The following is a 144179-nucleotide window of genomic DNA, read 5'->3' on the forward strand; positions in this document are numbered from 1 at the left end:
CTACAAGGAAAAAATCGGAAGATTCCAGTGAGGTATCCTCGGCTAAGGGTCAGACATATGAAACGTCCCCTTAGAACAATTATACACGACTGTGCTTAAACTGACACACAATATTTATTAGCGCAACGCAATCTGACTTTCAAAAATCCCTACAAAAGAATGGCCCTGACTAACATTAACCTATACCTCTCACAAATCACTTGCGTCACAAAAATCTTCGTTACTCGAACTACTGCAATACAGCGAGCGCTACTACTGCCAGCTAAATAAAAGATTCGAACTACGGAAGGCACTAATACTGATAGGCAAAGTTAGCAAATGAAAGATTTTAATAGAGAACAAACACTGTATTTACCTTAATAGTGTTGAAAAATCATAATATACATAGCAGTTCATGACATTGTGATATTCGCTATTTTTGGCTTAATTAAAACAGCAAATTCAGCCAGAAGGCAAATACTTGTTTATAAAGAATGATTAATATATAATAAGGCGTCGCATGGCGACGGTGGAATTTCTAGATAATGTAATTCGTCGTCTTTGGGCGGCAATATAAACAGAAAAGTACGGATGGATATGCGATCCTTCACTATTTTGTTCGCTGGAGAACAAATGAAGCCTTGAGCGCTAAAAAGACTTTTACTGTTTTTCTCAAGTAAGACGGACGCAGATCTGTGGCAGTCTGATCTAATTTTTTACTAAATGTATAAAAACGTGTTATGTTTAAGTTTGAGTGAAGTGTAAAGAACTGTTATAACTTACCGTGACGACGCACGAGCGACTCAAGAGGACAATGGCTATATAAAAGAGCGCTCAATGGACATGATATGGACATAAAAATCTACCGTCATTGTAGTATTAAGCTTAAGGTACGATATATGTTTTAGTTATAATAAATATTTGTTCTGGAAATACTGAATCATTTAGCAGTGCTCATTTCTATTATATCCTCAGTATTATTTTCATTTTACTTATGCATTTTGCTAATATTACAGACTCCAAGATCAGCAGTCCAATGTGCGTGTTACATTGATAAAAAGAAAACTGTTTTATCGTCTTCTTGCATCAGCTTTAATATTGAATTTCTCTTTTGTGTGATGTTACAGTTGTTTTTGCGCCCTTAAGAACTTTCTGGTCCCTTAGGAAATTTTTTTTGTCCTAACAATAACTTCACAACCGGGTATGACCGTATCTACGATCATGAAGTAATTAGAAAGACGATAACGCAACTTCTTAATCAATAGCACGCTAGTTGTGACTGCCTCAAGCCACGCGAAACCGCAAGTAAAAACTATTCACATCTCATAATGCAATATTTTATGACAATGGTCAATCCATGATTCTTACGCCAATTGTGATTGATAAAACAGTTAGTTATATCTCAATTTCCAACCTTCCATTGAATAACAACATCACTTCTATTTTGTAACATCACACTTGGCGCCCGAACAGGGACTTGACCAAAAATTAGTTCAAATTCTTGGAAAATTTTCTATGTGCTTGTGTTAATAAATGTTCTGTCGTTTCATGTACACATCATCTCTCTGTGAGTCAAACAGAAAATACGCTGGTCGATAACGCAGTTTAATTATCGAGAGAAAGGAAAAGAAAAGAGACGTGAATTTGCTGAGACAACATAGCGGTATTCAAGCCATCAAAAAGTAAGTCAGAATTTTGCATACGCAGTGTAGTGCTTCAGTAGCAACGTTGCTTTTCCAAGTCGATCCACATCCTTTCTATCTCCTTCCCGCTATAGAAAATCTGCTTTACTTTATCTTTCAAAGTAAAATTCTTCGTAGTCTGATAACATAATTTTTTTTTCATTGTTAGAATAGCTGTATTGCATTTTCAACATGGTGGATAGTGTGCGCAATTTGCAGTGAAGAGCATCTTCATTCATTTGTCTGAAACGGTTAGGTTCCATCTTGTCTTCTTGCCAGATAGAATTTCATTTGTTGCTCACGCGAGGGCGGTGCTCTTAGCGGACTCACCACGTCACTGACAAACGACGAAAGCCTTGCGTAGCACCTGATTTACTGACGAAAATGGCAGATAGTAAACAGAGACAGGTGACAACAGGAGACGGGAGTGAAGACGTTAATAGTATCCCATACCCTTTACGATCGCGAACGGTAGGTTCCCGTGTGGAAACTGAACTAACCATGTCTGTAACAGGGGAAAGTGACCCTGAAGTCCAAACTCGTCCCGCTGCAGCTACAAATGACCTCGGTGCGTTAATGGAAATGCTGAAACAACAGTTTGACGCAGTAAATGAGAATATAAAAACACAAAATGAGACTATAAAAACACAAAATGAGACTGTTAACGCCCGACTAGATGCTGTAAGCGAATCATTAAAAACAGAGCTAGGCACAATCAAAACAGATCTGCATAAAGAAATTACGGCTGAATTAAATACCCATTTGGGTGAGGTGCAAACTAAGATCAGTGATCAAATTCAGAAAATGCAGAAACAGGTGAAAAGTGAAATAGCTGAAGTATCTGGAACATTAAACACAAAAATTCAGGCAGCTACCAAAGAAATAAACTCAGTTAGAAATGCAGTATCTGACATTGAAGGTGTAGTAGAGGATCTGTCGAGGCAGATAGACTCAATCACTATCGAAGAACAGGTTAAGAGCACCGTGAAAGCACACGCGGAGGCATTGCCGGAACACTACAGTGAATGGATAAAGGGTAAAGATATTTTTATCGAAAAGAAGGTCAGGGAGGAGCTTAGGGAGACTGTCAAGGATGTAACTTATGAAATCTTAGCTGCTCCTGGTAAGTCGGGAGACACAGTAGTTTCTGAATTGGGACATATTCGGAGGACACTTACACGGGATCTTCCCGAGTGGAAGCAGCAAGTAGTGGACGAAGTCAGAATGCTGAGAAACTGGGTAGAAAATCCGCACACACATACGCAAACTATAGGGAACAACTCTTTAGACGGTGACGAATGTCAGTCAACTCCTTATCGTTCACCGCCTGATTACATGCAAAACAACAGTCCTGTTGAGTCCCGAGTAGGGAAACTAAATGATCCGCCCACAATTGTGAGTTTAATGCAAGAGGAAAGTGTGATTAAGCATCACACTTTTCCTGTTTTTCATCCGCAGAAGCGAGAAATACACCCCATCGTGTTCCTAAAGAATTTTTCCGGCATATTTCCCAGGAGCTGGACAGACAGACAGCGTATTCAGTTCGTCACTGGCTTTATTTCTGGTGATGCAGCATTATGGGGAACGGAAATGGTAGACACGTGTAGGAATTATGAAGAGTTTGAGAAAATGTTCTTGGCAAAATTTTGGAGTAATGGGGTACAGCAAAGATTAAGGAAGGAGGTGTATGGTGCGGAAATTTTCAATGAGAAGCATGGAAGTCTCCGGCGATACTTTGAGAAGTATCTAGCAAAAATTAAATTCTGGGATTCTCCGATTTCTTCCAAGGACGTAATTATGATTCTCAAAAGCAAACTCCCTGTGTCTATTAGAGAGAAATTAGTAAATGTGTCCGAAGAAGACACGGATGTATTCCTTTCTGTGCTGGATTCCTTAGATTTAATTAGCGAGGATGTGCGCTCCAAGGTTGGCAGCGGCAAATTCTTCCCTGGCAGCCAGCAGAATGCATCGCACGCGGACAACAATGCGCCCAAGGAGAGAGCGAGCTACTGCGACCGCTGTTACCAACCTGCCAGCGGTTATCAAAACGCAAACGGCAATAACTTTAAACGGAAGCAGAAAACCAATTACAGTAATCAGCAGAGATACCACCCAATTTACAACCACCAGGTACAACATCAGTACGGAAACCCACCCTTTAATTCTGCGCCTGAGCTGTATGGAAATTCTCCACAAACTAGTGGTAATTTTTCAAATGGGCCAGTGTACAATCAAAGTTATAGGTCGAAATATAGCAAGTGGCATGGGCAAGGCGGAGGCCACCCAGCACAACATAAGAACAACTATTCACAGGATAGAGGACCGCGGAACAATTTTCAAATGGCACCAAATGCGAACTTTCCTTCACAAGGAAATGGTTTTGCCGGCAACCAAAAGATCGGGCGACAGCAGCCGTCTCAAGTATTTTATTCACAAGTGAATGCACCCAGTGGATTGTACCCCTCTACACCGGCATTTGTACCACATAACCAGCACCAATATGAAACGGAACAAACACTTAAGGCCATGAATGACAAACAGGTTAAACATCCTGCGGAAAATTAGAGGCAGCGCCTTTCAGCCTCCAAGAGGTCGCTGCGGATTTTGAGTGGGGGCACTAATGAATGATTCTGAGTATGCTAATGCGATACGGTACGACCATGAGACCGACTTACGAGATGACCTTGCACGTGACAAAGAAGCTCAAGATATTAACAACAGTTATGATGAACAGGTCCAGGCTGCGATTAAGATTTCTATTGCCAACATTCCTTTCACAGCAGTTGTTGATACAGGAGCAAACATCAATGTCATGTCACCATGTCTCTTCTGACAGGTGTCTTCTGTTTCAAAAGTTTTATCATTGCCGATTCAGGGCTGCTCCATATCGGGAGCGATTTGTCCATTGAAACAGAGAGTTAGTTTACAGACGCAGCGTCAACTGCAGATAGAATCTGTTTAGGTTTCTTGCTTCTTACGTACTGGAAATTTCCTTGTGTGAACTGTTAATGACAGGTATTGTGTTGAACAGCGCACTGACTACATGGTAACGGCTACTACATGTAAACTTTAAAGTATTAAATGTTAAGTATGGAAAAATTGTTTATAGTAATGGACATTGAACTGATATTTCTTCAACAAGCTGAAGCAGGAAATAAGGGTTGCACCAAGAATTTCAATTTAATTTTAAGTTAGTATTTTAAAAAAAATGTGCTTGCGAGGCGATTGCCCGGAGCTATATAAATATGTAAAGGTGAGAAATGGAGAAGGATGCGTAAATAAGCACTTCTCTCAAGGTACAAGAAGATTTATAGATTTATATTTAGTAATGTAAGTATTTGAAGTTCTGTTGTAAAAGCCCAAGTTACCTGCTTAAAAAAAAGGGTACATGTTCAAACAGTCCAGACAGTGGACAGGAGTAGAAGAAATAGCTTAAAGTTCAGTTAAAGCGTGCTGTTAAATGGAAAAACAAGTGGTAACCCACATGTGTTCACGCAAGGAGACAATAAGCTGTAGTAAACTAAGTTAGGTGAAATACAGTACAAATAGAGGCAAACCATGAAGCATCAATAATGTAGCGTAAGTACTCCACGAGGCCACTAATTGCTATGAAAGTAAACTATTTCCCTGTGATCTGAGCCCAATGTAAAGAGTATATGAGGAATGTTAGCTGACGAATTGATTTCAATAGAATCGAGGTACTAAATAACCACACAGCAAGCCACCTGTATCATAAATAAGTCCAAGTAAAGATCTTCAGAAGATCTGTAGTGTAATCTAGCGACCATTCAATACCCTAATTGAAGGCTAATCTAAAGAACAAGCAATGCAGTGATATTTAAACTTAATATTGACTATAACCTGAGTAAGACGTAGAAGTAGCAAAGCATGCTGTAAGGAAGGAGGTTGAAGTTTATATATGTGCCTATGTTTATTAAGATAATTTTATTTACATGCAGATTTTATTGCAAAAATGTCTCCTAAGACACTCCTCTTATGAAACCCATTTTCCTTGTGCCCGTTCCTTTTGATCCTGGTTCATTAACCCAGACCAAGGGTCGACTTGTAAAAGGCACGTGTGCTTCGAAGCAAAGCAGTGCTTATGAGAAATGAGACACGTAGCGTGATGAACTTCGCTAGCTTTGGTAATGTTTGTTATGGACCGGTTGCGTAAACCCAGTGAACTGTCGGTAATTCCATTCATGCAAAAAAAAAAATAGTAGACACGCGTTACCCTATTTTTTTTAACAGAGAACGATTGCTGAGTACATGAAGCGAAGAGGGAGAACTATGAGAACTATTGTTATCCAGTCTGCCCTCAAATATAAAAAATATTTGGCAAGCACAAAGGAAAGCACAAAAAGAAAAAAAAAAGATTCAGCGTTAAATGTGTACTCGTTAAGTAGTAGATATGCTGCGTGGCAGTAGAAAATGATCTTGGGTGCACTAAAGAATAAATGCAACGAGTGTTGCGAAACCTGTAGTTTTCATAATGAGGAGATGAGCACTTAAAAGAAAGTTTGAAAGAATATTTTTAGGTTCACTAGTGAAAGCAAATCTTGAGATATAAAGAGTCCATTCATAAAGCAGTTGTTCACTGGACTTAACAAAAGGAGTGACCATTAATTGTAAATATTAGCTCCTAAGTGATATTTTGTAAATAGTAGAATATAAGTCTTTCTATACCAGTGGAGGAAACGTGCAAAATTGATTGTTTTGTAAATGAACTCCATCGGCGAAGGAACTAAGCACGAATGCTGTGTGAAGATGCACACTAAAGTGCGACGTGCATAATAAAAATAACTGTTCACCGTATACTAGTGGTAGTGTTGTACTGCAAGTGTAAAAAAAAAGAAGTCAAGGCTACGACAACAGGTGCAACGCAAAGTTCAGTGTTGTTCTAAGTGCAGCGACAGCTAAAACATTCGTCGTCACTTACCTGTGAGCCTCATGGGAGGCAGTTGACAGAGAAGTATGGAGGCAGCTTCAGTGTCTGGCTCCTCCGATGGAAAACGCGCGCGAGGTGTTTGTATCGATGCACTCGTGTGATACGAAGTTCATAAAAAAAAAGGAGCACTCGACGACCACCAGCTCTGTTACAGCCTGAGCGCGAACGGATACTGAGTGTTGGAGCTCACGCAACACTGTGCAGCCGCTGTGAGTGGCTGACGTGTGGATGACGAAACAATCCAAACTTTAAACTGCTAACCGCCATGACTTCAATCGTACATACTGGAGGAAAGACATTTGTACACTTGTGTGACTACATTTTCATATGTAAATTAAGCAATTTTCTTGAGTTGAAGTTAAGATGAGTGAGAAGTAGATTGTTAGATTACACAGGCCTTAAAGCCATTAATACCGGCACTCCTGAACACTGCTAAAATGAATTATAATCCTGTCTCTTGATGGACAAAGAAAATGAATGTGCACTATAGGAAGACCCTAAATTCCAGACCAGTCCCGATCCTTAATAAATGTATCCAATAGGTTATAAGTTATACTAATAATTTTCCACTTCTTCTGTTTCATATTGTAATTAAAAACCCGGGAAGCCGCATGAATTCCTGGTACCACAGTGGAAAGGACAGATGTACTGCATGATGAACGCCGTAGACAGCTAACACAGAAAGTGAAAGCATCACGAAGTGTAGTGCTACGTTATTAAACTGTAATTGAACCACAAGGAGTCAACAGATGCTCGAACATTGTCCACTCTAGTTTAGTGAAAATAAGCACTCACTGTACTCATGTATTAGTTTTTAAGCTCAAGAGAAAGTAATTCCTGAATTCTATCCCCTGAAGTGCGAAATGAACGTTCACTTATTGTTATAAGCAAATATGGACCAAACTTAAATATGCACATAAATGTTAATCTTGGTATTATGGAATGAAGTGACTGATGAACAAAGAATGAAAAACTTTATTTTGAAAAATGATAAATATCTGATATATGTTTATAAATGTGATTTCAATTTATGTACTTTGTACGCCAGTAACGTTATGTAAATGTCACACCAAAAATCACGAATATCTCATGAAGACATGAGGATCGAGGTAATCCTTCGGCATTCCCTCTCTCCTCATGGGAGGCAATGTGATATTCGCTATTTTTGGCTTAATTAAAACAGCAAATTCAGCCAGAAGGCAAATACTTGTTTATAAAGAATGATTAATATATAATAAGGCGTCGCATTGCGACGGTGGAGTTTTCTAGATAATGTAATTCGTCGTCTTTGGGCGGCAATATAAACAGAAAAGTACGGATGGATATGCGATCCTTCACTATTTAGTTCGCTGGAGAACAAATGAAGCCTTGAGCGCTAATAAGACTTTTACTGTTTTTCTCAAGTAAGACGGACGCAGATCTGTGGCAGTCTGATCTAATTTTTTACTAAATGTATAAAAACGTGTTATGTTTAAGTTTGAGTGAAGTGTAAAGAACTGTTATAACTTACCGTGACGACGCACGAGCGACTCAAGAGGACAATGGCTATATAAAAGAGCGCTCAATGGACATGATATGGACATAAAAATCTACCGTCATTGTAGTATTAAGCTTAAGGTACGATATATGTTTTAGTTATAATAAATATTTGTTCTGGGAATACTGAATCATTTAGCAGTGCTCATTTCTATTATCTCCTCAGTATTATTTTCATTTTAATTATGCATTTTGCTAATATTACAGACTCCAAGATCAGCAGTCCAATGTGCGTGTTACATTGATAAAAAGAAAACTGTTTTATCGTCTTCTTGCATCAGCTTTAATATTGAATTTCTCTTTTGTGTGATGTTACAGTTGTTTTTGCGCCCTTAAGAACTTTCTGGTCCCTTAGGAAATTTTTTTTGTCCTAACAATAACTTCACAACCGGGTATGACCGTATCTACGATCATGAAATAATTAGAAAGACGATAACGCAACTTCTTAATCAATAGCACGCTAGTTGTGACTGCCTCAAGCCACGCGAAACCGCAAGTAAAAACTATTCACATCTCATAATGCAATATTTTATGACAATGGTCAATCCATGATTCTTACGCCAATTGTGATTGATAAAACAGTTAGTTAAATCTCAATTTCCAACCTTCCATTGAATAACAACATCACTTCTATTTTGTAACATCACAACATCCAGTCTTACAAATTTCAAAACTCCGCCATTTCTCTCCCCACATCCACCACTGCTGGTGGCTCACCTCCAACTGCGCAACGCTACGCGCTGTTCACATCCAGCTGCCCAACACTACAATGGCAGACAACAATGCAAACTAGCCACAGACTGCACACAGCACAGTCAGTGATTTTCATACAGAGCGCTACGTAACGTTGCCAATAAGAAAACATAAACAGCCTACTTACAACTTGTCGCCTCTTGTAGTCTTCGACATTAGATGATACTTTTCCGAAAGTCAGCTGGTATGTCGCCAGACTCATACATTCTTCACACCAACGTCAATAGTTGTTTTCTTGCCTCTTCCACTAATGATTTTAGAAATTCTGATGGAATGTTATCTACCGCTTTCAACTCATTTCATTTATGTCCTACGAAGCTCTCTTAAATTTTCATTCTAATACTGGATTCCTTTTCTAAATCGGCTCCTGTTTCTTCTTCAACCACACCAGACAAATCTACCGCCTTATAGAGGCCTTCAGTTTACTATTTCTATCCATATGTTCTCTCCGCTGCATTTAATATTGGAATTTCACATTGCTATCATAATCTTAGCACCCTTGCTATTAATTTCACCGAAGATTGTTTTGACTTTCCGGAATGCTGAGTCAGTCCTTCCGACGATCATTTATTGTCCGTTTCCTTGTTTTTTTTTTTTTTTTCATGCAGGCATTTCGTCTTAGCTTCCTGCACTTCCTGTTTATTTGATTGCTCAGTGACTTGTATTCCTATATTCGTGAATTTGCCGGAACTTTTTTGTTCTTCCTTCTTTCGTTGGTCTGCTGAAGTATTTCTTCTGTTAGCAATGGTTTCTTCGCCATTGCCTTCTTTGTACCTATGTTTTTCTTTCCAACTTCTGTGATTGCCCATTCTAGAGTTGTCCATTCCTCTGCAACTGTACTGCCTACTGAGCTATTCCTTAATGCTGTATCATAACCTTAGAGGTCTTCAAGCCAATCTTGTTGTTGTTGTTGTTGTGGTCTTCAGTCCTGAGACTGGTTTGATGCAGCTCTACATGCTACTCTATCCTGTGCAAGCTGTTTCATCTCCCAGTACCTACTGCAACCTACATCCTTCTGAATCTGCTTGGTGTATTCATCTCTTGGTCTCCCTCTACGATTTTTACTCTCCACGCTGCCCTCCAATATTAAATTTGTGATCCCTTGATGGCTCAGAATATGTCCTACCAACCGATCCCTTATTCTAGGCAATTTGTGCCACAAACTTCTCTTCTCCCCAATCCTATTCAACACCTCCTCATTAGTTATGTGATCTACCCATCAAATCTTCAGCATTCTTTGGTAACACCACATTTCGAAAGCTTCTATTCTCTTCTTATCTAAACTATTTATCGTCCATGTTTCACTTCCATACATGGCTACACTCCATACAAATACTTTCAGAAACGACTTCCTAACACTTAGATCTACACTCGATGTTAACAAATTTCTCTTCTTCAGAACCGCTTTCCTTCCCATTGCCAGTCTACATTTTATATCCTCTCTACTTCGACCATCATCAATTATTTTGTTCCCCCAATAGCGAAACTCCTTTACTACTTTAAGTGTCTCATTTCCTAATCTAATTCCCTCAGCATCACCCGACTTAATTCGACTACATTCCATTACCCTCGTTTCGCTTTTGTTGAAGTTCATCGTATATCCTCCCTTCAAGACACTATCTATTCCTTTCAACTACTCTTCCAGGTCCTTTGCTGTCTCTGACAGAATTACAATGTCATCGGCGAACCTCAAAGTTTTTATTTCTTCTCCATGGATTTTAATACCTACTCCGAATTTTTCTTTTGTTTCCTTCACTGCTTGCTCTATTTTCAGATTGAATAACATCGGGGAGAGGCTGCAAACCTGTCTCACTCCCTTCCCAACCACTGCTTCCCTTTCGTGTCCCTCGACTCTTATAACTGCCATCTGGTTTCTGTATAAATTGTAAATATCCTTTCGCTCCCTATATTTTACCCCTGCCACCTTCAGAATTTGAAAGAGAGTGTTCCAGCCAACATTGTCAAAAGCTTTCTCTAAGTCTACAACTGCTAGAATCGTAGGTTTGCCTTTCCTTAATCTAGCTTCTAAGATAAGTCGTAAGTTCAGTATTGCCTCACGTGTTCCAATATTTCTACGGAATCCCCGAGGTTGGCTTCTACTAGTTTTTCCATTCGTCTGTAAAGAATTCGCGTTAGTATTTTGCAGCCGTGACTTATTAAACTGATAGTTCTATAATTTTCACATCTGTCAACACCTGATTTCTTTGGGATTGGAATCATTATATTCCTCTTGAAGTCTGAGGGTATTTCTCCTGTCTCACGCATCTTGCTCACCAGATGGTAGAGTTTTGTCAGGACTGGCTCTCCCAAGGCCGTCAGTAGTTCTAATGGAATGTTGTCTACTCCCGGGGCCTTGTTTCGATTCAGGTCTTTCAGTGCTCTGCCAAACTCTTCACGTAGTATCATATCTCCCATTTCATCTTCATCTACATCCTCTTCCATTTCCATAATATTGTCCTCAAGTACATCGCCCTTGTATAGACCCTCTATATTCTCGTTCCACCTTTCTGCTTTCCCTTCTTTGCTTAGAACTGGGTTTCCATCTGAGCTCTTGATATTCCTACAAGTGGTTCTTGAAGTGTCGGCAGAAGTGCCAACACCGTGTTGTTTGAGGAAGCCGAAATGCACGCTATAAGCTCACGCAGGATGGCGTGAGGTCTGAAATAGGATACGTAATGAATGCTATAAAGAAAAGTACGTAGCTTCTGGAATACTTAACTTTAATCCATCATTTGTATACATCGTTCTTGATGAGACATGCTTCATACGATAACTATCAATTGCTATGGCGCCTTGCTAGGTCGTAGCCATTGACTTAGCTGAAGGCTATTCTAACTAACTTCTCTGCAAATAAACGAGGCTTCGTCAGTGTTGCATCGCTAGCTAAGTCGTCCGTACAACTGGGGCGAGTGCTGGTAAGTCTCTCGAGACCTGCCGTGTGGTGGCGCTCGGTCTGCAATCATGACAGTGGCGACACGCGGGTACGACATGTACTAATGGACCGCGGCCGATTTAAAGCTACCACCTAGCAAGTGTGGTGTCTGGCGGTGACACCACAGTTCTCTTATCTTCAAAGGTCTCTTTAATTTTCCTGTAGGCAGTATCTATCTTACCCCTAGTGAGATAAGCCTCTACATCCTTACATTTGTCCTCTAGCCATCCCTGCTTAGCCATTTTGGACTTTCTGTCGATGTCATTTTTGAGACGTTTGTATTCCTTTTTGCCTGCTTCATTTACTGCATTTTTATATTTTCTCCTTTCGTCAATTAAATTCAATATTTCTTGTGTTTCTAGTAGACCTCGTCATTTTACCTACTTGAACCTCTCCTACCTTCACTACTTCATCCCTCAAAGCTACCCATTCTTCTTCTAATGTATTTCTTTCCCCCATTCCTGCCATTTGTTCCCTTACGCTCTCCCTGAAACTCTGTAAAACCTCTGGTTTAGTCAGTTTATCCAGGTCCCATCTCCCCCTTGTGGCAGTTTCTTCAGTTTTAATCTACAGTTCATAACCAATTGATTGTCCGCATCTGCCCCTGGAAATGTCTTACAATTTAAAACCTGGTTCCTAAATCTCTGTCTTACCATTATATAATCTATCTGATACCTTCTAGTATCTCAAGGATTTTTCCATATATACAACATTCTTTTATGATTCTTGAACCAAGTGTTAGTTATGATTAAGTTGTGCTCTGTGCAAAATTCTACCAGGCGGCTTCCTCTTTCATTTCTTACCCCCAGTCCATATACACCTACTACGTTTCCTTCTCTCCCTTTTCCGACTACCGAATTCCAGTCACCCATGGCTATTAAATTTTCGTCTCCCTTCACTATCTGAATAATTTCTTTTATTTCATCATACATGTCTTTAATTTCTTCGTCATCTGCAGAGCTAGTTGGCATATAAACTTGTACTACTGTAGTAGGCGTGGGCTTCGTGTCTATCTTGGCCACAATAATGCGTTCACTATGCTTATCATTCTATATTACTTCCGTATCCCACTTCTTTTCGTATTGCTTCTTCCTCACTAACCTCTTAAAATTCCTCCTACTTTTCATCACTACTATATTGTGATCCTAGTCTGTGTCTGCTTCCTGGTGCACCTTACAATGCAGTATTTGATTTCGGACCTCTGTCCTGCCTTGGTGTAATCTAACTGAAATCTTCCTCTGTCACCTGGCCTTTTCCAGATGTACCTCCTCCTCTTGTGGTTCTCGAACAAAGTATTCGCTATTACTAGCTGAAATCTATTATAGAACTCAATTAGTCTTTTCCTCTCTCATTCCTTGTCTCAAGCCCATATTCTCATGTAACCATTTCTTGTACTCCCATACTATCGAATGTCATACTAACGTACGTTAATGGGGCCGAACAATGTCCTCAGCATCCACCCAAAATTTTGGAGATGAATATCCCGTCGTTTATAAGTCATAAAAGGAAGGAGAGATCGTGCATGGCAGTTTCATCATCGGTGGGCAGGGCTGTAACGACATGGAAATTTATAGGAAGCATATGCGGTACGCGGAACTTGTTTGGACTTTAATGAAACAGGACCTTCAAGATAGTGCTGCATCGGACGTGTTACAGAGGAAGAAACAATGATTTTCACTGGAAGAACATGCCTTCTCTATGCACTTGAAAGTGTTCTGAAGTTCCAATGAGTATGCGGAATTAAAGCTTTATGTCTTTGTTATTATTATTTAACTAGTTTTTAGCGTTAATGTTGATATCTTTTGTATACTTTTTTGTTTACGGGATGGAGAAGATTTCATCGCTTACAAGTTATTTGTTTTACAGGAGATTACCATCTGATTAAGGAAAATTCCGCTTCAGGTGTACATCGTTCTCCACGAAGCGGTGGTATGGTCGAAAATGAAGTAGTATGAGCCATCGTGATGATGAAAATGTTCGACCTGCCTTTAAACCATTTGAACTCAACGAGAATTAGTTAATAAGACAGGCATAATACAACAGAAATGTAAAAACACAATTTTAGATACCTTACTGGTCTGATAGAGATATGATTTTATGTATATAGACTGAAGCGGTGAGTGAAGATTTATACCAAGGACGGGAGTCGTTCGTGTATAGCGGAAAATTTAAAGTAGACTGGGCCACCAGTGATAATTTGGATTGAGGAGGGAGGCTTGCCAGGGTAATCCGTGCAGTTGTGTGAACCGCTATGTGAAGGTGGCTTAGTGTCTAGTGCACCTGCCTAGTAAGTGGGAGACATGGGTTCGATTCCAGAACTTGGTACAAATTTTCACTCGCCGCTTCAATCCATGTTCATAAAATATTACAACAGGTATGAAATTTTAACCTTTCTTTTATTTGAGCGGCGGAACTGTTACCACCATTTCGATCTCAAAGTAACAAATGTCATTACCTTGAGTCTTAGCATACGGGAAGATCTAAGAAAGTAAGAAAAATTAAAATTCGTACATTCACGGCCCGCGTGCTTAGCTGGGTGGTAACATGCTCGCCTCCCATGCAGCAGGCCCGGGTTCGATCCCAGGCCGGGCTGGAGATTTTCTCCGCTCGTGGACTGGTTGTTGTGATGTCATTATCATTATTTAATCCTCATCACCAGCGCGCAAGTCGTCCAATATGGCGTCGACTGAAATAAGACTCGCACTTGGCGGCCGCACTTCCCCGAATGGGGCCTTCCGGCCAATGATGCCATAATCTCATTTTAATTCCTCTTTTAACTTACAACGACGCAGTAAGAGTAGCGTCCACTAAGGCAGAATACCTGTGTGCGATGCGTCCTCTAACCTTCATTTCCTTTTTTATAATGATAACCACGAGGAAAACAAACAAGGATCCGTTCTCATCCAATAAATTCACAGCTCTGATCAGTAATTGGAAGAACGAACGTTGTTCACAATCTATTCACCAGAAAAAGTAGTACGTTACTGATAAGAATAAAATACTTCGCAGATGGATAACGAGCTCTGTTCTGCCCCACGAAATTGTCGGTTGGGCACATACTGACGTTCATCCACTGCATGCCGCTCGCCACCCGATTCCTCTTCCAGTATTTCGCGGTTCGTATCTACAGAGATTGCCCACATCAGCGTAGCCAATACCTCTCTAGGGCTACACAGCACTCAAATGTGGGGCAGTGGTTCATACCTGAGACGCTCATTCGCAGTCTTTTATTTGACATCATTCTCTCATGCGTCGAAAACCCATGACGTTCATTGTATCATCTGGTTTGTTGTCTGGTCATCATTATGAAATTTCCAGATTTCACTCAGATTATGGAGAAAGTAGTGATAGTAGAGCGTTGGACATGTACTGCAAGCACTGAGCTCAGTTTAAAAACACTATCGATGTTATATAGGTCGGTTCAGCAGCCCCTACCTATGCAGCCCGCACTACAACTGTATCAGGAACGGGATCCAGACAGCCAACAGTCATGTAATCGACGTAAGTTCCTTCTCAGAGCTTTGGGCGACTATTAGAAAACTAAAGGACACTGCAAAAATTAAAAGGGAGGACTGGTCATAAGTTACACGGTATTTTTGAACCTAGGTATATCTTACTTCTGAAATACTTATCCACGCGTCTCCAATTTTTCTTTGCGTAGTTAGTGGTTTAGCCATACCAGTTTTGAATAACTCTGGAATTGTACTCCGTTTATAGTATTTAATCTTTCATAAATGGATTAGAAACATTCCCTTATCAAGTGTGTTTCACCACTGGTGACAACGAAGTTAACAGTAGATATCAAAACTGTAAGTGTGGAGGTAACAACTTTCTTTTATATAACCCAATGAAAAGATTAAGGTATGACCCATTGCATTAATGTGCTAATGTAGTTCCATAAACAAAATTTGTACAGTAGGTCCTAGATGTCGTTGTACACTTTACCAGATATTCTGCAACATTTGCACAGCATACTTCACATCGGCAGAGTGTACTGGTAAGCAACATTGTTATGTGGAGTTGAACTAAACAACATCGGTAGGGGCAGATGAATCACCTTGTGTACAGCGGGTCCCAGTGTCCCAGAAATGTTGTGACGAACTTCGAGGTGTTGTGGAGGGCGTCTTGAAGAACAAGTGGAGAACAGGAACCCGTGTCCGGAAACTTCATTCAATGACGCTACAGAGTGTGGAAGTTCCAGGCGCAGGTGCTTTGACCAACCCCTCGGCAGCAAACGTGACTTTATACGCTGACGGAACGTTGGTGAACCGTCTCGAAATGTTGTTTGTTATTCAATGACCGCGATCAATTGCTATGGTTGCCAGTGGAGAAAATGGAGTTATCTGCTGCGTAGAAACGCCTTGTCTCTCATGCATACGATGCTCTGTTGCCTCGGTGGGTGACGGCTTCGGACACTGATTTCCACGAACAGTTTATTTTCATCCTGGAACACAGTAAAATCTCTAATATGTTTCACTATGCAGGAGGAGAACGCACTGGATGGACACCCTTGTCCGATACCACCATCCACCGAGGCAGTAGACCATAGCATTCATAGGACACAAGGCCATTCTGCGCAGCAGATAGCTCCACTGGCGATCACTGAATAACAAACAACATTGTGAGACTTCCCGCCTACAGTCCGTCAGTGTACAAAGACACGTTTGCTACCGAAGGGGTTAGGTAGTGGCAGGAGCCGACGCCTATACCTTCGCCGCTGTTAAGCGTCCTTGGATGACGTTTCCGAACGCATCACCCTCAAGACAGCTTCTATAACGCTTCGAAATTTACCGCAACTTTTCTGTGATACCCTGCATGTTACCGTGCTGACGATACCAGTAGGCAGATACAGGCTTTTAGTTGCCTGCATGTTTCATGGAACACATATGCGGTATTTACATATATGATAATTCAGTTTAATATATTTAGCTGAAAAATAGGTCTACATACTTACCATTTCTCTGATTGTCCATAACATTAATCGTAAGCTAATTTTAAAGCTTTCTCTTCATACAGTGATTTGTACTAAATTACGTTCAATCACAAAAACGCACGCACTCACTCACTCACTCACACACACGCACACACACACACACACACACACACACACACACACACACACACGCACACACGTTATGGTTATACGGTCAATAAGTTTTCTATGGAGTAGAGCGGTCTGTCATGATATGATTTTATATTATGTTTGGAATTTGTTTATCTAGTTGATTGTTGACATAAAATGATATGTGGTTGAATTCTTCTATGGAGTAGAGCGATCTGTCAAGATATGATTTCAGATTATGTTTTGATTTTGTTTATCTACTTGATTGTTGACATAAAATGATATGTGGTTGAAGATTTTTAGGTATGAATACCGCACTCCTGTTTGTGTCTCAGTAAGGCTGAGAAGTGGAGAGTATAAATCATTTTGCTTTCTAATATTATATACAGGAATATTACAGATGTTTTTGAAATGCGATTGATTGTTGACAACAGAATTAATAAGGGAATAAATGTGTGTGAGGCTGTAGTGAGTATGCCCGACTATTCAGCGAATTGTCTACTGGGCGAGCTCATCTGTCTCTCACTGGCTCCATAAAGGCTCATCGGAATTATACAACATGTCTTGTGATCTGTCTTTGTATGTGTTTCCCCACCAACGGCACAATTAACACCAATGTTTTGCGTGACAAAGCATCACCGGGTCCAGGAAGCCGACAACTGGCGGTTGAAGTTTTCGTTATTGTATTTACAACGACTTGTCGGACTATCGTTGTACATACATTCTGTTCAGTGTACATATATGCAGTTGTTACGCCCATTGTGGGTGGCGTTAGCTTAATGCCACTTTATCACAATCGTCTGCAATGTACAGCCACAGCAATCGCATATCATTCGTTTTTGTCAAATACTGTTCTTCGATACAATATCTTGCGGCAATTCAATATGTGCTTATTACAATAGAGACTGTTATTTCCAGGCATGTAAATGTCTATAAGTATTCGACGTATTTGCTCTAAAAAATAACCTCGTCAAAAGGCATAATGGTCCTCTGATATGCTTCAATTATGTCTTCTCAGTATAGCAGTAATATTCTTTCAGTAATTTTAAATACAGCGGAGGTCTTGTTTCTACAATCTCATAAAATCTCCTAGCCCTGGAAGAATTTGCCACCATTTTAAGAGATTTAAGAACGACTGCGTTCTTACTTTGTATTTGCTATAGTATTTGGTATAACGCGTCTGAATCATCGGGGACTGAGTATTCAGTTGTACGTAGCACCAGCACAACCGTTTGATCACTGTCCAGCGAAAAGAAGGTCAATGGGTTTCATGATTTTCTTGCTGAGCAACTCGTGCGACGTGTGTGCGTCCCCCTATATCTTTGCCATTAACTTCACTCTCACAAATGAACAATTATACTATAAAAAATTCTCTATATGCCCCTGGCCTTCGTTTTGTTATTTCCTACGTGAATGAATTTCCAATTTACACCATTGTCCATTACCCATTTCTGAGCCGTAGCCACTCGGAGTGGCCGCACGGTTAGAGGCGACGGAGGTTCGAGCCCTCCCTCGGTCATGAGTGTGTGTGTGTGTGTATGTTGTTCTTAGCATAATTTAGTTCATGTAGGGTGTAATTCTAGGGTGTGTGTGTGTGTGTGTGTGTGTGTGTGTGTGTGTGTGTGTGTGTGTGTGTGTTGTTCTTAGCATATACATTTTGTGTTTCTTGAGGAAGAATTGCTATTGGTTGCTCTCTCTCTCAAGAAGAAATTTTTTTAGTATCTTATGGCACAGAAATTATTATTCCCACAGGAACATCTATGTACGCGAGGAGGAGTTTTATTTATTTATATTTTCTTTACAACTTATTTGTTTTCATGAAAAAATTATTTATTTATTTTCCAAGACGGGACCAATATCCTACAAAGACCAGGTTTTAGTGCTTACTTACTTAAGCAGTGTTGATGACCCTTCAAAACAAATACCGCCGAAAAATATCATTACAAGCTTGAAACATGAGTTATTATGGCATTTCTATCGCTAGCGTAAGATGGGGCATAAGGGACTGGAAGGAGGCCATTTAAAAAGGAAGAAGTGTTAGGTGGCGCAGTGATAAGGCACGTCAATCGTTTTCGGGACATCATCGGTTCACGTTTCCGTCCGGTAGTACACTGCCTGACAAAGATTCTGAAGCACCCGGAAGATGTAGCAGGTTGGAACGTCACATTCACAGAGATCATCGGCCAGTATTTAAATGAGCTGAAGCGTAATGCTCTATGACAGAAGCAAACGTCAGTAGAATGCGTTAGATTTCCTCCCGTTTACTTTTGTTAACAAGCCTCTTAGGGTATACAAGAAACATGAACACCGTCAGATGTTGAGTGATCACTGTGAAGAACATAGATTCGCACACTCGTGTGATACAGCCTGATGAACAGCTGACGAATTTCGAAAGAGGCTCATTGTGGGTCTAATTTTTGCCAGCTGGTCGAATCGCTCCATATCCAAAATTGTGGGGCATTCGGATGTGACTGACATGATGATGGACTTCATGAGAACGTGGTGGCAGGTATACTAGCAGTCAAGCTTCTGGTCGATCACGTCTGATCACTAGAAGGGAGAAATACGGTGTTGTGCGCCAAGCACATCGTAGCCACACCTGCACCTGGCATCCAAGAACAATATAATAAACTTTTTGCAACATTTGTGTCATTCCTTACCGCTACTCGGAGCCCTGCAGTTGGTAGACAGGGAAACTAATGTTCCAAGAAGAGGGTGTTAAGTCCCCTCCATAAACGGTAGTGTTAGTAGTAGTGCCGTGACTAGGAAGCATGGACTGCCAACAAAAGCAGTCACATTCTTCCAGAGATTAGGAGTGACACAGCAGTATTACTCCTGGAATCATGGTGTGGGAGCTGTCGGTCGGGGTATCAGATCGCGGCTGGTAGCGTTTGAGGAATCTCTGACGACACAACAGTACGTCACAAATATCCTGGGCGTGTTACCTCTCATGCGACAGCACCATGGTGTCATTTTTTAACAGGGCAATGCTCGTACACACATGGCACGTGCCTCTACGAACGTTTTGCGTGATGTTGAGGTACCCCCCCTGACCAGGAAGATTCACAGGACTGTTCACGATAGAAGATGCCTGCAGCCGTGTCGGATGTCGATTCTCTTCCATATCTAGTATGGGAGATATCAAGGATCTGTTACAACAGTTACGGGCCAGCTTGCCTCAGTACACGATACAACGGGCTTGCGATACCCCTGCTAACCAAAGCATTGGATGTATCCCAGCCAGAGTGGGTGCAACGTCATACTGATGACTGGGCTCGCACGGCCAAGTTCTCTGAATATTTCACTGAATTAACGTCACACACCTTCACAACCTGTAAGGTTTCATTTCCTTTCCTTCTCCACTTCCAGTTGATTCACTTTTTAGTGAGGTAGTGTTCTCCGTTATTTTCCTAAATCACCTAATGATTGCCGGGATGGGTCCTTTAAACAGCATGGTCTACTTTGTTGCCATTCTTTCCCAATTTTGAACCTGTGCTAACAGTGACGCCGTCGTCGATAGGACGTTCAACCCCAATATTTGTTCCTTTTTTATGACTCTAATGACACATTTTCAGTTTGCTTGTGGAATATTTTAAGAAGCGTGACATTTTCCACCTGGACTGCATATAAATTTACACACTGTCCAGTAACATCAATGTGACCACCTTTCAAAAGCCTCAAGAACCACCTTTTTTACCATTTGCATAGTCTTTGCGGCTCTGGACGGTAACGAAAGGTGAGTGCAGGCATGCGAACTGCAGTGCCGTGAATAGCTGCACTAGCTCTCTCGGGTGAGGATTGATGGCGCGAATAGCCCAATCACGATAGTCACAAATATTCACGATTGGAACTGATCCGGGGAGTTTGGTAGTCAGGGCAGTAATTAAACTCTACCTGGCACTTTTTGAACGACACACGTAAGCTGTGAGCTGTGTGACACCCAGCATTGTCCTGTTGGTACATGCCATCGCGCCGAAAAAAACAACCTGCATGTGGAGGTGTAAATGGTAGCCAAGGGCTGATAAATAATTGTGCTGATACATGTGCCTTCCATAATGAAGACAAGGTCACCTAGGGAAAGCCACTGAGATATTTGCCCGACTAAAAAAGAGGGCCATCACAGAAGTTTGGAAGGAAAAAATAGGTACAAAGAAAGTAACTGCGAAGAAACCATGTGTAACAGAAGAAATGCTTCAGTTGATTGATGAAAGAAGGAAGTACAAAAATGTTCCGGGAAATTCCGGATTACAGAAATACAGGTCGCTGAGGAATGAAACAAATAGTAAGTGCAGGGAAGCTAAGACGAAATGGCTGCGGAAAAAATGTGAAGACATCGAAAAAGAAATGATTGTCGGAAAGAAAGACTCTGCATATAGGAAAGTCAAAACGGCCTTCGGCGACATTAAAAGCAAGGGTAGTAACATTAAGAGTGCAACGGGAATTTCACTGTCAAATGCAGAGGAGAGAGCGGATAGTTGGAAAGAAAACAATGCAAACCTCCATGAGAGTGAAAATTTGTCTGATGTGATAGAAAGGAACAGGATTCGATTTAGAAGAGATAGGGGATCCAGTATTAGAATTTAAAAGAGCTTTGGAGGACTTAAGGTCAAATAAGACAGATTGGATACATAACATTCCATCAGAATTTCTGAAATCATTGGGGGATGTGGCAACAAAACGACTATTCACGTTGGTGTAGAATGTATGAGTCTAGCGACATATCATCTGACTTTCGGAAAAGCATCATCCACATAATTCCAAAGACGGCAAGAGCTGACAAGTGCGAGAATTATCGCCCAACCAGTTTAACAGCTCATGCATACAAGTTGCTTACAAGAATATTGTACAGAAGAATGGAAAAGAAAATTGAGGATGCACTACATGACGATCAATTTGGCTTTAGGAAAGGTAAAGGCACAAGATAGGCAATTCTGACGTTGCAGTTAATAATGGAAGCAAGACTAAAGGAAAATCAAGACACTCTCCTCGGATTTGTCGACTTGGAAAAAGCGTTGGACAATATAAAATGGTGCAAGCTGTTAGAAATTCTGAAAAACGTAGGGGTAAGCTACAGGCAGAGACGGGTCATATACAATATGTACAACAGCCAAGAGGGAATAATAAGAGTGGACGACCAAGAATGAACTGCTCGTACGAAAAAGGGTGTAAGACAAGGATGTAGCCTGTTGAATCTATACATCGAGGCAGCAAGAATGGAAATAAAAGAAAGGTTCAGGAGTGTCATAAAAATTCAAGGTGAAAGGATATCAATGATACGATTCACCGTTGACATTGCTATCCTGAGTGAAAGTGAAGGAGGATTACATGATCTGGCGAACGGAATGAACAGACTAATGAGTACACAGTGTGGATTGAGAGTAAATCGGAGAAAGACGAAGGTAATGAGAAGTATAGTAGGAATGAGAACAGCGAGAAACTTAACAAGAGGATTGATGGTCTTGAAGTAGATGAAGTTAAGGAATTCTGCCACTTAGGCAGTAAAATAACCAATGACGGACGGAGCAAAGAGGACGTCAAAAGCAAACTATCTATGGCAAAAAAGGCATCCCTGGCCAAGAGAAGTCTACTAATATCAAATTTCGGCCTTAATTTGAAGAAGACTGTACGTCTAGAGTACGGCATTGTGTGGTAGTGAAACATGGACTGCGGGAAAACCGGAACATAAGAGAATCGAAGCATTTCAGATGTGGTGATACAGACGAATGTTAAAAATTATGAGGACTAATAAGGTAAGGAATGAGGAGGTTCTACGCAGAAACGGAAAGAAAAGGAATATGTGGAAAACACTGGTAAGGAGATGGGACAGGGTGAAAGGACATCTGTTAAGACATGAGGGTATGACTTTCATGTCACCAGAGGGAGCTGTAGAAGGCAAAAACTGTTGAGGAAGACAGAGATTGAAATACATCCAGCAAGTGAGACTCTGAGATGAAGAGGTCAGCACAGGACATGAATTCGTGGCAGTCCGCATCAAACCAGTCAGACGACTGATGATAAAAAAAGGAAAAAAAACAACGCTCTCTTCTCCTGCTCAGAGCCCTCCGGCGATTGTTGCAAGGTGTTTGTTTTCAGACTTGCTCAAAGTACACGCCAACGGCCATCCGTCGTATGGAGCACAAAACGTAATTCAACTGAGAAAGTCTCCTGTCGACGCTCAGTGGGCGTTCAGCATTCGCCACCGCCTTACAACGCTCAGCATGGGTGCGTGGAGCAGACGTCTGCTGCGGAGGGTCATACGCAGCTACGTTCATCCAGTCGTTGAGGAGATAGTGTTGGTAGTCGCTTGATTCATTTGGGCTGTCATTTGCTCAACTGTTGTACATCCATTCGCATTGACTGATCTTAGCAGCAGTTGTTCGGCCCTGTCGTCAATGGCCCGTGGTGCGCTGCAGTTGCGGGCGCTACGGTCACAGGTTCGAATCATGCCTCGGGCATGGATGTGTGTGATGTCTTTAGGTTAGTTGTTTAAGTAGTTCTACGTTCTAGGGGACTGGCGAGAAGTTAAGTCCCATAGTGCTCAGAGCTATATGAACCATTTTGCGCTGCAGTTTCCGTAGGAATGGTTTCGGATAGCGCTATTTTGGCAGGCACGATGGGGGCAAGCGAACAGTTTACAAACTTTCGGAAATGCTGCACCCTTGGTCAAAAAGCAAATCATTCGGTTTCCGCATTACGACAAGGGCTTCAGTGTTTACTACGTCCGTCACAACACGCTGCTAGCGCTACTAAGTGCCGTCAATAAGTGGCTGCTTCACGCTCTTGTTGAGCATAAGCAGTGGTCACGTTAACGCGAGAGGACTGTGTACAGCCGCCTGGAGTAGCCGCGCGGTTTGGGCGCCATGTCACGGATTGCGTGGCCCCTCCCGCCGGAGTTTCGAGTCCTACCTCTGGCATGGGTTGTGTGTTGTTATTAGCAATAAATGTATTCCATGTATGAAGTGCTCAATCAGCATTTAATCAGTATAATCTGTGCAAACATATATTAGCGCAGACCATTTCAGATGAGAATAGATCGAGGTTGTACCGAGACCTTCTCATCTGAAGTAGATAGAAATAGGCCATTACTAAACAATGTAGTAGTAACAAAGTATATGGAACCATTTTAACAATTGTTAAGCATTTCTCTAAGGTTACAGCGAATTGAATGCTTAACAATTGTTAAAATGGTTTCATATAATTTGTTACTACCTGGTTGATGAGAATATAATTTATACAACGAATATATATATATATATATATATATATATATATATATATATATATATATATATATATATATATCACAATCGTATTGACCAGCTAGGATCACGTTAACAACTTCAGTTCCTCTTCTTCCTTTGTTGTTGTTTCCTATTTTTCCAGTATTCCCTCATTTTCTCCCCATGAAGTCTCTTCCTTTCTTCTGTCCATGTTGTTCCCTGCTTTGAAAGCCTTCCAAATTTAGTATTTTGTTTTTAAAACGGTTTCTTTACGCTATTTCTGATTCTTTGATGTTGTTTATTTGAAGATCTTTTCTTACCTCTGTAATCCATGCTATTGTCGATTTCTTCTTCCAGAAATATAGGAGTATTTGTTTTGTTAGTCTATTTCCATCCATTCGGTAGAGATGTCCAAAAAAATTTAATCTTCGTTTGGCCATTACTTCAGATATTTTCTCTATATTTTTGTAGATCTCCTCATTACTTCTTATTTTCCAGCCATCTGCAGTTTTCATTGCACCCTTTATTTTTCTAATAATCCTTCTTTCCGGTACCTCTAATTTGCCCATCTTATAGTTCATTGTTAGGCATTGAGATCCATATAAACATTCTGGTCGTACCACTGTGGTGTAGTGTTCTAGTTTTGCTTTTCTAGATATACATTCCTTGTTGTAAATTTTTTTGTTTAAACCATATGTTCTTTCCATTTTGTTAATTCTTACATCTAGTGCAGATTTTTCTAATCCATTCTGTTGTATAGTTTCTCCAAGATATTTAAATTTATTTACTTGCTCTATTTTACCTATTTGTGTTTCTATGTATTTTGGTGCATTTTTTTATATTTGTCATGAATTTTGTTGTTTCAGCTGAAATTTTGAGACCAGTTCTGTTTGCTAATTTTTCCAGAAAGTTTATTTGAGTAATTGCTTCTGTCAGGTTTTCTGAAAGTATTGTGAAATCATCCGCAAAAGCCAAGCAGTTTACCTTAATTCCATTTGTTTTCCTTCCCAGAGTTATTGGTTCCATTTTGTGATTTTTTAGCTCCGAATTCCTGATCCTTACAATTTTTCTAGAACACAGTTAAACAGCAAAGGTGTTAAACCATCGCCTTGTCTAACACCAGTTTTTATTTCAAAAGGCTGAGATACTTCTCCCATAAATTTGACTTCAGATTCTGTACCTGTTAGTGTTTCACGAATTATGTTTGCTAGTTTTCATTTAACACCAAATTCTCTAATGGCCTTATCTATATTTATATATTATGTTATTCACGTTATTTTAAAAAAGGATTAACAACTGTGTACCAATAAGACTGTAACAGTGAGAAGTCTTTGCTATTTCGTTCAGAAGCATCTGACCCACCTTACATTTCAAGACGATGGGTTACTACGTACTGTTAAGGAAATAAATAAATAAATAGATAGATAAATAAATATTAGCATAAGTCAGTTTAAGTTAGTTTAAGTAGTGTGTAAGTCTAGGGCCCGATGACCTCAGCAGTTTGGTACCTTAGGCATTCACACAGAACATTTGACTGTGTATAAATTACGAAGGCTCTTTCCTTATTAACTATTGACATGCAATATCTAAACAATGCTGACACGATGACAGCGTCCTCTTAAAATGAAGGATGCACTGAAGCACTTCATAGTGAGCTACCACTAGCAAATGACATAATGAACCGAAATCGTGATGGTGTTGAACAAATGCATTTAACAACAGTCCAGGTTTGAAGTGCTGTAAAATTGCGGCCCCCGCTGTGTGGAAGAGAGAGCAATATTACCGGCTTTCCGACCAACACGTCCAGCACTTGCCGGCGGTGGAGGAGCCGCGCGGCAGCCCCTCCCGTGTTGTATCGCGGGCCTGTCGCTCTTCCGCGCCTGTGGGCGCCGCGCCAGTACGTTTCCCGCTAACGGCGGTGCTTCACCGGCGGCCGCCTCGGGCGCCTTCGATCCGCCGCGCTGAGCACGCGATCCGCCCGCATCCCGCGGCCGGCGCAGCCGCACACAGCCGGCCGGCAATCGCCGCCGCCGGCCACCGCCGCCGCCACACCACAGCGGCCCGGCCCAGATTTGTTGGCGCGGCGCTGCAGCGAGCTATCTGGCCAGTCCTCGTGACGGCCCTAGTTTTTGTTCTGACCCGCTTTCTTTATCAGCTATTGGACTCGTCTCCTACCCCGGAACACTTCCTCCGCTGCCCCACTTCTTTCCAGACTGCTTTTTACACGCTCGGATTGCTAGGTTGCGGGGTTATTTTGAAGATAGTAGAACGTACACTGACAAAAAAAAATCGCAACACCGAAGAATTATTCATTTTGAGTACTCAAATTTAGCGATTACATTTGTCTAGGTAAGGTATTTCAACCGTGAATTTACTTTTAAAACCTTTTCATAAGAATTTACTTTATTTACTAGCGATTCATCAAAAACATTAACACATTCAATCACACTATGTGAGCGTGGAATTAGTTGCCAGTGGGTAACTGATGAAAACAAATCAAATTTCTTTCAGCAAATCGAAATTTTATTGCTAAAATCCTCCTTTTTCTTTTTTTTAAACAGATTTAAAATTATAATCAGAAAGCACCCTCTAAATACCAAGTTACAATTTATTCAGAGGCAGAAAGAACAAATTTTTGACAGTACGAGCTTTCGGGCTGAGAACCTTGCCGCTCCCTTTTGACACGGCTGTAGTCACTACCGCTCACAACAACCTCTGAAGGACTACACTAGTGCAAATCTACAACACTACAGATTACTTTAAACTAAAAATTTTAACAACTCACACAAGCACATAAGCTATGCACCCCGTAGGAGGGATGGAAATGGTACAAAACACTGACATTAAAAGATTAACTTGCCACCGAAGGTACTACTTGATTAAAAAAAAATAGCTTACGGTGGAAGAGTGGTAACCTTATATACTAAAATTACCATTTAAATAAAAACCGCCGGCCGAAGTGGCCGTGCGGTTAAAGGCGCTGCAGTCTGGAACCCCAAGACCGCTACGGTCACAGGTTCGAATCCTGCCTCGGGCATGGATGTGTGTGATGTCCTTAGGTTAGTTAGGTTTAACTAGTTCTAAGTTCTAGGGGACTAATGACCTCAGCAGTTGAGTCCCATAGTGCTCAGAGCCATTTGAACCATTTTTAAATAAAAACCCATGAAATTCAGTCTTACATCAAATACACAAGGTTAGCCAAACATTACACATATACCGCCTCTCAAGATGACAGGCAAGATAAAAACATATTTCAGGAATTCGGCCGTTGCACTTCAAGCAATAAATTCGTTAACACCGAATCGGACAAACATAAAAGAGGCAGCTATTAACGTACGGCAGTCCGACAGACAGACACACACTAACTGCCTAAGAAATGCGAACGGGAAACAGACGAGCAAGCTGGGGACGAGAGACTGACCAAGAAACAAGTAGAATTTAACAAGTAAATGAAACAACATATTTCCAGTCACATACCTTCTAATAAACTGCGATGTCTGGCGAAGACCTGGCGCAGCACCGCCAAAACGCACTACTGAACCGTCCGCTGCCAGCCGCTTCAACGGACGCAGGAAGGCGAGTCGATCTCCCGTCTCACGGCTTCGAAGCTCGCGCCGGCCAGACCGATGTCGTGGGTTGACTCTTGCTGCTCTCGTGTCGGCCGCGAAGCCACTACCCCTCGCTATACGGCACGGCCCACTGACTGACGTGGCGACCTTATATGCGCCGACGCTAAAGACGGACAAGTCATCTTGTGTCCCAGTGCGCGACTGACCAACCGATCGATCCAACCGCCAGTGACCATTGCCTGAACAAACTCGAGCATACTGGCGACCTAACACGTACTAGCACTCCGGACGACAGACAGACACTGACTACCCCACACTGACCGGGCTGACCAACTGACCCCCCTGGCGAGCTCATAGCGCCACTTATATGCACGTGAACAGGCAACTTTTCCCCATTCCCACCAGAGGGAGGCACCGAAGCTGCGACTGTCACAGCGGCGCCAGCTCCAGAAACGGAGGGGGACTGCTTCACACTACGCGCTGCGGTGCGCTCATCAAAACAGCTATTTTTACACGGCTCACTATTTAAGTGATTAACATGACAAGATCGGAGGTTAATGTAAATGCGAGATACGCCATTGCAGTTGTGAAATAGTGGTGGATTTAATAACTGCCAGGATGCTGAAATTAAGCACGGAAACATGCATGCATTGTGTTTTACAGGTGTCGGATTTCAGTTTGTGGGATGGAGTTCTGGGTCTGTTCCACTCAGTTGGTCAAGACAGGGACGATCACTGCTGTTTGTAGACGATGGTAGAGTTGCCGTTCGAAGATGTACGATAGTGCTCTATTGCAGACAGATCTGGTGAGCGAACACGAATGACAACATGACGACTCTCTGTAGAGAATACAGGTCGACGCTCTATAGAGAATGCAGGCTTCAACAGCGGTATGTGGACGACCGCTATCCTGATGGAAAACACCCCCTGGAATGCTACTCATGAATGGTAACACAACAGGTCGAATCACCTAACCGACGTACAGGTTTTCAGTGAGGATAACCACGAGAGTGCTCTTGCTGCCATACGAATTCGCAGCCCAGACCATAACTCCACGTGTAGGTTCAGTGCGTCGAGCATGCGGACAATTTTTTTGGAGGCCCTCAACTAGCCTTCCTCTAATCAACACGCGGCCATCATTGGCTTGTATCGGGAAACACAACAGACCTCTACCCTTCTCTCCAATCAGCTCTCGCTCGAAATCATTAGTCGCAAATGGCAGTGATTTAGGACGTGTCACTGTGGTGCCTATTGCAGCTCATATTGCTACTGCAGATGCAGGAGGATGCGCCACAGACATGCTCTGAATACAGTGGCCTTACCTTTCGGCAGTGCCATGTGGCCGTACCGTGCCCGGTCTTCCTGCGACTCGTCACCTGCTATCAGTCATCTACAGTGCCTACATTCCCGCCAAGGCTTTCTGCAGTATCGCGGAAGAAATCGCCAGCTTTTCGTAGCCCTATTACACGAGCTCGTTCAAACGCAGTGAAGTGTTGCCAATGGTGTCATTGTCACCTTAAAGACGTCCTTGACTTATATCAACTCACCTTGTCAAATCTCAAAGGTAACTAACGCTTCTGTTGGTTTCATCCTGTATTTAAAGCAAACCTGATTTGTATCCTCGTACTGATGCAACTAGGGCCAATTTTCTGGAGCCACTTTTATGCGACTGGCTTGAAAACTGGATAGACACCAACTTTCAGACGTAGAAACACGCCTGCGAACTTTTGTTTATGTCGCACAACTCCTTCTTGGTGTCGCGATTTTTTTTTCGTCCGTCTACTTGTGTTGAACTGTAGGCATACGTCCTGTCTTGTTTGGCTTTAATCTGAGCAAGCCAAGACAGTCGCCTTTTCTGTTAAGGGTTGATCATTCTGCGGTCACCTGTGTGGAGCTTGTTAACGCGTCAGGTATTGCAAATTCATGTACAGTAAATTGTCAAAAGGATGCAGCTTTTGACACATGTATGATTGCTTTTCCGTGCGACGGCATGTGTATTTATATTTAATACTTTGTTGTAAGTTTATGAGCTCTTATTTGTGTGTTCCAACTTTTTGCTGGTACGGGACCTGTGTAGACCAGTGGATTTTGTACCAGTTGCTGTTTCTGAATGAATTGTATGCGTCGGGTGTCAAAGGCCAGGCGCTTTTATTGTAAACGTCCTGCCGTGAAAGAGCTAGCCTTTGGCAGTTTGTCGGTATAAGAAATAATTTTAAACTAAAATTTTTAGGAGCAGGTCATGTTTTGATTGAAAATTTCCAGTAACAGACTGCTGCAACAGGTATTTTTTATTTATAGTTTTTTATTTCCTTGGTCGTACTAGTAAAACTTGCCCGCTTTACGTTAAAGTAACTTATGGCATTGGCCGTCCACTATTGATCTCAAATACTGTGTAGGATAGCATATCGACCGTTGCTCATGTAACTTCAAATAATTCAGTAATACGTGACGATTTCTTTGCTTGCTGTAAATTTTCATTGGCTTTTTGCCGTATTCAAGTTGTGTAATTAAATGAACTATGCTTTCCTGTAAACATATATGGCCGCCACTCCAGTTCAGGTTCCCTAAGTAAATAGAGTTTTTTTTCAGTACATAAGATTCTAGGAACCTTTGGATGTTATTCGAAACTTTGGGTCATTATTCAGTGAATGTTTAAAAGCAATCATATTTTAAAAGGTTTCTTGATAGCTGGGATTTTGTTTGTGGTAAAATTTCGATGGCCATAGATCGCTGCTGTCTTTTAATGATTAAATATCAATCGACATTGTCTAAGTATGTGCTGAGAATACTAACATGTGGAATTTTTGTTAGTAAATAATACAGTTTAACGTTATTTTATCAATCTGGCCCAGTGCATTTCTACAACCGGATGCTTGTATGATTGTAAGAGGTACAGAGATGAACAAGGGTGCTGGGGCTATCCCAATTCACTAGTACAGTGCCACGTGTCAGTTCAAAAGTGGCTCTGAGCACTATGGGACTTAACATCTGAGGTCATCAGTCCCCTAGAACTTAGAACTACTTAAACCCAACCAACCTAAGGACATCACACACATCCATGCCCGAGGCAGGATTCGAGCCTGCGACCGTAGCGGTCGCGCGGTTCCAGACTGAAGCGCCTAGAACCGCTCGGCCACGCTGGCCGGCGAACGTGTCAGTGCTTAACGTACAAAGGATTACATCATAATTTAAGAGTGAAATTAAAAATTAAAATCACTTGTCCAACTTTCGTCAGTGTACGCTGAAGTATATGAATGCTAACAGTGTAAAGTCTCACAATGATCAAATGAACATTTAGGCATCAATTCCGATTGTAAAAAAAAAGCGCTGAATGGTAAAAAATTGTAAGTTACAACTCTCAACTACATCAGAAGAACATTTTGGTTAAATTTGGCAGCTTTACGAAAACATGAAGCCTCTAAATATTAGACTCAGAAACCTAGCAATTCGTATGTAGTCTCAGTTTCATGTAAAAATATGAAATATGAGTCACCAATAAGTTACCTCTATTATTTTTCAGACTATTTACAAAAAACAAATTTAGAACAAGAACGTAGTTATTCTTGGTAGATTAAATATCTTTTATATATGTAATAGAACGTTCTAATTTCAGCACTCAATTACATTCATTCGCCATCGCTTTCTGGCTGCCTGCATAACAAGTTTTCAGGCTCCTGTAAACGACGAAAGTACGTGTAAAGTACGCACAGACAACTCGTAACGATATAACGAAAAACACCCACCATTTGATTGTCATCCGCCGCCCCACACTGCATGTATCACTGGAAAGGTAAAACGTTTACTAATGTCTTCACGCCATACAATATATTTTTGTGCTCTCCTTGACCCCTTCTTAAAGAAATCTCTTGCTTAATTACCGAGTAATCATTTAAAATGAAGGTATAAACACCAGCGCACAAACGCATTATCACCTGGCAGCGGACGTACGGGGCTTCACTGGGTAACGTAGTGTTCTTGAAACTTTTTGTAAAACGTATTCCAGAAGTTGTATCACCAGAGTATTAAACACTCTAAATAATAGCTGCAATATATGCGACCATTAATGTTCATCGAGGCATCACATTAAATAATAGCTTGTAGTGATTTGCATTTTAACAATCCCTCCGTAAACAGCGAAAAGTGTATTTTCAAATTTTATTAATACAGCTGATGTATGTGTGTTTCTGAAATCTGGCGATATTAATGACAGCCGAGTGCTCATCTCATTATTTACAACTGTATTGCATAGCCCATGGAACGGAGAGTATCCCTGGAATGAACGGAAAGCAAACTATATTAGTTATGCGTAGAGATTTCAGAAAATAAGTTATACATTTGATCGCACACAAGAAATTGCACGACAAAAGTGACACATTATTAGAAGAGCGTACATGTTCCGAACAATAAGATTTTGGCGGTGAAAACGTATAAATTGGACACAGGTTCAGAGTGAAGATGTATCGGTATGTGGACCAAGTGCAATGTAGCGTTCAGCCGTAATGAAATGCTGCCAACAATTGGACGAAGGACGCACTGACGTGGGTGACGATCAAAGTGAAAAGATGTCGACATCAACCACAGACGACAATGTCCAGCCAATTGGAATACTGATTCGTAGCACTCGCAGAGTGATTAATGCAGACATCGCTAAGTAGACGCAACCCTCAATAGAAAGTGTTCAATCCATCTTCCGAAATCGCCTGTAGTATCGAACATTGTGCTCGCCGTCACCTGCACAAAAAGGCCCAAGTGTTGATGCATCTCTGGACTTCTTTGTGTGTTGCACCGTGGAAGGGAATAATTTCCTAAACTGTATCTGTCGCTTCATAACTGCAACAAAGAGAGCATCTAGCAATGGAGGTAGTACACCCCCTCGGTTTCACGAAAAAAATACGCGAAGTTTCATCAGCAGAGACCACCGGTTTCTTCGACTGTGAAGGAGTTGTGTACACAGCATTTATAGCAAAAGGCACTGTCATTAATGCCGGCTCGTACTGTGCAATACTGACAACGCTACACAGCGCCGCGAAGAAAGAAGAGGCGTGGAAAATAAAGCAAATGTATGGCTCTAAGCACGACAATGCAGTATACCACACGGCGCACACAACACGAGCAGTGCTTCAAAATTTTGCATGGAAGTCTCAGATGCACCTGAAATACAATCTGATCTTCTACCATGCAGTTTCCACCCTTATGGCAAGCTGAAGGAACATGAATGGGGAAAGAGACTTTCCAACAGTGGAGACGCTCACACTGCTCTATGATCATTTCTGTGTCCGAGGAACTGAGCACTTGATAGAACATTCCAACCGTTAATCACAGAAAATTGTGTAACTATATTTCTTAGAAGCGTAGCGCAGCATGCAATAAAAGTTACTTAGCCTGCCATAATAACGAGTAACTCACTTCCGTAAGTCCCCTCGTACAAACGCTAGTGACGAAAATTGACCTGTTGAGCTTTGTGTCAGTATGGTAACAACAGCAAACACAAACTTATGTTGTATAAGCTCACAACAGGCATATAAATTACCACCTTCGGTCCCAGATAGCTTGAGTATTTAAATTCCCTGCAAGATTCAAATCGTGTACCCAACCGGCCATCGAACCCGAAATCTCTCATACTTGTGATAGTGTGGAGTGCAAAATTTACTAACTAAAAAGCAAATCACTTCCAAGAACATCTCAAATATGCGTGGTTTCATTGTAGAGTCCCAGTACAGCGCACTGTTGTAATAAGTTTAAAAATAACGCAAACTATGCAACAGAATAAAATATTCATTGTGCGAGAGTTTAGTTGTCCATATACTCTGGATCGGTAAGCAGACTTCTCTTACGTAACTTCTTACTCTGTAATTAATGGTACTTGTAGTTGGGGGCTCGCTAAAACTTACTTTTCTCACAGTCATAAATAATGGTGAATAAATATATTTCTGCTGGTGAAACACAATTCATACGGCTAAAACCTGTAAGAGATTACGATGGCTGTGTTCGACGCAATAGGACGCATAGTCGTAGATGTGTGTATTACATAAATATTGTCAACACCGTGAACTATATCACACTCACAAACATACACACAAATACAGACTTCACACATACACATGCAGATATAGTAGTATACGTGTTCTGTGTTTAAATACTCAGCGAAAGAACCTAAAAGCCGTCCTCTAGTTTTGATTTCAAGTGATACAAATAGGCATGGCAAGTAAAAACCTTTTACTCCTTTCTCCGATCATATCTTCTGCCACTTTTATTTGTCTAGTTTGCTACTACCTTAGTAGATCCTCTTTTTGTGATGTAACTGTGCACTTCCTATTCTGTCGGGAAACTAGAGATTGTGGGGAGGAAGCTAGCAATTTGCTTAAATATTGCGTACCACACCCATCTACGTATTTCCGTTACTGAAAACATACATTCTTTATTAAGTCCTGAATTTAGTTTGTACAGCCGAGGGATGCTGCAGATGCTGAATGGGAACATGCAGACTCTTTGTTTTATTCACGTTTGCGAATATTTGGTAATATATTACGTTATCTCTTGAGAAGTATAACTTACTGACCATTCGAGATACACTGGATTTGAAAGTGTGTGTGACGGGTCTGAACATCTGCAAGTCAAAACAGGACTTTATTACAATAATCCAAATGCCAACACAAAGCCCATAAAACGAATTCGTATTATAAGAAAAACTTAACATATGTAATGATAACATCCTAACATGACTCAGAGGAGCGTTGCGAGGAAGTGGATACGAAAACTAAGAAAAAGATAGGATAACTCAGTTTTTCATTCATACAATCGAACAACCGCAGAGGGTCTATAAACTTTAGGAATTTTTCCAACTAGTACGAGCCATATAGACAAAAGACGAAGGGGTGAACTACAGTGGGATGGCACTCTACACAAGTGTTTTCCCTCAAAACTTCTTTTAATCCGGCTTCCTGCCACACAAATTGGGCTTCGTTCCGGGGAGAATGCTTTGATCTATTGATAGGTGCTGCCTACAGTTACTTTAATCACATTTGGCGATCGCACGAGATGAAGGTTGACACCAGCACATGAAAACAATTAGGGTCTACAAACTTCATGATAACATTAACGGAAGCACACATGTGAATCTTAAACATGGCAGCAACTGCATGACAGTGAATTTCGAGAGAACAAATCATCCAACCAGTTGCAGATGAAAGTTTATTCAACCCTTGACCTAGGTTCCGACAGTTTTAAAAATGCGTTCTTCAGACTGTGTAATGAGCCTTGATTGTCAGCTTGTGATACAACAATGTCCATTGCACCTCCCCAAGAACAAATTTTTAATTTGGTGAAGCCTAGATCTTTGGTTCCGACCAACCTTTATTTCCGACTGGGTGACCGATTTTTTCAACCTCCCCAGCACAGACGAGAATCATGGGTAGATCGCTGAAGGCGATTATCCAACTAAACTGTTACAGACTTCACCAAACGCAGGTATGACACTTAAATTCGTGACTGAAGATCATTAACTGAATTACGCCTTGAAAATTCAATTTAAAATTCTTGATCCAAGGAACTATGAAGTTCGCGAATTGAGAGACATTATTTCTTAGAGAGACAAAAAGACATTCAAATTAAGAGGCACAGGTGGGCATGGCACGTGGCTGCCTCCAGTCAGAAGAAAAGGCGTGGCTGTGTTCATTCGTTTTACGGTAAACGAACAGCAATTACACCGCAAATAAAAATCACAAATATTATGTAAAGGAAGTCAAATGGTACTAACCCGAATGACATCATGCCAAGCCAGTTCCAGAGATGACGAATATACTCACAGTTCAGCGACGAATCCCAGAGGAACTTAAAAAAGCGCTGGCCAGTTACCGTGGCCGCGATGACCTATCGTATCGTATCGTTACGCCAGACGCGTTTGTCGCTTGTATTTTCAAAGCATACTCAGTCTTGGTTGGCATTTATTACTCTCATTTCTCACTCCTTTTTATCCATAGACTTCAAAATGCGTATAAAAGAGTAATAAAAGATAAGCATCGCTCATGTTGCTCTGAAAACATGCCTGAGGTAAAACTCTCTTAAACTGTAGTGCAATTAAGACAGAACAAATAATAATTGGTTACTGGAAAGTATTACATTACACATCTACAACGGAGATTAGATACTGGAGCAGAAAATTTCATCGCTCTTTCTTTGCACTCGTTTCATATATCTCGAAATGTGAGATAATGCGCTTTTTAATCACAATTTAAGTCGTATAGTATCTAACGAAAACTGAAGTCTCCAGTGGACAGAGAATGACAAACCTCCTGACAAAAATGGTCGGTCGGAATGATTAATGATAAGATGGTATTTTGTCTGACAGTGCTACGTCACTAGGTGACACCAATCTGCACTTTCGTGAGTCCCAGGCTATTCGCTAAGGCGGAAAGCTGAATGCGAATTGCTCTTCCTTCGTACAAATGGTTGAAAGCAACACAGCAGAGATTTCTGCTGAAAACATCGTTTTCACACAAGATGGCAGTGCCAATGTGGTAAACAGCGAAGAATCATTTTACCGCATGAATAATGCGGTGAATAAGAAGTACAGCGTGCACACTGAAGAGCCAAAGAAACTGGTAAACCTGTCTAATATCCCCGCAGGCATCTCGAGCAGGGAGAAGTGCCACAGTATGACATAGCATGGAGTCGACTAATGTCTGAAGTAGTGCTGGAGGGAACAGACACCACGAATCCTGCTTGGCTGACGATAAATCCGTAAGAGTACGAGGGGCTGGAGATTTCTTCTGAACAGCACGTTGCAAGGCATCAATAATATTCATATCTGGAGAGTCTGGTGGCCATCAGAAGACTTTAATCTCTGGAGAATGTCCTGGAGGCACTCTGTAGCAATTCTGGACGTGTGGAATGTCGCATTGTCCTGCAGGAATTGCCCATTTTCATCGGTTTGCATCATGAAAATGAGTGGATGCAGGTGATCAGACAAGAGCTTACGTACAGTCATACTCAAAAGTATCCGAACGACCTGAATTGCATTTCGCCTGATTCCCATGCAACCGGCATAACGCGGCTGTTTAGCAGGTCCTCTAATCGCTCCTAGGTACAGTCGTTTGACTATTGAAAATTATTCCAACAAGTCACCACTAGAAAACACTGCTCTGTATCGCAGTAACTCATGATGTAAAGTAATACCACGATGCTACAATTATCAGGGAACACGTTATCACAGATAAGACTGTCCTTAAGGCTTGTAAGCTCACATTTCTTACAACAAATGACATACTGGAAATGTTATCACTCTCATTATTACGTCAGATAGGTAATGCACGTTGTAAGTTCGTCGTATTCATGACTTATCTTCAAAGTATCATACAGTGCTTATTATTTAACACAAAATGATATTAAAAATTTAAGTTATCCACCAGCTGCTAGTTGAGAATATGTATGAACTTCAAATGACACGACGAACCGTCTCGTTCTGCACATGGATTCAAACCCAGGTCAGGCAGACTAAGCGAAGATTTTGTGACTGACGCAAACTAACAGTCATTCCTGATTAGGCACACAGAGAGTGATATACCTTGATTTTTGACAGTATCAGTTAGTAAATATCAACTTTAAACTACATAACGCAAACATTTTTAACGTACGCGAATTCCTCCCCAGCATCTCTTGTTCCTGTTAACGAACTACGAGAGATGTTACATATTGCTTCTTCACAAGTAACTTACTTGAAATGCCGTGAGGTAAAGGTTTGCATTGGACAGGGATTCGAACCCAGAACCTAATCGGATTGATATCGAAGCACAACCAACTGTGACATATCGGATTTTCTCGGCAGTAGCTAGATATATTAACTGAAATGACGAGACGAAACATTAATGTTTTCCTTCCCAGGACACCAACCCGGCACCTACCGCTGTTATATTCTAGAGAAAACGAACGTTAAATATGGATTTGTTGCACCAGCAGCGACATGTGAGCATGATTGAACTAGAAATAATATGACGAAGAGTTCCGTGCTCACTGGGAAAAGAGCCCCACACACGTCGTTGTTGACTACACACAAAGAGACGTCAGCAACCGAATTTTTCTACACCAGCAGCTCGGAATAACATCTTGAACTTACAGTGATCTCTCAAATAGTTCTGTGTCCCACTGGGAGTCGAAAACGTCAGATATCGTTAGTGTTGACAACGAATGAAAAAACATTAAAAATCAAAATTCTTATCCACCAGCAGATAGGTGTTCTCATGCTAGAGCTCGATAATACATAATGAAATCTTTAGTGCCGGGCCAGGATTCGAACCCATTCACACGTAATAAGTGGAGTTGTTGACGAATCTGCTGTTTTGAACAAACAACAAATTGTGGCCGAGCTGTATTGCCACGAAGGGATCAAATTCCGCGTTAAGGGCGGTCTGAGTTGCATTCTCAGTTCTGAACCAGTTTTATCGACATACAAAAGCTCAGATAAAACATAAAATAAGTATCCAATGACTCTACATAGCGTATGTTTCGTCACAAGAAATAAATAACTAGTATAAGAAAGGTTACTGGTGATAGAGTTTCTACATGTCGCCACTCTGGACTTTATTGTGGTTCAACGTAACGTCTACTTGGCAGAGAAGGAATATCATCTTTAATGTGAATTTCAGACCACGCTGCCATTATATCTTCTTCACTTGCGGTAGTCAGAAGAGAATGGAATCTTTCTCTCCCTCTCTAAAATCAGTGATGGAAGTGGGAATCGAACCCAGACCATAAGTATAAGAACCTACCATCAGTCTAACAGACCACCAAACCCTCTTTTCAATGACTCACTTTTCTATCGTTGCGCCACTCTGGATGAGAATTCTGACACACATGCTCCCTGTAGTAAATTGCAGCGTGTTCAGTAAAATCATTTACTTGGTTGACCGATTCACCATGATCTAGCTGCTTCGGCTACCCAGTGCACACATTCGACTCTATTTTGTAATCACCGAAATAAAATCACGTAACTGCCACCTGCACAGAACTGCCAACAGTGTAGGTTGCAGAAATTTAAATGGGAAGTGTTCCTTTCCACTTGAGCTATTCTATTGCGCTATCTGTTTGTAAAAAACGGCGTGCAGCGCAAAAGAATATCTGTAACTGTTTCTCTCACTGTCAGGACTGTAGACCCGGCCATTTGCATTATCTCGCAGCGCTGTGGTATGCAGAAGTTCTGGAGGAATTGTTGTTCGGCTCTGGAGCTGTTGTAGCTATGTGTTAGCTAGTAGCGTAATGGTAAGTGTCATGTACCATAGATAAAATGTCGCGATTTCGGATACGTCTACTACTGATTTTTTTTTAAAACGCAATTCTTCTGTCTGCCGAAGTTACCTATCTAATGGAACTTTGAACATAATTCCCTTCACTTCTCAACCCAAAATAGTCGCATGTGGAAAAAGGGCTAACTTCTGTGACATTTTGTTCTTTTCAGGTTTAATAGGCAACCAGGGGAGCAGATGCATCTCGAAGGTTTTGTATTATGTACGGGGAGAGCGCATCGTGCCCAAATACATCAGAAAAGTATTTTCTACATTAGCTATCGTGTGGTAGTGGCATTTTATTCTTCTTCAAACATTGTTGGACAGCTTTAACTCAGAACAAGTTTTCTACATGCATGTAATCAATAAACTGCATGTGCATCGTCAGACTGTTATAGATAACATCAGAGCATTCGCATATATCGTTGATGATTAATTTCGCTCTCATGTTTACTATTGTTTCAACAACACTAAAGGAAACCTTAGGAAGTTTTGCAACTGTGAAATACTTTCCTACACAAGCGAATATTAAATTTGAACTAATATTGCGAAAATTTTGTGCTTGGACACCTTAGAATGAAATCTTTCTGTTTATTTCAAAGGAAAACAATTGATTTTCTAAAACATTGCCAGTCATACACAACTTGAAACAGGTAATGTCGACCATAACATATTGAAGAACTGACAGCGACGTATATCGGAAGGCAGTACGATCTCTTGCCTTTTGATTTGGCAGTATTCGACAGCCATTTCTTTGCGCAAGTAAATCAAGAAAAGCAGAGCGTTTTTGTTATCAAAAAGCGTCTTCATCTATTACTTTAGTTTTATTATAATCTACGAGTAACTGCTGATATTTGATATTAACATGAAAAGGATTCCGTGGACAGGGAAAGATCCTGTTCTTGGGAAACTACTTCTCGTCATTTCAGTTAATATATCTAGTTATGAGATCGACAGGAAGTGCAAAATGGCTAAGCAGGGATCGCTAGAGGACAAATGTAAGGATGTAGAGGCTTATCTCACTAGGGGTAAGATAGATATTGCCTACAGGAAAATTAAAGAGACCTTTGGAGAGAAGAGAACCACTTGTATGAATATCAAGAGCTGAGATGGAAACCCAGTTCTAACAAAAGAAGGGAAGGCAGAAATATGGGAGGAGTATATAGAGGGCCTATACAAGGGCGATGTACTGGAGGAAAATATTATAGAAATGGAAGAGAATGTAGATGAAGAGGAAATGGGAGATACGATACTGCGTGAAGAGTTTGACAGAGCACTGAAAGACCTGAGTCGAAACAAGGCCCCGGGAGTAGACAACATTCCATTAGAACTACTGACGGCCTTGGGAGAGCCAGTCCTGACAAAACTCTGCCATCTGGTGAGAAAGATGTATGAGACAGGCGAAGTACCCTCAGACTTCAAGAAGAATATAATAATTCCAATCCCAAAGAAAGCACGTGCTGACAGGTGTGAAAATTACCGAACTATCAGTTTATTAAGTCACAGCTGCAAAATACTAACACGAATTCTTTACAGACGAATGGAAAAACTGGTAGAAGCCGACATCGGGGAAGATCAGTTTGGATTCCGTAGAAATATTGGAACACGTGAGGAAATACTGACCTTACGATTTATCTCAGAAGAAAGATTAAGCAAAGGCAAACCTACGATTCTAGCATTTGTAGACTTAGAGGAAGCTTTTGACAATGTTGACTGGAACACTGTCTTTCAAATTCTAAAGGTAACAGGGGTAAAATACAGGGAGCGAAAGGATATTTACAATTTGTGCAGAAACCAGATGGCAGTTATAAGAGTCGAGGGGCATGAAAGGGAAGCAGAGGTTGAGAAGGGAGTGAGACAGGGTTGTAGCCTCTCCCCAATGTTATTCAATCTATATATTGAGCAAGCAGTAAAGGAAACAAAAGAAAAATTCGGAGTAGGTATTAAAATCCATGGAGAAGAAATAACAACTTTGAGGTACGCCGATGACATTGTAATTCTGTCAGAGACAGCAAAGGACTTGGAAGAGCAGTTGAACGGAATGGACAGTGTCTTGAAAGGAGGATATAAGATGAACATCAACAAAATCAAAACGAGGGTAATGGAATGTAGTCGAATTAAGTCGGGTGATGTTGAGGGAATTAGATTAGGAAATGAGACACTTAAAGTAGTAAAGGAGTTCTGCTATTTGGGGAGCAAAATAACTGATGATGGTCGAAGTAGAGAGGATATAAAATGTAGACTGGCAATGGCAAGGAAAGCGTTTCTGATGAAGAGAATTTTGTTAACATCGAGTATAGATTTAAGTGTCAGGAAGTCGTTTCTGAAAGTCTTTGTATGGAGTGTAGCCATGTATGGAAGTGAAACATGGACGATAAATAGTTTGGGCGGGAAGAGAATAGAAGCTTTCGAAATGTGGTGCTACAGAAGAATGCTGAAGATTAGATGGCTAGATCACATAACTAATGAGGAGGTATTGAATAGAATTGGGGAGAAGAGGAGCCTGTTTCACAACTTGACGAGAAGAGACCGGTTGCTAGGACATGTTCTGAGGCATCAAGGGATCACAAATTTAGCAATGGAGGGCAGCGTGGAGGGTAAAATTCGTAGAGGGAGACCAAGAGATGAATACACTAAGCAGATTCAGAAGGATGTAGGTTGCAGTAGGTACTGGGAGATGAAGAAACTTGCACAGGCTAGGGTAGCATGGAGAGCTGCTTCAAACCAGTCTCAGGACTGAAGACCACAACAACAACAACATCTAGCTACTGCCGAGAACATCCAATATGTCACAGTTGGTTGTGCTTCGATATCAATCCGATTACGTTCTGGGTTCGAATCCCTGTCCAACACAATCCTTTACCTCACGGCATTTCAAGTAAGTTACTTGTGAAGAAGCTATATTTAACATCTCTTGTAGTTCGTTGACAGGAACAAGAGATGCTGGGGAGGAATTCGCGTACGTTAAAAATGTTTGTGTTATGTAATGTAAAGTTGATATTTGCTAACTGATACTGTCTAAAATCGAGGTATATCACTCCCTGTGTGCCTAATCAGGAATGACTGTTAGTTTCCGTCAGTCACAAAATCTTCGCTTAGTCTGCCTGACCTGGGTTTGAATCCATATGCAGAACGAAACGGTTCGTCGTGTCATTTGAAGTTCATACATATTCTCAACTAGCAGCTGGTGGATAACTTAAATTTTTAATATCATTTTGTGTTAAATAATAAGCACTGTATGATACTTTGCAGATAAGTCATGAATACGACGAACTTACAACGTGCATTACCTATCTGACGTAATAATGAGAGTGACAACATTTCAAGTATGTCATTTATTGTAAGGAATGTGAGTTTACAAGCCTTAAGGACAGTCTTATCTGTGATAACGTGTTCCCTGATAATTGTAGCATCGTGGTATTACTTTACATCATGAGTTACTGCGATACAGAGCAGTGTTTTCTAGTGGTGACTTGTTGGAACCATTTTCAATAGTCAAACGACTGTACCAAGGAGCGATTAGAGGACCTGCTAGACAGCCGCGTTATGCAGGTTGCATGGGAATCAGGCGAAATGCAATTCAGGTCGTTCGGATACTTTTGAGTATGACTGTACGTGTCACCTGTCAGAGTCTAAACGTATCAGGAGAACCGTATCATTCCAATTGCACATGCCCCATACCATCACAGAGCCTCCACCAGCTTGCATTGTCCCCTGCTGACATGCAGGGTCCATGGATTCATGAGGTTGTCCCCACACTCGTTCACGTCTACCGCTCGATACAATTTGAAACGAGACTCGTAATGCCAGGCAACATGTTTCCAGTCATCAACTGCCCAATGTAGGTGTTGACGTGCACAGGCGAAGCGTAAATCTTTGTGCCGTTTAGTCATCAAGGGCCTTCGGCTCCGAAAGCCCGTATCAATCATGTTTCGTTGAATGGTTCGAACACTAACTCTTGATGATGACAAAGCGTGGAAATATGCAGTAACTTGTGGAAGGGTTGCATTTCTGTCACGTGGAACGGTCCTCTTCAGTCGTCGTTGGTCCCATTCTAGCAGGGTCTTTTTCCGGCCCAAAAAGCCGGAGATCTGATGTTTTACCGGATTCCTGATATTCACGGTACACTCGTGAAGTGGTCGTACGAGCAAATTCCAACTTCATCGCTACCTTGGAGGTGCTGAAACCCATCGCTCATGCGCCGACCGTAAGACCACGTTCAAACTCACTTAAATTTTGATAACCTGCCATTGTAGTAGCAGTAACCGATCTAACTGCTGCACCTGACAATTGTCTTACATACATGTCTCTGTATTTGAATATACATGTCTATATCAGTTTCTTTGGCGCTTTAGTGTCTGCGAAATTCCAATAGTGCAATGTCTGCGACATTCCAATAGTGCCAGTCTGTAATGGGACTTTTAAAAACACAATCCGAACGGCCGCGTAAAAAATCCAGTTTCATTGTGGACTAATGTATCGTAAAATAAGAAAACAGTAACTGTAGAAACACATGTTTACGAGTGAACGGACTCCGAAATGTGTACCATTGTCCATGCACCCTCCTCGTGATGTAATATGTCGTGGAGTAGTGAACGGATTTCAGTACTGAGAACATACATCGAACCGGGTAACTTCTACAAAAACTACAACGTAGCTTCTATAAGAACTACAATGTTCGAACAGTGGTTGCAAGTGTTTCTTATATGCAGTGACATTGGTAAATACTGCGTCGTTCAGTCCTGATTACATTTGTTTAGCATCGTCAGCCAAGAAGCAGTCGGTACATAGTTTCCTACTACATCTTCCATCACTTTCTAGAGGAAAGCTACAGCCGCATTATGTAACAGCGATCACAACTACTGGAATATGTTCGTGGACCGCCAACGTAGGAGAGCAACTTGTCGTTTCTCACAAGCAAGTTTCATTCGCTGAACATTATATCCGATAGGGAACTATGCTGTCACCATTATGATTTTCTTTTCAAGTGATACTTTACGTTGTATTGCTGGATTCACTGTAGGTGTTCTCACTGTTGTTGTTCACTTCGCGTAACGCTGAAACAAAATCATTTTAACAATTTTTCGAGTAATTAGAAAGACTGCAGTTTAACTGAACTGACTGTTAATAATTTTTAAATAATGTGGGGCCAAATTCATAATTAGGTCCGGGATTTTAATGACAAGTCATATTTTTTTCTGAACTATAGGGGGAATTTTAGAACACTTTATACACAAATCTGTGTAGTGTCGAAAAATGTGTTTTGATTGTGCATATAAAGTCATATTCCAACAAATTTTAGTAATAGGTCATATTGTGGCTAACTTTTAATATAGTAGGTCATATTTCCGTCAACTTTTGCCAAAAATGCATATACTGTTTTTCTCGTACCTTTCGGGACACACGAATAAGAAAATGAATATGTTGTTCACGAGACAATATTTAACGTGCTATTATGAAACATAAACAGATAAATCAGAATACAGCTTTATTTCTCAGGACTGTAGCAGAAAATCGGTGTACTACAACAGTCGTTTCGCGAACATAAATCTTTGTTGCGCAGAGTCGACAATACGCACTCAGAACCAACAGAGGTGGCTTCTGCCGTAATAATCATCGCAGTCGCACAGGTGTGTCCCAGTAACCAGTTTGAATACAGCATTTGCCTTGTGAAACATGTCTAAAGCAAAGGGCTCCGACAGCGTTCAGTTGCGAGGATGTGTTCGAGAATTTTGAGAGAAGTTCTTTAGTACTGTGTGAAGTTAACGCTAGTGCAGAAAAGCGCTTTAATGTGCAACAACACTGTAATACCGCTAAACACAGCAGCTGTGTGAAACGAAGTACTGAAAATAACAGCAGGTAAACGCTGTTATTTGAACAGACAGGTCAGTTGTCAACCATGCACTCGTTCTGCGAGGATTTGTGTGAGATGATGGTGTCCTGCAACATCCCATTGGAAAAGCTGAAGAATCCACGCTTCAGACGGTTCTTGGAGGAGTACACAACACATTCAGTTCCAAATGAATCTATACTGAGAAAGAACTGTTTATCCGCGTGCTACAATGATGTGCTCAACAATACGAATTACTATTGCTCAGCAAAAGATCTGGCCGTCGATATATGAAACTACTGATACTAGTGGGCGATATATTGTAAATGTTGTTGTCGGTGTTCTAAAAGTTGATGGCCCTGGAGATATGTTCCTACTAACGTGTGAAGCTCTCGACAGAGTAAACAATTCGACGATAGCTATTTTGTTTGACAACTGTCTGATGCTACTGTGGCCGGGTGGTGTGAAAAGAGACAACGCGTTCTGCTTGTAACAGATGGTGCTTCATATATGGCTAAAGCAGCCGAAGTGCTTCTGATTCTCTGCCCCAGTATGATGTAAGCCACTTGTCTTCCTCATGCATTGCACAGAGGTGCCGAAGAGGTGCGATCAAATTGCCCTGACGTTGACAAATTAATTTCCTGTGGCAAAAAAATCTATGTGAAGGCTCCGCTACGGGTGTAGAAATTCCAGGAACAAGCACCTTCAACGCCCCACCCACCTAAACCTGTTCTTACACGATGGCGTTCTTAGCTTAATGCTGCTGAGTATTAATGCACCGACTACACTCAAATAAAGACAATCTTCTGTGAGCTTGATAGCGATGAATCAAGTGCTACCAAAATTGTGAAAGAAGTTTTTACACATACATTGTCTCGAAACTTGGTGTACATCAACGCCAATTTTTCAGTGAAATCAAAAGGCATCAAATGACTGGAAGTGGTTGGCACTCAGCTATGTGAGGCCCTGTGTATTGTGCAACATGAGCAGCGTGAATTGGGTCGAGCTCATGGTAATGAGACTGACGAAGCGGAAACCAAATTGCAAAGTGTTCTCCAACGGAATCCTGGATATTCTACACTGTGCGAAATTAGTGATAGTCTTTCAGGGTACGCCGCAAACATTTGAAGATACTGAAACAAAGCTGAACTCCAGTGACCTGGCTGCCTTCAAATACGCTCCAGTGACGTTTTGTGAAGTGGAGAGGAGCTTTTCGAGGTACAAAACTATGCTCAGCGACAACCGTAGATCTTTGACAATGGAAAACCTGAAAATGAACCTTGTGATCCATTGCAGCTTTGCAGGTACTGAAGATTGACATACGGTATTAAATAATGTGAATCGCTTTAAATACTATGTAGAAATAAAAACATTGTTTTACTGTTTCGATAGATGATCTTTTTACACTACTTTGTGTTTAGAAAACAAAATATGCGGACATTTAAAAAATACGTGCAACTTAGCCACAAACCCTACAGAAAGAAATAACTTACAATATTTTGAGAAGTGAATTTTGTATTACTTTATGGTCAATAAAAAATTAAATAAACAAACAAGAATGTTTTAAATAAACTTCTATTAAGTCATATTTTGTGTTTTAAGGTCATATTTATGTAAGTTTTAGGTAAAAAATGCTTGCATATTTCACTGTTTTTTAGGTAAATAAAATCCGGACCCTATAAAGTCAGCACCGCCATTAGACTGTATTTTATTTGCAGTGCTACATTTACACAATCATGATATCGGCTGTGTTTTAAGGTTATACAGTGCCTAAGATGGCATACTGTCGAATTTAAAATACACTAGTAGACACATTGTATAAGGGTAAATATTTCTGGTAAAAGCCTACTGTTCTGTTTTATCACTGAGTGTACCCAGATAATTGACTGTGTAAAGCAGTTACGGTAAAATAATAATGTGAATTGTAACGGTCTATGAGGGGTTCTTTTAGCAAATACCTGCATCGGACATTCCTCAATTCCTAAAGTAATCCTAAATATTCTATTTTTCTTTTTTTTTTCTTGTAATATACATTACAGGAAAGCTTTAAGCGGTCCCTAGACGGTCAATAATACCACACTATAAAATTGTGCAACGTTATTTAAGCTCTTCCAACACTGACCAATAATAAAAATGCGTGGAGTGTCCACGCGTTCAGCGCGCCATGTCACGGATTGCGCGGCCCCTCCCAACGGAGGTTCGAGTCCTCCCTCGGGCATGGGTGTGTGTGTTGTTCTTATCATAAGTTAGTTTAAGTAGTGTGCAAGTGTACGGATCGATGACCTCAGCAGCTTGATCCCTTAGGAATTCACACACATTTGAACACTTTTTAAAGGAAAGGTGAGTGAAAAATTGCACTAAGAAGCGTTAAAGATCGCTGACGAAAACATGTTGAGAAAATTGAAGTTGAACGAAATAAGGATTTTCATAACTTTCTATGTGTTGATGGTCCGGCATCTGATACATTATTGGAAATGATTGTCGACATACACAGGCGTCCCAATACATAGGCACTTGTCCCACCCCCTTTTCCCACTTGGTATCTGGAGTATGGTGTTTTTATCCTTTAGAAAATTCTGATACTCTTCTAGAAGTGATTTTTTATGATTTCGCTAAATCTCTCGTTTAGCCAAATGTAGCACTGCGGGGCTCACGGCAGTGAGGCAGTGCTATGCCTTCATTAGATGCTGCGTAATCGCCTGCTGTCTTAGGTGTCCAAGAAATATACATGTAACAGATATTGAGTGGGTAGCCGTCAGTTCTCTGGTATGTAATGGTATGTAATGTTTTGTGTGTCATCTGTAAAATTTGGGTCTTGTGACATAGTAGGTCTCAGAACTGATCAACTAATTTACATCGAAAATGCAGTGTTAGAGTCTTACACTGCTCACCCCCCCCCCCCCTTTTCGACCTTCTTCGGATGAAGTTTTGAAGGTGCACATATCCACATAATCAAAACTCAAAATACTACTGTGTGAGACGTAACTCAAAGAAATTTACGAAGATTTTAAATTTACAAATGTAGTTTCACCTTGTAGGATTTGAGACATGGTAATGAAAACGTGTCGTGTTACGCAATAGTACGTGGACTAAACGATTATATTCGGGTAATGTATACACACAATAATATCTATCCTTTGTATGATTTCACCATATTTTCTGAGCAACAAATCATACGATTCATTCTTAACATGTCTGTTTTTGTACTCATCCTCCCTAACATCCCATAATGTCGGCAATTATTTACACATTTCGATGCATTCAAATAATAACGCTCTTTCTTTTTGTTTCGGACTCATTTACAACACCACAATAATACGGCATTGAACACCCTGGTACACGCAGTCTGTAGTACGCGAGAACCTGGCAATGATATTATCAATACTGCTCACAGATGGCCCAATTTCAGAAGTGTTTGATATTCTCCATATTACTACACATTCATTATTATTGCACTTCAGGAAAAATTATGTAATATTATTGACTATCTAGGGGGCGTTTTAAATGGGGCAGTTTCGTGTCAAATAAAGTTAGTTGACATCCAAAATCCAGTAAAGCAGAAATGATTAGCATTTCATTCACCTTGGTTCACCATGTGTCCTGTTGCCTAGTAGTCACAGGGTCCGCCATGGGTTCTGATAACTTGTTCCATACTTGATGGCATCGACGCGTCTCAGCCACGAATTCCGTCCTGCTGTATAGCCATCCATGCTGCATTCACCTGGTTCCAAAGTTCATCTGTCGTGGTTGCCACTGGGTCACAGTTTTGCACCTGTCGTTTCACTATATCCCACGTATTTCCAATTGGTGATAAGTCTGGTGATCTGGGGAGCCAGGTCGAAAAGGCTGACATCCTATGACACCAAGAAGGCACGTATTCGTGTAGCAACATGGGGTCGAACACTGTCTTGCTGAGAAATGGCGTCTGGGGTGTTGTGCAGAAAGGGTGTGACTACGCACCGCAGGATGTGATTCACAAAGGTCACGCTGGTCATAGTGTCACGGACACACACCAGCTGTGATTTGCCGTTGTACCCAATAGCACCTTACACGAAAGGCCTTGAGTTGGGACAGTATGTCTTGTGCGAATTCAGTCACTTTTATGCACTGTCGCTGTCTGCGGCGAAATAACTGTGACCATCATTTTCAAACAAACAAAACGTCCAAAAACACTATCTGATGCCATTCCTGATCCCAGTGATGTACCGAGCGAGGTGGCGCAGTGGTTAGACACTGGACTCGCATTCGGAAGGACGACGGTTCAATCCCGCGTCCGGCCATCCTGATTTAGGTTTTCCGTGATTTCCCTAAATCACTCCAGGCAAATGCCGGGATGGGTCCTCTGAAAGGGCACGGTCGACTTCCTTCCCTAATCCGATGAGACCGATGACCACGCTGTCTGGTCTCCTTCCCCAAACCAACCAACCAACCAACCCAGTGATGTCGTTCCATACAACATTGCCAACTAGCACACTTCTGCACATTCGTCAAAGGTAGGTGGAGAAGTAAGCCATGCCGTAATGAACGGAGACGGACTGTGACACTGGATAGTGTATGATGTGTTACACTGTTCCACTGCTGCGCCAGGGCCGAGACGGCCACAGATTTTTCCTTCAATGCAATTCAGATGAGACATCGATCTTATTTGCGGGATGGTCTGCGTGGTGCATCCTCACCCATCTCGTCGTGTTCTACGGCCTTACGTGAAGCATTCTGCACACACTCGTTGCGCTGCCAAAACACTTCGTCCCACGGCAGCAGCAATTTGCCGGATGGGTGCATCACATTGTCTCATGCCAATTAATGCGCCCTCTTTCAAACTCACTGATTTGACTGTACAGTTCGCACATATTTATGCGAGGCTTCCAACAAGCCTGCTCGAATGACACTGATCCATTACCTTCGGTTAATAGCGACAGCGAGAGTCGCAGCCACATTTTACCGGTAGGTGACGTTGCGCGGCGATACTAATGTTGGCCCTGAACCTGCGGATAGACATGGTTCAAATGCGAATCAATTCTGCAGAACGGACTGTGGAGTCCTGCCTACTCATCTTGTATAGCGTGCCTAAATGATGCTACGTTCTCAGAATGCCGTACAACAATTCAAGCAAAACCACATTAATAGCTTTTATCACAAACAAGAAGAAAGACGACACTTAACTTGTATTTACAACAAGTGGTCGCAAGAGATGGGCGACATGCAAATAAGTGTCCTTTGCTATATACTGTGTTCATGCAAGCAATTGATATGGATCACACGTCACACTCTAGGACGTGCTAATACTGTCCGAATACTGAGCCGATACTGAGAGCCCCCTCCAAGCAGACCGTCGTCGTGTAGGGAGTGCGATCACGGCATGGAAGCAGGAGTGTGCGCGCATCGCCAGGCCGAAAGCAAGGGATGTCAAGCTTCTGAACATACCCCGTCGTCTGGTTTCCACTCTGGCGGAAAAATCCCTCAGAAAACGAACAGACAGGTGCGTGTCCACCTCCTACTGCCATGAACTAAATGAAGAAGGCGCCGACTGCTGCGGTGGACATCTGGAGGACAGCAGGAGGTGGGAGAGGCGAAGGCTCCGTCTCCATAGGGTCGTCCTGCGGTCTCGTGAGGACACCCTCTGGTGGCTGCTCTGGCCGCGGTGTCCTCTGGACCCGTGAATCTGGGGGAAGAAAGTCTGAAAAATCATCTTGTACATGACAGAGACGAAGTTGACTTTGATGGCGGCGCTGCAAGCCATCGGAACCTGAACTAAGATAAATACAAGCGCCAAGTCGACGGCTAATCTCGCCTCGCGCCCTCCGTCTGCTGCTGCTGAAATGCCTGGAGAAGACAATAACACTCAGCGCGAAGCGATGCTTGCGGACTTCCTTCGGCGTCGGACGCTGAGGAGGGTGGAGCGGGTTGAGCGGTGACCGATGGCGGCGGCCGTGAAGCAGTTCCGTCGGCGATGATCCATCTCGTGGGTGCGAACGATATGAGGCGAGAAACAATTGCAATGCTTGATCCCTGGTGTGTGCGAAGCGACGTTTTGCCATCTGAAGCTTGAAGGTTCTGACAATACGTTCTGCTTCGCCATTTGACTGTGGATGGAACGGTGTACTGGTTAGATGATGTATGCCATTGCGTTCGCAGAATGTTACAAATTCATTAGATGTGAACTGACACTATTACTTTAAGTAAACCTTCGCTGCAAAAAATCTATGATAACACCTGAGTTGTGCTACATGTTGCTGTCGATGTCATTGGCACAGCAAAAGGAAACTTGCTTTATGAGTTAACCACAATCAAACAACAAGTGTTCCAAAAAAGTCCTGCAAAGTCCCTTGGTGATTGAGACTTTTTGCGGCGGAGCGGACTGTTGTTCCGCACGTGTGTGACAATGTGACGTCATCTGTTCTATTTGGACGTCCATACCATGCCAAGTACAGTGTCGACGAGCTAACTGTTCCGTACAAACAATCCCTCAGTGTCCTTGGTGCAGTAACTGCAACACTTCTTTTTGCAAAGCCTTAGTGATCAACACACGTTGTCATTTAGAACAAGAATCACACCTTTCTGTACAGCGACGCTATGCCGACGTGCAAAGTATCGGCGTACTACGGTGTTGTTTATGCTCTTCAATGAATGAGGCCAAGATGAGCGAAAGTACTTGTATATTAGCAAAATGTTCAAATCTTAATCAGCTTCCATGGCCTGTGCAATTTTCTTATAGTTCAACGGAAAACACTGAAGCAATTCATAGTCCTGAGCATCGATGTGCCAACAAGATGCAGCAGAAGCTTCAAAGCTTGTATCACGGACGATTGGAAGACGTGAATGTACATCTGCATTACCATGTTCAGCCATCGGACAATACACAATCTCGTACTGGTAATGAGACAACAACAAAGCCCATAGTTGCAACTTTTGGGCAGATCGTACAGGAACCGGTTTCGTCAGATGGAACAGGGAATGCAAAGACTTATGATCCGTTACGAAGGAGAATTTTCTGCCATACAAATAGTGGTGGAATTTGGTGACACCATACACAATAGCCAATGCCTCTTTCTCAATTTGTGGATAGTTACACTGAGCTGTGGACAACGCTTTTGAAGCGAAAGCGATAGGTCTGTCGTCATCACCAAATCTGTGCAAAAGCATTGCACCGATTCCGTAAAAGGAAGTGTCAACTTCCAATACAACTTGTTTTTCAGGATCAAAGTTAACTAAGCATCGATCATTGAGCAATGCATCTGTAAGTTACTGAAATGCAACTTGGCACTCATCTGTCCAAACAAAGGGGATATTCTTGCGATGTAAGCGATGCAATGGATCTAGTATTTGTGCAGCATTCGGTATGAACCGAATATAATAGTTCATTTTCCCTGACACTGACTGCAATTCTGTGATTACGAGGAACTGGAAAATCCGGTACGGCCAGCAAATGCAACTGAAAAGGATCTACACTTTGACTGTTTACGACATGACCAAGATACTGCAACACAGGTCTAAAAAAATCACCCTTGTTCAGACTTCATTCCTGCCTCAGATAACGCACGAAACAAAGCACATAAATTTTCAACATGTTCTTCAGGTGTACGATCTGCTACGACAATATCGTCCATATAGTTTCAACAGTTTGGCACCTGTGCTGTCAGCTGTTCCAAATACCGTTGGAAAATGGCGAGTGCGAAAGCACTGCCAAAAGGCAAACGCAAATATTTAAAAAAGCCCAAGTGAGTATTCACTGCACACACTTTTTGACAATGTTCATGAAGCGGTATTTGAAGATAAGCGTTCGCAAATCAATTTTTGAAAAGTAGCGTCCAGTGCCTAATTTGTCCACGAGATCCTCTGGACGTGGCAATGGAGAAGTATCAATGACAGTCTGTGGTTGCCTGTAGACTTACAGTCAACACAGAGGTGAATGCGACGTGAGGGTTTGGGAAGAAAAACAAGTGGACTTGCCCATAGACTAGATGGTATGGGCACAATAACACCATTATCTTTCTATTCTTTAATTTCGCCACCGACTTTGTCCCGTAATGCAATGGCAACAGTTCTGACCCGGAAAAATTTTGGCTGAGCATTGACTTTCAGAGCAAGATGTGTAAGAAAACTTTTAGCTTTGCCTACTCCTTCAGGAAAGAGTTCCAGGAACTGTTTCAGAAAGCTAGCTCCATTGTCTTTTGCTTTGAATGCAGGCACTGACAACTCATTGTCATGAGTGTTAAAGCCAAACAAATTAAAAGAATTAAAACCAAATATGTTCTCACACTCTCGTGATAGTAGCACTGTAAAAGTCACTGTTCGCATATGCAAGCGATACATGGCAGACGAAGTACATGATCTGAGAACGGGAATGTCTTGTCCATTATAAGCCGTCATTTCCATGCTAGTTTTAGACAGGCGTGGGGAGCCTAACAGTTCTTTTGTGTGACGACTGATTCAAATGGCTCTGAGCACTATGGGACTCAACCGCTGTGGTCATAAGTCCCCTAGAACTTAGAACTACTTAAACCTAACTAACCTAAGTATAGCGCACAACACCCAGCCATCACGAGGCAGAGAAAATCCCTGACCCCGCCGGGAATCGAACCCGGGAACCCGGGCGTGGGAAGCGAGAACGCTACCGCACGACCACGAGATGCGGGCTGTGACGACTGAGCAATGTGACAGAGGCACCTGTGTACAACTTAAATTTCCCACGTTTCCCACAAAGAAGTAAATGACAAAAAGTTTCTTTGATTGGTGTATCACTAAAGAAACTGCACGCTTGCTAGTTTTGCAAATGCCTGTCACAGACGTTGAACATACTGCGTTAATGACATGGGAAATGTAACTAGATTTTATTGAGTAGGCCGAAGTTTTATGTTTGTCCCGTTGAAAACATACTGACTGAACAAGCGAACACTGAGCTTGTCGGGAAAGGCAGTCTTGGCCTTTATGTCATGAATAACACCAAGGGAAAGAATTAATTGTGTTCGCCTGTGTAGCCGCCCGTTTAGCGAACTGCTTATGCGGGGTGGAAGATTGTTTATTCGACGTGGCTTGCGCGAGCCTTCAATGTGGAATGGGGCGATCACAAGCAAGGGACTCAACCTAATAAATAGCTGGCTGCTCAGATTTATGAGCCGACAAGGCACTGGAATCGTACTGATCTCGTATTTGCAGAGCTTGCTGAAATGAGGGATCAGACTGGTTCAAAATTCGTTCTCTGAGTTTGACATCAGGTACTTTGTACACGATCGCATCACACAACTTAAGATCTGAATATTAAGCATGGCAAGCACATATAAATTTGCATTTCCTGGTCATCCCCATGGAAGTCTGTGACCCACTCACGATAAGTTTATTCTGACCGTTTTTTGCAATTGAAGAATTGATTCATAGCAGCTACCACATTCACTTGTTGGTCGTAATACTCAATTAACGACTGCACCATCTGTTCATAACAAAGTTCATTCTGAGTGGCGTTAGGGTAAAGTTTTTGTAGGACCTCAACACTGCGCTTCCTACTGTTGATGTTACATAAGGAAATTGCACAGTGCCTGGTACACTGTGAGCGAGGGTATGGGCTTCGACCTGGGACAACCACTAGAGTCATTCCTCTTCTTGTTCACGAAACTGTCGAAAAGGTGTTATAAAACATGTAGTAGACATTGCTTCTCCTATCAAGAGCACAGCATTGGCGAGTAGCTGTGTTGAGTAACGAAAATATCTGCTGTGTCTGGAAGTGAAACATCTGCATGAGCTGAATGGCACTGAACGCTTGGGGCTGTGGCGCCCGAGCAGGGGGCGGCACAGGTGGACTGGGCATGTTGTAATACACAAATGCAGCAAACAGACACGGGAAGCGAAAAAACAAAATGTGCAAAATTAAAGAAAAGTTCTGTAACGCGCACCTGAAAACACTGATTAGCAAAAACGACAAGAAACTGGTACAGCAATGAGCGTCGCTGCAAATTAAAGACAAGAGAGAATCAAGGGGCCAGCAACAAAATAAACAAAAATTCCGTGGCCGTCAGGCACTGGGTTCGGCAGATACCCGTCGCCAAATGTGGGGTCCTGCCCATTTGTTTCGTATAGGGTGCCTAAAGGATGCGGCCTTCTAGGAATGCTGTACAGTAGTTCAAGCAAAATCACAGTAATAGTTTTTATTACAAATAAGAAAAATGACAATACTTAACTCGTATTTATAACAAGTGGCTGCAATAGATGGGCGACATGCAAATACGTGTCCTTTGCTATATACAATGTTCATGCAAGCAATTGATATGGATCACACATCACTGCTATCGTAGCACTCTCTGCGCGGCCGGGTTGATACTGACCAAATACTGATCCGATACTGAGCGCCCGATGCAGGAAGGAGCGACGCTTATATTCTCCTCTCGTAAAGGCTGCTCCTGTCGTGGTGGTGCGGTCCTAATCAGTGCACCATTGGCTGATGTCGTTTCACCGTCTTCTCTTTTTTTTTATTCTTCTTCTGAAGATGAGTGTATCTGAATCTTTTGCTCCTGTCACAAAGTGACCGGTAGATAACATTACACAAAAATGAATATGTGATGCAACTGATCTAGGAGCCTGTTAGAAACCAAAACCAGCTCTAGGTTTTGTTTATCGAGTTTGTTTTCCATGCAGTATGCACACAGACTTTTTCCAGACGTATGTTTCTATCGAAAATTTACGGCCTGTATGGTTTTGTAGTAAGGATTGTGGATATAGCGATGAACAGCGAATTTTAATGCGTTTGTTTGTTCTCCAGTGGTGAAATACTTTAATTATGCACGGTATTCAGATCGCCATTTAGCAGTATTTACCACTGAACAAACAGTAAAGGAAATGAGAGAAAATTTGGAATGAGAACTCATGTTCATGGAGACGATATTTAAACTCAGATTTGCTAATAACATTGTAATTCTATTAGAAAAATACTTGGAAGATCAGTTGAACGGATTCGGTAGTATGTTGAAGACAGGTTCTTTGACGAACATGAACAAAATACAGCAAAGGTAACAGAATGTAATAGAAATAAATCATGCGACGTTGAGAGAATTAAATTGGGTAAAGAGACATTAACAGTAATAGATGAGTACAGTTATCTCGACAGCAAAATAACTGACAATGGCCGAAGTGGTGAGGATATAAAACAGTGACTGTCAATTAGAGTAATTTGCTAACAGCGAATAAAAAATTCAAATTTTAGGAAGTCTTTGGTAGTGAAATGTAAAATATAAACAGATCAGACAGGAGTGACATGGAGGCTTTTGAAATGTAGTGCAATATAAAGAACATTGCTGAACATTTGACAGACAGATCGAATAATCGTAAGGAGACACTGTATGGTGCCGGCCGGAGTGGCCGAGCGGTTCTACGCGCTACAGTCTGGAACCGCGCGACCGCTACGGTCGCAGATTTGAATCCTGCCTCGGGCATGGATGTGTGTGATGTCCTTAGGTTAGTTAGGTTTAAGTAGTTCTAAGTTCTAGGGGACTGATGACCTCAGATGTTATGTCCCATAGTGCTCAGAGCCATTTTAACCATCTTTTCAGAGCATAAAATACCGGGATCTATGTACAACTTTTGCAGAACCAGATTGTAGTTATAGTAATCGAGGGGCATGAAAAGTGGTTACTGGGAAGGGAGTGAGACAGGATTGTAGCTATCCCCTTTGTTATTCGATCTGTACACTGAACAAACAGTAAAGGAAACCAAAGAAAAATCTGTTCATGGTATTAACTTTTAGGGAGAAAAAACAAAAATTTTGACGTTTGCCTATGACGTTGTAATTGTGTTCAAATGTGTGTGAAATCCTATGGGACTTAACTGGTAAGGTCATCAGTCCCTAAGCTTACACACTACGTAACCTAAATTATCCTAAGGACAAACACACACACCCATGCCCGAGGGAGGACTCGAATCTCCACCGGGACCAGCTACACAGTCCATGATACATTGTAATTCTATCATAGACAGCATAGGACTTGGAAGAGCAGTGGAACGGAATGGACAGTGTCTTAAAAGTAGGATATTAGACGATCATCAACAAAAACAAAGCAGGGCTAGCGGAATGCAGCCGAATTAAATCAGACGACGCTGAGAGAATAACATTAGACAACGAGATACTGTAAGTATCCGTAGATGAGTTTTGCTATTTAGGCTTTAAATATCTGATAATGCCCGAAGTAGAGTCAGTACAGAATATAGATTGGCAATTGCACGAGAAGCGTTTCTGAAGGAGAGAAATTGGTTAACGTAAAATGTATATTTAAGTGTCAAGAAACCTTTTCTGAAATATTTGTCGGGAGTGTAGCCTTGTATAGAGGTGAAACGTGGCCAATAAATGGGTTAGATAATAAAAGAGCAGAAGAATTAGAAGTGCTTCAGAAGAACGTTGAAGACTAGATAGGAGGACAGCATGCCTACTGAGGAGGTACTGAACAGAATTAGAGAGAAAAGAAATTCGTGGTACAACCTGGCTAGGAGGAGGGGTTAATTGATAGGACACATCCTGAGACATCAAGAGAACGCCAATTTAGTATTGGATGGAAGTGTGTGGGGTAAAAGCTGTAGAGGTAGACCAAGAGACGAATACAGTAAGCAGGTTCAAATGGGTACAGGTTGCAGTAGTTGTTCAGAGACGAAGAGGCTTGCTCTGGGACCCATAGTATGGAGAGGTGCATCAAATGAGTCGTCCTACTGAAGAACAACAACAAAAGCATAGTGATCATTACGAATCGTGTAAACATTTGAGCAGAATGTAGATTGTCTGTTTCTGTTCGTTACATCACCCACCGATGAAGCCTGATATGACTAGACCAGGAGAAATATATTGGGGAGGAGAAAGAAACATATACACACAAACTGTGGTTACAAAACACGGGAATTCTAAAAAGATATTAGGGGCAGGTATCCAAACTATACATAAAAATATAAATTTATGTGTGTATCAGCACAGTAACATCTTACCTAGTTTTTCAATGGTTCTGTAATAATGTTGCTCATTATATATTTCAGTGAGCCATTCTTCGTATTTTTTTCGATTATGTTTCCTGCTGTGATAATTTCCAGCGACTCATTTTTCTTTTTTTTTTCGATAATGTTTTCCGCTGTGATAATTTCTGCTGGATGAATGATGCTTCATTCACTACTTTGGACAGGGGAACGCAGTCATCTACAATGAACCTCAATGAAAAGGAATGCGGTGGGTAACGCTGTGCTGAGATTGTATGTGCCCTTGTAAGAAGCTATCGCCCTTCCGCTCGCTTTAGTCACGATAGATGCTCTTAAGAAGCTTATTTGGAGCGATGCGTCGCATTTTTCTGTGGCGTTCTTGTGACAGTGAGGGGCCAATTTCTCTTGAGTTTAAGTGAAAGATAGAGGGGTCCGCTCTAGCAGTGGAAAGGCGAATAAACTTCTCTTCGTTTAAAAGAAAAGGGAAGGGATGTGCACTCAGACCATATTTATGTTACAAATCGTGAAAGACCTACTACAGATTCTTAATTTCTCTTTCCGAGCCAACAGTAACGTCATATGGAATCCAGACAGACTAATGTTCGATCGGCAAAGATCATTTTCCAGTAAGAAGAATTTGTGCAAAAGATAATTCTCTCCCACCACTTCACACACACACACACACACACACACACACACACACACACATACATACATACTTGCGTATTTCAGCGTTCTGTACAAACTTATGTATACAGACAATAACAACCATTTCGTGTGACTCTATGCCCAGGTGCAAGAGTTCCTATTGGTCACCATTTCGGTGACTTCCGTATCCGTAATCTAACCCAGGTATCCAACCGCGAGCCGTGGAATCCCAACCACGTGTTATTTCTGGCGACTCCTCACGTCGTCAAGAGGTGACAGTTAGGTTAAAACAAAGACTGAAAGACCCGTGGTTCGACAGAAATTCAGCATTTCCATAGTATATACATTCACCGTTATCATGAATGTGAAGGTTCATATGTAGCATGATAATATACATATGAGCAGCAATTTAGGCAGTCCACATATAAAATTTGTAGATGAGACACTCGGCACAACAGAAAGAAAGCGTATGCGTTAAAAATAAAATAAGAGTAGCTGCACAACGACATTTCTTACAAGGCAAGAGTTATTCGTGAAAAGTCGGAATGGAAGCTCTCCTGTCGACTGAACTGCTTGTCTGCCAGTGGTATTTCCACAGCTTCCTTAACCACTGAACGACAATTAGATGAGGCTTTGCTCTATATTTTTTTGTGACCCATGGAATAATCAGCCGAAATACAATATGCAGCCAGCACAGCCTAATCAGCATGTACAGAGCGGTCATACTATTGGTTTTCGTTGCACAGACGTTTCACTATGGATTTAGTTTCCCCTGTACAACTATTGGCGCAATATCCAGAAATTTAGTAAATTATTCCTTTTCGTAAAAGTAGTTATCCTACACAGATCCCAGAAGAGCTGCCCTTGTGGACGGTGGGTGGACGATCACATCCGCTTTACACTTCCTCATGACTCCAGCTAGTTTTCAAGAAACACATCTTAGGTACAGTAGGGAGACCATAGACGTTATAACCTCTTTTTTAATTCCCTTGATTATGTTGGTGTGGGGTCACACTACTTTTGTCGATCTGTTCTGGAAGTGCCTCGACAGCCGGCACGCTAGCTCAGCGTGTTGGGTCAGAGGGTTAGACACCCTCTGCAATAAAAGAAAACTGAGTGATTGGACCAACGCTGATCTTCAACGGTCGTCGTGGGACGTTCGCCCCGATCAAGCGCAACGAACAAAACCGAACAAAATGAGATTTATAAAAACATCCTAAGGGTCCGGGTTCAATTCCAGGTTGTGTCGGCGATTTTCTCTGCTCAGGGACTGGGTGTTGTTTTGTTCCAACCGCCATCATTTCATCCCCATCGACGGGGAAGTCGCCGAAGTGGCGTCAAATCTAAAGACTTCCACCCGGCGAACGGTCTACCCGACGGGAGGTCCTAGTTACACGACATTTACATTTTCACCAAGCAGAGTAGTTCCTACTTGGTGACAACAAACGGATCTTATTTATTTATTGCTGCTTTTAGACCTATTGACTATAGTTACATAAGAAGTTATGTTTAGAACATTTTTTAAAACTTGGTTGTGTGATGTAATTTTTTTGCAAAGTGGTGTCTTACTACAGCAATAACAATAAGCAAACAGTAGCAATAATAATAATAATATTAATGGTTAGATAATAGTAGGAATGCTAGGTGAGAGAATATATTAGTTTAGTGCATAAGTTCGTAGCGTTTGTCATTTGAACGGTCATATCTCGAATGGCTTAGGATTTTTTACCGACTGTCATTTTTTATTTGTATTTCACTGTTGCTACTTGAGTTTACGCACTGTAATTTTGTCATTTGGAGACACTGACGCTAGGCAATGGAGTGGAGAATGGAGAAATCGCAACATTTGAACGCATTCTTCTGTTCGAATGCGGTAGAGCAGTGACAGCAGCGGAGGCATCCAGAAACATTTGCGCCGTGTATGGGGACAATGCCATTGGACAGCGAACTCCAAGAAAATGGTTTCTAGTTTGAAGGAGGACCGTTTTTTCCTTGACCACCCTCCACGTTCAGGAAGATTTTCGGTGTTTGAGGAAGATCATTCAAACGCAGTTATCCACAATGATCCATGTCAGTGTACTCGATAACTGGCAGATGTGATGAACTGTGATAGTTCCACCATCGTGCGACATTCACATGTAATGGAGAAGGTTAAAAAATCGTATGTATGAGTACCGTTTGCTCTAAGCCAAAATCATAAAAATTTGTGGGTGGCCATACGGGCATGTGTGCTTGTTCGTTGTCCGTTGGCTCGTGAAGAGTACAGACCATTCCTATCCCGTAACGTTACTGGTGACGGGATATGGTGTCTTAATGTTAAACGAAAGAAAGAAATGTTTGAGCCCTGGCAAAGTAGCAACTCCCTGTAAAAAGACTTGCGCGCTTCCATAAAAGGTAATTTGCATCTAGTGGCCCAGCGACGGAGTGGTGTACTATGAACTGCTGTCTCGAATTGTAGCCATCACTGTTGTTAACAATTGAGACGTCTTGCAGACGCAGTTCGAGAACAACGATTAGCAAGACAGCGCCATGTGATGCTACTTCACGATAACGCCAGTTCGCCTTCTGCAAACGGGGAGTTGGATTGGGAAGTCATTCCACACCCACCTTGTTCATCTGACCTTGCTCCTTGCCCTTTCAGGTTTTCACCTTCTCCAGTCTCTATCGGACAACCTTCAAGGAATTTCCTTTCCGCACTGAAATGCGCTCCGACCACGGCTAGGCGAGTACTTCGCCTCAAAACCACGTGATTTCTACAGACGCGGAATCGAAAAGTTACCCAAGCGTCGGCAGACTATTGTAAATAATGAAGGAGAATTTATTGATGCTAACTAAACTTGGTGTTGTATTTATCTGTCCGTGTTTATTAAACTGATGGAAAAAAGCTACGAAATTTTGCACCAACCCAATATACGCAGGACGGTTCAAAAGAATGGGAAATTTTGGAATGGACATCAGCGGACGAGCACAACTACTTTACAAATATTTATTTATGTCAATGTATATATAGTACATGGTATGCCAATATTTAATGTCAAAAGCACTTCTATTTGTTAAATATCACATCCAGCTCCACTTCGACGCACACATTCCTGTGGCCTGAAAGGAACGTTATGCGCGGCTCGGCCTTGCATTTCTATAGGGATCCTGGAGACGTCCTCTCGTATTCTTGTTAAGTTCTTGGGTGGTAGCGGATCTAGTACGGTAAACCGCACTCTTAAGCTGATTCCACAAGAAAAAATCAAACGCCGTCAGATCAGGGTGTCTTACGGGGCCATTACTCCATCATGATGAAACCAACTGTTCGCAGAAAAAAAGAGACAGTTCATGAGAAACAAAACTTCCCATTTGGGAATAGGCGTTAGAGTGGTTAGCGCCCATCGTCATATTTAAAAAAGTAGTGACCTATAACACCACTCGATGATATGGCACACTATACAGTAATGTTGCTGCAGCACAACCCACTCTCGTGTAACTGACGTGGGGTTTGTAGAGACCATCAGCGGAATTTCTGTCTGTTGACAAAGCCGCTGGGGTGGAAGTGAGTTTCATCCGACAGGCACAGGTTGTTGATGAAACTGTCGTCGTGGTGCACTTTTGCTAACAAGCGTTCAGCATGTTGTCTACACATTAGCGTATCGTTGGTGTTGTGTCGGCTACTGTGGAAGTCAGCACCGACACGAACAAGGAAGGAAACAAGTTGCGATCGTAAGCGACAAAATAAAATAAATTCGTAAGGACGACCTTAGGCGTTTTTATTTTTTGTTCTACATCTACATTTATACTCCGCCAGCCACCCAACGGTGTGTGGCGGAGGGCACTTTACGTGCCACTGTCATTACCTCCCTTTCCTGTCCAGTCGCGTATGGTTCGCGGGAAGAATGATTGTCTGAAAGCCTCCGTGCGCGCTCTAATCTCTCTAATTTTACATTCATGATCTCCTCGGGAGGTATAAGTAGGCGAAGCAATATATTCGATACCTCATCCAGAAACGCACCCTCTCGAAACCTGGCGAGCAAGCTACACCGCGATGCAGAGTGCCTCTCTTGCAGAGTTTGCCACTTGAGTTTATTAAACATCACCGTAACGCTATCACGGTTACCAAATAACCCTGTGACGAAACGCGCCGCTCTTCTCTGGATCTTCTCTATCTCCTCCGTCAAGCCAATCTGGTACGGATCCCACACTGATGAGCAATACTCAAGTATAGGTCGAACGAGTGTTTTGTAAGCCACTTCCTTTGTTGATGGACTACATTTTCTAAGCACTCTCCCAATGAATCTCAACCTGGTACCCGCCTTACCAACAATTAATTTTATATGATCATTCCACTTCAAATCGTTCCGCCCGCATACTCCCAGATATATTACAGAAGTAACTGCTACCAGTGTTTGTCCCTCTATCATATAATCATACAATAAAGGATCCTTCTTTCTATGTATTCGCAATACATTACATTTGTCTATGTTAAGGGACAGCAGCCACTCCCTGCACCAAGTGCCTATCCACCGCAGATCTTCCTGCACCTCGCCACAATCCTCTAATGCTGCAACCACTCTGTATACTACAGCATCATCCGCGAAAAGCCGCATGGAACTTCCGACACTATCTACTAGGTCATTTATATATATTGTGAAAAGCAATGGTCCCATAACACTCCCCTGTGGCACGCCAGAGGTTACTTTAACGTCTGTAGACGTCTCTCCATTGATAACAACATGCTGTGTTCTGTTTGCTAAAAACTCTTCAATCCAGCCACACAGCTGGTCTGATATTCCGTAGGCTCTTACTTTGTTTATCAGGCGACAGTGCGGAACTGTATCGAACGCCTTCCGGAAGTCAAGAAAAATAGCATCTACCTGGGAGCCTGTATCTAATATTTTCTGGGTCTCATGAACAAATAAAGCGAGTTGGGTCTCACACGATCGCTGTTTCCGGAATCCATGTTGATTCCTACATAGTAGATTCTGGGTTTCCAAAAACGACATGATACTCGAGCAAAAAACATGTTCTAAAATTCTACAACAGATCGACGTCAGAGATATAGGTCTATAGTTTTGCGCATCTGCTCGACGACCCCTCTTGAAGACTGGGACTACCTGTGCTCTTTTCCAATCATTTGGAGCCCTCCGTTCCACTAGGGACTTGCGGTACACGGCTGTTAGAGGGGGGGCAAGTTCTTTCGAGTACTCTGTGTAGAATCGAATTGGTATCCCGTCAGGTCCAGTGGACTTTCCTCTGTTGAGTGATTCCAGTTGCTTTTCTATTCCTTGGACACTTATTTCGATGTCAGCCATTTTTTCGTTTGTGCGAGGATTTAGAGAAGGAACTGCAGTGCGGTCTTCCTCTGTGAAACAGCTTTGGAAAAAGGTGTTTAGTATTTCAGCTTTACGCGTGTCATCCTCTGTTTCAATGCCATCATCATCCCGGAGTGTCTGGATATGCTGTTTCGAGCCACTTACTGATTTGACGTAAGACCAGAACTTCCTAGGATTTTCTGTCAAGTCGGTACATAGAATTTTACTTTCGAATTCACTGAACGCTTCACGCATAGCCCTCCTTACGCTAACTTTGACATCGTTTAGCTTCTGTTTGTCTGAGAGGGTTTGGCTGCGTTTAAACTTGGAGTGAAGCTCTCTTTGCTTTCGCAGTAGTTTCCTAACTTTGTTGTTGTACCACGGTGGGTTTTTCCCGTCCCTCACAGTTTTACTCGGCACGTACCTGTCTAAAACGCATTTTACGATTGCCTTGAACTTTTTCCATAAACACTCAACATTGTCAGTGTCGGAACAGAAATTTTAGTTTTGATCTGTTAGGTAGTCTGAAATCTGCCTTCTATTACTCTTGCTAAACAGATAAACCTTCCTCCCTTTTTTTATATTCCTATTAACTTCCATATTCAGGGATGCTGCAACGGCCTTATGATCACTGATTCCCTGTTCTGCACATACAGAGTCGAAAATTTCGGGTCTGTTTGTTATCACTAGGTCCAAGATGTTATCTCCACGAGTCAGTTCTCTGTTTAATTGCTCGAGGTAATTTTCGGATAGTGCACTCAGTATAATGTCACTCGATGCTCTGTCCCTACCATCCGTCCTAAACATCTGAACGCTTGTTACGATAGTTAACGGCCGTCGTCCCAGAGACGTCCTGTTAAAAGGATGGAAGTACAGAAGTTGCAATGGTGGGTGGCAGGAATCCAAAATGTTCTGTCCATACACTTTCAAATTAATAGAACTCTTTATTTCTAAAAAGGGAAGGAACATAACTTCTCGTTGTGAGGTGGCTTGAAGTGTTTTCTGTGCCTCCTACACGTAGTTACATTTACTGTTACTACTCGCAGACCGCAGGCTGTTTCGTCTTTCTATTACTCAGCACTGATGCTAAGGAAGACTGCGATCGAAGTGAGCTGTCAAAGATGGCCGAATGCTTAAGTCAGCGTTGACAGGGGATGGTGCTGAACTCAGTCTTTCTGTATGCGTCGCGCTGTCCGCTTTTTCCATTGGAGCGCTGGTCAGAGCCTTCTTGATGCTGCTTCTCGGAGCTGCGCTCTTCGGTGTATAGTTGACGCCTGAGGACTGCACAGTTAAGTTCAAGTTGCTGGACGAACTGCAGTTTGTACCGCTGCAACTGCAGAGATTCAGCGTGACGTCGAATCGAGAGCTGTGGACATACTAGGAAAGCAGTTCGCACAGTCTCGACATTGTCTCCCGTACGACTCGCTCGGCATCTCCCTGCAGATTCAGTGCATGACCCGTAGCTTCAAAATTGTGGAGACAGGTCTCGTTGATTGCATGCGCTGAGGAAACATGACCATGCCGTCCGATGTAGAAATGACGCCGAAATTTTCGACGAACGACCCCCACACTACCATTTTTCCAATATGTTTTTACCGCAAAGGCGCACATCATTCCCTTGCTCCATACTTGCCAAATGGCAAGAAAGTGACAGCAGCATTCCGTATGTCTTTCGCCGCCGGCTGCGGAGGCCAAGCGGTTCTAAGCGCTTCGGTCGGGAACCGCGCGACTGCCACGGTTGCAGGTTCGAATCCTGTCTCGGGCATGGATGTTTGTGATGTCCTTAGGTTTAATTAGTTCTATGTTCTAGGGGACTGATGACCTCTGACGTTAAGTCCAATAGTGCTCAGAGCCATTTGAACCATTTGCCTTTCGGCGTCACCTCCCTCACAGCGTTGCCACAACATGTTCCAAAATTTCCCATGTTTTTAGTCATTTTGGATTTGTTTGGGATAAAAATAAAGAAAATAATAGTTTAAAAATAAGAATAAAAGCTAGACAAAATATTATATCCACATTCGGCGCTTGTTTAATAGTGTGTTGGCCCACCTTTAGAAGCAGTACAGCAGCGATTCTCAGTGGAGTGGATTCTACTTGATAGATTTCAGGGGGTCTATTTCACCAGTTATCTATTCACAGGCTGATGGTTTGTAGGAGCAGTGCTGGTGCCCGATAGCAACGCAGATGTTTTCCATCTGCTTCAGATCAGGTGAATCTGGTGGCCAAGGCATCGATGTGAGTACAATATCATGTTCTTCAAACCACTGTAGCGCGATAAATTCTGGTCTTATGACACGGACAGTTATCCTGCTGCAAGATGGCATCAAATTTGGGCTAGAGATGAAGGCAGTCGGCAACACTGTTCACCTAGACAGCTTCTATCAAAGTGCCTTCGATTTCTACCGCAGGTCCCACCGAAGCCCCTGGCAATATCTCCCATAGCACAATATTACCCAACCAACGTGGGTCCGTGGTGTACTGCTTGATTTTAGCCACCTTTCGCCTCGTGTTGGCTTATACAGACACAACCATCGCCTTAGTGTAAATAGGAAAATTATGGATCTGACCAGGCGACGTGTTTCCACTGATCCACTGTCCAGTGCCGACGATTCCGCTGTAGTAGTAACTGTCGATGTCGTAGGTCATCACGGAGACACGTAGGGAATCTTCTGCTGCGGAGTCCTATGTTCAGCAGTGTTCGGTGAACGGTTTGCCTCGAAACTCTTACAGAGCTGTCCTCTCTGACCTTCACATTCTGTAACCAATCTTGAGCCTCCCACACTTCGTAACCTGATAGTGATTTCACCTGCCTTCAACCACTCTGGACAGATACGACAGCAGCACGCCAACAGACGACCAGCTCCATTGTATCGGAGGTAATCGTTCACAGGCGCCACCCCACAACAATCTGCGTTTATCGGATTCGCTTAATGGATTTCCCTACTTGTGGCCCGTGTTGGCGCAAAAATGATTCACCATTCCTATCTGTTACGCTTACGTACACTATCGGATCAAATGTACGCTCATACCTATTCGTGTAAAGGAGTGTGTGTTCTTATGGCGGCTTGAACGTTCCTGGGAAACATTTATTCAGATTACTAAATGCCAGTGCAGGGATGGCTGCATCTACTTGACAAGGAGCAAAGATCAGAGACGGTACCGATGTCAGACACTAGAGTCTCGGGCTGTGTCAACTTTCCACCTTATCCCAGATGTATTACGTTGCGATCGAGTCTGGGCTGTTGTCAGGCAGTCTCCATAAATCATTGCCTCACAGATTCCACTCTTTGATCATTTGCATTACCAGCCTGATACAGTCATCTTTTCTGGCTGCTCTTCTACTGTATGCAGTACACAATGCTGTAAAATCTGTTCATATTCTTCCGTATTTAGTGTTTACTTACTCGGAGTACAGAATGACACTCTGACCACGAAAAAATCAAAAATAACTGACGTGGCCAGGTTTAGAGGGGTTGCAACATCCCTGATGTATTTGTTACTCAGGTGACATTCTATGCTATTCCATATTCGAAGTCACTGTGCGCTCCTCATCGACCACTTCTGCTATTACATCTTTTATACTGGCAACACAACACTCCCCACCGGCTTTTATGCTGACTGGTCCGCGTCTCTTGACATCTAGTAGTCAATTCCGCATTATGTAGGGGTGTGAGGATACTTTTCATAAAATAGTGTATTTTCCATCCCACAGATGGAATGAACAGAACATACACTGACTGAAAGAAAATCACAAGGCCAAGAAGGAGTTGTACAACATAAACGAAAGTTAGTTTGAGTATGAAAGATGATGTCTACTCAGATTTAACGCCAGTCGCAAAGGAAGGCGGTAGTAACGCCACTAGGAGGATTGAAATCGGGGTTGCTTTATATACAAGCTGAAATGGTTGTGGGTGTTAGTTACCTTTGAGATTGGATGTGGTGAGCTGATGTTAGTCAGGAGTGCTAAGGCAACATAGACGCTATTATCAGCATCTAACAGAGTTTGAACATGTTCGTGCAAAAGGGATGCGAGAAGCTAGATATCCCTTCTGCGATACTGCGGAAAAACTTGGCAGGAATGTAGCCTCTGTGTACCTGGCAGTGGTGCTCACGAGAATGTATGGTCGCACCAAGACCGATCTACGTATGGCCATGTGGCACTACTGAGAGGAAAGTCCATCGTGTCCGGTGTGTGAATCTGGCGCACCATAGCGTATCTGCAGCAGCATTTTGGGCATGCAATTGGCACCGCAGTGACGCAACGAACCGCTTCAAATCGGTTACTTCAATGATAGCTTTGAGAGCCAGACACACTATAGCGAGCACTCCACTTTCCCCAAACAACCATCATATGGGACTTCAGCGGTGTCAAGCGAGAGCTCATTGCGTTTTTGGTTAAAGCTGCTTCTATCTAGATGCCAGAGAGGGCCATGTGTTGGTTAGGAGGCCAGTTGAGGGCCTGCAACCAACCTGTCTAGGAACACTTGACCTACACGTGGAGTTGCGGTGTGGTATGCGATTTCGTATGACTGAAGGAGCACTCTCGTGGCTATCCCACGCACCGTGACTACAAATTTTTCCGTCGATCTGGTGATTCGACCGTTTCTGCTTCTATTGATGGAGAGCATTAGACAGGATTTCAACAGAATAACGCACACCCACTGGTAACCCAACATACTCTGCAGAGTGTCGACATGTTGCCTTGGCCTGCTCAATCACCAGATACGTCTACAGTCGAGCACATATGGTACGTCATCGGCACTACAAATCCTGCGTCGTCGACAAACAGCAATAACTGTCCCTGTATTGGGCGACCAAGGGCAACAGGTATGGCACACTGTCTCACCAACTGACACTCGGCCCCAGTACAGCATAACGCTTACAAAATTCTAGCGGTTACACTGGCTATTAATGTACCAGCATTTCACATCTGCAATTGCTTACCTCGCGCTTACAATAACTTGTGATCCACCAAAGTGAATCACTTAAAACTGTTACCTAGAAAAATATATTCCCGAAATTTCATTATTCTACGTTAGCTACTTTTTAGTGTTGCGATCTTTTTCCCGTCAGTGCAGACTGAGAAGAAACGGAAGAGAGACAAAAGTATTGAGGAGTAGCAGAAAAAAATGAGCGTATGGCATCGTTGGCCGGAGGCCCCATCCGGGGAAGTTCGGCCGCCAAGTGCCAAGTCTTGTTTCAGTCGATGCCACACAGGGCGACTTTCGTGCCGGTGATGAGGATGAAACGATGATGGGGACAACACAACACACAGCACCCGAACGCAGAAAATCTCAAACCTGGCCTGCAAACGAACCCGGATCCGCTTGCATGGGAGGCGAGCGCGGTACCACCCACCTAAGCAGGCGGACAGGAGTAGCAGAAAGGAATACAGACATAAGCTTAACATCAAATGTGGTCAGCACGAAGTTACGACGACCGCTGCTTTGGAAGTAAAATACTGCATCATGTGCGAAGCAAAGAGGAAATAAAATACAGACTAGCATCTGGCAAAGTGGTCACTTCTGACCAACAGAAGTGTAATGCTATCAGACGTAGGCCGTAATTTGTGGAAGTAATTTCTGAGTATCTACGTAAGAAGAACAGCATATAATGAGAGTAAATTACGGGCAGTCCTGGTAGCTGAGTGGTCAGCTCGACGGAATATCATTCCTAACAGCCTGGGTTCGATTCCCGGCTAGGTCGGAGATTTTGTATGGTCAGGGACTGGGTGTTGTGTTGCCCTTATCGTCAACATTTCGTCCCCATCGACACGCAAGTCACCGAAGTGGCGTCAACTCTGAAGATTTGCACCAGGCGAACGGTCTACCCGACGGTAGACCCAAGAATTTTCATTTCTATGGACAGTGGAAAAACCAGAAAAGAAGAGAACCGAATAGTTTACCAAAGAAGGAAGATGAAAATTACGTTGACTGATAAGAAATGAAGTAGTTGTCCGCAGAATCGTCGAAGAAAGGATTTGGAATTCACTGGCAAGAAGAAGGAACAGCATAGTAGGTCTGGTGTTAAGTTATCAGAGAATGACTTTCGTACACTAGCGGCAGCTGTAGAAGGTAAAGAGATTGGAACACATCCAACAAATAATAAAGTAGAGTGCAGCAGCTACTATGGGGTGAAGAGGCTGGTACAGAAAAAGATGTCGCGGCGGGTAGCATCAAACCGGTCAGAAGATGCGTCACGTGCCCGCAGCGCTACAATTGAACATTCGATCTCAGCGTCGCCAGGAGTCATAATATTTTGCATCATCAGTAGAACTCTCCACGCTGCATGCCATAAGCAAGTCGATTTATCTCTGCATAACTACTACAACAAAGAGGCATTTGAATTTTATTCTAGTCTTGGTTTCCCTTTACAATCGCCCCCCTACACTTCCTTTCGTTATGAACTCAATGGTTCCTTGGTACATCAGGATGTGGTTTATTTATTAACTGATCCCTTCTTTTAGTAAAGTTGTGCGGGAATTTCTTTTTTCCAGAATTCAGATCAGTAGCTCCTCCTTAGTTATTCTACCTACGCGTCTAATCTTAACAATTTATCAGCAGGCCCACCTTTCAAAAGCTTCTGTTCTATTCTTGTCTGAATGGTGTGTCGTCTACACTTCACTCCCATAGATGGCTGTACATCACATACCTTCCTAATCCACAAATATTTACAACTGATATTAACAGTAACTCTTTCTCACATAAGGTTTTCGTTCTTTGACCAGTCTGTATTATATATTCTCTCTGCTTCGATCATCTTGTGTTATTTTTCTGCCCAATACGCAAGCTTAGTCTGTCTCTTTTGTTTCTCATTTCCTGATCGATTGTCCACAGCATAACCTGATTTATTTCGTGTAAATTCTGATACTCTCGTATTCCTACCAATGACGGTCGTCTTATGATCTGTTTTAAAGACGATATCTGTTCAACATTTCTTCAGACTTGTTTGTCGCTTGTGACAGAATTAATATTTTAACAGTAAACGTCAGAGTTTTAATATCCTGTCTTCGAACTTAAATTCGTTATGCAAACTTCTCCTAAATTAGTTTCCGAGCTTGGTCGGTGTACAGATTGAATAACTTTTGGGATAGACTAATTGCCTGTCTCACTCCTTCTCAACTGCTGCTACTCTTTCATGTCGTTTTTCTCTTATAAACAGCAGTCTCGTTTGCTTACTAGATGTAGCTAACCTTTTGTTGCCTGTATTTTACCCTTGGTTGCCTCACAGTTTTAAAATGTGAGAACCTGCCAGCATCGTCAAAAGCTTCTCTAAGTTTACAAATGCTATAGCTGTTGATTTGTCTTTCTTTTAAAATAAATCGTAGAATCACTTTTGCCTCGCTTGTTGGTACATTCCTCCGAACCCCAAACTGATCTTGCCTGATGCCGCACTCTGCCAGTTTCTTCACATTGCTCGAAATAATTCAAGTCAGTATTTATAAACAAGATCTATGGAACTAATAATCCGGTAATAGTCACGTCTGGTTTTGAAACTGGAACTACTACAATCATCTGCAACTCGGAGGCTATGTTACGCGCCCCACATATATTGCGCACTGAGTGGGATCGTTTTGTCATAGCTGTCTCTCCAAGGAGATCAATAATTCTGAGGGAATGTCGTCTACTTCAGGGGTCCAGTTTCAGCTTCAGGCTTTCAACGGTATGTAAAATCCTCCTAAGATAATTTTATCTCCTGATTGATCTTCATTCACCTCCTCTTCCCTTCACATATTGTAAGCAAAAAAAAAAAAAAAAAAAAAAAAAAAAAAAAAAAAAAAAGAGAGAGAGAGAGAGAGAGAGAGAGGGAGAGAGAGAGATGGAGAGAGAGAAAAATCGCACCTCGAAGGGAAATCGATAAATGTGATGCACGTGTACAGAAAGACAAAAAAACAAATTATTACAATTTCAGAATATCTGGGATGATTTATTCAAGGGAAAGAGCCTCAATAACGTGTTTGTCCACTTGTGGTCCTTACTCTAAGACTTATTCGGCTTGGCAGTGACTGATAGAGTTGTTGGGTGTCCTGCTGATAGGTACCGTGTCAAATAGTGTCCATTTGGCTCGTTAGATCATCAAACTCCCGAGATGGTTGGAGTGCTATGCCCATAATGCTTCAAATGTTCTCGATAAGGGAGAGATCCAGCGACCTTCCCAAAGTAGGATTAGACAAGAACAAACAGTAGGAACTTTCGCTGTGGGCGGGTGTTTACTACGTGGTGGAAATGTAAGAAAAGTGAGGGTGGCTATGCAGAGCAACAAAACTAGGTGTAGAGTATCGTGGACGTACCGCTCTACTGCAAGGAAGCCGTAAATGTCAACCAACTTTGGGAACTCAATACGGCAACAAGACGACGTTTTTTTCGAGAACACTACAGAGAAAACTTAGATAACCAGCATTTCAAGCTGACCGCAGAACGATTCTCCTGCCGTCAACTTACATTTCGCACAAGGACCAAGAAGGTAATACAAATGAGTTGTCATACGTAAGCATATAGGCAGTCGTCTCTCCTGTCTCTGCGACTGGAACGGGAAAGGAAATGATTAATAGTGTTAAAGGATATCCTGCACTTTGCAGTGTACGGTGGCTTGCAGAGTACGTAGATCTAGACAGGAGTCCTGCTATGAAAGGAAATGGCCCTCCAGACCATCACCAGTGGTTGTCACGTCATACGGTGGGCGACAGGATAGTATCCCACCACTCTCCGAGGATTCTCCATACACGTCTTCACAGGGAATCGGGTCTCAGTTCAAAGCGGGACTTATCATTGGTTCTACTCCAGTCAGATTCCTGGCCGAGTGTGCTCAACACCACTACAAATAGACTTGTTGGTGTACAGAGCTCAATTGTAGACGGAGCAATGGTTGCAGTGAGGTCAGCTACCTTTCTGTGAGCCTCCTATCAACGATCCTTATGGTCTCTGAAGCACCAGTTGCACATCGAATTAATGGCAGTTTTGAATCCGGAGCTCCGAGTACCCCTCTGGCAATTGCTGGATCTTTATGTTGTGTCGTCAGTCTAGTCGATCACTTTCATATTAACTCTGTGTTCGCCCATGGTTCACCCATTTCTGTCATCATAGTCCAATAGTGGCATCACTCCTTTTCAAGTTCAGAGCGATTAAACGATTACTCCAACAGGCTTCTTTGAGCCTGGCTACATGTCTTCCCATAAATTCTCTCATCCGAGTATAAATTCCATGAATTATTGTTCAACGGAGTACACGGAATCAAATGCGCAGAATTTATGGCATGGTATCGACGTCTCCCCTGTTCAGTAGCCTTGCCTACTGGGCAGTGATATTTCGTCGGTACCTGTATGAATACCAGTTTGTTTAATTACTTCATGATGCGTCATTTTTTGTGTATTATACTACACTAGCGATCTGCCACACGTACGAAAAATGGTTCAAATGGCTCTGAGCACTATTGTACTTAACATCTGTGGTCATCAGTCCCCTAGAACTTAGAACTACTTAAACCTAACTAACCTAAGGACATCACACACATCCATGCCCTAGGCAGGATTCGAACCTGCGACCGTAGCGGTCGCGTGGTTCCAGACTGAAGCACCTAGAACCGCTCGGCCACACCGGCCGGCCCACACGTACGATTAAAATTCAGAGAACAACTTTAGGTAACTGAATATCATCTCTTTCACTTAACTTAAGAGAACACACTCTGCTCCATACTTAATTGGCGTCTTGAGAGACATTTCATGATAATTACGGAAGCTGCGAGCTACGGCAGTGTCCATTCCTCCCGACTGCAATGGCCATTTGCTTGTTGCCAGAGTCCATATCTATACCGGCGCGAGATAGATTTTCTGTGTGACCTTACCCCTCATTTACCACCGTAATATCGCTACGAAGCCACCTACACCAGGCAACACTAGTAGGATGAAGGCTCTGCCATGAAATACTCGTGTGAAGCACCCTGTTCACGCGCAGCTGTTATGAAACATCCTTCGCTTCAAAACATGGAATGAAGCACCCTCTCTCATGCAACATCGGTATGAAGCACCCTATGCACCCCTTTGTAATCGGTACAAAGCAGTCTCTGATATGCACAATGGTATGGCACACACTTTGCCTCAAACATTATGGAAAGCACTCTCTGCCACACAGCTCTAGTACGAACTACTCTCTGCCACGCAAGAATGGTATGGAATTCCTTCTGCAATAGAACAGTGGTATAATGCACCCTCTGCTACGCATATCGCTAAGATCCATCCTATGCCACACGTTTCATGAAGCATCTACTGCAACGCAGCATCAGTACAAGGCACCCTCTACCACCCAATATTGGTCCAAAGCACCCTGTGCCAAGAAATATCAGTACAAAGCTCTGTCACATAACAATGATATCTACGGATGATTCCAAGGAGTTCTTCCATTCGCTGCTAGATGGCGACGCCATTGTTTTCACAGCAGCGGCTGGACTTTAATTTCTTCATAGGACAGCCAGTTTGCACTAAATATTTATAATTTGTAGAAGCAACCTTCCTCTTGAATCTGGTTGGTTCAAATGGCTCTGAGCACTATGGGACTTAACAGCTACGGTCATCAGTCCCCTAGAGCTTAGTACTACTTAAACCTAACTAACCTAAGGACATCACACACATCCATGCCCAAGGCAGGATTCGAACCTGCGACCGTAGCAGTCGCACGGTTCCGGACTGCGCTCCTAGAACCGCGAGACCACCGCGGCCGGCTCTTGAATCTGTCTATCTATTAGTTAAAACTATGTTAAAATCCCTACAGTGGTTCCTGAAATCAGTTCGAATTTAGAGACAAAAACAGCGAAAGGTAACTTCAGTTTATATAGGCCTATGTGTAGACAGATCTGCAGAAGACAAAAGAAAATGATTGAGAAGAAGATAGATAGATCCTGTAATTTCTTTATTTGGAATCAGCAGTTCATAATCAATTAATTATGGTCAGATCCACATTCTCACCTGGAAATGTTTTGCAGTTTAAAAATCTGTTTTTGAAATCTCTGTCTTATTACACAGGATGGTTCAGCTGCCACTACCTACGGCTTTTATGCAACTCTCAATGACTTCAAGTACCACTTACATATTTTCTTATTTTCTCGCTAGCTATGCCGAAACTATTGCTCCCGCAGAAAAGATGAACAGGACATATCTGTAGGAAATTTATTGTAGTTAAATTTGTACTCGGATACATTTTCGCTAGAGACCATAGTTTCCGAATTTTTCGAGAAAAAAGTAGAAAAGGGAACTTCAGACACGTTTTTCTTCAGAAACGTATACCAGTACAAAATTTAACTGCAATGAATTCTGTACGAAAAATTCCTGTTCATTTTTCTATAGTGTGTATAGCGAGCGATAGGACATGAAAATTTCACACATCGTTTTTGGAGGCATTGCGGGTTGCATACAACCAAGAGGTAGTTTCCCTGTTTAATCGACCTGTACCTTTCGCGTGTCTCTACGTGATTACCACGTGCGTAACATTCTTTCACAATTCCTGTGTGCTGGAATGCCGACAGGTTGCGTTACAGTTCTACCTATGCAGTAACCATTAATAACATTTGTCCTAGAATACTGTGAAAAGTATCGGGACTATTTATAGCACTGTATTTCACTTCTTGTGTTACTGTATTACACTTCTTGTGTTGTGCACCTCCCTCCATACTGCCGCTAAAATGGAATTGGAAGTTGTGTCGGTCTGTTGTTTACGTGGTTCTGCTGGCTCTGCTTGCAGAGAAGCTGGACGCATCTAGTCGGACGGTGCCCTCTGATGCAGGGCATCACGGGCACTGGTTCACAGAGGAAGACTACTCGCAGGGCTCCCCCACCGCCCCCGCATGAAGTAACCGCAGGCTAAGCACTGGGGGTCGCTTGCCGACGCCCGGCAGACGGGAGGCGCCCCCGCGTCGTCATTAGCCGTAATGGGGGCCGTTCGGCGCCGTTGTCGCAGTATCAATTAATTCTACGGCCCATCAAATAGCCCGTCCTTGCAGTGGCTGTCTCCCTCTCGGCGCTTTCTTCTCTCGATAGCCTGTTAGGTTTTATGAAGGGGCCCGCTGGTTGCTGCAGTCTCCATCCAGTCGCACGTCCAAGTTACTTTATGAGGCTGCGTTTTATGGTTCATGGAGGACCAGCATTGGAACGTGTTACCTTACGACTGTAGGCTATTACGATTCAGGAAACGCTTCCTGAGCTCTGGATCATTTACACCCTTGTCACCCTTGCCTCGTAAACTGGAATCACGTCGGTTTCAAGTTCCATATCCCCACTCACGTGATAATGGTACGTGATGTTAGAAAAATGGAATGTCTACCAAAGATTTCTGCTTCGGTGAATGTAAACCCAATTTCCGATGTAATTTAAACTGCGGACGTGTGTATGCTCTTGGAGAGAGCTGATGAAGCATATTGTCTGCTGCAGTCAGTAAAAACGAGAGTTAATATTTTTATAATACGCAGATTGTAGAAGGGAAAGTTAGAAATGTAAATTCAAAGTTATCTACCATTCGTGCAAAAATTTCACACGCCGAAAGAAAGTTTTGATTATGTGTGATTACGTATTGGGCAGTCGGAATCCTCAACTACAAACAAAAACGAGCAATTGCGTGATATGCTGACACGAAAATCTAATATGGAAAAAGAGCAACTCACGAAACGAAGTTGTAACATCCTAATTCACAATGGATTGGTTCACCAAGAGATATGGTCTCCTTTTTTGATGAAGTAATTGAGTGAGGAACAGCTGCTCACAAAGCTGATAAATGCTTTTGTTTTGGCACCAGTGTCTGGAATAAAAATTCACAATTACATCCAATGAGATATACCGAGGGTAGCTATGCAAGGAGGTCCAGTGTGTGCCGTAATTTTCGTATGACGGCGAAACTTGGTATTTATGCTAATGCGTTAATGGGGAAATAGTTTCAGTTTAGGCCACCAGGAGCAAATCTGGCGCTATGAATGCAAGAAAGGCGTGTAGAAATGCTTCAATATGTAACTGATTAGGAACGGGATGTGAGCAGAAAAGGCCATACAAGTGAGAAGGGTATAATGTCGATTTTATTATTAACCACCAATAACACTGTTTGTTCTGTATGAGCACCGAAGTCGTCGACGAACTGCACTCGTAAAACGACGTGATCAACTGTTGCTCACAGTAGTTCCAGTGGAATCTGAGCGACGTGTTTCTGTATACTGTGCTTTAGATCAGGTGGAGACTGAACGTGTCCATGGTAAACACGTTCTTTTAAATACCCCACAGCCAAAAGTCACGTGGTTTCAGATGAGGTGATGTTACAGACCAAGCACCTGGAAAACCTCTGGAGATAACACGTTGTTTGAGTGGGCGTGCAACATGTGGTGTTGTCCCATCTTGCTTGAAAAGGGTGGTTTCCACACAGCTAGGCTCTTTCAAAGTAGCACTCCCACGCTCTACGAGAAGATCCCGATAACGTGGAGATGTCAGTGTACACCTGACAGACCTTCTGTGTGTGTCTCTTCAAAGAAGAACGGACCGAGAGTAAAGACGCTTATAAATTCACATCACATGGCAACACGCAGTCACATGTGGAGAGTCAGTGGCTCGTGGCGCACAACATGCTGGTTAGCAGTATCACAAATTCGGCAGTTTTGTGTATTCACTGCACCTTGTAGCGTAAAACGTGCCTCGTCATCCCATATAATATTATCTGGCCACATTTCATCTGCCTCAATCCGTGCCAGAAACCAAAGAGCAAATACAGAATGTTGCTGCGGGTTGTGAGGTTCCAGTTGCTGTACCGTCTGGATATTGTGCAGATACGAGAATAAAATAGACTGCACAACTTCCTGCACTGTTGACCGTGGGACGGGCTATTCCTTGTGACACTGCAAGAGCACTAGCACTACAGAACTAAATTTTTTTTGCAGCATAAATTGGCTTCGCATTAATTCGTTGACATATCTACCACGTTTTGCTGCCATACGAAAATTGCAGCCCAGGCTGGAGTTCTGTGAGCAGCTGCACTTTAATTACACCCAATACAGGGTTACTCTCTCTAGATTACGAAGAAAATCGGGACACACTGCAGTTTTTTGACAGTTCATAATTCCAGCATAGTAATTAAAGAATAACCTAAATTGCTCATGGTCAAGCAAATCTTCAGAACTTGAATCAAAAAGTTTGTCCACTTGAAGTATAGTAAACTGGCACATATGAAAGAACCGTGTACGTGACCAGAGCTGGACACTAAATGTCTTGGAGCTATCGGATTTTGCTTCCAGTTTGACACCAGCAACCAGCCTCCTGTGGCAGCCTGCTGGCGCCTCTTACCAGCCGGCGGAGGAACTGCTGGAAGCGGACTTCATTGGATATCGAACGTGCTGTCGGATGACAGATATAAGTCGTCACTCTGCTCTTTTATCAACGCGTAGAGCCGGAAGTGTCCCAGTCGGTACCGTAGTTACTTTGTCGGTAGGAACGAGGTGTGGGTGGGCAAACCAGCTAAAGGTTCACTGTCATTCTCGACGTCTGGGATCGGTGCGTCTTTTACTTATGTAAGTGGGGTGCTGACGATGCTGGAGTCTGCTGGAACTGCAGTTCCCGTCTGTAGGTCTGTGCTGGGAGTCAGTGGTGCTGGCAGTGTACAAGGGTGGCACTCCGTGGAGACCGGCTCCCACGATGCTGATCCTGGGCATATGGACCAGCAATGCATCGCATGCTGTATCCAACCTCCCTGGGAAGGAAGCTGCTAAAAGTGTCTAGTAGAAATGTATGATATACGCTGTGCAGTCTTACAGTATATTTATTCACTCCGGTTTCGATCATGGTCGATCTTCGTAGTGTTGTCAGAAAAGTATAAACAAACTGAAAACGGTGAATATCAACACAGATTACATTTTCATGAGAACTATTGGTTGGAAAAATTAAGTGTACTTACGACAAATACCTATGGGGACTTCCGCGTCATACACGCTATTTCATCAGCTAAGTATAAACCATCGCTGACTTGAAAATGTCGGAAAATACTTAACGCCATATACCGAGCGAGATGGCGCAGTGGTTAGACACTGGACTCGCATTCGGGAGGACGACGGTTCAATCCCGCGTCCGGCCATCCTGATTTAGGTTTTCCGTGATTTCCCTAAATCACTCCAGGCAAATACCGGGATGGTTCCTCTGACAGGGCACGGCCGACTTCCTTCCCCATCCTTCCCTAATCCGATGAGACCGATGACCACGCTGTCTGGTCTCCTTCCCCAACCCAACCAACCAACCAACTTAACGCCATAATATCGGCATAAGTAAGCATAAAACATTATAAACATGTAACAGAAGTAAGTGCACAGCACCAATACTCAGTCGAAACAACAGCCATTAGGTTAACTCACGTGTTGATCAAAGGAGCTACAAGCCAAAATCAAAGAGCAAGGTCAAAGAACAAGTTCAAAAACATGTGCACACTATATTACAGTCACAGACTGCACTCAAATAACAACACAATTAATGCAACAGAAGAAGATAGAAGTGCATATAAATATTTTTTTGCTTAATACATTTTTTCACTTTCTTAGATTTTTATTATTTTTCTCTATTTTCTTTTCCATTTAGTCTATTAGTAACATGAGGCAGAAGTGAGGGATATATATAACCCTTATATCAATGGCATCACCGATAGCATAAATAATATTAAACATTTGCAACAGCCACGTGGAAACATTGTAGTACTAGTTTACTAATAACGCAAGAGGTTATCTTCCACATCTTTTTATACTTTTACATTTCCATGATGTAGAAACGTCCTTATGTAATTTTAATATGTTTCTTGCAGTGCCACTAGGGATCTAATAGTGTAATGGGTCCGCACACGTGGTACACATATCAAATAATATACACTTAAGCGGCAAAGAAACTCGTATAGGTATGCTTATTCAAATATAGAAATATGTAAGCAGGCAGAATACGGCGCTGCAGTCGGCAACGCCATTATAAGATAACAAATGTCTGACACAGTTGTTAGATCGCTTACTGCTGCTAGAACAGTAGGATATCAAATTTAAAGTGAGTTTGAACGTGATGCTATAGTCGGCCGACGAGCGATGGGACGCAGCATTTCCGACACAGCGACGAAGTGAGGATTCTCCCGTACTACCATTCCACGAGTGTACCGCGAATATCAGCAATCCGGTACAACATCAAATCTCCGACATCGCTGCGGCCAGAAAAAATATGCTGCCAGAAAGGGGCCAACGTCTACTGAAGAGAATCTTTCAACGTGACAAAAGTATAGCCGTTCCGTAAATTTCTGCAGATTTCAGTGCTGGTCCATCAAAAAGTGTCAGCGTGCGAACCATTCAACGAAACATCATCGATTTGGGCTTTCGGAGCCGAAGGCCCTACCGTGTAGCCTCGGGGGACTGCACGACACAAAGCTTTACGCCTTGCTGGGGCCCGTCAACACCGACATTGGACTGTTGATGACTGGAATCATGTTGCCTGGTATTGTTTCAAATTGTATCGAGCTTATGGACGTGTACGGATGTGGAGGCAACCTCATTAATCCATGTCTGCAGGGCACTGTTCAAGCTGGTGGAGACACTGTAATGGTGTTGGGCGCATGCACTTGGAGCGATATACGACTCTGACAGGTGACACATACGTAAGCGTCATGTCTGATCACATGTATCCACTCACATCCATTGTGCATTCCGACGGACTTGGACAGTTCCAGCAGGACAAAGCGACATCCCACACGTCTATAATTGCTACAGAGTGGGTCCAGGAACACATCCGCTGGCCACCAGACTCTCAAGACACGAACATTAATGAGCATGTCTTGGATGCCTTGCATAGTGCTCTTCAGAGTAGATCTCCATACTCTCGTAGCCTTACAGATTTATGGACACCCCTGTAGGATACTTTGCGACAATTCCCTCCTGCACTAGTTCCGGTATTAGTCGAGTCCATACCACGTCTTGTTGCGGCAATTCTGTGTGCTCGTAAGGGCGCTACACGATATTTGGCATATGTACCAGTTCCTTTGGCTCTGCAGGATAGGCCATGGAGACGTAGAGCATATTTTAGTCAGATTACTGCCCACCCTATCTCCTCTTTTTAAAACCTTACATGGATATCCAGACTTCTTTTTCGATTAGTGGGTAATTGATTTGGACTGAAGTGAGTTGCTCCTGCCCAGCATCACTTTTGGAAGAAAGAATGGACATGATGCTACGTTGAGACGTGTTGGAGGCTAACGTTAGGTTCTTTGTTGGATCATGACTTGCCAGTCAAGGAATAGACTTCAGGTAATGTTTTGACTTGGAAAAGCCTCCTAAAGCTGTGTGATCATGTTTTGCGTATTTTTTGTGCTTAGATTATTTCGGTATTGGCGGAATTTGGTATAAATATTGCATTTTCTGAGAAATTAGTGGAAGTCTTGTGTATTTCTATGGCTTCCACATGTTGCTGAGTCGGATGAAGCCATTAATGACTCAATATGTGGCCTCAGTACTCCACTTGCTCTTAAGGAATTCCCAATTTAGTAGGTTGAACTTTAGTCCATTTTGTTGCAGTGTCTGAAACACTAGATGGAAGTGGGCCATTTCTGTGATCGTGAACCTACTATTTTTCTACAATGTAACCTAGTATCACTCTAGTGCAGATTTAAGAGAGCTACCTGTGCAGTGTCGGCTGTGTGTTATTCACCTGATAGCTTTAACCCTAGAACGGCAAGAGGAGAAAATGTTACATTGCTACTATAGAATCGTAAAGCTTATTGAAAGTAAGTCGTAATTTACTAGTTATGCATTAGTTAATAACAATTACTAGTTCTCCAACGGTATATTACATACCAAATTAAATACAAAATGTCCTGCATCATATCTTACTGCAGTCGTAAATTGTATGAGGGCTTAGTGACCTAGGGTTAAGTCTAACTATCAGAAAAACTGTTAAACTGTTACAATTTATGATTCAGTTCTTCGATAAAGAAGTAGCAATGTTTTTCTTCCTAAGACAACTGTCAACTTCAGACACACGGGTTCGATGGCTACACCTTCTAGTCCATTGTAGAAGATGCACTCGTTGTACCGCTTACAAGCAGACCTAACGCTGAACATTTTGCAGTCTGAAGAGTACGACTGGTGGCAGACAGATGACAGCTGCTTGTCAGACTGTAGTAGCTGTCTTACTTCGCTCACTGTGCCGCCAGCGGAGCAACGCAGTATACTTAATCCAGTGAGAGAGTTTTAGAAGAACCCCACCGAACTTTCCTCTCTGCAACAGCAGAGTGACATGGGTATTTCTGTGAATGGACGTTGCCGGTCTGACCTCAGCTAACTTATTTCTATTTAACTTACTAAACTCCGTTTCCTCTTTCAGTGTCGTTGCCGTGCTGTCTGGCTCTGATTGTATTTTTCATTATAGGAGAAGGTGGCGCACAGTGTAACAGAAAACTTATTTTCTTAAATTTTGAAAAATATATTTGCCACGACATTGTTCCTTGCACGTACATTTCTTTAAGGATCCGTTAAAATGATTTAAAGCTTGCACACTCAGTGTGGAGTTGACAGTGGTGAACTTACTGAGAATATTAAGCCTGAATACAAACTGTTGCCGTACGCCCCGGTGCGGAGTAGAGTGTAAGAGATACTGGGATACAGTGTAACAAGAATGAAAAACTACATTCATCTTGGCATACCTTTTAATTAACCAAATGCTTAAGAATACAAGGTATAATTAAATGCGAAGCGAAACTGATATTTAGAATCTTTAAAAATTATTTCGATGCTTTTTTTGCAATATTCGTAGAAACCCAAACTTTTTAGATTGCCATCCGCACTGCCTTTGATTTTACCCCTAGTAAACAAGTTTTGGTAAAACCATTACTACATTTCTCTGACGTATATGTTGTATCATTTATATGACGATGTACGAACCTGTTTGGATTTCTGGCCCTCCTACAGAGACATGTCACTTCATTATCACCATCCTCATTCTTATTCCTGATGGCATGCTTAATTTAGTGACTTGATTATTACCAGGAAACAATACAAAAACATAATCATCTTCTTACAAGCTGCGACATGGTCGTGAATGAAACAGTGACCCAATTGTAAAATAAATTTCCCTTACTTTACGTCTATGGTCACATCATCAGACTACCGGTTTCGGTCTGTAATGACCATCTTCAGATGTGTTTTATAAAAGTATATCCTAATGGAATATCCACTATGGCTCCAATCCATTAGGACATGGTGTTATAAAACAGATCTCAAGATGGTCATTATAGACCTAAACCGGTAGTGTGATGAGAAAAAGTTTGTGACCATAGACGTAAAGTAAAGGAAACTTATAATCATCTTCCGCTGTTGGCGTAATGTTTCCTTCTTTTCTCTCATTTTTGCCTTTACAATCTACATCTACATCTACATAGATACTCCACAAGCGAGCGTACGGTGTGTGGCGGAGGGTACCACGTACTACTACTAGTCATTTCCAGTCCAAATAGACCGAGGGAAAAACAACCATCTGTATGCCTCCGCTTGAGCCCTAATCTCATCTTCGTGGTCCTTACGCCCGATATATGTTGGTGGCAGTAGAATCGTTTGAGTACTATAAAGGATCACACTTCTATCTTCGAATGCTCCAGCAAAATTCTCTTGTCTGTTTTAGTTTTCTTTTCTTATTTCATCTTCCACTGACTTGTGTCATCTTCAAACAATTTTATAATCCGTTCTCCTCTTTCTATTTTTTTGTTGCTCATTATTTCAGCAGTTTCAGGGAAATTTCCAAAAATATCATGCTCACTGAAATTCTAGTGTGGTGCATCTACCTCAGTTAGCATGTTAAAAGGCTTCCTATTGTCTCACATTACCTCTCACCATTGTAAGGGCTTCCGAAGTAGGGGCTGCAGTGTTCACATCACTGTAAAAGTGCTACACTGTGACCCACGCTAAACTGTTACACTGTTCGCCAGAGGGGAGCTTTACCTTGTTTCGCAATTTTGTAAAAGTGTGCAAAACTTTATGAAGTTTTTGCAATGCAGTATGATACATTAGTGTATGACTAAGGTCATAATGCTCATAATTACAGCAACTGTCCATAACTACAAACAGTATAAAGAATATTAGGCTATATTATAATAAGAAATCACTTCACACACTTCAAAACACGTTTTTGTCACCACACATCAGTGATGAATTTTAATCACTTCTAAAGAACATAGCTAAAATGTGATAATAAATGACAATGGTAAATAGGTTAAACACAAGGGTATCATCATAATTACCGACTCGCAAATTCTAATGCTACTCTGTGACCGATGTTACACTGTAACCAACCTCTCTTAGTAGTTATAGCTGCCATACAAGAACGTTAAAAGTATTGGGTGTTGAATTGTGATTCGTTTTGCGGGAATTACGTGCACAAGTTATTATATCCGGAGTTCTGTCATTGTTTACCTCCATTTGGTTTAACTAGTGTTTCTATTTGTATGTATATGTGCACACTATATTATGCGCTATTCTGATTGTGATTTTGGTGTCGGAATTAGTTCCTACAAATACCTGTCTTCTATCTAGGGTTAGTCCCTTTGAGACCTAAGCTTTTCATACTGGATGTCTGTAATGTTAATAGTTCATCCACTTATTTTTTTAGCTTTCAGGTATTCATAAATTTTTATTTGCAGCTGTGAAAGGTTTTATTCTATTCATTGCTAAACTCTATTAAATATGCTTTATATTTTAGTCTGTAATTGTCTGTCTTCATTTTTTATTGCGTATGCTTTATGATTTTTCAAATTCTTAGTTGACACATATGGACGGTCTAATACCCCGGAAAAAAATTTAAAACTGCAGTGTCTTACAAGACGGTGTGCAGTTCAAGACTGACAGAGCGCTTATTATAAAATCGGCACATTAATGCGTTTATTGTCTCTGTAGATGTGATTCTGATTCTTATGCACTTCTGCTAAGCCAGGTTGCAAAAATCCTTCTAGAAATTTGTTGTCTGTAAAGAACAGAACTAACTTCGAGTAAAATAAAATCATTTTTTTTTTGGGGGGGGGGGGGGGGGAGAGGTAAACGAGTTTTTTCTGTTGGTTTCAGCTCCCTCCTTTCCAGCAGTTTGTAGGATCTTGATGTCGTGGATCCCCCGTTAGTTTGTTAGAAATGTTTCGAATGAGTTGCTCAAAAAATGCCGGCCGTGGTGGCCAAGCGGTTAAAGGCGCTACAGTCTGGAACCGCGCGACCGCTACGGTCGCAGATTCGAATCCTGCCTCGGGCATGGATGTGTGTGATGTCCTTAGGTTAGTTAGGTTTAAGTAGTTCTAAGTTCTAGGGGACTGATGACCTTAGAAGTTAAGTCCCATTGTGCTCAGAGCCATTTTTTTGCTCAAAAAATGTTGGAAAATTGTTGGTGCACCAGCAGTTCAGAAAGGCAAACTGTTGTAACTGTACAATCCATATACAGTGTTAATCACCACGAACTGGCGTAACTGTTCGTCTGGCGACGATTGTAGATAAGATTCTGGTAGATCAGTTTTAGAGAAATACCGTCCACCTGACAGACTTGATATGAGATGTCCTAACGTTGGAACTGCATGGACGCTAATCTCTGAGTGTACATTTATACTTGACATAAGTCACTACAAGCACTTACTGAGCATATTTTGCAGTATCCGTATTTCATAGTGAGCTATGCAGTGTGCTTCAGACATACGTGCATGTATGAAGATACTGTTACGATCTACCGCTGTATGAAATAGATGAAATGTAAAATATGTATACCTAGTTGCAAATACTATGAGACCTCAGATGCACAGTTTATTACCCAAATATGAAAATTTGTGCAGGAATGAGGTTCGAAACCGAGTTTCTGACTTAACGAGAGCTGTCGCCTCAGCCACCTCCGACTACCCGAGCACGCCTCCCAGACAAACTTAAACTCCATGATGTCTCCATGTGTCCACGTACTGCACAGTTACTATGATTCCTGCACAGGGAAAGAGTTATCTATTATTGTTGCGGCCCGTCTGTGTGTGTTTTACGATGTAATACATGTGCATGTGCGGGAATCACAGCAACTGTGCGAATGGAATACTTGGAAAGACAGTGGCAATTGGGAGGTGTGGGTCAGTCTGGGAAGCGGGCCCTGATGGTCAATGTCGTTAAAGCGAGTGCTCGCATCAAGCGTCAAATCTGGGTTTGAGTCATGGTCCGCCTAAATTGTCTTACGTCATTAACATATTGTGCAGCTCAGGTCGCAACTGAGAGTACATTTAGATTATAGCAGTGTCAGTTTCTTCATCACCTGCATGCATTTCTGAAGAACATCGCGTAGTACGCCGTAAAATACAGTCACTGCAAAATAGTATTACATGTCTAGAAAGGTCACACAATAACAAATAATATATAGCCTACCAGAGGTTGAAAAAAAAATGGTTCAAATGGCTCTAAGCAGTATGAGACTTAACATCTGAGGTCATCAGTCCCCTAGACTTATAACTACTTAAATCTAACTAACCTAAGGACATCACACACATCCATGCCCGAGGCAGGATTCGAACCTGCGACCGCAGCAGCCACCAGAGGTTGAAAATACCGCTACAGTAGTAACGTTCTTTTACTTAGAACACGACCGGTTTCGGGCTCTTATACTCCCATCTTCGGGTATTATTTGTTCCTGCTGTGACCCCGAGCTAATAACCAATAACACGTGAATATGGGTGTATAAGAGCCTGAAACCGGTCGTGTTCTAAATAAAAGAACCTTACGAATGTAGCGGTATTTTCAACCTCTGGTGTATTGATCATTTGTTCGTGTTCCTCCGACAGTACTGTTTGTAGTAAAATGCCACGCAGGGCAATTGGAACATACTACCAATTTCATAATTTGCGCAAGAGACTCTCTCTGACATCAGCAGCCTTTAATTTTAATGAAACGTGTCTATCATATAAGGTGATTCCCAGTTTTATCAGAAGACCGTTTAATAGAATTACTGGCAGCGCACCATGTTACATTCAGCAGCTCATGAAAACTGCTATTATTAAAGCAATTAGACGTTTATATTAAAAAAAATGATTTAAAATAGAAAGCCTGTGTAACACACCTTAAGTTTTCTAAGGAACTGACCTATTATTATTTTTGACAACGCTTATGCACATCTTATATATATCATTGACTGTTACTAGTCCTCATGTTAGTTTCTACCACAGAGTTGAAAACTAAACTAGCGTCGCTTTTAATCGCGAAGAAATGTGCTTTTTAAATAAAGGGCTAGCCCATAGTATTGGCTCCCCATTTAATAAAATAACGCCCTTTCCTTTGGCGTTCCATACTATCGCTTCCCTGGAGCAGGCTAGGTCTGACAACCCCACAAAAAACTCCATTCTTCAAAAAATGAATAAAGTCATTGCACTAGAACTTCGCACAGTAAATCATCGAAATCAGAAACAGTGGAACCCCCACAAGAAGTATGCCCACGCGCGAGACCAACCCATTTCGTGCGACATCAATAGGAAGCTTCAGGAAAACCAAGCCATAATTGTACTGGTGGCCAAAGCCCGCAGATCAGTAGTTTTATACGAGGCCGACTATGTACGGAAAGTACGGGACTTCCCCTCCAGCTCTATTTTTCAAAACATACTCAGTTAACCCCATAGCTAAGTTCGTCGCGGAAATTAATAAGGTACTTAAAGAAACGGATGTGTTACCTACGCTAATTCTTAAAAAAGTCTTTGATACCGGTGAATCTGAGAGCGCCCAATTTCGAGGGCGGCGTGAAGCTGCATAAGCCACAGGCTCATTTTAGGTCAATTATCAAGGCTATTAAGGCCACAAATTATTTATTGGCTAAGGAGTTACTGGGTTTCCTAAGTAAGCATTATTTTTGCATGATGATCATGACATTAAGAACAGAGAGAAGTGAATTACACATCTCAAACATGTAACTGTAACCAGTGATACGAATCTAGCAAGTCTTGACACCGTAAGCATGTATACGATTATCCCCCTTAAAGAGGTGATTCCTATTATTGAATCCAGCTTACAGCCGTGCTCTCGTCTAGATTAAAAAAAGTTAATGAAGTACTTCATTTGCTCAGAATTGTTCTCGACCATAATTACTTTGCCTTCAAAAACACCATGTGTGGACAATTTGATGAATTAGCCATGAAATCCCCTATTGCCAGTGCCGGCCGCGGTGGTGAAAGGTTCTAGGCGCTTCAGTGCGGAACTGCGCTGCTGCTACGGTCGCAGGTTCGAATCCTGCCTCGGGCATGGATGTATGTGATGTCCTTAGGTTAGTTAGGTTTAAGTAGTTATAAGTCTAGGGGACTGATGACCTCAGATGTTAAGTCCCATAGTGCTCAGAGCCATTTTTGAACCCAATTGCCGGTATAATACCTAATATTTACAGCAATCACATTGAACATCAGTTTCTTTCAAGCCACCAATAACACGTTCAAAGACTAATGTGTTACAAGATACGTCGGTGACATGATACTTTTGTATAACGGGACCGATGGCCAGCTGCAACTTTTCCAGCACGACTTTAACAAAATGCACCCCAAGATTCAGTGTACTATAGAATACCAATCTGGCTTTACACTCTCATTCTTGGATCTGGAAATTTCATTACAAGACACTAAAGTTGACTTTAATATGTTTAAGTTACCAACCAGGACTAGTTCTATTATTCATTCCTCTTCAGTTCATCCCAAGCAGCAAACAGTGGCAGCTCTTCGTGCAATGCTTTACCGCGTTGCAAGAGTCCCTCTCTCAAAACAAAACTGCCAGCGTGAGTTGGATACCACTAAATTCATGGCACATGCTAATGTTCTTCACCAGCAAATTCAATCGATAGCTGCTTAGTCGGTACTGGACTAACCTGTCATCTACTAGTAATGATAACTCTACTAAAAAAAATGTTTAAGGATTCTATAGTAGGTGTTATATCTGACAGGATCGGTAAATGGCTAAGAAAAGAGAGTATTCCACCCGCCTTCTGCACGCCCCGTAAGGTCGAGCGCCAATTGAAGCACCACGAAACCGGAGAGGACAATCGTTACGCACAGTCGGGCGTCTATAGCATCCCGTATAGTCAGTGTCCTTCTCCCTGCATAGGCCAAACTGCCCGCTCCTTTAACATAAGGATCAGAGAGCGTCAGGAGCAATTCCAAATCGGCACTCACTAACCACCTGAAGGATCATGATCATTCCATTTCAAATTTAAACACAAATTGCAGCATTCTCATAATCAACGTAAGGGCCCGGTTTTAGACACTTAAGAAAGAACAGAAATTATCCACAGCATTTGCAGTGATCCGTCGGGCATTTTGAATGAGCAAACTGCGCTTAAGCACACGGTCCTGCAGAAAAATTTTTCTTTTTTGAATTAGTGTCCAGCCTCAATTCCCCCCTTTTTCTGGTTTCTGATTATTGTACGCCATACATGTATAATTCTTAGCTGGATCAGAGTTTTTCGCCATTACTCTTGTCGCCCTTAATTTAGCTTAACGAATGTACGGTATATGCCTGTATCCTGAAGTGAGGTCTGCAAGGTCCACCCAGTTTATTTTGAATAGCTGTAAAATGTCCTCTTTTCATAGGATTTTACATCTTTTCCATTCTTTATCCTATGACTATGGCGCATTAATTTGCTGCGTCATTATCTGTGTCCTCTCTAATTAAAAATTTACCTATCTTTCGTAATGTAAAATTCGTATCAGGTCTTATGTAAGACTCGATGAACTATTGACCTTTAGTCAGCACATTTAACGTGTCCCTTCAGAGGTATTGCTGTTTGTTATTAATTGGCATAAGAAACCGAACTAATAACACCTGAAGATGGGAGAATCAGAGTCTTAAACAGATCGTGTTCTAAACAAAAGAAACTTACAACTGCAGCGGTATTTTCTGCCTCTAGTGTAATGTTCAGCTGCATATATTCTCCGACAGGATTGTTTGAAATAATCTATACGGTGTCTTTGCGTAAGAGCGTGCCAACATTGAACAAGACGTAGAGGATGCTCTACTGAACTATTTGAGGCAGAGAACTTAGGGTCGGAGAAGCTAGCGTAAGGAGCTAATAGGAATATAATCACGTTAATGTGTATTTTTTAGTTACATCAGTTACGGGTTGGATGTAAATACCATCATTGACACAATGTACGTACTGTTTGTAATGCTGAAACTGACGGTCATCAACCTCAATGCAAGCATGATATCGGAGAACAGGATTCTGACGCACCCTGAAAAATATCCCTGGTGAGTTTGAAGTCACGTCGCAAGCGGCGATAATACTGGGAATTAATTCCATCCCTATACCTAAAGGGGTCTCATACACAAGCGACTTTAGATATGTCCAAAGAAAATAATGAAGGGGATTCTGGTCAGATGACTTCGCAGGCCATGGAATAGGACCCTTCCCCACCCTTTCCAATCCAGCGACCAGGAAATACAGCATTGAGATGGTTGCTGACATTCACACTGAAGTGAAGTGGTGTACCGTCATGTTGTATGTACGTCCTCTCATGAACAGCCAAGGAGACAAAGTAAATATGATATAACAGAGCAACATTACGGACAAGTAAAGAAAACAAAACATGCACCACGACTTCCTAGTAATCGGGGTCGTCCGCCTTGTTTCCTTGCAGGAAATAAAGAATGTACATGGACATAAACAGCACAGAATGTGCAAACTTGTACGCATGTTAGTTGTAAATAAGCTGCAGAAAGTAATGCTAGACAAAGCGATAGAGAAGTTTACTTCCATGTCTCCCTAAGCTGGCTTCTCCCACCCCAGGTTTCCTACCTCAAACTCTTCAGTGTTGCTGTCTCTACGTCCTGTTACATTTTTGCACGCTCTTGCGTAAACACTCTGTATACATGTGGTGTCTGTTCTTTCTGACATGTCAGAAAGAACAGACAGCACACATATATAATTCAGTGAGACGGCCAATTATCTCTTCAGCGAAGATGACACCATTTGCAGTTGCAGTTGCAATGATCACTGTTTGGGGCAGCGACGTAAATATAGGACAAATAAAGAATGGTGCACCGCTGTAGCAAGGAAAAAACTAAGAGCCAATCTCATAGATTATGGTAAAGAGAGAAGACGTGGTTGAGAAACACAGCTGAATACCACTAATCTTATCCAGGCGGTCTCTACCAGCAGCCAGTGTCACAAGGTATTTTAATGCATATTAAGAGAACCAAAGCCAAGCTTCTTAGAATTAATAGGTCACAACTAAAGTGCTTAGAAAAAATTCGCACGCACACACTGTTGTAGAAAAGGAAAATATCTCAATATATCATTCCACAAGACATGAGAAACAAAGGAGAAAAACTTTATTGATTGCCTCATGGCGGAGGACACGAAAGTTCTGACAGATCAAAAATATATTGTAAACGAGGCTCTTCGATTTCAACATTCTGTAGCGAAAGGCAGATTGAGCAAAATGTAGTGAGAGATTTTTTATCCATATCTGGAGTCGAGGGCACAAAAGCATAAAAGGATAACCTAAACGTCAGTCCAGAAATAACCGAAGAAGAAGTCTTAGATTCACTGAAGTCATCACCTTCTCAAAAATTATCAGGCCTTTGGGGATTGGCATTAGAGTTTTATAGAACCTATTGGCATATAATAGGACGCAAATTTACTGAAATTTGTAAGAGAAGTCTTAAATGGAGATGCTACGCCACCTGACTTTAAACAGAGTATCAGTGTGCTTCTTCCAAAAGATAGAAAAACACAAACGAAGTATATAAATAAAATGAGACCTATAACCTTAATACATCCATTTTATAAAATAACAGCGAAGGCTCTCAAGGAGAGATTAAGGCCAGTCCTAGAAAAGATAATTAGGTATCAACAGACTTGTCTTCCAGACCGTAGCACATCCAAGACTGTAAGTGAATATAGGGCCATCGGCACAATCTTTTCAAACGCAACAGAACATGGCTGTCTTGCTCTTATTGACTTTTGGAAGGCGTTTGACAGAGTTAATCATGGACTGCTTTGAGACTTTCGCTTGCATGTGATTAACTGATACTAATGTGAGCATTTTAGCTAACGTTTTAACAGGTATCAAAACACGTGTATACCTCAGTGGAAAGTATACAGCGGACATTATGAGTGAAAACTGAGTCCGGCAGGTGAGTCCGTTATCAATGATGCTGTTTCCTGTAGCAGTTGAACCCCTTCCGAGACATTTGAATGACGCACTATATATTATATCAGTGTCATGTAAGAAGAAAGTTACCAAAGCGTACGCTAACGACGTTGGTGTGATAATAAGAAGCGACGATGGCATTGTGAGTATAGCAGAAAATATACAACATTAGTGCAACGCAACGGGCGCAAAAACTAATGAGAAAAAAAGTGGGTCTCTAAATCTTGACGGTCTATCAAACGTTCAGATTGCTTCGGCAAAATGTGTACATCATACAGCCTTCGGTGTAACTTTGTGTTTTGTAGTTGGGAAAAGGTGATAGGGAAGATTCAAGGCCACCTCATATTAAATCATATAAGAGATCTGAACGTAAAGCTAAAATTGATATTTGTGCAGTTTTATCATTAGCGACGTATGTGGGGCAAATTTTACCATCCATAAAAAATAACAAAAGCTATTATGACAACAGTGTCTCAAAATTTGGCAAGGAGAAATTTTTAGAGATTCAGTAGCACAATAAACCTAAAACGGAAGAGGGAGAACTTGAAGTAACAGACATCCAAACAAAAACAACTGTTTTATTTGTAAAGAGATCCCCGCAATTTAGCGAGAGCCATCCGCCCAGCGTAACATCGAAATTATTCTAGTTTTATAAACCTGAAGCTTGCAGTCACCAGTAAATAGAAATACCTTAAATTGCCAATTGAAACACATTACATTTTATTATTTGGAACTCAGCTACATGAAATGTATTTTGCAGGGCAAAGGCAATGGGAACTGCCGATATGTGGTCGATAGACTAAGATCAACGGACAACCAAAATAAGATGGATATAATGTTTCCAGACAGAAACAAAAAAATTATTTGGAGAACATAAATAATAAATTACTTTCCATACAAATAAATGTAACGTGGTGTAGAGTTGCCATAAATCCGTAAGTATTGACGAGAATCTAATATATTCAGTAGGACTCAGTAACACAAACAAATGCCAGAAATGTAGTAGAACTGATGCTTTGTACCATCGATTCCTTTGTAAAGGGTATAGAGACATGATGACGGGAGAGAAATTAATTTGAATACCATATTCTTCCCAGGAAAGGTTTCATTTCCTGCCCAAAAATAACCTAACACTGTGCTCAAATGGAAATTGTATCTATCATATAATAAATAAAAAAGGAAGTGACAATTTTCAGGAATACACAGAACTTACACGAGGAGAATATTACAAAATGTTCCAGAAGAATGACAAAAATGAAATTTTAAAATATGATGAGAAGTATGTTATAGAAAGAGCGAGTACGATAATTAAGTACAATCAACCACCATACTACTTAAAAGCATTCTAAAGTAGGGGATTGCTGTTGAGGACGAAGTACAGTGGGAACGCAGCGGTCCGCGAGGCCGCTGCGGTAGCCTAGAAGGCATCAAAAGAATCCTGAAACAACGACACTGCTCACCAACAGGTAATTTCGGGAGGCAGCGCTTAATACCGGATTTGAAATTTTTAGTTCAGTAGGGTATTTTATTTTTAGCGCTTGTCTTAACAGAGAAATGGTTCAAATGGTTCAAATAGCTCTGAGCACTATGGGGCTTAACATCTGAGGTCATCAGTCCCCTAAACCTTAGAACTACTTAAACCTATCCAACCCAAGGATTCGAACCTGCGACCGTAGCAGTCGCGCGGTTCCGGACAGAAGCGCCTAGAATCGCTCGGTCACCAGCGGCCGGCAACAGAGAAATGATAAAGAATTTTGTACAAATGGACATAGATTGTTGGCAAATCGTAAGCATTGTACTTAAACTCAAACATAATACTTGTACATTTAAACTTATTCAAAGAAGTATAACCATTTGATTTATTATATCTTATTAAGCAAGTAATATTATTGAGTTTTGGAAGCACTGTAAGTTTTCATATAAATATGAAATTAATATTAGTTAAAAATATATTTAAAAAATCAAAAAGCAAATTGAAAAGAATTGGTCAGAGCATGTGTATAGTAAGCAGGAGACCTGGATTCGAATCCCAGTCTGACACAAATTTTGAACTTTCTTCATTGATTTCAATTAATGCCCACACGCAGCCAATGTCTATAATTCTTTTGTGTCTTATTTTTCATTATGGCTGTTGGATCAAAATGGTGTTTGTTCTTTTGAACACGTCCGACAAAAATCATATATAAAATTAAGGCGAGACGGCCACAGATCTCTTCCGTGCAGATACACCATCTCGAACCTTACAAGAACCGGCGAAATGCCGCGATTAACGAGGATAATGAGAACGTTTGCACTACATTGGCAGTGTGTGGATAAACTGAGAATTTGAGTCTGACGGGAGGCGTGCTAGGGTTGCCGTGCAGTTACAGTGCCCCCTCTTTCTGGATATCTTAGTGGTCAGAGCGTTTGCCTAGTAAGCAGAAGTCCGAGTTCGAATCCCGGCCCGGCACAAATTTTTAACTTCCTCATCGATTTCTATCAATGCCCACTCCCAGTCAGTGCCTGTAATTCCTTTCTGTTTTAATAACAAATCAATCTCACCAATTGTACGATTCACAGCAACTGTCCGGGTGCAGGACGTGGATACATCGTGACGTATGTACGTTTGGGTTGGTGCGGAAGACGTGTTCGGATAGCCGGAATGGTTAAGGCGACCGCTTGTGTGAAACGAGAAATTTGGGTTCGAGCTCCAGTCCGCTACAAATTTTCATATGCCACCAATAAATTGTACAGGGTGGTCCATTGATCGTGACCGGGCCAAATATCTCACGAAATAAGCGTCAAACGAAAAAACTACAATGAACGAAACTTGTCTAGCTTGAAGAGGGAAACCAGATGACGCTATGATTGGCCCGCTAGATGGCGCTGCCATAAGTCAAACGGATATCAACGGCGTTTTTTAAAATAGGAACCCCCATTTTTATTACATATTCGTGTAGTACGTAAATAAATATGAATGTTTTAGTTGGACCACTTTTTTCGCTTTGTGATAGATGGCGCTGTAATAGTAAAAAAAAGAAGGCTCAAAATTTTTGACGAACAGTTGGTAACATGTAGGTTTTTTAAATTAAAATACAGAACGTAGGTACGTTTGAATATTTTATTTCGGTTGTTCCAATGTGATACGTGTACCTCTGTGAACTTATCATTTCTGAGAACGCATGCTGTTACAGCGTGATTACCTGTAAATACCACATTAATGCAATAAATGCTCAAAATGATGTTCGCACATGCATTGACAATGCGATGACGCACCTTATCAGGCAGGAGTTGTCGGTGGATCACGATAGCAAATATCCTTCAACTTTCCCCGCAGAAAGAAATCCGGGGACGTCAGATCCGGTGAACGTGCGGACCACGGTATGGTGCTTCGACGACCAGTCCACCTGTCATGAAATGCCCTCTAAACTAATATGTTAAAAAAGTAAAAAAAAGTCAAAGATGCTACACTATATTCTTGGCAGTAGACCACGGATTAACACATTATAATGTACTAAAATTAACTTACATATAAGTAAGGAAGAGGATGAGTAGTCAATTAAAATTTTCTCCGTTAGCACGTAGTTACATTTTGGCGTAGAGGGTCGAGAGAAGCTTTCGAAAATCGGTGGCAACGTTCTCCGTTAGTAATATCATGAAAAAAACGCAGTCTGCAAGTAGAGGCGAGTCCACCATATTTATCTTGTAGAGGCGTGATCGGATGAACTGTTCACTGTTGACTGTGATGTACCATATGGATCGGACGTGTGTATCCCGTGTATCCGAGTGGATCGTCCGCCACACCACCTCCCAAATAACCTGAGGTTTTTTGGCCTTCACGATGTTTGGTGGGCGCCACTGCTGTAGGACGCGACATATATCCCGCGCCGACCCGTGTTTCGTCGGTGGTACTGTGATACGGACATACCCGTGTTGAATGTAAAAGTGCCCAAAGTAGTAGAAGGGTGGTGGTATGTCTTGCGCCGTCAGTGGGGCATAAGGGAGGGCGGAGCTAAGGACTCCAGCAGCAAACCTGTCAAACTTTCCGTGTGGTGGCGCCACAACTTGATGTGTGACCTGACAAACAGGGCCACCGCTCTGCCGTGCACCTGGACTGCCCTACCCTTTCTGGAGGAAGCGTCAGCGACTCATAACTGACTTTGAAGAGCATGCCTGTAATGACGTAGGCTCCGAAGGGCACTAACAGACGTCGAGGTATCAGTAACGGTATTGCAAGGGCACGCGCTGTGTGTGGAAGGCGCGATGCGAGGTAAACAATGACGAAGTTTGTCTTTTGAAGAATGTAGAGGGTCGTCAGATGAACGTTGGAGATCTGGACCCGAATTTTTTGTAATAAGCGGCGATACTTAAGAGCCGCAGTGCGCCGTATGTCGTCGTGAAACTCTATTCCGAGACATTTGAGAGTGGCACTAAGCTGCAGGGCGTCGACACACGTTGGGGTCAACCCGTCTCCTACGGCAATAGCGACCGATTTGGTGACGTTGAGACAGCTGCCGGAAGCCACACCGTATGTGGCAATCCATTCTAGTGCGCTGGTTGCGTCGTCAAAATTGCGGAGAACTAGGTCGTCTGCAAATCTGTACAGCGAAATGTGACGTCACGTGAGGTGAGTCCGGTGAGGCGTTGACGGAGGCCACAGAGAAGCCGTTCCAGTGCCAGAGCGTAAAGCAAGGTCGACAGGGGGCAGCCTTGACGCACCGATCTGAAAATCGAAAGGGATAGCACGAGAAGCCCGTTAACAAGCATCTTGGATGTCGCCCCTCGGAGGAGGCGCATCACGACGTCTGTGAATTTCTGTGGGTACTGCATGTATTGGAGAACGGACGTTAGGTACGAGTAATCCACTCCATCGAAAGCTTGCCTAAAACTTGGTGATGCCAGTGCTCACAGGATGCGGCGTGCCCTCGCTAGGGCTAGTATGTCACGGTACCGACACAGTGCTGTGTGGGTGTTATACCCTCTAGAGAGGCCTGATCTGGTGAGATGACGTGAGGCAGGGTCAGTCGTATACGGTGTGCTAATAGTCTGGTGAATATCTTCATGTCGCAGTTGACAAGTGTTAGCGGGCGGTAATCATGTATTCGAGCCCCACCTTTAGGTTTGTGAACGAGTATAATTATTCCTTCCACGAAGGCCGCGGGGAGCGGCAACGCGGGGGACATAAGTTCCCAACATATGTCTGTCAACTTGGGAGCCAGTAAATACTGGAAAGTTCTATGAAACTCCACAGGGAGTCCGTCGGGTCAAGGAGACTTGTTCGCCGTTCCTCTACCGATGGCGTCAATAACTTCGTGTTACGTAATGTCGTTCAATAATCCTGTGGGAAAATGCCTTAAACCAGTCGTGAGACTTCTATCACCGTCGTCGGGTCGGAACACTGAACAGAATAAAGTCGTGTGTAATGGTCGAAGAAGGCGGCACCAAATGAAAAAATAAAAATAAAAAAGTAAACAGTTACCTTTTTTGAATTTGTTTTTAGTTAATTTGCCTTTCTTTCTTTCTGTACGAACTTTGTTGTAGAACCCCTTATTTACGTGTGGTAATAAAAATTCATTTAGACAGAATTAAGTACATTTAAAATTACGTGAACTTAGTCAACCCTCTCATGCTGAGAAATTCATATTAACTGATTAAGAATATTTAGTTGAGAATTAAATCTTTTACATAATTGGGCCTTGGCACACATTTTCTAAATGCAGTGTTTTTTTTTAAATATTTACTGAATTCTTTCCCGGCGTTAGCTATGGAACACAAGACTGTCTCTATTACCAGAAACTGGTTAAATATTGCCAAGCCGACCTGAACGTTTAATTATCATTGATAAAACACACTTCACTATACATTTCAGTTATTTGAAAGAACCAATAAATTGTTAAATTTCAACGTTAACTATCCGCCTATGAATGCACAAATGTGAAACTAGTAATAAATTCCGTCAGTCTCAGGATCGCTGTAAAAGAAAAACATTTTCTTAATTCACTGCTAATTTCTATCTGCTCCCGATTTACGCGTTTGGTTAATTCTTTTCAGCGGAACAATTTTTTAAATGTGCCGCCGTTGCAAATCGTTCGGTCGCGGCACAGCCCAGCAGCACCAGCGATAGCGATAATTGCTAAGAATGCTGAAAATTCCTTAAATAAATGTTATAGATGACATGGGCAAGCTAATTTACATTAGTAATACACACTTTTGATAAATTATTATGTATTTAGACCACAACAATAATTCAACTTACATTAGTTTGTAATTTCTCCTCTAATGGCGGCTAACTCTAGATACAGACAAATGAAGTCTACCCATTCATAAAATGCTACGTCGCAGATTCCTCTCTCTCACAGCTCTCGAGGAAGACGACAAAGAATGCACACTATGTATTCCTATTTATATCACTATCAACCGTTAATGTCTCTTTGCAATCTGCGGCTGTATTTTACATTTTTGCTATCGCAGATACTGACACAATTCGTAATTACATTATGAGTATAGAAATATTACAATCATAAATACATCGAGAATATTACTACAGAAAATATTACAATAATAACGAATGTTCTTTATACAAAATTAAATGATATATTTTGTTAAATAATTACAGTATATACAAATTGCTTCATAGCGGCGTATATAGTACAATTAAATTTTAGTTTATTAATAGTGTGTGTGTTGCCAGGGAACGTTACACACCGTCGTCGGGTCGGAACACTGAACAGAATAAAGTCGTGTGTAATGGTCCAAGAAGGCGGCACCAATATCGCGTCGTGTGGCGTGGTGACGGTCGCTTGCAGTGGTGACGGTCTGTATCAGCCCCTGTCTTCGCAGTTTACGTTCTCGAATGACGTGGTACGTTGTTGGTCGTTCTGTTGCGAGTCAGTCATGTGTTCGCGCTCGGACGCTCGTCCCTTCGAGGTGTCGGCGCATATGGAGGACGATCTGTGCCTTCGCACGCTGTACTGTCGTCTGTCGTTCCGGTGTGGGTGGCAAGGAGCCACATTTGCGAAGACGGTGAAATAAAAGTAGTGGGTCTGCCACCTCCAAGCAGCTGTCTCACCACCATACGTGATAAAGATTCTCCGTGGGACCGATTTGGCGCAGTTTAACCACCAACTGATAGATGTAGGATACGTCGGGAGGCGTCAGAGGCACGAACTCCACATGTCATCGATGGCGCGTCGACAATCCAGAGAAGCGAGATGAGCAAGGTTTAATTTCCAGGGATGTGGGCTGCGCCACACCATTTGGCGACGAAGGGTGACGGCACATATATAAACCGCATGATAGGCTTCTGGCCACACCTCCACGTAACTCACTGTTGCTACGAGAGGAGCCATCAATCCTATCGATGCGACTAGACGAGTGACTCGTGACATGAGTGTATCCCGGTCGATTTACTCGAACAAGTCCCCATGTATCTACCAACTGGAAATCACTGAAGAGTGTCCCAAGTTCGGGGCACGGTGACTGGCGTGGCAGCTGATCTTTAGGTGCTTGAATGTTACTAACATTGCCCCCTAATACCAAGTCATAGTGCCTGCCCTGAAAAAGCGGCGCAACTCCTTCTGCGTATAAGGGCTATCGGTCGCGACGGTGATTCGTTCCGGAAGGAGTGTATACATTCATAAACTGGACGCCTAGTACCTATAGGCAATTCCTTTAGCGTCGGGGAGATATCGTACTTCGTCAACCTCCAGGTCCTCCCTAAGGAGAACGGCGAGTCCACTGTTAGTTGGAGAGGCGTGGGACACATGAGCCGTATAGCCATACATATCCTGTAAATCAGCGACGAAGACTTCTTGGAGAAAGACAACGTCAACGTCTACTGCATTGAGCATGTCTTGGAGCAGCGACAACTTGGTACCTGCCCGAATAATGATAGTGTCGATGGTCGCTAAGTGATAGGGCTGTAGATCGTCTTCTGCAATGGGGCCTGCCGTCAGCGTCGTCGTAAAAGTTGGGTCCTGTGATCTGCAGGCCACGTCCGCGCCGTCATATGTTGCTGCTCGGTTGGGGCCGAGGTGTGGGTGGAGGAACCCCTCTTTTCATCCACCGCAGTGGGTGTAGAATCGTCTTCAATGTCGTCCGCACAAGGTCCGTAAGTTAACAGTGGCTGCTGTGGAACACTTCTGAGCTGAGTGACCAAGGGTGAATCCGCAGTTGTCTCTGGTTGTGTACTAGTGGCGGGCGCTGTGCTTGTGACCTGTTTGCCCGAGAGAGCGGAAAGGGGTGTGTCGAAATCACAGAAAGTGACAGGTGAAGGAGACCCTGAGTCATCCATGTTTCGCGTCTCATCGGCTGTCCGATCATCAACTGGAGACGTACGTTGGAGGCCATCGTCTGAGGGTGTGCGACGTCGCTTTTTATGTTTCCTCAGTGACCTTTGTTCGCGGGCGTGGGTTTCTGTGTCCGAAAGAGTTATGTGGTTCCCGCATCGCATCCCCCTGAGGGAGAAAAGCAGAGGTCGTTACAATCCTAGCGTCGAGTTCCATTCTTTCGTCCGAATCTTCTTGTGTAATCGATGGGCGGTTTTGTGCAATCTCTGTGGACTCCATAATGGTGTTGATCAATCCACGACTGGTGACGGGTGTGCGTTCTAACGCTTCCTGTCATCCAAGTGGTCTTTCGTCTGCCCTGATGGTCGATCGTGTCACCCCTGTGTAATTGATTGGGAGGGCCGTGAGCGTAGGAGGTGGCGCCTGGTCAACTAATGGAATTTGTGTAACCCGACGTTCAATACACGCTGAGCGTGCATGACCTTCCTGGCCGCAACCAGAACACGTACGAGGCTGTCATCGTATATTACGATTACTTGACATCCACCTATGACTAAGTAGGATGGCACGGGTTCCTTTCATTCAATTTTGACTTGATGGACGCCGTTGAGGAATTGGTATGTCTCGAAGGTGTTCCATTTCTCGACCACGTATCTAATTAGCGTCCCATACGGGCGGAAAGCTGCGGTAACTACGTCCGGTGGCACTTCGAACAGGAGTTCGAAGACTCTTAGTGTGTGTAATCCTAGCCCTGTATGGTCAACAGTAACGGCCCCGATGTGACCATCGGAGTGTTCGGACATCTGCTCACAACAGCGTGACGTAACTCGTCATCGACCATCTTGACGTAAACGACGCTACTGTTCATGGATAGGTGTATACCGATGATGTGCTGTAGTGGTATTTGAACTTCGCCACGGATGAATCGTTCGATTTCAAAGGCTCGTGGCCTTGCGTGGTAGGGTTGGAAGCTGATCTCGATGGTAGCTTTTCTGTACGAATGAGCCATAGCGACTCATTGTCAACGGACGAGGGTACTAGGCGCGTCGAGGAAGTAATTATATGCGCGTGCGCCACTCTGCGGACGGGACGTAAAGAAAGCGTCCTCGCCGCTCACCTCCCGAATGCAGACTTTGAGTGGTAACGTGCTTGCATTTCATGCAGCGGGCCCGGGTTCGATTCTCGACCGGGTTGGAGATTTTCTCCGCTCGTGGACTGGATGTCGTGTTGTCCTCCACATAATTTCATCCTTATCATCGGCACACATGTCGCTCAATGTGGCGTCGATTGAAATAAGACTTGCATCTGGCGGCCGAACCGGATTGGGGCTTCCTGGTCGACAGTGCCCTACGATCATTTCATTTTTGTGTTTAAATGATCATTTGCGAGAAAAAATTAATATATTGTAATGGTAACTGAAACCATACTCTGGTTTTTGGTGCGCGGCACCTGATGATGATGATTTCATTTGTGGGGCTCTCAGGTGTGCCATAATCAGCGCCCGTACGAAGTCCCAATTTTTACACAGTCCATTTTTTTTCACTGTGACAAATGATGATGATGAAGTGATGACGAAAACACAAACACCCAGTCCCCAGGCAGAGAAAATCCCCAACTCGACCGGGTCTCGAACCCAGGACCCCGTGATTCAGAGGCAGCAACGCTAGCCACTAGACCACGAGCTGCGCACTCGACATATGATGAACTTTTGTACATAATTGTGTGTATGAACAAACTAGATCTGTAGTGTTAAAATATCATGGATTTTTATGTGACAGTGGGACTAAAGTTTACTGTGAACCAGAGAATTTATGGTCTTTAGGTTAACGACCGTATTGTTCTGTCTTCCGAAATCATAATATGTGCAGTAATGTTTTAGAATTTGATTAATAAAACTGTGCAAGTAACCATATTTCTTAATTTTTATTTGTTGTTGTGTCCCTTTTTACCGATCCATTTGAAGTCCGACGCAGTCTCGAAGTATTAATTACAAAAATTTTACAAATTTTTCCTGGGAATTTGACACAGTACATGTTTTGCTATGGGGAATGTTTCAAGACTTTTACTGCGCTGTTTCTTTGTGATTCAACGAACACAGAAAATCTGCTGTGGCTATCACAACCACATTGTAAATATCTATTAAATTAAGGGTATGCTTTTACTGCCTATAATAATTTCGTGTGGCTCAATGGCCGGTGCAGATCTTTGATCGGACGCTACTTCAGTAATCTGTCTGCGTAGATATATGACAGGGGAGAGGTCAAATGCAGATTAAGGGAAAACTGAAAGTTTGCATGGTTCGATCGGGATTCGATCCTGCGATCTCTCACTTTCTCTGCACGCGCGTTACCACTAGACCACACGAAATTACTGGTGTTTATTAGAAGAACCATCTGTTGATCTTGATCACTGCTGCATACACGTCACAAGCGCTGATAGCGACTGTGTTGATGCGGTTTGTACGCCTGGCGAGGAATATCACATAGTTCCATATACACTGGTTTCCTTGGCGCACTGTTTCCTGAATCCATTTACTGAAATACCGAGCTTGTCCCGACATTCAACCTCCGATACAAGTCAACAAAACATTTCGAGAGACTTTCTAATACATGGACATGAGATTAGCTAAGACGCAGACAAATAGCGTACACAAGTTCCGTACCGTGAGGAATAGTGGCGTCAGGAAGGGAATTCCGTCACCAACGACCACTGCCACTGCCACGACCTGTGTAACATTGCTGAATCCGTTGGAGAAATGTAGAGGCCAGAAGAAGAAGAAGAAGAAGAAGAGGAATGATACGGGCAGACGCAAGGACCGTTGTATCGCAGCAAATTAATCTGAGTCTTTACACCTTACAGTAAAGTAAAGGTCTGACGCATGAGCCTGCTTCTAAGTGTGAACCGACGCATAACTGGCGATTCCTATAGAGCATCAGGCGCAAAGAGGTAGTTGACCTCCTGTGTCTCTACCAAAAGGTGAGTAAGCGCGATGTTAGAAGAAGTTGAAAATGAAAAAAATTCAAGTAATGGAAATGTTGATATACAGCCGATTTTTCGAACAAGAACTGGGAAGGGTGTTCTAAACATCTCACCGATCGGTACTTGTTAAACAATTACCAGAAATTTCAGGAGTATTTCTGGTTGAACATAGCGCCGGTCAGATATGTTCTCAATCTCTTCAAAGAAGATATCAAGAAAGACAATGAAAACACGTGTGAATCTTTTCTCTGAGTAGTCGAGCTCATTGTATTATAATTACAAGCGCTCTTTTCTTCCCTGCCGTCCTTCTTGCTGTGGTTGACAAGAACTACAAATTCATTTTCATTGGTGTCGTGTCGTACGGGAAGGAGCGTGACAGTGGAATTTTGGTAAAAGTAATATTGAGAAATTATTTGAAAGTGGTAAGACGTTTCTCTGCCTGCGTGAACTGACGCATTCGGACACAGCAGTGCCACACGTTTTTGTAGACGACGATACATTTCGATTACGTCCAAGCACGATGAAATTGTGGAAATTTGTGGTAAGGACTATGGGACCAAACTGCTAAGGTCATCCACCCCTAGGCTTTACACACTACTTAAACTAACTTTAACTTAACGCTAAGGACAACACACACACCCATGCCCATGGGAGGACTCGAACCTCCGACGGGGGCACCCGCGCGAACAGTGAAAAGACGCCTTAGACTGCATGGCCCAAGCACGATGAAACATTTCTCTCGTCGAGCTGCTAGTATTGTCAAAAAAAAAAAAAACACAATTTTTCAATATCTCGTATAGTTTTTGAAAATGCCTTCCCCTTGTTAACTCAATCACTCCGCATATTTTATTCGCTGAACAGTCTAAAACCAGAAATGACAGATAAATTTGTCACAGATACTTGCTGATTACGCCTTAAACTTAGGGATGCATTCTTAGAGAAAAAATAATCTGTCTCATTACGCAGAGCAATCAAGTTAACAGGCGCTATAGGCTTCGGACTTCCTAGCGTTACTGATTTTTTTTAAAAATTGTACGCATACTCTTATCAACTAAGCATGTGTAATATGCATCAGGTTATGATATTCACTTACATGCTCTTCATTGTTATTATAATAAATGAATATTAAGTAGAACAATGCTAAAAGTAAACTTAGTTTTGTTTGTTGTGATACGAGTTATCAGTCTGAAAATAAATAAGGTGATTAAAGTGAAAATATATAGTATCTTTCGTACTTCGTATTTCTCTTCAGGCAGTGTCCTTCCCAGTTTGGTCCCGGTGCAGTGGAGAGTATACATAGTGGATGCAAGAAAATTTTTAAACCACTTCCCATCTTCACCATCGTGAATAGTACTTTTGCCTCTGACACGCTGACTTGCTCTCCTTTGCGGCTGCGTCTATACCTCTATCCGTCATGCTCGGCCGCAGCCGCTCGCTGACCTAGCGTCAGCCGCGGGTAGCTGACGCATTGTGGGACACAGCCGCGTATAGTACCATTTCTGCTACCGTAAGGCAGACATATAACAGCAGAAGTGTGCGTCACACTCTGCATAGCGAGACCAACGAGAAAGACAGGCCGCGGTGCGTAAGTCACGAAGGTAGATCTGAGCTCACTCTCCCGCTTAACTCAACAGACAAACTGCGTTTCTGTACCTGTTAACTCGTAAATAGTTGGTACAAACAAACAAGCTTTCATACTCTACTGGAATCCGCTATTATGAAGTCGTACTGTCATTAGTTCTACAATGATCGGAATTCCATAGGCCAGCTAATAATTCGTTACGGCAGTACTGGGGTACAATAAAATTAAAATCAAGCCGAAATGATTATCAGTTTATAAGGCAGCATTTCTTGTGAACTATTAGGCAGAAGGGACTGAATGCTAAAAACAAGCACTTTTAACATTTATATCGAGCATTGATATTGAATTGAATTTTGTGTATTATTGTTAAGTAGTAAGACTTCATAATAGCATATTACAGTACAAGATGCACTTCTCATTAGTGCGTACACAGCAGCTGTGGCTGCACGAAAAGCTTTATTCAACATGGTGGCGTTGCTGTCAGCGTTCCTTCGAGCCATAATCCGCAGGTAGCGGTCATCCACTGCATTAGTAGCCCTTGGGCGGCCTGAGCGAGGCATATCATCGACAGTTCCTGTCTCTCTGTACCTCCACCATGTACGAACAACATCGCTTTGGTTCACGCCGAGCCGCCTGGACACTTCCCTTGTTGAGAGCCCTTCCTGGCACAAAGTAACATTGCGTACGCGATCGAACCGCGGTAATGACCGTCTAGGCATGGTTGAACTGAAGTCTACATGAGCCGTGTACCTCCTTCCTGGTGGAATGACTGGAACTGATCAGCTGTCGGATGCCCTTCGTCTAATAGGCGCTGCTCATGCAGGTTTAGTGATATCTCTGAACAGTCAAAGGGACTGTGTCTGATACAATATACACAGTCAACGTCTATCTTCAGGAGTTCTGGGAACCGAGGTGGTGGAAAACTTCATTGATGTTTGTGTAATAATTTTTTTCACTATAAAACAGAACTAGAGCGTTTAATGTATTTACTCACAATCTCATATGAAGGTTAAAGAATTACGGTTAATTTAAATCGTCTTTCCCGATCTTTCTTTGCTTTTGTTACAATAATCCGCTGTAAAAATACGTAGCAATAACCTTCAAAATTGTTATTTTATTATATTTCGTTGTGTGAGTGCTGTGGAGGGAGTGTGTGTGTGTGTGTGTGTATGGAGGCTATACGTGACGTGTGGATGTTTTATTTTATTAAAAACCAATGTGGAATGTATTTGTGGGAATTGTGCAGTTACGAATCGTGACGTGTGGGACGTATGACAGTATGCAAGATTTTCAATAAAAGCAGCCAAAAGGAAAGCAAAGTGTTAAACAATCAGGATTTCTGGCGATAATTTGTACTCTGTTTTGTTTAAATTAAATTTGGTTTCATAAATTCAGAATTTCTTCTATAAATTTCTGCCTGTAATACTGTCGGATGAGTTAGGGGCTAGAGCAGTTCTGATTGGCTTCCTAAATCATCAGCCAATGGGAATTAAGTATTGGATTGACCTTGTGCTGCATTTCTGTGTCGCTAGGAGTCTCTCGGGAACCGTCTTACTGAACAGATCAATGTGGAATTGCGCTACAAACAGTTTTGTTAAAATGAAGGACAGTTTACATTCTATCGATTCTTTTATCGTATTTATGAGGTGACTACAGTATTAAAGCTTTTAGCGAATGTTTAGAAGTTTTAAGTAACTTTATTTGGAAGTTATTTGTGTGTGAACTTTCTTATCGTACTTTGGACTCCGTGTAGAGTGTTTCGTAAACATCTCGATTATTACGGCGAGCAATTCTGTCTAAGAAGGCCAGTGAACGACCTGGTGTAGTAACTGACGTATAGCTAGAGGTCAGCGACCGTACAGGACGTGAAAATCATCGAGTCGGACTGGTGAACTCCTGAACTGCTTTCAAGTGAAACTTTGTAGGAGAAACAGTAACTGCCAGGTATCAATAAACTGGATGGCCCCTTACTACTTGTTTTGGAGACAATAAAGACTAATTTGTCCCACTTTAGACATTCCACGCAAGTTATTTTGAATCCCGAACGCCCGAAATTTTCACGAACTTACTGACACGGAGTATTAGAAAGATATACCTGAACAGCTGCCAAAAATAAATAAGAAGAGAAATTTGTTAACATCGAGTATAGATTTAAGTGCCAGGAAGTCGTTTCTGAACCTATTTGCATGGAGTGTAGACATGTAAGGAAGTGAAACGTGTCGGTAATTACACTACTGGACATTAAAATTGCTACACCAAGAAGAAATGCAAATGATAAACGGGTATTCATTGGACAGATATATTATACTAGAACTGACATGCGATTACGTTATCACGCAATTTGGGTACATAGTACCCAGTACAACCACCTCTGGCCGTAATAATGGCCTTGATACGCCTGGGCATTGATTCAAACAGAGCTTGGATGGCGTGTACAGGTACAGTTGCCCATGCAACTTCAACACTATACCACAGTTCATCAAGAGTAATGACTGGCGTATTGTGACAAGCCAGTTGCTCAGCCACCATTGACCACACGTTTTCAATTGGTGAGAGATCTGTAGAATGTGCTGGCCAGGGCAGCAGTCGAACATTTTCTGTATCCAGAAAGGCCCGTACAGGACCAGCAACATGCGGTCGTGCATTATCTTGCTGAAATGTAGTGTTTCGCCGGTTGGTGCCACGGGTCGTAACACATTTGAAATGATACGTCCACTGTTCAAAGTTCCGTCAGTGCGAACAAGAGGTAACCGAGACGTGTAACCAATGGCATCCCATACCATCACGCCGGGTGATGCGTCAGTATGGCGATGACGAATACACGCTTCCAATGTGCGTTCACCTCGATGTCGCCAAACACGGATGCAACCATCATGATTCTGTAAACAGAACCTGAATTCATCCGAAAAAATGACGTTTTGCCATTCTTACAGCCAGGTTCGTCGTCGAGTACACCATCGTAGGTGCTCCTGTCTGTGATGCAGCGGCAAGGGTAACCGCAGCCATGGTCTCCGAGCTGATAGTCCATGCTGCTGCACAGCCATCGTCTCCGAGCTGATAGTCCATCCTGCTGCAAACGTCGTCGAACTGTTCGTGCAGATGGTTGTTGTCTTGCATACGTCCCCATCTGTTGACTAGGGATCGAGACGTGGCTGCACGATCCGTTACAGCCATGCGGATATGCCTGTTATATCGAATGCTAGTCATACGAGGCCGTTGGGATCCACCACGGCGTTCCGTATTACCCTTCTGAACCAACCGATTCCATATTCTGGTAACAGTCATTGGATCTCGAACAACGCGAGCAGCAGTGTCGCGATACGATAAACCGCAACCGCGATAGGCTACAATTCGACCTTATCAAAGTCGGAAACATGATGGTACGCATTTCTCCTCCTTATACGAGGCATCACAACAACGTTTCACCAGGCAAACGCGTCAACTGCTGTTTGTGTATGAGAAATCGGTTGCAAACTTTCCTCATGTCAGCACGTTGTAGGTGTCACCACCGGCGCCAAACTTGTGTGAATGATCTGGAAAGCTAATCTTTTGCATTAAACAGCATCTTCTTCCTGTCGGTTGAATTTCGCTTCTGTAGCACGTCATCTTCGTGGTGTAGCAATTTTAATGGCCAGTAGTGTAGTTTAGACAAGAAAGGAATAGAAGCTTTCGAAATCTTGTGCTACGGAAGAATGCTGGAGATCAGATGGGTATATCACATAATCAATGAGGAGGTACTGAACAGAACTGGGGAGAAGAGAAATTTGTGGCACAACTTGACTAGAAGAAGGGATCGGTTGGTAGGACATATTCTGAGGCGTCAAGGGATCACCAATTTAGTATTGGAGGGCAGCGTGGGCAGTAAAAATCCTAGAGTGAAACCAAGAGATGAATACACTAAACTTGATTCAGAAGGATGTAGGTTGCATTAGTTACTGGGAGATGAAGAAGCTTGCACAGGATAGAGTAGCATGGAGAGCTGCATCAAACCAGTCTCTGGACTGAAGACCATAACAACAACAACAACAACAACGACAGACAAATAAGACACAACTTAACGTAAACTTAAAACGTTGTAAATCTGTCAAACCACAATTAATGTATTATTTTCAATATATTTACATCATTTACCATCTAATCAAAAAATCGACTGTTATAAGTCAGTTAAGTAGTGACATAAGATGAGCATCACGTCATTCTAGACGTGAGTACAATACAGTCACTTTAATATAAAAGACAGTTATATTTATAGACGTTCAATCCAAAATTGTATCCGCATGTACTTGACAGTGGCGATAGTTGCCGAAACAGTCTGTCATTAATAAAGATTAATTATTACACTGAGACGCCGAAGAAACTTGTATAGGCACGCGTATTCAAGTACAGAGATACTGTATCTGTACAGGCAGAAACCGGCACTGCGGTCGGCAAGGGTGATATAAGACAAGAAGTGTCTGGATCAGTTTTCAGATCAGGTACTGCTGCTACAATGGCAGGTTATTAAGATTTAAGTGAGTTTTAATGTGGTGTTATAGTCGGGACACGAGCGATGGGACACCATCTGCGAGGCAGCGATGAAGTGGGGTTTTCCCGTAAGACCATTTCACGAGTGTACCGTGAATATCAGGAACCCGATAAAGCATCTCCGACATCACTGTGGCCGCAAAAAGATCCTGCAAGAACGGGACCAACGGCGACTGAAGACAATCGTTCAGCATAACAGAAGTCCAACCATTCCGCAAATTTCTGCAACTTCCAATGCTGGATCATCAACAAGTGTCTGCGTGCGAAACCATTCAACGAAACATCATCGATATGGGCTTTCGGAACCGAAGGACCACTCATGTACACTTTGACTGTACGACACAAAGCTTTGCGCCTCGTCCGGGTCTGTCAGCACTGACATTGGACTGTTGATGACTGGAAACATGTTGCGTGGTCGTACATTTCAAATTGCATCGAATGGATCGAGGTGTACGGGTATGGAGACAACTTCATGAATCCATGGAGCCTGCGTGTCAGGAGGAGCCTATTGAAGCAAGTGGAGGCTTTTTAATGGTGTGGGTCTTATGCAGTTGGAGTGATATGGAGCCACCGATACGTCTAGATACGACTCTGACAGGTGACGCGTACGTAAGCATCCTGTCTGACTACCTGCATCTGTTCATGACCATTGTGCATTCCCACGGACTTGGGCAATGCTAGCAGCACAATGCGATCCCTCACCTTCCAGAATTGCTACAGATTGGCTCCATGAGCACTATTCTGAGTTTAAACACTTCCGGGTGCCACCAAACTCCCCAGACATGAGCATTATTGAGCATATCTGGGATGTCTCGAAAAGTGCTGTTCACAAGAGATATCCAACTCCTAGTGCTGTTACGGTTTCATGATGTCAGTTCCCTCCAGCGCTACTTCAGACATTAGTCGAGTCTGCGTGCTCTCGGGGGCCCTACACGATATTAGGCGGGTGTATCAGTTTCTTTAGTTGTTCAGCGTACAGACAGCTATTCCGTTGCATTTCCTAATAACCACGTCGTAATCTGACATATATTTTCCTTGAAGCCCTAAAAAAGAAAAATTACAGATGGTGCTTCCAAGCTCGAGTTATGCCCTTATTTAGTAGGTAATTAGTCGAATTTTCTTCAGCGCTTCTTTTGTCGGAAGATTCAGTAACTATCTACCAACACAGAGTGAAAGTGACAGACATCAAGAAGCTTGTTGAGGTAGATGGAATGAAATGTTGGAGGTACGAAGGGCGAACCTGCTCCGCTCGCGGTGACGGCTTATCAGGTTTACTTGGAAACGCGTTAATGTGTATAAAACCACGTATTTAAAATGGGTTCACTATGACAAAAATACCTTTGAGCGTAAAATAAATTGGAACTTGTAACGTCCCCACAGAAAATACCCTCTACCACGCACCATCATGGTCAATCAAACCATCCACATTCATTCACTTTGGAAAAGTATCTGATCTGATTTTCTCGTAACATATGCGGCGACAGCTAGACGACGCCAAAGTATTTTCCAGCGTGTTTATTCTTTGAAATAACAGAATGCATATATGCATTCTCCATGGTTGTGAGAGTGGTAACTAGGACAGCTTCTGGAGTTGGGATTGAGGGATTGACGTATTTCTGAGAGATACATATTCTGATTTCCCTCTCGCTAAATCGAGCGAATTAACTTGTGTGCCACTAGCGGTTTGTTTGAATAGAAAGAGAGTGTAAACGGAAAATAATTAAGACGTGGAATCACCGGAGATCTGGACATGTAATGGAGATGGATTTAATACACAGTTTCCTTCATAAATAAGGTTTGTGACATTTTGTTCCGGAGTGAATGAACGAATGAGTTTTTTTCTGAACCATTTGATGATCACGTTGGCCCTGTAATTAGTGGGGAAGTTTCAGCTGTGTCGAAGAGAGCCTGCAATCACTGAGTCTGGGTTAAATCGTCCAAAAAGGCTTCGTACACATCTGGAATTCGCAATCTTTCGTAAAAGGAACAAATTGTCCACACGATTGATTCTCCCGACTGAATACAGTGTTTAACAGTAATAATAAATGTAAAGATCTTTTACAGCAAGCCAGCCGCTGATTACCAAGACGAAGGACTCCACCAAAGAGCCTATTTGGCTGATTTCACGTAATGAAATATTATAATAAAAACTGTACATAGATAAAGGAGAGAAAGAGAGAGAGCGAATGAAAATAGAGATAATATTAATAATCCTCCATTAGTATAACTATTCGCCTGTCTTATCACGGATCAGCCAAGACACGGGAGGCCCTTACATTACTGTATAGATTTATGTGTGAAGGTGAAAGGGTCTTAAAGGCAACAGATACACGTCTATACAGACAAGACATTACACAAAGTTAGCGGTTAGCTGCATTCATCATCTATTCATAGAGGAAGAGACCACTTAATATTATCCTGTTAAAAACTATGTGAGCCGAGCCGCCAAAGATTAGGTCACTTCACCCTCTCGAGTGTATTCATCTCCGTCCAGAGGGCGTGGCTGGCTTCCTTTTGTTCCATGGCGGATGGGACCTCGCTTCCTTGAAGTTCAGTGGTGGGACAGTGAGGCTCGTCGTGACGCATAGCTGGGAGAGGGTCACAATTTCATTCCGTATTGGATCGAGCTTTGGAGAATTTGAAATGAGGTAGAACAGATAGATAACATTCCATCAGAATTTCTAAAATGATTGGGGGGAGTGGCAACAAAACGACTATTCCCGTTGGTGTGTAGAATTATGAGTCTGGAAACATACCATCTGACCATCGGAAAAGAATCATCCACGCAAGAGCTGACAAGTGCGAGAATTACGGCGAATTATGGAATAATCAGCTTAACAGCTCAAACACCCAACTGGCTTACAAGAATAATATACAGAAGAATGGAAAAGAAAATTGAGGATGCGTTTGATGACGACCAGTTTGGCTTTAGGAAAAGTAAAGGAACGAGAGAGTCAATTCTGACGTTGTGATTAGTAATGAAAGACAGACTAAAGAAAAATCAAGACACGTTCATAGGATCTGTCGACCTGGAAAAAGCGTGTTCGAAATTCTGAAAAAAGTAAGGGTAAGCTATAGCGAGACGTGGGTCATATACAATATGTACAACAGCCAAGAGGGAATAATAATGAACGACAAAGAACGAAGTACTCGTATTAAAAAGGGTGTAAGACAAGGCTGTAGCGGGCCGCGGTGGCCGTGCGGTTCTGGCGCTGCAGTCCGGAACCGCGGGACTGCTACGGTCGCAGGTTCGAATCCTGCCTCGGGCATAGGTGCGTGTGATGTCCTTAGGTTAGTTTGGTTTAAGTAGTTCTAAGTTCTAGGGGACGTATGACCTAAGATGTTGAGTCCCATAGTGCTCAGAGTCATTTGAACCATTTTGAACAACTTTGTAGCCTTTCGCCCCTACCGTTCAATCTGTACATCAAGGAAGCAATGACGGAAATAAAAGAAAGGTTCAGGAGCGGAATTAAAATTCAAGATGAAAGGATGTCAATGATACAATTCGTTGATATCATTATTATCCTGAGTGAAACTGAAGAAGAATTACATGATCTGCTGAATGGAATGAATAGTCTAATGAGTAAAGAGTATGGAGTGTAAGTAAATCGAAGAAAGACGAAGGTAATGAGAAGTAGTAGAACTGAGGACAGTGGGGAGACTGGATCGATGTTCATGAAGTAGACGAAGCTAAGGAATTCTGCTACCTAGGCAGTAAAATAACGAGTGACGGATGGAACAAGGACATCAGAAGCAGACTAGCAATGCCAGAAAGGGCATGCCTGAACAAGAGAAGTCTACTAATATCAAATATCGACCTTAATTTGAGGAAATTTCTGAGAATGTACGTCCAGAGTACAGAATTGTATGGTAGTGAAACATGGACTGTGGGAAAACCGGAACGGAAGAGAATCGTTGGATTTGAGCTATGGTGCTACAGACGAATGTTAAAAATTAGGTGGACTGATAAGGAAAGGATGAGGTGGTCCCGCGCAGAATCGGAGAGGAAAGGAATATGTGGAAAACACTTATAAGAAGAAGGACAGGATGATAGGACATCGGTTAAGACATGATGGAATGACATCCATGGTACTAGAGGGAGTTCTAGAGGGCAAAAACTGTTGAGGAATATAGAGATTAAAATACATCCAGCAGATAATTGAGGACGTATGTTGCAAGGTCTATGTTGTGTCTAGACAAGACAGCCTAGACACAATGAGAGGAAGCCGAAAGGCACGTGCTAAGCTAGCAGATGGGCGTGAGGTCTGAAACAGGATACGTAATGAATGCTATAAAGAAAAGTACGTAGCTTCTGTAATACCTAACTTTAATCCATCCTTTTGGTACATCTGGAGATTGTGGCGATACAAGTGAGACTCTTTAGATACATGCAATGTTACTAATGGCGCCTTGCTAGGTCGTAGCCATTGACTTAGCTGAAGGCTATTCTAACTATCTGCTCGGCAAAGGAGCGAGGCTTCGTCAGTGTAGTCGCTAGCTACGTCGTCCGTACAACTGGGGCGAGTGCTAGTCCGTATCTCGAGACCTGCCTTGTGGTGGCGCTCGGTCTGCGATCACACAGTGGCGACACGCGGGTCCGACATGTACTAATGGACCGTGGCCGATTTAAAGCTACCACCTAGCAAGTGTGGTGTCTGGCGGTGACACCACATTCCTCCCCCGCAAATCGGCGAACGGTCGTGTTATAAGGCTTCCGCCCGCCGTGGGGAGGACCCCATGTTGACGTATGCGATGAGGTGGGGAGCCTAACAACAGGCGAGGCTGTGCCACCCGCACCCGGCCATTCGGTCCGAGGGGATCTAGGAAATGCCTGAAAACCTAGTCCAGGGTGCACGTCAACATGCGGTGCATGCGCCCTGAAAGAGACAGGAGGGGCCGAAGGGTCGACCTCCATTGCGTCGGGGTATCCGACGCGCGATGACGTCATGTGGCCCGGAGCGGGCAAGAGTTCCATGGCGGAGGACAGCTGGTCACGGGAAGCGATCGGCGGCGCGTGACCCAGGGAGGCGCTTGGCGGCTGCAGCGAGGCGTCCACTGCGGGCGGCGCTGGTGGGAGAACAGGCGGCGGCGGCGGAGGCGGCGGCGGCGCGTCGCCATGGGGCAAAATGGAAGGCATCGTCGCTAACACCTGGGGATGAGGCGAGCCAGTAGATGGGTCCCCAGGGCGCTGACCGGACGGCACCGTCGCTGAAAGCAGACGGGGAGCGGCAGAACCCGTGCGACGACAGAGGCGCAGCTGATTGAGATGCCGACGCACCTCACCAGAGGCCCCCAAAACCAAATACATCGCTTCGCCTAGGCAGCGAAGAATGCGCCCTGCGAGCCAACGCCGTGAACCTCGATAGTTACGATAGAATACGACGTCGCCTGGAGCAAAAGCAGAAGCCTGCCGCTGCACAGGAACCTGATGCGGCTGGTGCAGCAGAGACATCAAGGTTCGATGAGGACGACCATGGAGCAACTCAGCCGGCGAGCCACCATCTCGGGGCTGAGAGCGATACGGTGACAAAAAGAGCAACAACGCGTCCTCCCGAGAATGCGACTATTTTAACTTCAACATCTGTGACTTGAAAGTCCGGACCAATCGTTCAGCGGCACCGTTTGAGTGAGGCGAAAACGGCGCGGATTGCAGATGTTGAATACCATTGGCCTGGCAGAATGACTGAAATTCTGCGGACATGAATTGTGGGCCATTGTCGGAAACAATAGTCTGCGGAAGACCTTCAATGCAAAAGATAGCAGACAACGCGTGGATGGTGGCAGATGACGTCGTGGAAGATATCCGGACAACAAAAGGAAAATTACTGAGGGCATCTACCAGAACCAACCATCGAGCATTCCAGAATGGACCAGCAAAATCGATGTGCAAGCGTTGCCAAGGGGAAGTGGCTTTTGGCCATGCAAAGACTTTCCGCGGCGGTGCGGATTGTTGTTCGGCACACGCCATGCAAGAAGAACACATATTCGTAATCGCACCATCGATTCCGAACCAAGTACAGTGCTGACGAACAAGTTGTTTCGTTCGCACTATACCCCAATGTTCTTGGTGAAGAAGCCGTAAAACAGAGGACTGTAACGATCGTGGGACCACGACTCTGGACTGATCATTATCAGAACGCAACAAAAAAACACCACGTCGAACAAAAAGTCTCTCCTTGTGAGCAAAAAATCTGCGAACCAACGGATCCTCGATCCGAGACTTTGACAAAGGCCATTGCGTAGCAACAAAACGCAAAACGGTAGCAAGGACCGGGTAAGCAGCTGTGGCTGTAGCTACACGACGAAAATCAATCGGAAACGATTCGGCCACTTCATCGGTTTCCGAATCAATGAACATGCAAGCAAGTTCGGAAGAATCGAATGCTCTATCCTCAGCAACAGTCAAACGGGACAACGCATCGGCGTTTCCGTGGTTAGCAGTGGACCGATACAAGATATCGTAGCGGTACTGCGAGAGGAAAATATACCAGCGAATGATTTTCTGCGCTGTACGCGGAGGTACAGGCTTGTTTGGATGAAAAAGCGACGTCAAAGGTTTGTGGTCTGTGATGATGGTAAAGTGACGAGCATACAAGAAATCATGGAACTTAGTAACACCAAAGACGAGAGCCAAAGCTTCTTTCTCTATCTGCGAGTAATTTCTTTGCGCAGACGAGAGCAATTTGGACGCAAAGGCAATAGGGCGATCATGCGGTCCATCTTTGTGCACAATCACAGCACCGATCCCGAAATCCGATGCATCTGCCATCAACAAAAGGGGTTTCTGGGGATCGAATGGCGTAAGGCAAGTATTTGAAAGCAACGCCGATTTCAACTGGCGAAAGGCGCGTTCGCATTCCGTCGTCCAGACGAACGGAACACCTGTACAGCGTAAGCGATGAAGCGGAGCTGAAATGGAAGAGGCATTGCGCACATTCACTCACACCTTGTGATTCTAAATCGTGTAATGTTCTTGCGACCTCATCACGCAATGCGTGAGGAACATTGCGCGCTCTGAAAAATTGCGGTTGCGCGTTGACTTTCAGTTCCAAATGTGCGTCATAGTTCTGAGCACAACCTAAGCCCGGTGCAAAAATGTCTGCAAATTCTTCACACAGACGGGAAACACTGTCTGAAGGCACAGTCTGATTCACTGATAGGACCTGAGTTACTATAGACATGTTAAACAATTGAAATAAATCTAAACCAAACAAGTTCACTGCAGAAGAAGAACAAAGAACGTAAAATGACACAAGTTTTGTTTGTCCCTTGTACATTGCAAGAAGAGTGCACTGTCCTAACACAGGGATATGCTGTCCTGAATAACTATTTAACTGAACATTTGCGGCACGCAACGGAGGTTTGCCCAGTTGTTTGTACGTGTCGTGATTGATCAATGAAACTGCAGCTCCGGTATTGAGCTGGAATGCTATCACATGGCCATGAATGTCCTAATCTACAAAAAGTTTATTGTCCTGCTGACGACAAGAACGACTGTCTTGTGCAATTTGAACTGACACTGGTACAGAAGCACTTGCAACTTGACGCGATGTCCGGCGACGTCGACGCACAGTATTTGTGGGACGAACACAGTCACTGTTAGAGAAAGTGGCACTGGACGAAGTGGAATTAACAACATGAATGTCCATGGGCGAAGGTTCAAGGGCCTGAGTATTCTTGGTTCGATTCCGGCGCGAAGCAAAGGGCCTGGAATGGTTGTGATTGTCTGATCTGAGCTTTTTCTGGCAAACACTTTGAACATGTCCTTTTTTATTACAGAAAAAGCAAATAGCTTGGCGTGACGGGCAATTTTCACGCGAATGTCTAGTAGCACACCTCGGGCATGATTTCACTGCAGTTGTATGCTGTCGCGGCACACCTAGTTTAGAGCGTGGCGGCAGCTGCGCGGACGTGTGCGAGGGCAGTTTACCGGGCCGTGCAGCGCACCCGGCGGGCCGGTAAATGTGACACACGGCTGGCGAAGTTGCAAATGATTCCTGAGCAAAGTCAAGCGTGTCTTGTCTATCCAATATGTCTATCACTTGTTGAAGGGAGGGATTGACGAGTTTCAAAATCTGTTCCCGTATGCGAACATCAGAAACGTTCTGTGCTATTGCATCACGTACCATAGTATCTGAATAAGGGAGTCCACATTCACACTCAAAAGCACAATCCCTTGTAAGGCCTTGCAATGTTGCAACCAACTCCCTATTAGTTTCACCGGCCGTACGTTTTGTACGAAAGAAAGTATACCTTTTTGCAACGACATTGACTGTTTCCTTGAAATAGGCATCTAAAGCAGACAAAATTTCTTCGTAGGACAGAGTTGCTACGTCGCGTCGGGGAAATAATTTCACTATCACACGGTACGTTTGCACCCCTACACACGACAATAAGTGAGGTTGCCGCTCGTTACCTTGAATTCTGTAGGCGGCGAGATGAAATCCAAACTGGCGTGACCACTCCGTCCACGTTTCCTTAGCTGGTTCAAAATTACGGAATGGGGGTGCAACTGCATGTTGTGGCTGCGGTAGCGGTGAAGCGGCGGCGGCCGCATCGTTTTGCAGTGCACGTTGACCCTGGACGAGCTGTCCAAGGGCATCCAATAACGCCTGCGTCTGCTGATTCTGCAAGCGATAAAATTCGGACAGTACATCTGGCGAAGCCATGACACAAGTAAATGTAAGCAATTAGAAACAACAAGACCCTTTCCGTTGACTCGTCGCCAGTTATGTTGTGTCTAGACAAGACAGCCTAGACACAATGAGAGGAAGCCGAAAGGCACGCGCTAAGCTAGCAGATGGGCGTGAGGTCTGAAACAGGATACGTAATGAATGCTATAAAGAAAAGTACATAGCTTCTGTAATACTTAACTTTAATCCATCCTTTTGGTACATCTGGAGATTGTGGCGATACAAGTGAGACTCTTTAGATACATGCAATGTTACTAATGGCGCCTTGCTAGGTCGTAGCCATTGACTTAGCTGAACTTAGCTGAACTATCTGCTCGGCAAAGGAGCAAGGCTTTGTCAGTGTAGTCGCTAGCTACGTCGTCCGTACAACTGGGGCGAGTGCTAGTCCGTATCTCGAGACCTGCCTTGTGGTGGCGCTCGGTCTGCGATCACACAGTGGCGACACGCGGGTCCGACATGTACTAATGGACCGCGGCCGATTTAAAGCTACCACCTAGCAAGTGTGGTGTCTGGCGGTGACACCACAGTCTACTCTGATATCAGGAGTTAACAATGGAGAGGGATTAATGACGGACAGCATGAAACCAGTCAGAGGACTGATGATCAAAAAGAAAGAAGTGGATCGAGTAGCCTCGTATCCTGAGACCGTGGTTTGTCGCCGAAGTCCTTCCTCGAGCATGCGGGGCGTGCTGGCCCTGGAGACTTGGACAATCGGGAATGGTGCTGGCTGCATTGAATAAGCGAAGGGACGTTTTTCGCTGTTGGAGCGTTCTGTTGTGGTTGGGGAGGGGGGGATTGCTGTTTGATCGTCGTCGACCTGTGTTTTCTATCATACGGTTGGACTCTTATTACCGGTGAGCACGTTTCGTAACATTGCGTATTACGTTGTTGCCTTGGGGCAAGCCAGTTTACTCTGAGACCAGTCCTTTGAGTCTTTTCCATGGCTTTAAAACCGATGGTGCTACGTATTGTGCTCTGAGTGTTATTGAGTGGTACAAATTTTGTTTTCCAGGTGCGGACAAACGTATTTTAGACGTTAAATTTTTGTGTGGTACAGCTCATCCCCCCTTAGTGTATTTCTGGTTTCTTTAATATATTTTAAAGAACCGTACTCTCTTTTTTAAAAATGGTCCAAATGACTCTAAGCACTATGGGACTTAAAACCAAGACTCAGAACTACTTAAACCAAACTCACCAAGGAAATCTCACACATTCATGTGCGAAACAGGAATCGAACCTGTGACCTTAGCAGCAGCGCGGTTCCGGACTGAAGCCACAGCGGCCGGCTCTATTTTAAATTCTGTGGTTTAGGAAAGAATTATGTAATGTACTCTCCGGCTGTGCTTCCGTCTGCAAGAACTATTTAATCTGGGAAACTAATGAAATCGGTTGAATAAATTCTGCTCCCTTTCTGTGTGTTTTGAAGGAAGCCGTCGTCCTTTTCTTGCTCTGTAACTTAAGACACCGTAATCTCTACGTATTCTTAATACGACAAATCGGGTAGGTGCAACCCGTTTCTTGTTTACCACACGTTGTTTAGGTTTAGCTCAGCTTGTTCAAGAAATAGGTCCTTATTTAATTTAAAGCTTTTGTCTAATCATTCCTTGAGCACACAGCCGTTTGCTGTTTAACTTCTTTCTAGATTTATTTCAAAGTAATTTAGGCCGAAGTGGTAAAACACATCTGTTCATTAAAATTGCTGGTTCTGAAATCAATTTTAACTATATATTTTATGCATGAAAAACCTGTCGAGTTAATTTAAAGAGAGCATTCTAACTCTTGTTCTGAGAGCATGTGCGTCTCTCAAATTTTGACACAATTGCTATTAAACTTTGTGCACATTTTATTTATTTTTGAACAGAATGGTAATTGGTTAAAGTGTGTAGCTCGCTTGCCGTTTCAACGCTTGTGTCTTGAAACAATTTTTCTTGAGGGCGATTGCAATTAAGCACAATTCAGTTTATTTTGAAAAGAAAAACACTCAAGATCCGTTATAGTGTGTAATGTGTTAATTTCACCTGCAAAAAAAAAAAAAAGTTTAAATGGCTCAAACCTGCGATCGTAGCGATCGCGCGGTTCCAGACTGTAGCGCCTAGAACTGCTCGGCCAGCCCGGCCGGCTTTCATCTGCAATTAGTGTACGCAACGTCTGTGTTTTAGAATGAGTTCAGCTAAATTTTTTGGTTGCTCTGATTTAGTTTTTTCATTGTCAACGAACTTGCTGATGTAATGAAGGGTATTCAAAATTTATATGCTTCACGAATGTCGTTTAAGCCCTATTAGCCCAGTTACTCCACGTACAAGGCACCCAAGCGCCAGGTCGCGTTTCAGTACGTAATGACGAAATGCGGCTGCTCCCTGTACGAAGCTACAAAGCTTTTCTTGCTTTCAGAGCCAATAATACCACCTAGTGAAGTGACACATACTGATGCCGGCGAAACGAAAATACTGACGGCAGTGAAGCGAAATTGCCTCGGGAGAAGCGAGAGTTCTGAAATATCTCGCGTTATAAGTGGACTCGGTGAGAGCACTACGCACACGTAGGGAGCTGTAATTGACGAGAAGCGAGATGTGGGGCTATTTCTCAACGACTGCGTTCGCACAAGAAGGGCGCTGCGAGCGTTTTCCGCCATCACTCGTAGCCGCCTCAGAATCGGCTGAGGCAGCAGCCGCGAAGACGTTGGGGAGGCGACCAGACTTGCCGCTGGCGGCCATCAGGCTGACTCCAGGAGCACCTGAGACGGCGCCGCGACCGAGGAGGAAGACGTTTCTCCGGAGCCTCCTGCTTCTGTCTGCAGGCGCGGCGCTAAATCCGCGGAATTTGTCAGCCCGCCAGCGGCGCATTCCTCTGCCTCCTCTCCCCCCCCCCCCCCCCCCCCCATTTCCCGTTTCCCACAGGTTTCGTGCCCGCCTGCAGTCACTCACTCCGAAAACCAATAACGCAGCCAGCAGCCAGCCAGCTTCTTTCCACTGCAGCGGCGGTAATGCGCGGTCTGACGTATGAACTTTCCCATCCAGCGCAGCTCTCGAGCTCGCCCGAAAAAGTTCCTATTCTCAAGACAGCATCTCTACCTTATTCAGCTACTACTGAGCAGCGCTTAAATCGAGTAAGGAAATCTGTGCGTCGATAGTGAAGTATGTGAGAAATTCTGTTTTGGCTGTTGCGTTTTGTAGATACTCTATAACAGGTGTAGGTAGCGAAATTTTACTGAAGCTCACGTAACTACACTACTGGCCATCAAAATTGCTACAGACGCGAAATTTAACTGACAGGAAGAAGATGATGTGATATGCAAATGCTTAGCTTTTCAGAGCATTCACACAAGGTTGGCGCCGGCGACGACACTTACAACAGGCTGACATGAGAAAAGTTTCCAACCGATTTCTTATACACAAACAGCAGTTGACCGGCGTTGCATGGTGAAACGTTGTTGTGATGCCTCGTGTAAGGAGGAGAAATGCATACCAACACGTTTCAGACTGTGATAAAGGTCGGATTGTAGCCTATCGCGGTTGTGGTTTATCGTATCGCGACACTGCTGCTCGTGTTGTTCGAGATCCAATGACTGTTAGCAGAATATGGAATCGGTGGGTTCAGAAGGGTAATACGGAACGCCGTGCTGGATCCCAACGGCCTCGTATCACTAGCATTCGGGATGATAGGCATATCCGCATGGCTGTAACGGATCGTGCAGCCACGTCTCGATCCCTAGTCAACAGATGGGGACGTTTGCAAGACGACAACCATCTGCACGAACAGTTCGACGACGTTTCCAGCAGCATGGACTATCAGCTCAGAGACCATGGCTGCGGTTACTCATGACGCTGCATCACAGACAGGAGAGCCTGCGATGGTGTACTCGACGACGAACCTGGCTCCACGAATGACAAAACGTCATTTTTTCAAATGCATCCAGGTTCTGTTTACAGTACCATGATGGTAGCATCCGTGTTTGGCGACATTCTGGTGAACGCACATTGGAAACGTGTATTCGTCATCGCCATACTGGCGTTTCACCCGGCGTGATTGTATGGGGTGCCACTGGTTACACGTCTCGGTCACCTCTTGTTCGCATTGACAGCACTTCGAACAGTGGATGTTACATTTCAGATGTGTTACGACCCGTGGCTCTACTCTTCATTCGATCCCTGCGAAACCCTACATATCAGCAGGATAATGTACGACCGCATGTTGCTGGTCCTGTACGGGACTTTCTGGATACAGAAAATGTTCGACTGCTGCCCTGGCCAGCACATTCTCCAGATCTCTCAGCAAGTGAAAACGTGTGGTCAATGGTGGCCGAGCAACTGGCTTGTCACAATACGCCAGTCACTACTCTTGATGAACTGTGGTATCGTGTTGAAGCTGCATGAGCAGCTGTACCTGTACACGCCATCCAAGCTCTGTTTGATTCAATGCCCAGGCGTATCAAGGCCATTATTACGGCCAGAGGTGGTTGTTATGGGTACTGATTTCTCAGGATCTATGCACCCAAATTGCGTGAAAATGTAATCATATGTCAGTTCTAGTATAATATATTTGTCCAATGAATATCCGTTTATCGTCTGCGTTTCTTCTTGTTGTAGCAATTTGAATAGCCAGTAGTGTAAATACGTACAATAAATTGACTTCCCTGATGTGATCGCTGATATGTGGTAGATTACTCTGATCTATGCCTAACTTTAAGCCGTCCTCTCACGGGTCATGAAAACGCGTGCGGACGTCGCAAGGTGGAATTCTACGTTCTGCTACACTGCGGAGTATGAAATAAAGAATTTGGCATGTTAGATTTTTACCTATTTGAGAGGAGCTTGGCCAGTGATGTGCGACAACGTTCAAGGTTACAAGCAGAAGATAGGAACAGCCATACTGTATGGCGTAAAACATCGTATTTTGTGGGTTTTCTTTCTCACAGAGTACTTTGTACGATTTTAAGCCGTTTCAAGGCATCAGAAAATTGAGAATCTCTCGAATGGGTCGTTTTAGCTACGCTTTGTCGTAAAAAAACGATAGGAAACTACATATCGATAGGGAAAGACTTCCTGTATTGATGTTTTTAGTGTTATAACTTGTGTGAAGTATACCGTTTCAGTGATACGGCACAACGATGATCTACCAAAAGCGCGTGCCTCTGGTACAATGTGCATACTGAATATCAAATAATGACGGTTAAGGATTGTAGACCATAAATGAAGACGCGATTGCTATGTTAAAGTTGTAGCACTGTGGATAGCGTCGTTTGCTCTGAGCTGAAAAGAACGACCAGCAAATTATCGTCCGCCTACTTCCAACGAAAATTGTTTCCTCATTTTCTTTTGTAAGAGCTTCTGGGTCTTTCTTTTTCATTTAACAGAAGTATTATCTCAAAAAACCGCTCATTTATTGTAAGAACTAGCGAAGTTGGATATGTTTCACAATTGCTAAATATGTATCCCTTTCCTTCTATCCCCTACCTCTCTCCATCTGCAGCGCGCGGTAGCGGCGCAGTCAGAGGCATCTTGTAAGGGTCCGCGCGTATCCCCCCGCCGGAGGTTCAAGGCCTCCCTCGGGCATTGTTGTGTGTGTTGTCCATAGCCTAAGTTAAAGTTAGATTAAGTAGTGTGTGAGCTTAGGGACCGATGACCTAGGGAGTTTGGTCCCATAAGATATATACCACAGTCCGCAGCTCGTGGTCGTGCGGTAGCGTTCCCGCTTCCCACTCCCGGGTTCGATTCCCGGCGGGGTCAGGGATTTTCTCTGCCTCGTGATGACTGGGTGTTGTGTGATGTCCTTAGGTTAGTTAGGTTTAAGTAGTTCTAAGTTCTAGGGGACTGATGACCATAGAAGTCTCATAGCGCTCATAGCCATTTGAACCATTTTTTGATATTACCACAAATTTACAAGTTTTTCTGTCTATATCCCCCTCCCCCCCTCTCTGACCTTATTTATTCTTATTGCAAACCGAATCTGGGTTGGGAATATAAGTCAAAGTCAATCAGTAAGTTAGTTGAAATCATTAGTACACGGAGAATGAGAGAGGCGCTTCCAGGTGCGGGATCTGTGAGGATAGTAGGTTTAATGATAGTGTTTCGCATGGTTTTAATCTACGAACAGATAGAACTATAAACTTAACCATGATAACAACTTTCCTGTTTTCTGTTAAAAATGACTGCTGAGAGGCAAACAAAACCGCATACCTTCACTGCACAGTTTGGCACGTTCTTTCTCACAGCCGATTTAACAGAAAGTGCTAACTGTATATCTCTGTCTCCAGTAGTTTACATCGTGCCTTATCAGTCAGTCAGTCGGTCAGTTCAACTAGAATATTTCCGTGAATTTCTACGGGCTGAAAAAAAAAATAAAAAAAAATTCAGTAAGATTTTTGTTTATATACATACTGTATTTGCTGCAATTCTTGTTTCAAAGACCAACGAATGGAACGTTTCACCAGTGGCTAGAAATCTCATCACGACTGCCAGTTTATGTCTGAAAGTAAACAAAAGTTAAATACTTCACGTTTTTGCTTTTATGAAACTTTCAGTAACTTATATATACTTATCTCCTGGTTAATCAACTGGCTCATGCTTGTATGTAGGCGGTAAACATCTTTTTCAATGATGGAGAGGAACTTCGGAAAAATCTCCACTTCCTTTCAAACGAAATTATGAAACGAATTATCGAGCGAGGTGGCGCAGTGATTAGGACACCGGACTCGCATTCGGGAGGACGACGGTTCAAACCCGCGTCCGGTCATCCTGATTTAGGTTTTCCGTGATTTTCCTAAATCGTTCCAGGGACGGTTCCTTTAAAAGGGCACGGCTGACTTCCTTCCCTGATCTGATGGGACCGATGACCTCGCTGTTTGGTCCCCTCCCCCAAATCAACGAACCAAGCAACGAAACGAATCTCGACCTTGAAATCTTGAATCTCAACTTCATTCGATTTAAAACCGACACCGGATGAAAATTCAATCTCGTTAACAAATAACTGCTACTAACATGTTTCTCAGATCGTTGCGCACCATTATGTAGTGTTGCTCTAGCAGTGTTTCGCTGTTGTATGAGCGTCAGTTTTCGTAACGAAATTGTGTGGTATGCGAGCCGAATAAAGTCGACAACGGCTTCTGGAGAACGCTGAGAGCGCTGATCACGTTAACCAGGCCGTTCCTTGTGCCGACCGCACTGTTTTCTGTGAGGTGGGATATCCCGTCCGGTTCCACTTCGGCGTTAATGTCTCGAACTGTTCGAGGACGGCTCTAGTTAAGCGAGTCTTTATATTTTTAACGTAGTTTTATGCTGGACAACGTAATAGGCTTCCTGAAAGTTTCAAAATTAGCATTGAGGCACAATTGTTCAGTTTCGTTTTCTTTTCATTAACCAGTAACAGGCCAGATTTGCAGTTTTAGTTCCTGCATTTTTTCTGAGAATGTGAAGAAAGATTTCGATTGAGCGTTTCGTGGAAGACGAAATCATTATACAGTCCAGCCTTATGTTGGACAGGGATGGAGTAGGAAATTAAATGTGCCCTTTTCAAAGGAACCAGCTAGAAATTTCCCTTACACGATTTGGAGAAATACTAGAAAGCAAAAATCTACATGAGTGGATGGGAATTTCAACCGAATCGCATGTGAGTCCGGTGTGTAGCAGTGGGTTTATCGAACCGCTGCTGAACCGGCGGGGAATTATTCAATTTGTGAAGATGGCATGGCTCGCATCTAATCTTGTGTTTCGCTTTGGAATGCTGGTTGTGGAGATCAGGTACAGCTAGAAAGACAACAGCTGCTGAGATGAACTCTTTTATTAACAACAGGACGTCTTCAGCTATGGCCTTTCAATCAAGATGTTAGCCGTTTTAGAACTGAACAGGCCTCATTCGTTCCACTCGTCCAATTAGTCTTCCATTGCTTCCTGTATGCATTTTCCTGACTTAGCGCGGGGCTTCCTCTCCTTCTCCCGGGTGGCTCCCAGTTTACAATGTTTCTCGGTCACGTACGCCATTCTCTGTACATGCCAGTACCACTGAAGCACACTATTTTGCAAAGTTTTTGCTGTGGAGCAGGTTGCCTCCATTCACTTCTGCACCTTCTCATTTCGTGTTCTATATTTTCTCGTTAACCAAAAATGTCTATTCATATAGACTCTTCCCTCGAATGTAATGTTTTCTCGAACTTTCCTTGTTTGAGACTACATCTCAACTCCATACAGAATTATATTGCCAGCACATTGTGAAATGTTCTTTTCTTAGTGTTATACCGACTATTATTATGCCCTATAATCCGCTGAGAAGCTTTAGTAGCACTCTTCCGCATTGCTATTCTGGAACTAGTCCCTTTGTCGCGTGTAACAGATTTATGAATTATTATTGCCAAATATTTGTAGCTTTTCAAAGATTCCACTTTGCTAATGTTCACGAAATCCACTTCAATATACACACACAAACACACAAACACACAGACACACACACCAACACACACACACACACACACACACACACACACACACACACACACACACAGTCTTGTCAACATTCACTCCCAAACTCGTTTTATATACTTCTGTATACGATATTTCAGTACGTTTCCAACATCCTCTTCATCTCGACAGGATATTACCTAGTCATGTACTGATCAAAGAGAATTAAAACTACCGTTACCAATGTCTGTTTCCATGGCTGAGTATTTCCTGTACCAGCCATTCATTGCCTGTTCCAAATAAATGTTAAACAGGTGTAAGTGACAATGCACAACTATGATCTAGAACTTTCTGAACGAAAATACATCGGGTAACCTCGTTTGTCATTTCAATCATTACTTTTGCGTCATTGCACAATTTTTTAAGCCGGCCGCTGCGGCGGAGCGGTTATAGGCGCTTCAGTCCGGAACCGCGCGACTGCTACGGTCGCAGGTTCGAGTCCTGCCTCGGGCATGGATATGTGTGATGTCCTTAGGTTAGTTAGATTTAAGTAGCTCTAAGTTCTAGGGGACTGATGACCTCAGATGTTAAGTCCCATAGTGCTCAGAGACATTTTAGCCATTGAACAATTTCTTATAAAGAGTTTTATGAATGGAATTACCTGTTCTGGCTATGCAATACACATTTTCATACCGTACAACAGAAGGAAAATAATGTACATTACTACCTACTGCGCCGGCCGAAGTGGCCGTGCGGTTAAAGGCGCTGCAGTCTGGAACCGCAAGACCGCTACGGTCGCAGGTTCGAATCCTGCCTCGGGCATGGCTGTTTGTGATGTCCTTAGGTTAGTTAGGTTTAACTAGTTGTAAGTTCTAGGGGACTAATGACCTCAGCAGTTGAGTCCCATAGTGCTCAGAGCCATTTGAACCATTTTTGAACTACCTACTGCGTCAAGAGATTTAAAAGAAATGACTGAATTTCTAACAATAAACCACAATGACCCATCAAATGAATTAGCAGTTGCGATTAAGGACTAACATCAGCCTAGAATTGATTAACGACAATTAGGCTGCGGTGCAACATGTAAAAATAACACAAGACTTCCATGCATACTTAAACAAGAGGTTGTTGACGCCTGCATTACGTACAAATGAACATACAAAGTAATTAAAAGCAAATTCATTTGAATGTACAGTTCTTTCAAATATTGTCAGTTACACATAAAAAAGGAAGATTTTTAAAAAGATATTTTGCCTTACGCAAAAGTAATCTGAAAATTTCAGATTATCAGAATTTAGTAATATGTTACGTTCGTTTACGTTTAATTTTTCATTTTTATTAGTTACTGGTCTAATCAAAGTATAAATTGGAATATGAGAAACAAGACAATATGCATGTTCTTGAAGTTTATTCCATGTTCTTGTTGATAAGAATGATTTTAGAGCCATCGTAAGGTATTCAGTTTTAAAATGATTTCTGAATACAGTTTTAGTTTTGAACAGTTTGTTGACCTCTTCACAGTCTAATTTTTCGGAAGACGAATATATTTTTCATACTGGTAAACTATTTCTTAAATCTTGCTTCTTAGTTCTACATGTTATGACTTGCTGCAGCACAGCAGAATAAGAAGTATAACGTATTTTTATAATAGCTTTTGTCATTTGTTTTTAATCTCTTAGCTAGTGATGTAGTTTCTTTTGCTTGTAATGCAGGGTCTGGAGATAGCTATTGTAGAGCCGAAACAGGTAGTTCAGTTCAAGCAGCAGTTCGATCGAGACAAATAAAAATTATATGCTTAATGATCGCTCTACAGGTGTTTATTTTATGCCAACTCAGTTCCTTTTAACCAGGTTTACAGGGCTTTCAGATATTATCGGAGACGAGTACGTGCCTAAAAGCTGCGAGAGTAGGCAGGTGTCGGTCTCTAGACCTCGCGGAGTGAACCTGTGGCAGCATGTCAAGCAGTTGAGCTACACTGCCCAGTCCGAGCAACTGAGCCGGGCTGGCGGCAGCTTACGCAACACTACCAGAGACGTCAGTGACTGCTCGAACAGTGGCAGCTGTCAGCTTGACTGCCACGGCTAGCGACTGCACAGCGTTTCGATCCACGGCCATAGTGCCTGGGTGGGCGAGTGAGCCGTGACAGCATGGGTGGTACTAAACCCCAGTCTTTGATGTACCAGCAGCTGTTGGTGAAAGAATCACTAATGCCCAGCGTATGTGGAACGGATGGATGACACGAGCACAATGAATGATGCATTCTTTGGTGGCTGGATGGTCGCATCGAAACAACACTTCGACGGCTGTTGTCTTTGCTCTTTCGCGCAGCGGCATCAGCAACAAATTGTTCCTGGGACGCCGGGTCAGCGTCTTTGGTGTTCTCGTAATTTGGATGACAGATAGCGGTGATGTCATCAACTGGGAGGAAAATCCAGTATTAGGCATGGAAAGCGAGTCGTACTCTCACTCTGTTGTGTCTTACCCAACGCCTTACCTCCCGTATTTATTATATTTTAAATGATAATCTATGCATGTAAAACAAATAGCTGACGCCCTGTTAGTGGAGGAACAGAATGGTTTTGGGAAAGGACGATCATACAGTTACAGTATTGCAACAGATAACTGAAAAGAGACGTCAAAATAGTCTGGAGAATCATATTGCATTTGTAGGTTATGAAGAAGTCTTAGATGCTATGAAGACTTAAACAATATGGAACATATGGAAATACTATGTAATACTAACCATTTAATGTAAGTGATCAAAAGTAGTATTTAAAATGCGTAATTTTGATAAATACAGGCAGAGAGGGAATAGGACCAATAGCAGGTAACAAAGGCCTACAAGTGTTTAGTCTGTCGGCAACTTTAATATATACACCGAGGAGCAAAATAAATGGTACACCTGCCTAATATCGTGTAGGGCCCGCACGAGCATGCAGAAGTCCGCACCACGACGTGGCATGGACTCGACTGATCTCTGAAGTAGTGCTGGAGGGAACTAACACCATCAGTCCTGCAGGGCTGTCCACAAATCTATAAGAGTAAGTAGACATCTCTTGTGAACAGCACGTTACAAGACATCACAGATATGATCAATAATGTTCATGTCTGGGGAGTTTGGTGGCCAGCGGCTGTGTTTAAACTTAGAAGAGTGTTCCTGGAGCCTCTCTCTAGCACTACTGGAAGTGTGGGGTGCTGCATTGGTCTACTGGAATTGCTCAAGTCCGTTGGAGTACACAGTGGACATGAATGGATGCAGGTGGTCAGAAGGATGCTTACGTACGTGTCACCTGTCAGACTCGTATCTAGACGTTTCAGGGGTACCATATAACTCTAACTGTAACCGCCCCACACCATTAAAGAGCCTCCATCAGCCTAAACAGTCCCCTGCTGACATTCAGGATCCATGGATTCATGAGGCTGTCTCCCCACCCATACACGTCCATCCGCTCATCCGCTCAATACAATTTGATATATGACTTGTCCGACCAGGCATCATGTTTCCAGTCATCAATGGCCAATATCGGTGTTGCCAGGCCCAGGCGAGGCGTAAAGCTTTGTGTAGTGCAGTCAAAGAGGGTGAACAAATGAATCGAGGGTACACAAGTGAAACTTCAGCTCCGAAAGTCCATATCGATGATGTTTGGTTGAGTGGTTTGCACACTGGCCCATGCTGATGGCTCAGCATTGAAATCTGCAGCAGTTTGCGGAATTGTTGCACCTCTGTCACGTTGAACGATTCTCTTTGGTCGTCGTTGGACCCGTTCGTGCAGGATCTTCTTCTGGTCGCTGCGATGTTGGAGATCTGTGTGTTACCGGATTCCTGATATTCACGGTACACTTGAAATGGTCTTTTGGGAAAATCCGCACTTCATCGCTACCTCGGAGATGCTGTGACTCATCAATCTTCCGTCGACTATAACACTACGTTCAAACTCACTTAAATCTTGATAACCTGCCATTGTAGCAGCAGTAACCGATCGAACAACTGCGCCAACCACTTGTCTCTTGCAGGCGTTACCGACCGCAGAGTCCTATTCTGCTTGGTTAATATCCCTGTATTCTAATACGCATGCCTATATCAGTTTCTTCTGCACTTTAATGTGTACTGACAACATTGTTAGGCAATGAAAACAAGAAGTTAATCCATGAATAAAATTAATTCTTAGATACAAGCATGTAGCTACTGCATCCTGTGCTAAAGACCAAATAATTTTACAAAAGGTGGAGGCAGATTTACAATTTTCTTTGCATCGATTGCATGGAACAGGTAAACTCTATTAATTTAAAAAATCAGTTAATGTAAACCAAAGTTATACTTTTAAATTAAAATACCCAGTACGCTTTCCAATAAGAGTAAATGGAAGATCAGCTGAACAGGCATCTCAGTTTCGACTATATGGATTTGATATAAGTTGTGAATATGGTAATGATATTTCCAATAAATTAAAAAGTGTCACATGATATGTAGCATTAAACATTGAACATCAGCCATTGAAACCATGAAAGACAAAGGTAAAATTCTAGAGAGTAATGGCGAAAGACAAAATTCTAGAAGGTAATGGCAACATCTAAGCTCACATACGGATGTGAGACTTGGACATTAAGTAAGAAAGACATGAGAAAGATATGGTCAACTGAAATAACATTTTTAAGGAAAGTAAAAGCATGTACTCTAACAGATCAAATAAAGAAATCTCAAATAAGGAAAGAATAAAGTATACTCATGTTGCTTTTGTCACTGTGCATGAACAAGTATATGAGACACTGAAGGCACATTTAATGAATGCCACGACTGTTCCATTGAAGGAATCATAACTGATATCATGTACCATCGTTACATAAGACGAGCTTGTGCACCTTTACTACTAGATTTGCTGTCGACGGGATGTTTACTCCATTCGCCCCTCGATTGTACGATGATTATGTTTGGTTGTGAATATACATTTTGTGTCCAGACTGTATTGGACCTCATTTTAGAATTCCCAATGGAAATGCGAAGCTGCAGGTCGAAGAAAACTGAATAGCTACAAAAGTTTTATAATTGCAATATTAACTACAGTGCTTCTAAACAAACAATTTAATCTAATTTGTGTTTCTGCAATGTACACAATGACAATATGAGTATCAATGTTGTGTCGGATTTACCTTAGGTTGTCACCCGTACATCGTTTAGCATCACTTCATCATCAGAAAGCAAGGTTGCAGTTTTCTGTAATCTTTGACGGATTAGAAGTTGAGATATGAAGGAACGCAAATTATTAACCCACGTTTTAATTCGTGGACAGATATTTCCACGGAATATTATAGATTTCTCTCACGCAACATATTAATAATGCCACTAAAAATGAAATGTCAAATATACAGAGCTGTCCAAAAACCAAACCTTCTTTATTTATTTCAGTCTCTCAATGACTAAATCATTTTCTATTAGATTTGTAGAAATAAAGTATTCATTTTGCAAATTTAGATATATGGATGATGAATTTACAATATTCAATGATTCAAATATTAACAAGATAATGGTATGGCTATTTACAACTGACGGATCTCAGTTGCGACCGAGACATATTGCGTGTACCAGTAGCAAGAGAGGATACAGAACGTAAAAGGAAGACAAGTCCGGCTTTGTGGCCCAAGAATTCCGGTACTTTTCGTGAAATCAAAAGAATATTGGAGTAAATGTCAGAATTCGCATTGAAGTGTTAAAACTTCCATTTAGACATAATTTATGGTAATTCCGATCCAGACGTGCAGCCAAAATAAATCATAGACCGCACAGTTCGTAATGAGCCAGAAAATTAGCAATCATTAAAAGCAATTCCGATCACTACACTGCCGAGAGAAAAATGACACAAGACAATACGGTTTGTAATATCTGTCGGAGGATGAGTGGATGAAGATTTTAGTGTCTTGAGTACCCGCGATTAGGCGAAGCTGACGAGAGATACTCGCGCAGAAATATATCGTGGTCGTTACGTATAACCAACTTATACCTCTTTCTTTTGACATTGTACGGTGTGATACAATATCAACGAGACAACGGAACTTTAGGACTACAGCCAGATGCAGTCTTCCGCTGTTGGTACGGAGGTGTATCTTTCAACATCGTTTGTGAAAACTCCGAAGTAGACATACAGGCAACACAAATCAGAGTGTGCCGGTCGGACGTACAGTTCGTCGCGGTTGGTAATGAGCCAGGGAATTAGCCATCATTAAAACCGACTCTGGTCGTTGCAATGCCTAGAGTAAATTGGTATATGACAATACAGTTTGCGGTATCTGCTGTAAGGATCAACGGATGGAGAGCTGAGTGTCTTGAGTACCCGTGATCAGGCGAAGCGTACATCTGGGGGCTACTACGATACAACTACTTATGCTGATGACGAGAGATACTCCGGTAGATATCGTGGATCTTACGTATAACCAAACATATATCTCTTTCTTTTGGCACTGCATGGTGTGATGAGGTATCACATAATTCTCTCTAACAACGAATCGATAAAACTTTGGAGCTACAGCCAGATGCCAGCTTCCGCTGGTAGTATGAAAGTGTATCTTTAAGTCGTCTTCTGGGTGGGCACACACACTGAATTTCTGCACTGTTAGTTAACAAGAAAGTGAATCTGTCCCTTGTGTGGTGGTCCATCTGAAGTTTCGGATGAGATTATCTCAAAAACCATACATGAGGTAAAAATAGTGGGTAAGACACGTTCGTAAGCTCAAATGGGGTCATAAAATGATATTACACGTGACCTCCAGCCCCCGCCACTTAGGTGGGACGGGCGGCAACTTTTAAATCTTAAATCGAAACACCGATTTTTTATTGCAGATTCCGATTCTCCATAAAAAAGTAATCAAGTTTTAAACCATAGGCAGATGTCGCTGAAATCGAGAAAAAAGTAAAATTTGGGAATAACACATTTACATAGAACTATCCGAGAAAGACGCATCAAATCGATAAAAAAATGTGTACCAATTCCTTCGTTACGCCAAATTAAGCTTATTTTTGTACAAAATGTACTGTATCCTACTTTTAGTGTTACCCAGGAACAACGACATCGACGTAGTGTATTGATGTTCCCATGGGGTGCTTCATTAGTGTGAGTCCCCTTGCCTCTCACAATTTGGCGTGCTTAATTAATGCAATTAGCCACGAAGAAATTGTTCAAAATTATCCCCATTTGCTTCAATGCATTAAGTCAATCGCCTGAGAAAGTTGTCCACAGTTTTCAGCAGCACATCCCGTGGTATGGCTGCACACGCTCTTCGAATGTGTTGGTTCATATCTTTTCGGGTTGTGGGCTGTCTTTCATAAACAATATTTTTTAAATACCCCACAGTAAAAAATCAGGAGACGTTAGGTGTCGTGAACGTGGAGGCCACTGAATTGATCCGCCGCGTCGTATCCACTGTCCATTGTAACATTCGCCACATTTTTAGCATAACGGGGAGCTGCTCCGCCCTGTTGGAACCACATTCGTTGCCTGGTTCCTAAATCAACATCTTCCATTAGCTCCAACAAGTCATCACGGAGAAGTAGTAAATAAGAATCCCCAGTAACATTTCGGTCAAAAAATTCGGTCCTACAAGTTACCGTTTAAAATTCCACACGAGACCATTAACGACTATTTGTGTTGATTGTCAACGGGTCTGTGCCAGTGTCGATTGGCAGGGGACCAATAAAGACAATCATGATTATTTAATTCTCCATTGTTTTTGAATGTGGCTTCATCGGTGAACATAACGTATTTAAAAAAAATTATTGTCACCTCTAGTCATTTCCAAGGCCCATTGGCAGAAATGCACACGTATTTGCATATCTTTCGGCCGTTAATGCCTATGTCAGTGTGATATGATACGCATGATATTTATGTGCCTTAAAAATCCTTCAAAACAGTTGATTTCGGTATTCAAGTTTGTCTCTGAATCGCACGACTACCCATTTCGGGATCCAGTTGATCACAGGCGAGGACGGTAAAGGTACGAGCGTCATTTCCATTGTATTCGCGATGACGAAGTGGACGGTGCACGTATCCATTTCGAGCTCACTGAGTGCAATTTCGAATAATGCTGATGCGTCCTTCTCGGATCATTCTAAATAAATCGGAGTTCTTCCCCAATTTTAATTTTTCTCGATTTCAGCGCCATCTGTCAATGGTTTAAAAGAATGTTTCAGACAAAAATTGATTACTTTTTATGGGGAATCAGAATCTGCAATAAAAAAATGAGGGTTTCCATTTAGGTTTTAAAAGTTACCCCCCCGCCCCACACAAGGGGGTGAGGCTTGGGGTCACGTATAGTATCAGTTGATGTCCCTTTTTGAGCTTACGAACTTTTCTTACCGTCTATTTTTACCCAATGTATAGTTTTCGAGATAATCTCATCCGAAACTTCAGATGGACCACCCTGTATATACTGTATACGTAAGTTTTCGAACCCAGACGAGGATGTCAAAGATAATAAGCACACGAGCTAATGAAAGCTATATTTTGTTCATCTGACACAGTAATTCCCGACTAATTGTACTTGGCTTTGTGCATGTGCCGCTGTATTCCTTGAGAGATGTAAAACAGCAAGATTCATCGTGGCAGAAACCGTCTCCACGATTAATTACATTACCCGAGACCTATACCATCCATAGATTCCTTGATAGGCCAGCTGATTACCTAAGCTGTGGCCAAATTTTAACGTTACCGTAATGTATGAAAAGAAACAGAGTACCGTTAAGCAGCAGCAGATTGTCATCTGCTGCTTTGGTGATAACCGGTTTCCATATGATAAACGAAGTTAAGCGCCGATGGGTTGAGTTAGCACTTGGATGGGTGACCAACCGTTCTGCCGAATGATGTTGGCCAGGGGGTGCACTCAGCCATTGTGAGGCGAACCGAGGAGCTACATGAGTGAGGAGTAGCGGCTCCGATCACGTAAACTGTCATACTGCCAGGAGAGCAGTGTGATGACCACATCCCCCTCCATATCCGCATCCAGTGAAACCTGTAGGCTGAGGATGATACGGCGGCCGGCCGGTACCGTTGGGCCCTCACGTCCTGTTTGGGCGGACTTTAGTTTTTACTCTGATGGCGACGTACGCAATGTATTTATGAGTGTAACTTTCTGGTAGATTAAAACTGTGTGACGGACCGAGACTCGAACTCGGGACCTTTTCCTTTCGCGGGCAAGTGTTCTAGGTGGAAGGTAGGTGACGACGTATTGGCGGATGTAAAGCTGTGAGAACGGGGCTTTAGTCGTTTTGAGTAGCTCAGTCAGTAGAGCACTTGCCCGATAAAGGCAAGCCGCGCGGGATTAGCCGACCGGTCTAAGGCGCTGCAGTCATGGGATGTGCGGCTGATCCCGGCGTAGGTTTGAGTCCTCCCTCGGGCATGGGTGTGTGTGTTTGTCCTTAGGATAATTTAGGTTAAGTAGTGTGTAAGCTTACGGACTGATGACCTTAGCAGTTAAGTCCCATAAGATTTCCCACACATTTGAACAGTTTTTTCGAGAAAGGCAAAGGTCCCAATTTCGAGTCTCGGTCCGGCACACAGCTTTAATCTGCCAGGATGTTTCGTATCAGCGCACACTCCACTGCAGAGTGAAAATCTCATTCTGGATACGTGTGAGTGTAGTTCATGGACGCACCTCATGTTTCACATATTTTTATATAGCCATATTTTTGCCCAGAAAGTCGAAAAAAACTGTTTTATGATTCGTCCGTTAAAAGAATTAAAACAAATTTAGAGGACAAAGTTAAAAGGTTACTGAAGAAGAATCATGGATTTACGTACATCTGTTTCCTGCGTTTGATCTCGTGAGTGATCGGGAGGTTGTATTGGTAACAAGTTGTTAGTAAGATGCGGGAAATAATCGTTTCCACTTTACACTTTGATGTTCTTGTCTTGGGATACGACTGCTGAAGAAGCTGTGATGAAGCGGCTGACATATCTTCCAATTAATAACTGACGACTCTATATAAATTAATAAACCGCTGTACCTGGAACTTTACTTGATGATTCACCAAAGAAAAACTTCAAACATTGACACATGTAACAGCAACAAAAACAAAAACAACAGCAACTCGTAAATGGTTTCAGTTTCAAATGCATTAAATATTTATTTTATGCGCTACTACTCTTTCTATTAAAATGTCGCATTGGTATCTGTGAAACATTGGTATCTCTGACGACTTTCATTTGTAGCTAACTCATTCGAAGTATGGCTAAAGTTTGTAACCTCCCCACAAAAAATAATAAAATAAATATTATGTATAGTGATTCGAATTTTAGTGTAACCTCAGAACAAAATTGGTTCCCATTTATAACCTCCCTACAGAAATTCATTCACATTTAACCTCCACACAAAATTTGTTTCCCATTCAATGTACCCACAAAATTCTTTTCTCATTTAATGTAAGCTCGAAACAGAAAAATTCCTAAACCTCGTAATAAAAAATAAATTCAGTAACCTGGCAAATTTTGGACGACAGCAGTGCTGCGTCATGGCCCTGTAAGATCATTCTGAATAAAAAAGCAAAAATTCTTACCTCAATAAAGTCACCAAATATCTGCTCTTACAATACATTTTTCCGGCACAGCTCTGTGCAATGCTGGCCGATAGATTTGTCATTTATGAAAGGAAGCAACTGATTTTTCTTTTGCAACAATCGGAATGATCATGGATTTGAGAAATTAGTAAATTCTTTAAATTGAAATGAATGCTTGTAAAAAAAATTACTTTATATGACAAAGATTATTATTAGGACTTTTTTTAAAACAATTGCATGGGAGTTCAGATAACATTACTAGACATGCGCGAGGCTGCTTTTTACCTTATACAATAATGCTCAGGCTCCGGCATCGCTGCACCGCGACCGGCCCAGCCAACACGATACACCAGACCAGACTGGACCAGACTGCAGACTAGGGCAGACTAGCAACAACTTAATGCTACAGCTACACAGTTCGTACTGCAGTCAACACTGCTCTCTGGTCAGCGATTCTCTTATACCTTGCATATCGCAGGCAGCGCGTGAGCAATACATCGAAATTACAACTGCTCGGACCTCTTACATAAAATTACATCTGCTCGGACCTCTTACAAGTTACACAGTCCAAATGTCAATTGTATACGTTATTTATATCCTTCTACTTATCAAAAATACATAGATAATTTGCATTAGTGAAGCCTGACATGGACGGGGGCGGAGGGGGGGTTTGGGGGGGGGGGGGGGAACGGCGCTCTTATTAGGGTTTATTAAACAAAAAATTTCTTCTTAAAAGTAAAAACTCTTAATGCCCACACCTCAGTTTTCCTATCGCAATTAAAATCTGATAAGCAGTTCTCGGTTGCTGTCTGCAACCGTCTTAAAATTGTTCCGAATATGAAGAGGCGGTGAATAAGCATTAGAATGCGTCGTAGCTGTTGTCATGCAGCAACATGCATTGATAAGTATCAAAACTATAACAGTACGTAGTTGAAAATATCGCCGTGAGCAATCCAAGTTGTATGCTGTAATTTCGCTGGTTGACGGTCATGTAGGAAGTAGCTGACAGTTTCTGGAACCCATTGCATATACTGCTCCCCGTGCCAAAGGCTGTAACGTGTTTGAATGGAGCGTATCTCCTCGAAACTTTGACCATTGCCTTCTCGCAATGCAACTTTACAGTTTCTTAATATATCATTCTGATGAAGACATCCTTAGAGGCGTCGAAACCTGGTTCAGTGTACCAAACGGTTATTTGCAACCGGTTGTCTGTGTGATTCCTATGCTGAACTTACATGCAGTTGCTGAGATACAGCCAAGTTGAAAACTGCTCAAAATATTAACTGTTATAGTACAGCAAGTAATGAGCTATATATCCAACTTCTACTCACGCAGCCGGAATTTCCTAAATGAATATCAACCTGGGAATGTACCGTCTACAAGGATCATCCTATTGCTGCAACAGTCGACGATCAGGACTATGTGTATATCTGTCACCACTGGACCAAATTTACTTCACAATCGTGCCATTTATGTGGCACGATAACACTTTTCATATTTACTTTTCACATTTACGTTGTCAACTATCCCGGCAGTGTTGAGTGTCCAGCGGTAGGCTAAGACAGTGTGGCACTAGATTCCTGTCTTGTATTGCACGTATACGAAAAATGCAGCATCAAACTGCGTAATTTAAAACACCACTAATTGTCATAAGGGAAGAATTAGCGGATTTGCCATGTGACATGGTTCAAATGGTTCAAATGGCTCTGAGCACTATGGGACTCAACTGCTGAGGTCATTAGTCCCCTAGAACTTAGAACTAGTTAAACCTAACTAACCTAAGGACATCACAAACATCCATGCCCGAGGCAGGATTCGAACCTGCGACCGTAGCGGTCTTGCGGTTCCAGACTGCAGCGCCTTTAACCGCACGGCCACTTCGGCCGGCTGTGACATGGTGCAACCTTCAGATTCGCATGCAGGAGCTGCTTCAAATACTGCCGCTTCTATCAGAATCTAAAATAGTACGATCCTATGTTTTACCAGCGATAGAAACCGTTACTAATAATGTGCACTTGGTGCAAGACGGCTGGGACATAAAAATTTTAATATGATGTAGTGAGCTCCTCCTCCATAATCCACTTGCGGGCTCCTTAGGGAGGGAGCACACAAATTTTGTTGGTGGGATGCTGTGTTGTCACTGTCACAGGTTATCGTATACGTCATCTTATATGCAACAAGGTCTACGTTTATACTATAGATTCCACAAAATATTCAGGAACACAGATATTAATTTCTTCCATGACCATGTTCCACTACCATACAGTCAACCCTATACGTAATACTTTCTGCTCACCAGACTCATGAGACAATAAGCTCACCAGACAAGAGCGACATGTTACACGCGTCCAAAAGAAAGACTCTCACGCTCACTACCGAACAACACACTCTCCACGTTGGCGCAAATGTTCGTTTTATTTAAAAAGCCTCACATGGAAAATTCGGAGGCATTATTTATCAGCACGCCCTCGTTTTTCTTTCGTTTTTTTGGGGCCACCATCGCTTGTGATTTAGACCAGCAAACGGTTATCATTACGAATTGTTTCCTCTAACTCTGACGAGGGATAATTTGTTCGTACAGTTTTCTTACTAACGTAACCACAGAGAGCAAATTAAAATTAGGCGACATCAGTACTGAAGTAAAGGGTACTTGGGGATCACACGTACCTTGTAACTGGTTATTTCCGTATGAAGTATGATAACTAACTACAAATGAGGATTGCAACACTGCCAGTGAGTCAGAAAATATATTAGTTTAAGAAGAGATGCATCTCTTTGGAAGACCCATTATCGAAAGACACAGTAGACAAGTACAACTATTGATGAGAAGAAGCTAATATCTAGTTTCGCTACTGCACACTATGTGTTATTTCTTATATTATGACCACTAAAGGTAGCACTCAGCTTTTCGCGGAATAATCAAATGAAATTCCTTCTCAGAGGCGTCGACTACTACCGGTGGAACACATCAGAAAATGCCGGAACTTTGCCAATCTAGAAAGTGCCAAGTCACCTACGCGGTTTTGTCGATTCGCCCGCAAGCTGTAGCTTGCAGCAGCGCCAGCCCCACACACCGTCGCCCTTGTACTCTGCGGCCGGAGCTGCAACTTGTTCCTCACGCTGTACAGTTCTCCCGGCGTTTCCAAAATATTTATTTACAGTTATGCGTCCACACTCGTACCACTCAGCGTCTGTCCTTCTGCTTAATCTTAATGACATCATATCTCCTGAACTGTGTGTCGTACAATGATTTAATATTGTAGATACATTCAGCGGCATATGTGTGAGATATTAATTGTGAACATAGTAGCAAAGACCTTCAGTTAAAACTTCCGGGCTGAGAGGTCGTGGTAGATGTATAAAATTTCTGCCTGACGTTTCGTCTCCCGCAGCTGGAGACGAAACGTCAAGTAGAAATTTTATACATCGACCACGGCCTCTCAGCCCGAAAGTTTTAACTGAAGACAACATCCGCCGTGAAAGCCTACATTTTATGATAGTAGCAAAGACTTAATAAATTTAAACGTCGTGCGTGGTGCGGCAATTTTTACGCATCTCAATATTTACGAGGTCATAGCTCCTGAACTATGTCTCGTACAATGATATTCCGTATTCGTTCACCGCTGTATGTGGTACTGTCTACATCTACCTCTAAATAGATACTCCGCAAGCCACCGTACGGAGCGTGGCGGAGGGTGCCTGTACTACTACTAGTCATTTCCTTACCTGACCCACTCGCAAACAGAGTGAGAGAAAAACGACTGTCAATATGCCTCCGTATGAGCTCTAACATCTCGAATCTTATCTTCGTAGTCCTTGCGCGCAATGTATGTTGGCGGCAGTAGAATCGTTCAGCATTCAGCTTCAGATACCAGTTCTCTAAATTTACTCAATAGAGTTTCTCGAAATGAACGTCGCGTTTCCTCCAGAGATTCCCATTTGAGTTCCCAGAGATCTCCGTAGGACTTAAGTGCTGTTCGAACCTACCGCGGCCCCTCTCGCTGGACGTTCGAGACGTCCCTCGCGCACGGGCGTGTGTGTTGTTCTTAGCATAAGTTAGTTTAAGTAGTGTGTAAGTCTAGGGACCGATGACCTCGGCAGTTTGGTCCCTTGGAATTCACAAACATTTCAGCATTTAAACATTTTGAACCTGCCGGTAACAAATCTACCAGCACGCCTCTGAATTGATTCGAAGTCTTCCTATAATCTGTCCTGATACGGATCGCAGGCACTCGAGCAGTACTCAAGAGTAGGTCGCACGGTCTCCTATATGCGGTCTCCTTTACAGGTGAACCACTCGTTCCTAAAATAATCCAAATAAACCGAGATCGATTGTTCGCCTTCCGTATCACAGTTCTCACACGCTCGTTCCATTTCATATCGCTTTGCAACGTTACCGCCTGATTTTTGAACGACTTAACTGTCTCATGCAGGACACTAGTAATACTGTAACAGAACATTACAGGGTTGATCTTCGTAATCATTCGCTTTAACTTACATTTTCCATATGGGTCGCAAATACAGTTAGTATTAAAGGAGTAATGAATTATAACGTCATGACTCATCCGTTACTTTTACTGCATGAACAACTGAAAAGCAGTAAGCGGAAAATATTTTTTCTTTCATTATATTACAAGGGTGGCCAGTGACAAATGGTTTCACAAAGAGTAGAAATTCAGTGTAAAGCTTACTGCAAGTCGCTAAGTGCTCTCATTCTTAAATACTTGACGAACAAAGTCTGCGAACTCACGTGTAGCGGGCTACGCTTCGTTTTCACTCATTCCCACCCCTTTGTTGGGTAGGTATTTCCTACACCAACAGCTATTGTCGGCTGACAATAAGGTATGTGTATACGAAGTTTAGTTGAAATTGGCTCAGTGGTTTAGAAGGAAATGGGAACACTCCCACACCCACACACCCATCAAACTCTCCCCCCCCCCCCACACACACACACACACATACACAGATACATACAGGGTGAACACAAAGTCTTCCCCGGATTATAACAATTTATTACAGAATAGCCGTTTAATAATTAACATTCGATGCCGTTACATAGGTTAGTGTTACTAGTTTTTTAAGACAAGTTACGTTGGTAACCCTCAACGTGTGCTCCCTTGGTAGCTCGGAGAATGTCGAGGCGGTATTCGAGATCCCACCAGGTGTTTCGTAACACTTGTTCTGTCAGAGTACCCACAGCAACTTGCATCGTGGCCTTCACGTCGTCGACGTTAGCAACTGGTGTGATGAAGGCTCTGTCCTTGATACAGCCCCAGAAAAAAAATCAAGGGGCGTAATGTCTGGAGATGGGTGGATTGGAAAGAACGGTCCAACACCCTGGCCACCCCCTCTCCAGACATTACGTCCCTTGAATTTTTTTCTAGGGCTATATCAAGGACAGAGCCTTCGTCACACCAGCTGCTGACGCCGACGACCTGAAGGCTATGATGCAAGTTGCTGTGGGCACTCTGACAGAACACATGTTACGAAACACCTGGCCGGAACTGGAATACCGCCTCGACATTTTCCGACCTACCAAGGGAGCACACGTTGAGGTTTACTAACGTAAGTGGTCTTAAAAAAAATAAGAAAACTAGTTACACTAACCTATGTAACGGCGTCAAATGTAACTTATTATGTCAATAGGTCATTCTGTTATAAATTTTTATAGTCACGACAAGACTTTGTGCTCACCCTGAACATCCGTTTTTATAATACGTATGGATTATAGTAGTTAATACAGTGAACAATGAGTTAGAAGCTTAGAAATTAAAATCTGAATATAATCTGAACACTATAACAGGAGGTACATAAATAAGAAAGTTTTATTGTTGCCGTCAACAAGTTGCGTTTCACAAGTTGTCAACGTCTGTATAGTAAAAGACAACTTCATTAATGGATCTCGGGTAAGGCAATCCGTTTCTATAATAACCTCAGACGCCCGCTGAACACGGGAAAGACAGAATCTGTGTGAATAAATGCAAGAGTCCAGCTCATCTACATTTTTTTTCTACCCGGTAGTGTTGCTTCTCAAATACGTTACATCGGAAGTTGTAGAGTTTATAAGTAAAATTTACGCAGTCAGAGTCAAAATTAACAGCAGAAATGCCAGATAAATGAGAACAAAAAAGACAAAGGCTGACAGACCAAAAATGCAATCGAAGAACAGTGAGAAAACAGCAGTCTTATGTCTTCTTCAACATTGGTGTTAAGTTGGTCAAGTCATTTAGAGAAGTCCAGCGACCATCGTAATAGAAAAGGACAAGTAGCGTTAAGCTAGATATATTATTTGAATATCGTTTCGTAGGTTACTAAATGATTCCTCATTTGAAACCATAAGTGTAGTAAAAAGAAGGAACACAACGAGGAGGACAATTCGAAGGAAGTAGCAGAAAGACTTCAGCCGGAGTTTCAAGTCCCTTTAAGAAGGCCAGATGGGGATGATTTCAACTGATTTGTTCTAAAGTGAATAATAAAAAAATATAATACCCTGAGATAAGGAGCATTTTTTTTGTTACATATCTACTGGGAAGAAAATCACAATGCTATTTCTCCTTATTTGTGGCAAGTCTTAGAAACTTGAAGCTGGATACAAAGAAAGGTTTCAAACGTCGCTATTCCGGTCCTTCCATTTTCATACCTTACGCTATGCTCTAAAAGTAGCGTTTAAGACCTACCTGAAGCAGCATGCAGCAAGACATATTCATCGCATTGTCCGTATACAGCTTTGTAAACAGTGCAAAGACATATGATCAGAGGTCCGAAGCAATTTGGTATTTAGCGGCTAATTGGGCGTCTTTTTCTTTTGCACTGAAGAAGCAAAAATGAAGAAGAGTAAGTGGCGGTTACAGTCGACAGAGCTGGGTCGCTGCAGAAAATAAGTCTTAATGCTCGCAAATTACGTTTACTTCTGGCAAAAGAACAAGAAACTCTCATAAAACGAATTGAAATATACGAGATGCCTGCTTGCTACTGAATTTGGAATGGCAGTAGAATATGAAAGGTATGAAAAGTAGTAGAAACAAGAACAGCCATTTCCAGAACTGAAGATTATGGAAGTGACTGTGTCAGGAAAAGTGAAGTTTGGTTTATCACGCAAAATGACGAATGACGTTAGTAACAAAATTACGCAGATGAAGGAAGAGGTCTTCATCCATAGAGCGCTGTTGCTATAAAGGATGCCACAGAATTTAGGAAGAAACTTGTGAAACTGTATGTGTAGGTTACAGTATTCTGGGGAATTGAAATATAGACCTTTCGGACACCAGGATGATGGAAAGTGAAAGTATTTAAATGTACTGGAAATTGTTTTGTTGTAAGGGACATATTCTTAGGATATCCAGAAAAAGTTCACATGGCATTACCAGTTCTAGCCGCAAGAAAAATTGTCGT

This window comes from Schistocerca americana, chromosome 1 (assembly GCF_021461395.2).
Source record: "Schistocerca americana isolate TAMUIC-IGC-003095 chromosome 1, iqSchAmer2.1, whole genome shotgun sequence".
Classification (NCBI taxonomy): Eukaryota; Metazoa; Arthropoda; class Insecta; order Orthoptera; family Acrididae; genus Schistocerca; species Schistocerca americana.